Raw genomic sequence first — 144,179 nt, 5'->3', positions numbered from 1 at the left:
TCTCCTTCTTCCCTGCATCTGAGTTCCTTCTCACAGTCCCCATATCTTAGGTCAAGAGTTCATGATTTAGGGTAAAATTGCTTTTAGCTTTAGGAAGTGAAAATCCCACTGAGGTTTCTGGGAGGTTCACCTTTGTAACACAGAACCTGTAACAGATCCCATGGTGTACCTGAGAGGTCCTGTGTTGGTGTTCCATCATCCTGTTAATCACAAGACACAAAATGCTTCTGTCTCACAAGCATAAAAATGAGATAGAAAGTAGGCTTAGAGTGATGACCAAATAACCACTATTCAATGAGTTACTATTCATCAGCAGAGCTCTGGTAAATGATTGTGTGTATGTGTATTCTTAGACCATGACATATGTGAGATAATACATATTATTTTTTGGTTTAGGACACAAGAGCATCTTCAGTGCAGGTTACTGTAGCTTAGCTGAGGCATGATAATTTACTGAATAGTAGTAATTCAATGGTTACTATTAGTCTGGTCTAGAGACTTAAGGTACCACAAAGACATACTTTGAATAACATGGGGATTCATGAAGGAATAGTAGGCAGCCACACATGGGAATTTGTAGAAGACATTCTGTGTTAGACATTGGGACAAGCAGTATGTTAATCAATCAATTTATTTCTTATGTTAGGTACAGTGTTTCTGTATACTAATTGGATGGGTTTGAATTTCTGCGAATAATGAGTAATGCTGAAAATTACTGGTCAAAAATAATGAATAATTCCATACTTTTCTGTGCAATGTTGTGTAAGTTAATGAATGGGACTTCATTTTGCTGATGTCAGAAATTAATACATTGCTGAGACATATGAGAATGGAGGTAGGCAGGAGTAAAATTTACATTTGAAATCTGTTTTGCAACAACAACAATTTCTATACAGGAGCTTATTAACAGTTTTCTCCTTTTTGTCTATGAATAGCTACATTGGAGTCTAAGTGCCCAGATTATCTGTTGGTCATACTCCACATACATGAGAGAAAACATTTCTATCTGATGAAGTAATCCTAGCTGTGATTTGTCTATAGTAGTGTTTTACTGAAAAAGCCGAAGGGCTATTTCAGAGAACAACGTTTTCTCTTTCAAAGGTACCTCAATTAAAATACTCCAGGTGAGTGTAAACAAGCCAGAATTTCATAAAATCTTCCTGCCTCAAATCTGTTAAAAATTAAAAGCGCAGAAGAAAATAACTGAATCCCATCAGTAAGGCCACTGGCAGCAAACATGGCTTGTAAAGTGCTGAGGTTCTGTGGTCAGACAAGTTCTTTCTGAAATGTGTAGTGGTTTATAGGTTATTTTCAGGTCTTGGACAGTCAGACTTTTTGTAGAAATCTAATATTCAAATGGACATCACCTTAGGAAGTATAAGCAGGAACACAAAGGAAGTACAAACTTATATTTGCCATGTTAGCTCAGAGGAAAAAAGTATTTTTTCAACATGGATATTTGGGAATACTAAACGAGTAACCAATTTTTAATAAGAGTCTTAAGATGTTTTCTTGATGACGGGTAGAGGCATCCCCGTGACTATTCACATCTTCAGTTCCTTTCACTGTGTTTCACTGCAGCCCTCCATATATACTAAAACTTCACCCTAATTGTCTCAAGCAATTATTCTGTATGTAAATCCTAACTTCTAACAGATAACAGGTCATTTCATCTGCAGCACTGACAATGCTGGACGGAAATATGGAAATATCTGAATGAATTTAATTTTCCAGTTATGAGCAGCGTAACACATTGTTATATTCCAAATCATTATTTACTATGCCAGTGCGTAAAGAAACCACGATGCAAAATACAAAGTGCTGTCGGAAGTCCTCACAATCTAAAAAATCAAAGCAGGTTTCAAGAAAGAAATAAGACAGACAAGCTCAGGACAGAAAGTCTGGGTTATGCCAGTAAATTAAATGGGGCTTGGATACGGGTTTGTGCGCTGGCAGACAATCATTCAGTCTATTTATTGGCGTAATCACAGGCAAGATTTTGGCCCGTGACAACTGCCACGTTTTTGGAAATGCTTGGGATAGAACACAATTCCAGAGTGCAGTATGGACATGACACCCTGAAGGGATTTGGGTTTCTTGGTTTTGGAGAGGGAGTGAGGGTTTAGCCAAGCGGGCATCAGCTCAGCCACGCTTCCTGGCATCAGAATCAGGCAACACATCTAATTCCTTGCCAAACAGCAAAGACACGACTGCACACTCAAGCCAAAACTGCAAAAAATTCCGAGGCTGCTAAGAGGTCTTAGCTTTCACTGTGCTCTGGCTTCTTTTGCTGTTGTGGAAACTTTAAGGCAATTTTTCTTTCCAAGTTTTCCCTCAAGGCTGTGTGATCTGAGAGAAGAGGCACCATGAGGCCATTTTTGTCCTCATGCCGGTGAGGAGCACGGGGAAACAAGAACTGTTGTTGGTCTTTATCTAGGTCTTGGATACCCTGATTATTGCAACTAATATGCAACCTGAAATCAGATTAAATGGAATTAAAGAGAGAAGCTGAAAACTTTGGTAATACAACTCCATGATAATACAGCTTTTGAAATTAAGGAGATCTGATCTTGAAGTGCGGCTGCTAATATCAGTCATACGTAAGGCAACGGCACATGATTAATCCATTGGGAAGGATGAGTGTGCCTCCTTAACACAACTGGCACATCACGCTCAGCCCAGGGAGCACTCACTGTCTCCATCAAGACTAGCTGACTCCATAAAAAGAAACACTTCTTAGCACTAAAACAGAGAAAATAAGTCAGAGGTAGCCTGAGCAGAGAGCTGCCTCGCAGTGAAGAGGAGCTATTTCTGAAAGATTATTCTGCCAGTACTTTCTCAAGGTCCTGCTAACTTTGTGTTTCTTTTCATAAATATTCTTATTCCTACATGTACAAATAGGATATGGCTGAGTCCTTATGCTTTCCACAAACAGAGGTTTAAAAGTATGTTAGCGATTCACTTTATCAAAATTTGTTTTTCTGTTACGCAGTCTGTGCTTTATAATTCAAATCTGTATGGCATGTAGACTAATCTCTCAAAGGAAATAAAAAGTGGCTTGACCATAATGACCTACTATTTGCAACATTCATCTTTGAAATTCAAAGCTTGCTTTCTTTCCTTTATTGAAAACACTGATGGTGTATTTGAAGATACCTCTAGATAATATTTGAATAGTGAAGAAATTATTAATGGCCCAATGCCTTTAATAACAAGAGACAGAAAGTAGTGCTGACATTAATTTCCAACTTAACTGATTAAAAGAAATCTTGCAAATTTTATGACTTTTACTCTAAAACAAACCAGGCAGATTTTAATGAGGCATCTCCAGTAAATAGCTATGCATTCAAAACATATTAAAGAAGGAAGTAGTTCTGTAACAAAATTAAATTAATTTCCATTTTAAAATTAAATTGAACTGATGGATACCTTTCTCCTGTAGTCTACTGAAACTTCAATAGACTGATGTTTCCTGACTGATATAATTGCAAACACCATCTTGTCATGCAACACTTGGATCATGAATGCTCGAGTCATCACTGCAACTTTGGTCACACCGATGCCAGTGGCAGCTCCCAAACCATGTAATTCCTGGCCAGTATTTGTCAAACATATAGGTGAGGCTCTCCTATAATGTGGATTTTGCAGCATTCTCATACAACTTACTTTTGTGCTTCAGTAACCATATCAGCAGAAATTTTATCTTAATTTCTAGATCTCTTTTCACGTTGTATGATTATTGCTTGCCCTATCTACTACAGTAGGAAAAACAAATTTTTTTTTCTTTTTTTCTTTTTTTCTTTTTTTCTTTTTTTCTTTTTTTAAGATGAGTTTTATATTCCCTCTTTTCTCAGGATTCACAAACTACATTCTTTTCAGTCTTTCTTGTGAGTGATATTTCCTAGACTTCTAGAATCATTTTTACTTCTCTGGCCTCCTTCCAGCGGTTCACAACTATTTTAAAGTATGTTGTGCAACACTGAGGAGCGCATTTCAGCTAAAGCCACTGAGTAGATTAGAGGGATTGCTAAGATTAATACATATGTCTTGCAAGATACAAGTTTTCCTTTCATCTGACCTAAATTTCTTTGGCTTTCATCCCTTCTTTTTCATTTTAGAGAAGGAAAATTCAGATATGGATAGATTATGTGAATCACCCCATTTCACACAGGAAGTTCTGAGGTCTGGGAACTGAGTACACATCTGCTAAGTCTGGAATTCAGCTCACAGAGAAATTTTGTATTCCATAAGCCATTTTCAGGGTTTCGCAAGTATTGTTTCTCCATAGCTCTCTTCATCTTTCAATAGTTTCATTGCTCTTTATACCCTTTCCACCCCTGCCAAACACTTTCTCCATGTCTTGGCTTCAGCTCCACAATCTCCCTTTTGCCTGCATTAAAATTCTCAGAAAGATCCATTTTTCTCGCTGGTTACAAGAACATCACACAAAATATCATCACACGTGACCTGCTTGATCTCCTTCTTTAGCTTTTGACTATTTTAGGTATTATTCTAAACACAGATTTTCCTTTTGAGATATGTGAGAATTATCTGCCACGTATTGAATGTTACTGCAAAGAGTAAAAAACATTTTCCCCATTTCGTCGACACCATCTGCCCTTGTACAAGCATTGTCTCTAGTGGAGTTATTTTTGCTTGACATCAATACAAAAAATTTTAGGAAATTTGCAATACAAGGTGGGCATGAAAGGTAAATTTAGTGATTGTTATTGATCTAATTATTTTACCTGCAAAAGCAAACAAAAAACTAGACTAAATTTGGGGTATTTTTTCATCTTCAGAAATGTTTCCAGAATACTATCAAGTGATGAAATTTCACAGCAAATAGATATCTCAGTAAATTGTGATGAAAAGATACTCTGGAAAACATTAAAAAAATTGGTAATAAGATTAGGTCATAATAAAATTCCTTAAATTGGTAGCATAGGATCAGCCCAGAACGAGAGATACAACAAATTTGCTGCAATACAGAGGTCTTTTATCTGCTTTTCCTGTTACACAGGCCACAGGAGCACAACACTGTTGATACAAACAGGCACCTGGCACCAGGTTTAACGAGTAATCAGTGATCAGAAACAACTGGTTTTAGAGAAGAAGTCCTTCACCCTGCTCGAAGTCTGATCTTCCAGCACACAGACAGCTCTGATCCTAATTCAATGTTGTTTTAAAACTGCGGAGTAGCTTTGAGACTATTAGTCTCGTTTGACTTCAGATTATTGTTATTCTAAACATGTAGCGTTGCTATTTCCAGAGTGTTTTGTTCCTTAAAATACAGTGACTTGACTGACCAGGTGGTTCTCAGTTAAGTGGGATTTTAGGACAAGATACTGGAGAAACAACAATATGAAAGATCTCAAATGTTTGTGGTTGGGGTCATTTGGTAAATATTCATAAAAACAAAGTGCCAGCGCTTTTAAAAAAATGAAATCTATTTTTCATTTTTAGTCTAATCATGATAATTGGAGGTTAGCCTTCTTTCCCTCTGTATTTTCCTGGGATGTAATTCAATTTGTGATTTTGTTATGGTACATGAAATGGATCATCTGCACTAGAACAGTAGTGATGGAGTGCTTTCCGTTTTCCCCATAATGTTCTCATAGAAGACTGATGAATAAGATCCTCAGAAACAATTACAAAGAGGGAGATCCATCAACAGTCAAGACTGACCTTCTTTTTTTTTTTCCCTAGAAGTTTTATCTGGGTCAGTTTGACTTCATTTCTAGAGTTTTTAGCATTTTCTTTTATGGAAACTTATTTATAGAGGGTCCAGTAGATCCAAATTATTCAAGACAGACAATTTTTAAGGCAGTGTTATATATGGATTAAAAAATGTCAAAATCCAATCGATGAGTCCATAAATCTATCTTCTCTTCGTTACTAAAAAAGGATAAATCCTTCTTATTTTACCTTCTTATTTTATTTTGTAGGAGGGAAGTTTTAGGCTGCTTTATACCTCTGAGACTCTGCAAACCTTATTTTTTGTAAGCAACTTTCTCTTCCAGAAGTACCAGAAGGCTTCGGCAAATTTATTTCCACAGCTTCAAATACAATCCTGCCAGTCAGACAGGAGTATGTGTTTTACCAAGTGTATTATAAGTTGATATTGTTATTATTGTTGTTATTTATGTAATTGCATCTTTGTTTGCTCTCTTCTACCCACAACATTTAAATAAGGCCAGGGTTTTCTTTAGTTTCAATGGTATATGGAATAAGGAAATAACATATTGTGATATTCCTCTATTTGCACGTGTGCCTCGAAGGAGGACAAATCCTAGTGAAATAAGTGCAATATATTCTAATGATAACTAACTCAGATGAATGTAATGCATGTAAGCAGTGCTATGATAATTATTATAAAATCTCTGTAGTTCTTAGATTTTTCAGGAAAAAAAAAAAAAAAAGAAAAACTACAGAGTGTTTAGAAAAGATCGACCAAATTTCAGAGATATGGTGATTTCAAATTGGGTCCATCTTTTTGAAACACCCTGTATGTTAAACCACATAACAATTTTCTCACATGGAAGATGTTCAGATTCCCCTTTGGCAGTCTTGTAGATGGAAGTGGAACATAAAAGCGATGTGGTGGAGTGATGTAAGGAAGTGAGTCAGCAAGGATTATTTTTCCTTCAGCTCTGTAATAAATCTTTTTCTCTAACGTAGGCTAAATTTGGATTTCTTCATTCAAGTGCTTGGAAAACACACTAATGTCATGGGCCATGCCTTTTCCAAGTTTAGGGCTTCAGGTGATAGAACAAGAATACGTAGAAAACATTAATATAGCACAAATCTTCACGAATGTCATTGAGAATTAAGGAATAAAGTTCTTCAGCAGTTTAATTCCACCTGGATTACAGGATGAGAACAAATCGTGTCTTTTCTACTACTTTATTTGTCTTTCGCCAAAACAATGATACTCTCTCCAAAATACTTGTCTCTAGGAGTCAAGATTAGATATTGTCTAGCTGTTTTAATGAGCATTTTCTTACTGTATGACATATTGTGATGAATCTCAGTAGAACACTGCCAAGAGCAGTTGTGACTTCAGGAAAGTGAATCATTGTCAACATTGTAAATATAAGAACGCATGTATATATGTGGATATATAAACACATTGCCTGTTTTGGAACCAGTTCTCAATACAATAAGAAAAGGTAGGGTGATCATGGTAAATTTTGGAAACTGGTTCAATATTAAACAAATATTATAGTCGCTACGAAGTAAAGAAAAAATACATCAAGTAAATTAAACAGGTATGGTTAATACTGTACTTGACTGGCTCTATTAATCTTCATGGGTTTACTGACTACACAGCTACAAGGTAATAGCAAGACACAAAGCAGAGCTACTGCTACCAGCAATAGAATTGAGGTGAGTGATGCAGCGTTTTGCCACGTGTTCAGGGTCGTCAGGTTGGGAGGAGGTTGTTTCATTTCCAAGTGATTGATATTAACTCTTCCTCATGTAAGTCAAGGTGGTTGCTTATGTTACTAAAAGTCTTTACAGAATGCAAAAGTGGGAGGTGGCAGCAGGTAACCATTTCCTCTGGAAGACCTTAACGTTTTTCAGAAAGACATCAGTGGATAGCCTTCTTTCTGTTTCAGACATCTCGAATGATATCATAGCTACTTCTTCAGATGCTGTTTGCAGCCAATGATGAAAAGACAGGAAAAATTAAGTGTGGCAACCTGGTTTATATATCTGTGTTAGAAGGAGAAGAAAGTATTTAAAGTAATTCTGCATTCTACTGTTTAGCAAGATAACCTAAATGAGTATTTCAGAGATAGAAGTCCTGATGTCAGATGCCTAAAGTTAACTGCAGTGGAAACCATCCAGTGTTGTGGGGTAGACTTTCTCTTCATAGAGGTATGAATTTCAGATTCATTTAAAGTGCTGTACCCAACCATGGTATTACTGAGGTCATTTCATTTGCTCCTTGGGGGTAAAGAATGGGAGCCTGATACTGTACAGGAATAACAAAAAAATCTCAATAGGACCACAAATGTCTGCCCATGTCCTGAGAGTCTAGAAGCAGGTCACCCTACTCTAACCTTGAAAAAAAGCTAGAAATAAAATATGAGCAACTTCTGGATATTTCTGGAACTATTGTTTGTGTGGCAATGTCTGTCATCCAAACCCTTCAAAGGGTTTGTCCACAGATCAATTTTAGTTTGTTGGTCTTTGTGTGGTGATGCAATTAAAACTCAAACCACAGTTTGGGTCTCACTGCAACTTGAGCAAACTAGTCCCTAAATACCCATCCTGTTACTCCCTGTGACAGGTCATTAAATAGAACTAACAGAAAAAGGATCCTTTTGCAAGTAATAAAATTACTGAAGGAATACATCAGAGGATTCCCTGGGCAAGCATAGAGTAGTACATTTAGAACTGTTCTGTAAGAATTTTAAACTCATAATTGCTTAAAGCTGTTTCAATCTGCTGGACTAACATTGGATCATCAGCATTAGCCCCTATCTTATAAGTGTGACCAGACTCAAAAAAGCATATTTTTTAGTATCAGTCAGGTTCCCAGGAGGATAGCATTGGATCTAAATGAAGCTGAATTTTTCCCTCTCTGTGCTTAATTACCAAGTATAAATGCTTTGTAGCCTAAATTAAATACCTGTCTACTGTTGTCCACATATTTTAGTTTAATACTCTGTGAATATTCCTTGCATGTTTTCATATTGGTGTACCTCAACTTCCAGGCAGGTCTTTCAAAAAATTAATGTTTCTTAGCATAGTTTTTTTTCCTAAATATTATGGATATTGATTGTGGCATGGCTAGGGCATGTGGTCTCACATGAAGGTGAATCGTTTAGTGTCTGAATGCAGAGGAGCCAGCAGATAAAAGTGTACAAAAGGAGAATGGGCACCATCTTTGACTCATGTTATCAGCACCAAAAACACTCTTAAAAACTAAGAAAATGAAGGCAAGACTTTGCACACAGGTATTCATAGGTCTCATGAAGACCTGTGCCTAAGTGAAATATGTTCATGTTTAGATATTTTTGTGTAAAATGGGTTAATGCATTTCACATACTTTCATCAGGTTCAGAGAGGGAGGTGTTATATAAGAAGCACCACAGCTCTCAGGAGAAGTCTATAGTAGGTCTAGATTAGATATAAGGAAGAAATTCTTCACCATGAGGGTGGCAAGGGACTGGAACAGGCTGCCCAGAGAAGTTGTGGATGCCCCATCACTGGAAGTGTTCAAGGCCAGGTTGGATGGGGGTTTGAGCAACCTGGTCGAGTGGAAGATGTCACTGTCCTGGGCAAGGGGGTTGGAACTGGGTGATCATTATGGTCCATACCAACCCAAACCATTCTATGATTCTATAATTGTGCAGTACTTCCAGGGCTTCACAGCCCAAATAATGAGTCTGCAGGGAACTTTCACCTAAGAGGCTCTCCATACCTTTTGATTAAGTATCTCAGAACCCACACCTAGGAAGAAAATGTGGCAGGAAAGTAGCTTAGCAGAAAGTACCCACACATACACGATGGAAAGTCTATACCTGGAAACACACAAACAGAGCAAGCAGGGAATAAACACAGAAACAGGACTACTTAAATATACTCATTTCAACAGCTAATTACTTCTGAAATGAGTGTGTTGGTTCCAAATATTGGGGTGGGACCATGCACCTACACAATGAGAAAACTGCAGTGCAGCATCTGTGCCTCATATACAGTGAATTTGTCTGGGGACTATGAGGAGAATGTAGGGGTGAGATTAGCTCATGAAAAATAACTGATGAATTGAGCACACAGCTATTTGTGACTCCTCTACAGTGCTTGATTTGTGATACTGATCTTTCATCCAAATACAGATGTTATTCAGCCATGGCCGGTTAGTTCTGTAATTGACAAAATCCTATGCTAAAAGCAATCTCTTATCTGCTCTTGCTGTCCTTTATTTGTTCTGATAGAAGATATATAGACAGATTTTCTTTGGCTATGTTCACTTACCTTTTATTTGTGTGCTGTGGTCTTCTTGGATTTGTACTGGTTCTGTTTAGCAATTGCCCTATTTTAATGTAATTAATGCCTACTTTCAAAATTGCAGACATTTCAAATCAGACTTTTTGTGTGTGTGGATTTCCAGTACATGTGCTTGTATTTCTTACGTTCTCAGTTCTTAGTTTTCACACCTGTTCTAGTATGTATAGCCCTCAGAGTGGCAGCATGAAGACAGAAACAATTCTAAGCTTTTTTTTTAACCAAAACACTTTACTATATTTTAAATTAGTTTTAATTTGAATTAATTAACTTGGTCTTGCCTTAGAGATTTTTACTGATGTCATCTAGACAACAAGTCAATTATCTCCTCTGAACTACTGTAATTCCTATGTTCATTACTTTTCAATAAAAAACCTTTTTTTTACATGCATTATTCCTGCTAATCACATAGGTGAATGAACTAGGTTTGCTAGGCATAAATAAGTTACTTGCGATTCTTGTGGCCATAGCTGAAAGAGGAACAGAAATGAGAAAACACTGCTGTAAGAATTCCAGAGCAGATCTTCCCAGTCTTCTCAGAGTGACCACTGTCTTTGGGAAATAATATAATGAAACAGCCCTTTCGCCTTTCTTACCTTTATTCCAAAATAGTCAAAGCATAGGCTCATTGATAAGCTTATATGACTAATTTGCTTCTTTCAAGAGATTAGCAGAGAATAGTTTATCTTGAGATAAATTAGTTGACCTAGAGTATATTTAGTCTGGGTCTTGTAAGGTTCCTGACTACCAGAACACTGAGGCTCTGGGAAAGTCTTCCCATCTGAATATCTGAAGTGGGGGCGGGCAGGGGCACCACTTAGTTATTTTTAACACAGTCCTCAGTAAATTTATGAATGGATTTTATGGTGGGATTATGGTTGGACTTAGTGGCCCAGGAACTCCTGTGTTAAGCACCAGATAGAGCAGGGAGAACAAATCTCTGACTGACTCAGATGCTTATCCAGTTCCTCAGACATCAAGGGTGATGGGCTGCCCGGTAATCACATCTTTCTAGCAATTAAAGTTTTTCACTTATGGGTCGATTCTAAGACTGGATTCCCCTTACCTATGTTAATGTTTGCTTTGGATATTTGCTTTACGGCTATACCCAAACTTGCCTTGTAATTCACTTACTCAATATCAAGAAGCCTGAGCTAGAGTCCTTGGCTCAGGTCTTCAAATCATCCAGGACACTGAGAGTACAGCTACTTCTACCTACCCTTTGGTTAAGACCCAAACCCAGCTGTGGGACAGTTGCCTACATCTGCTGTGCTCTGCAAAGGACAATTGCTTACGGCAACTCAATTTACATTTCCTGGTTTATAGTACATGATTCAAAAAGCATCAGTCAAGGAATTGATATATCTGTTACCATTTTAGTTTGGATCAGGACTGATCTTCTGAAGTCACTCAGTCGCTCCTACTTAATCCTATGTTGGATTGTCAGAGCACACGACAGATGGGCTTTCTGGCAGATGAAAATAAACCACAGAAACACTTCAGAAGTGCACCTGACATGGTCCCTCCGATAGTGGGCATTTTGTCCATGGCATCAGATTGGTTATTCCAACAGACATTCCTGAAACATTTGACTGGATCCTCAATATTAAGGTTTCCTCTATAGGTGCTCTGGGGAGGCATTGCTTGCTTATACAATTACATGTAGCACAAGCAGAATTAAGATCAGGCTGCAAAGGGCCAGAGCTTGACCAAGAACCAGGTATTTCCAATGATGTCAGTACCTGTGCAGGAAAGCTCAACAGCTCAGAGATAAATGGGCCAGAAAATATTAGCCCCTATCTTGTAAGTGTGACCAGACTCACAAAAGCATATTTTTTAGTATCAGTCAGGTTCCCAAGAGGAGAGTATTGAATCTAAATGAAGCCGAGTCTTTTCCTCTCTGTGCTTAATTACCAAATATAACTACATTGCAGCCTAAATTAAATACCTGTCTACTGTTGTCTATATATTTCAGTTTAATACTCTGTGGATATGCCTCCCATGCTTTCATATCAGCATACCTCAACTTCCGGGCAGGTCTTTCCAAACTTTAATATTTCTTAGTGTAGTTTTATCCTGACCAAGTCAGTTCATGTTCCCAAAGTTGCTAATGTACAGACACATGTGCAGCTGTAGTTTGGCTCTGAGACTGTAATTCGTACTGCTGAGTTAGTGCTTAGGTTAACTGCACATTGCTTGAGGAGAATTAAGGCTTTCAGGAGAGCTTACAGCATCTACACACAGAGCAGAAAGCTGCCAAGAGTACCCCATGGGAAATGGTCACAAGGAGAGTACGTTTTAAATCTTGTTTCTATCACTGCTATGTTTGTTGACTTGCAACCAGGAGTAAGATGATTGCATGAAAATAGGAGTTAGGGGCTTAAACTGGCATCTCTGTCAAAAACCTAACTCTTCCTTTTTTGGAGTGAGACAATGGGTCTGCCTGTAAAGCAGCTGGAGCAGGATATGGTAAAAGCATTGTCCACTTTTCGCACACCAGCTCAATGATGAAGAAACCTGCCTGGGAATATGTAGACCAAGACTCTGGGTGACAAAAGAATTCAAAGCAACAAGAGTTGCCAAATCAGCAACTTAATTCCCAGGAACTGCCGGGCCCTGGAAAAGCACCCTGGATCATTTTCCAACACTGTTTCTATATTGCTCTTGCAATTTCTTAATGCGTGACCCAATGAATCTTGTAGAGCTTGATATTTATTCCTTCTGCTACTACCACCTTCTACTGCTGATAACCAGGTCTTGAAATATAATATTAATGATTGTGTTTCAGAAATACTTCAACAAACACAGATTGATGTCTGGTTTTCAGTTGAATGTTGTCATGTAGGTCTGGCCAGTCACATCTAAAGAGATTTACCAGATAATTTGGACATCAGAAAAGAGAAACAGGAAACAGAATAATAAAATAACAACAAAAAAACCTTCCAGAAGTTAGCAGGTTTATACTTTTAAAACAAATATTTGTCTGCATTTAACTGACAGCGTTTGCTATGAGAATACCATTATTTTTGTAACTTCTGCCATTAATAATCTCCTTGGTGTATTCCTGAAGTGAAAACAGTACAGGTTTCATGAGAAGAACAATTGCTCTTTGTAGATGAAGGTTAAACTACCAGTGTAGAATTGCTTCCTACACAATGGGAGAAGTGAAAGACTATAAAATATGCTTCCCGTCAACAGGATAGCTTTAAAGCTTCTTGGCTCTAAATGAATCCCTTGAATTGATAGTTTGGGAGCATGGCCTGTGCTTCATAGGACTCAGTTCAGTTATAAAACAAGCAGATCCCTCTTATTTATGCAGAAAATCTGGAGAATGCAATTTTTCAAGGCATTTCTGAACAAATGATGCCACACTTGTGATACATTGAAGCTTGATTTCACATGGTAGTAAATACTCATCGCAAAAGAGGATTCTTGTTTTGATTTGTTTATGTTTTAGAGCAGGTTGAAGGAGGAAAATTGTGAGGAAAAAAAACCCCCTCAGAACAACAGGAAAACTCTAATGTTTCAAGCCTGAATAGAAAAGTTAAAGGACTTTTTTTTTTTACTTGCTATCACGTGCAATTAGCAGGCTGATTTCTTGCCAGCATTTTTATTGATGTTACTGGAGTGTCTTCTCATTTCCACTGATCATATATTGTTGGTAGTTAGAAAATCAAAAAGAAACAAACAAAACTGTATGTCACAAGGAAGTTTTAAATTATATCTTCCTCATAATTTGAAATGAAGCCATTTCTTCTGGAAACATAAATATTTTTAGATGAGACTTAATTAAACTTAATCTGAAGTCATTCCTGAATATATATATTTTTTAAAAATTATTACTTATTGCTTTAATCTGGGGAAAACTGAATCTACATATCCAGAATGAGAGGACTTAATTCTTCAGTTTTACATCTTGTGTGTCAGATATTTCTGAAAACTAAATATAGGGCCTGTACTTACAGCTTGATCCAAAAACCACCGAAGTCCACTGGAATTGCTACTGATTTTGATTATGTAGTTCGTGGATTCTCAGATCCTCACGTTCTGTCACCTTCTGCTTTGTCGTAAACCTGTAAAACTATTTATTATTATTATTATCATTATCGTTATTTAGATTTTTTTTATCAGTGCTGCTGTGTAGGTCCAATTTTAACTGCGAACCCTTTCTACTAGCCAGGCACATTGTAAAATACTGTGCTTGCCCTGAAGATTTTACTGCATGGACAGAAGTAGTTAGTAGACCATGTGATGCATATGTTATTGAGCTCATTTTTGAAAGACTGTGAGATCCAATTTATTGATGCAAATGGCATGTTTTCCTTGAGGTAAGCCAAGGGGAAAAAATGTAATATTTGGGGGACAGACAAAATAAACATTTCCTAAATTGATTGCTATCAATGCTTCAGTCTTTCTGAGGGTGGGGGTATCTCAAGGAAGCCTGCCTTTGGGACTGGTACGTGTTGCAAGAACCATTACTCGAAGAGCAGATTGTCTTTTTATTCTCCCGGTGTGTGCTGTGCTAAACATAATGAGGCTAAAGCTGCTAAGTCAAATTGTGTAAGTCATAAATAATACAAGTAATCAGGAGTGGATGCAGCCCTAGTCTATATGGAAGTGAGGGCTTCACCTTACTAGTCTCAGCATTAAGAACAAAGCCAAAGTCCTACCCTCTGCAGTGCTGTCTACTCAATAAATCCCAGGATGCTCAATGTAATGGAGATTCTCCAGAGCCTAAGCCACAGTGAAACTGAGTGTAGAAAACATCCTTCAAATAAAGCTGGTTCATAAAACAGAATAATCAGACAACTGAGAAAACATCCTGCAATATGAGTTCATAGTGTTCTAGGACTTGATGCTATAAAAAGATCTGTATCAGTGAATCCCTTCTTCCAGATAATTGGAGGGTTATAATAGTGTGCTACACTCCAAAACAGATTCAATATATAGTACTACACTATGCATTTCTTTGAAATAGTAATTCTTGCTTGCTCACACCTCCATTAGTTTTATTTTTCCTTTTGAGTTTACCAGTATGTATTTTGTTGGATTCACATTTGCATTTCAAAGTTTTCCCATCACTCACTGTTTATTATATAGGTTTCTCTTAAAAGAAAACAAACCAAAGCAAAAACCTCTTACTGATACATAAAAATGTTCTTTAATATGTACATTGAAAAGACCATGATATGATTCTTCTGTTAAATTACTAGATTATGTCTAGAGACTTCAGTGAAGTCCTTTCTTATCTAGCTCAAGGAAAGAGTCTCAAAATAAAGCCCAATACATTTAATAGTCAATGCATAGCCTTTATTCATAGCAGAATATGAAAAGAAATCAAAACAAGTTCTGATAGAGAGAGCATGATGAAAGCAGTGCTGTGTACAGATACTTGCTGCCTTTAGCTGTCACAGTGATTCCTTTCTTCTAGCCTGGATTGAAAACACACATGTTTGGCAGGCTTGTTCTGAATTTTTTGTTCCAGGAGTCCCAGCTGCGATTTCACTCTGGGTAGTGAAATATAAAAATTACAGATAGAGATATTAGATAGACAGCATTTGCCAATAGATGAAACAAGGAAAGGGAATTTGCAAGCATGGCCCATATGTTGCTGCTACCTTTGGTCTCCATGAGACAGAAAATTACTTCCTTCTGCATCTGCACTATGGTCAGAGCAAGGCCATGAGCTCAAACTCAAGTTGAAACTTCACAAACGTGCACAGTTCTGAAACTCAGAAAACTCAGATCTTTCAACAAAGCAACAACCTGCTGCTGTGGTTTGGGTGGGGTTTTTTCGTTTTGGTTTGGTTTGGTTTGTTTTTTTCTGTCGTTGTTGTGGTCAATGGACCACGTATCCTCCCTAGAAGAGCTCTCATATTCTCTGCTGGAAGGATGGATAGGATCTGAAAGATGCTCACCTTGTGCTCCCTGTACAACACTGTGGACCCCTATGTATCTCTTGTAGAGAATAAACATGAACACACAGAGATACATCAGAGAGTGTGCTGAGCATTTTTGCTTACCCCCATAAAAGAGACACAGAGATTGTTCCTTCTTTCACCTGTGGTTTCTGGAAATGTGCCTTTTACATGTATTTATTCATGCAGTGGCTGGCAGAGTGAGGATTTAATGGGCTTTATTTTTCTGAATGATAATTACCTAAGTTGTAGGGGCACAGCAGTTGCTTGAATTCCTTGTATATCTTTTCAGGTAGAAAGGGAAAAATAATTTTGGAAAAATCCAGTTGGAAATTATTTCTTATTGATTTATACAGGAATGGAGTTCTGTGCAGGAAACATAAGATTTACTTACCTTCAGTTTCTCTTCTCTCCTCCTTCCCAGCAACTGAAGAAACTGATTATTCTGGGATACCCTTAATATCATTAAAGAAGATGTCCACAGGACAGTTAAGTGTTGAATTATCCTTTAGATAAGGATAAACTCTATCTTTTCAATGTCAATAGAAAATACAAACACAAAGGCAAACATATGAAAGAACGGCCAAGCAAAGGAATAAATTTTATCAATTCAAGATTCAAAGTGAAATGCAAAGATAACTCTGTGGTCAGCTCGTGAAAATGTAGTGATCAGAAGATTCTGGGAAAGCTTTTATGTGTTTCAGTGCCTGAAAGTTAACCATAATAGCAATTAGACTTCAGCTGCAGTAAGATCAGTGACTTTTATGGCATTTGGTGTTGACATCATGATCTCCTTAGATGTCTAGACTCACCTGTGGCTCTTTAAAACCATCTTCATTTAGTATTACTTGGATAATTGGTTGAACTTCAGTCCTGTGGAAATTCAAACACTTAAGTGTGGTGTAAATAAAGAGTGCACACTCACAACTGTTGTCTGGAGATGTGAATGAATTAAGAATATTAAGAAACTGTTTGCCATAATAATAATTAAAAACTTGATAACCACAACCCAAAAGGACAAGGATTTTCAGCTGCTTTTCCTAGTCCTATTGCAACATCTCTGTACTATGTTCATGGACTTTCTAAGATGGAGGATAGAGGATTTACTTCCTTATATTTTAGGAAAGGTACAAAATGGAACAAGGAAATATGGTAACGACTTGTACCTCATGTTTTAAACACACCCCAACAATTTCCAAATTAATTTCTTCATCCTTTCTTCTAACAGCTAGCAACCAGCCTCACAGCTCTTTTTAGCCTGGTATTGCACTGCAAATAAGTCATTATCTTCTTGTGAACAGTAGTGCTAAGGACTGGTAAAATCCATTTCTAGAGATACCAAACTATTGGCATCTAGGTGTTTTCTATCTACCTGTAATCTCAGAAAATCATGTGACAATTTATATATAAAATTGCTACTTAATCTTCACTGCACTTCAGTAAGGCAGGCAAGAATTTTCATCCTGGCTGACAGATGGAGTAACAAACAAAGAAAAAAAGTGATGTGCACAGAATCTCCGAACTCTGTGACGAGAGTTACAACCCAAGCTAATCCAGGTTGTTTCAAGCTACAAAATCAATTCACAAGGTGATACTGATTGAACTAACAACCCAATGTCACAAAGGCTTGTCATTCCACACCATACTGCACTGCCACAAGTTTGACAACAGTTCAGTATTGTTACCTACGATACAGTAACACTTGGATAACTCTGTATTTTGTTATAAAATTTTTAGTCATTATAAAGACGAAATGTTTCTCTCCAGTTTGTACTAGGTAAATTAAGGGACACTGAGGATAACAGGGTCACTAAGGTTAATTATATTTTATGTGTTTTTACTGAAGGTAATTCCATTTGGAGTTACCTAAAGGAAGCAGCATAGCTAAGATTATTCAGCTTTTTGTTCTGCATATTGAAGCTCAGTTGGTCTGTGAGAAATCACATTTCTCTGTGACCCAAAGGACATCATAAAGAAAACTATCAGGTTATCTCCTATTGTCAAATAACTGTCACAAGAATAGAGTGGGAGAGAATCCAAGATAGAAGGATATTTTACTGTATTCGAATTTCTGATGTTGCTTTTATCCAGATACATTCAATAATAGCAAGATAATATATGAGAAGCTTATAGTTTATTAAAAACAGCTGAGGAAATGCAATTTTCTTTAAATTTAAATAATTGAACAATGTATTTTGCCATGAGTGGCTGCAGAGGAAGGATGCAAACAGCCGCTTTCCTCTGTACTAAAGAGTTAATATTGTCAAAGTTAATTTTGTGCTTTTCAAATTGCAAGGTTGTAAAGCCAGAGCTAGGAAGGACAGATAATTTTTATGCCAAATTAAGGATGACTCTGAAACCTAGTGACCTTTAAATGAGATGTGAAAATGAAGGATAATTGAGTGGCATGTCTGCTAATTATTTAAAGGAATTAATAATTCAGAAACAGAGAACTAGCTCTGACCTGGTCTACAACTTGAGGGGCATATATCCAATTTTGAGAATCCGTCATCTGCCTTGTGACCTCTGCTTGAGGTTTTGTAAATTCAGCCTAAGATATATGGGATAAATTAGAGTACTGGAAAATATAGCAAAGGTCAACTTGTAATTGTGTTTCCTATAAGACAGAGAAGCTCAAAGCTGTCACTGCACCAGTAGCCATCAAGTAATTTGAGACAGGGAAGATACTGCTTCAAGTACCCTGACTACAGAATGATGGGGTGGTTCGACATCTCTGGGGGCATCCTAGTGATTGCCCATAATTGCAGTTTGCTTGTTAACATTGATCCAGGTTTCTGCCTGCAGGTAGGTGTGAAATATGAGGAGGAGGTAGAGCTATGCTGACGGGTGGGGATTCATGTGAGCAGATTGTGTATATGTGCATGTGAGGTTGACATTCCAGGCTCCTTTTATAAGCAATAAAGGGGTCATTCTGTGCACAATTAACATGATAGATGTAGAAATAGTTCAGATTAATTAATCAAAGCCAGTGAAAATTTATAGGTGTAAAACAAACAAAAACCAAACCAAAACCAAACCAACAAAAACAAACAAAAACAAAACCCAACAAAAACAAATAAAAACAAACAAACAAAAACAAACAGAAACCCAAAACAACCAAATAAAACCCCCAAACTTGAGGTGATCAGTATTTTGAAGATATTTAACTGCGGTTTAGATTAATCTTACAGAAGCCACAGAGATCTTACAAGGAATTTGCTAACATGCGTGGAGATTCTCCTGGGGCATGCGTAAAAAATTCTGCAGACTACAGAAAAAATTGACCCTTCCCTGACTTTTCCATTTCAAACATAGCATTTTTCTAATCTTCTATGTATTGGTGTGGGGATTGAATAAAATGGTTTGGAAATGTCCAAGCAAGTTCACTCTCTAACAAACCTTGAATAGTGTATTGCGCCTGATTCTTTTTCAGTCATCTTCATGATCCAAGTATCCTTTGGAAAAGTCAGCCACGATGTTACACACACACAAAACGGTAGGTATGAATTTCAAAGCTTTTTATACCAATGATATTTAACATGTCTTGAAAGCTAGGAGAGGATTTTTTGAATGGGATATTCCTTGAAGGAAGAGATTTTCCAGCTGTAGCATTGAAGATGTCTACCTAGCATGATGAATTAGCTGGGCTGAGTAGTGGCATTAGTGTAGCTATGTAGTGAGATATTTAGGCTAATTAATGTTAGTATTTCTGCACAGCACTGCCCCATGTCATGTATACATGTCCTATGAGACATGCTAATTTGGTGGGATTCAACTCACAGACGAAAGTTTCTGAAAGTAGGTGTCTACTTGTAGGTGCCCGTGTGTGAACTATGTTATCTTAGCTGTTCCATTTGGTGGAGAACTAGTCAATACAGTGGAATTTAAGGAAGTATTTTAGACAGTGTAGATGCTTCCATTTGATCATCTGAACAGTTCGTACACTCATCTGTCTGTCTGTACTGGGCTGTTATTTAGACACTTACATCACATGCATTATGACACCTACATTTAAATGTCTGAGACTGAGAGAGCTGGGGCTGTTCAGCCTGGAGAAGAGAAGCTGAGAGGGGATCTCATCGATGTTTATAAATATCTCCAGGGTGGGTGTCAAGAGGATGGACCAGACTCATTTCAGTGGTGCCCAACAATAGGATGAGGGGCAACGGGCACAGGCTGAAACACAGGGGGTTCCATCTGGATATGAGGAGAAACTTCTTTCCTTTGAGGTGCCAGAGCCTGGACGAGGCTGCCCAGAGAGGCTGTGGAGTCTCCTTCTCTGGAGACATTCAAACCCACCTGGACACATTCCTGTGCGATCTGCTCTGGTGACCCTGCTTTAGCAGGTGGGTTGGACTGGATGATCTCCAGAGGTCCCTTCCAACCCCAACCACTCTCTGATTCTGTGATCTGGAAGTTGAACTGCGTCCATGATGTGCATATGCCTTAATTTATCCATCTGGAAAAACAGTCAGCATTATTTCTTGTCCTTATAAGCACACATGAAAGAGAGGAGGAGGAATGCTTATGTTGTCTAAGAAGAGGGGAGCTATGTAACATTAATATTTACAAGCACACACAAAATCTCACTGTATATTCATTAAAATTGCAACAACTTCTGGCAGTCTAAAGCTGTCCACATATCACACACGTGTGACACAAAATCTGAAGAACAAAGTGCTTGTGTGTCTCAAAAGAATTTTTCATGCCTCTTAAGATGATGGATCCCTCTGGGGGACCATGTGAAGCAACTTGTGTGCTCCAGCAAGGTGGTAGGTTGCAGAGAAGTCACACAGCATGAAGCGATATACAAAACGCATAGTGAGATTCGATCCCTGTGTCCAGAGCACAAAAAATCAATATGCACACTGTATAGAAAGGTTACAAGTCTCTTTCATCTAATACTAGCAAACCTTTCTCTCCATAAAAACAAAACACACAACACCAAAGAGCTTTAATGAATAACTGCGGTGTGGATCTGTCTTTTGTTATCAGCTACTGTCACAGAGGATTGTAATATTTTTTTTCTCTCTCCAAGGCCCAGAAGTCATATTTCAGTTTTGAGTTTCTTTTGTCTTTAAGCTTCCAAGTAGATATATATGATTCATAAATTCCTTCAGAAAAGACTTTTGTTGGCTCATGCTTCAGTAGCAGTATGTGTTATTCGTTCAGCAGGAACAAATTGTTCTCGCAGACTGAAATTCAGTAACTCTCCATAAGGACTTTATAGAAAAATATTGAAGTTAGATTGAGGAATTGTTGGACATGAGGTGGGATTAGTCTGCCTCTGCTCATATACAGCATTTTGTTGCTCTAACTGCTACAGGCACGCAGTGGATGTGAAACGGGCATAAGAACACTAAAGAGAAGAGAACTGGCAGGAATAAATCTGTTGTGATGAGATTCAGAACTGTTGTATGACTGTGCCACGGGGGATGCACTGCTGTTGTTATTGCTGCCCTCTGTCCTCTCTCTAATTTTGAACAAGAGATCAGTTTTGTTATAAATGATAGGTTAGATTTGCTGCTACACCTCTCTACTCCATCCTTCTGAACTAGTTCCAAAGACATATTTATCAGTGAATTAAAATTGGTTAATGAGTATTGCGGGTGGAAGCAAGCACTAGGTCAGACACAGACACAGAGTTGTCTTCTATTTGGTGCAGTATGCCCATACCATGGCCAGGTCAGAAAAAGGCATATAAATGTCCCAGACAAGATGTCCCTAAGCCCCTCGCTCCACAAAATTTGCTAAATCCCTGGGATATGCAGCTCAAGTGTGAGTTGAGCCATTAACATCAACGTATCAACAATTCCTCTTTTTTGGCATGATGGAATCCTTGGGTAAGGATAGGAGAGAAAAATTGTACAGATGTATAGTAGGAACTGCTGTCTATGAAAGCTGTACTGGCTTCACCACTGAAGAAACATGATTATGTAATGGAAACAGAACTTTCTTTAGCTGAAATCTCTCCATAAGGTGGTTGTGGTGGTTTTTATTATTATTATTATTATTGTTATCCATACCAGACATAGAGAATTATTTATTCCCTTGCCTACTTAAACATAGTTATCAAAACCAAAAACTGAATTGTACACTTTAGCTTCCTCTGGATGATCACTCTCAATTTTTTTTTTTATTTTCTAATTTGAATTTTTAGTATCAGTGAACAGAAAACATTTTTTTAAGTTATTCTGGATTTAGTTGTATTTGAGAAACCTCTGAAGAAGTAGTGGCTGAGGAAGGCAATCCTTCAAGGACTTAATTTTCCAGGTAGTAAAATGTGTTCCAATATTAAAATTGTCATAATGATAATTAACATGATAAAATGTTTTAATGAAATGGAAAAAGAAAATGAATAGCTGTGCTACAAAATACTGCTGCAACAAGACAGCTATTGCTGATATTGTCAAGGATTTGTTTTATGATAGCGATCTGCATGTCTTCTTTCATTAGCACAAAATAAGTAGTGGTTTAAAACGATAGTTGCTCTCCAATAGTGTTTCATATAAGACAGCATCAAGTTAAAGAAATAGATGTAATTTTGGTCTAATTTATTGAAGCATGCTGAAAAAGGGGATGACAGGTATACTTAAATCCCCAGGGACCTCTTAGAGATCTGTTTCAAAATTTGGCTCTTGCGCAGACTTACCATGTGACCACTGGTAGTCTTTTTCTTTTGGAATTTCTTCTCTTTCTATGTTGATCTATTATATGAATTTTTTTTTTTTTCCTCCACTGCTTGTCCATATGGTCTACAAATTATATTGTAGTAGGACTTTCATCATACAAGTTCAATATTTAATATAGCACGGTTAATAACTACAAATATCTGTGCAGATTCAACTTTGTAACAGGAATATTTTTCAGAATGTGAGTATCAGCACTCAAAATCCAGGTTCACCGGTATTATTTTATTCTTCATGTATGTATGTGTAATAATTTGCCTCTAGTGTGTAATCATTCCTGAATGGTGGCAATCATTTTCAAATGATCTGAATCTTCAAATTCTTTATGGGAATAATTCCTGAAACAAAATGCATTTAAAAACAATGTTGGGAGCTTGGGCCAGGAGAGCAATGAGATCTTGAAATAGGAGTGCACTGAGTACATTTTGTCTGGCCAGATTAGAGGTGGGTGTAAATGAGTACATCCTATGTTCCGCTTAAAGTAAATGGAGGCAAACAGATGTTCTTAGGGTGCAAATCATCCTTCCCCCAAATAGATATTTATAATAGCACTCCAAAAATTCCTATATCTGTCTTTTCAAAAAGAAACCCTTGAGTGACAAGTTCAAATGTAAATGTGGGTATTGTATGCTTTTTGGCCAGGTGAGCACTCTTCCAAATGACAACTGCAGGCCTGTGTCAGTGGACAAGGCAAAAAATGTTTTGAATTCTGGGGTCATCCTCATCCCTCCCAAGTCAATTGCATAACAGAAAAATGCAAGGACCCTTTCACACTCATTGGCTTTGGATCGGGTCTTCTTTAGAACGAGTCAGCTAGTCTTGAGTCAGCTCTGATCTTTACATTGTTAAGACATCATGATACAGCTTTTAAATGCAAAGCTTATGAGAATTTGCTTATAAGGATTGTGCAGCTAAGCAGCTTGCTGGAAGCTAATGATGCAATCTTTGGGGGAGGAATATAAAAATAAGCATCATACTGCAAATTATTCACAAAAAATATGGGGTAATTTTTGATGTAAGTAGATTTTTGCAATAATAATTATTAAAAAACTATCTCCTAGAGCTGAGACTACCATATGTACTGAAAAGAGTTTTTTCTCTCCTTTGTAAAAACTAAAGGCATCTCTGAAGTACAACAAAAATAATTGAAAGTCTAAATAAAGCTGAAGAGCTAGAAACCATCATAAACAACTGCAGTTTAATAGTAAATTCAAGTTGGGGTAAATCATAAATGTGTTTGGATTAAAAAAAATGAAAAAAAAAAGTTGCTTGAAACAGGTGATGTATTAATCAAAATAAAAAGTAAAAAGACCTGCAGTAGCAAACTAGAGAATGTGATCTGGAGGGGAAAATGAGAGGGATATCATCCAGGTCATAATATTAATCTAGATAATAGAGAATTTAAACAGCTAAAAGAGGAACCTTGAATGTGATCTATACTTAATTCAAAACCATCGAAGCAAGTGAAGTGCATGGGTAATGTAGCAGTAATGATGTCTGGAATGTGCAAAGACACTAATTGCAGTATTCTTTGCTAATTAGAGAACCTATAATTATCACACAAGGATGTTGAAAACTATCTTGTTACAGCACAAAGACAATGTCATGTAAATTACTTCTTCCACGCACACAAATGTGGAACTTCGTTTCCACATGCACCAATCATGGATGTCAGGCCCTTTACTAATTAAAAAAGCAGACATACAAGCTGATGATCAAATGAATTTATACCGAGGAAGACAGGAACAGATTTTATCACTTCTCCATTCCTGAAAGATCAACCCTATGGTCCCTGGCTCATGGATACATGTCCCCTTCTATGTATAACACACATTTGTATCTGAGTTGCTGTAAAAAAAAAGAGTGAGGAACTTGTACCAGTCCTCGCAAATTTTCATATATTTTCTCATTGTTTCTTTCTCAAGTCCTTTTTCTTCACATAGCGAGCCATGTCTCTGTTGTATTGTTCAACTGCTTCCTTCTATGTTGCTGGAATTAAATCAGCATAGTGTACTTTTTTAATTGATTGTTAGTATTGTCAGAATCATCCAGAAAAAAGTTTTGGGGAAAAAAGAAATCATTCTTACTCTCACATGAGGCTCTGTGTTTAGCTCAATATATTGAATCTGTATGATTGACATGAGATATGCTCAGATCCCTTATAATTAGGTGATGAGGCTGGGTGACGTAAAGGTCACTTGTGGGACATAGCATTAATGTCATTCTCTCCTTTGAACTGAGTGACAAACAATTATGTCCATGCTAAGATTTAATTGGATTGATATCTAGTGTTCCAGCACTGACAGCTGCCCCCAGGATGAATATTTTTTGCTATATGCAATTACATGCCGTCATGAGATTGTTGGTGATTAATGTCAACCCTTCAGAACCCAGAAAAGGAAATAAAGGCAGAAACTAGTGTTCAGGCCTGAAAAGAGAATGATGACCCTGGAGCCTTCAATATGGTTCTTTGATAAAAATGTGGTTTCTCGAACTACCTCAGGGCGATGGTGGTGTAGATTTGAAAGGAGCCTGGTTTTCAGAGTTTGATTATGTCTCTGTTTGTTATATTAGTAATCTCAGTAGGAAACACCTAGCTCCTTTTGAAAAAGGTGTCAGAGGAACTAAAGAGAAGCAAATGAGGGCTTAATTGGACACAAGAGTCACTTATAAGCTTAGCAATGAAAGAAAGATAATCATATCCAGCAAGAGGAATGCCTCATGTCTCCAGAGTTTGCATAAGATAGGTTAATAGCAATGGTGGGTATCGTTAACTAATGATGTGCAACCACAGTGCTATGAGCAGTTGATTACCTTGGTCAGAAATGTAATCTGTGCCACAGATCAATCAATGTCAATCTTTTAAAAGAATCAATCTAAAGACTTAATTGCAGAAAAATATCAATGATCGCCATGGGTGTGGTATACCAGGAAACATTTGCCCACATGATACCTACAGATCAGGCCTGTTTGGTTTGTACTTCTGTTCGCCAGAGAAGAATGTAGTTTCTCTTTTGCTTTGGTATCTGGCACGTACTGAGTACAAGTTCACACTTTGCTGTCCTTGGAAAGAGAGGATATGTCCCAATAAACTGATGAATGCACAACTTCCAGGAGATGCCTTCTTGTCTCATACCATCCTCTTTTTTTCTCTTCTGTGGGAGACAACCACAACAGCAGATCCCTATCACATTTTTTGCAGGTTCAGGAAAACATATTTAGCTGTTTGGATTAAATTTAATGCTGGCATTACTATTTTCCCTTCCTGCAGATGTAAGGTGGATGTATTCCATGAGTCAGCTGTGGTTTTCCAGTTACCAAATAGAGTATTAAAGTCTTTTATTATCATGTCCCACATTTTCACTTCAGTTCTTTGAGACTGTGTTCATGAAACTGTTCATTCTTTCTTTTCATAATAATTTAAATATGCGGAACTACCTGTGTTCTTCACTGTATTCTCTAACCCTTCCATTAATTCTCAAGGCTATTCTCTGAGTCCTCAGTTTCTCAGTATTTTTTCAGCTGTTGATTGAAGATCAGAAGCCAGAATTCTATAAAAGTGCTTGTTAATACAAGCAGTACTATTATCATATCTCTCTTCTCAGTTGTCCCTTCTTTGTAAATCCAAAGTTTATATTAACCCATGTGATTAGTGGAACTTCATATTTCTCTGATGGTTTAAAATGATCCTTAATTCTTTTTTAGAATTATTTTTTCAGGGATAAATTTATTTATCCTGTAGCAATGGCTAACAACCATGTAACAAGTGACTTTACATTTGGCTATATTAAAATGTGTTTTCTTAACCACTGATACAGATGCAAGTATCTCTGTAGAAGTCACCTGTCTCTTTGCTATTTGTCATTTTGCTGAAAACTCTGCTGTCAGAGTTTAAAAGCTACTTTTATTTGGACTCAAATGAAATATGCATCCAGTGTGTATGAGTCCGCTTTCACACTTGCCTTATGAAACCTGAGGGGTAATAAATGTTCTATTTTTTTATTTATATTTTAACTGTATGTTACAAAGTCAAATATCTAATTGCAGTCTAGTGCAGTGCTGCCATTTCCTTCGTCAGCCAAACTTTTTCATCTTGTTAGTCAAGATATTAAGTTAGGTTGACGACCTTCTTCATACCTTTCCTCATTTTTTTATTAATTCAACCCCTTGTCAGGTGCTTCATTACTTTGCCCAGGGTCAGTATAAGGCTAGCAATAATATAATTAACCTGAATCCTTTACCCTTTTTAAAAATGTTCTTACCTTCAGTTCTTCGTAGTCTACAACTCTGTCCTCATGTTAAGAAAAACAGCCGTTAGTAATATTCTTTATGTCATTATTTGATACATCATGTCAGAAAGACACTGAAGATCATGTCACTACTGGAGTAGGTGGACAAAGTTACGTTAAAAAAAAGATATTTTTTTTTTTAGTTTGAGTGAGCTCTGTACCTTTTACAAAAGTGAAACAAAGCAAACGGTATGTTCCACACTACCAGTTTCTGTTGCATCGAGTGGGATCATGACGAAGACAGCAAATTTTTATAAACACTCAAGAAATTTCAATTTTCTGTTTTGCTAAGATATCCAATGAATCATTATACAACACAAAAAATGAACATATACCAACTGAAGGGTTAGGTGATGAAAAGCGCTCACAAACAAACAATTAGGCTAAATTATGTTTCAATTAAATATTCGAGCTCTTTCAAATCGCAAATACATTTAATAAGAGACAAATGCCATGTGTGCACCCTTTTCAAATGAAAGAAACAAATTTTTTCAAAGAAATTTATAATGAGCAGTTTGCCCAACACTAATCAAACTTGCCATGAGTAAACTCATTTATGTTATTCAGTAAGCACTCTGAGCCAAGAAAGCTGGTAGAAATAAGCACATTGATTGTCTGTATTCTAATTAATCATCGTTATGTGACACAATCCTATTGGCATAACAAAACAGCTGGTGCTTTCTGTCTTCTTGAAATTCTTGAAGGTACCAGTCTTCACTGGGATGACAGGAGTAAGTTTTGGGTCCTTTTATTATTGGAGTTGAACAACTACTGGTATGATCTAAGTCTCTGAAATACATGAAGTACCTCAGGCTGTTGATGGTTCTGATGGTATAACCTGACATGCTGCAGAGAGAAAATTACTTTCAGTGCTATATAACTTACTTTTATTTCTTTATGTATAAGAAGCCAAGGACAGTCACATTTTCAATGTGTTCAAAAAATTTACTGCACACTATAAATCCTGGGAGTTAGCATACCTAAATCATGTAACAGGTGTCCTGGAAATTGTTCAGATGTTGTTTAATCTTCAACACGTCTGTTCAGCATTCTCTTGTCTACAGTATTAGAGCAAAAGATCTAATATTCTGTGATAAGAACAGACAAAACTTAAAAGACAAACTGTTTTACTACCATTTGAAACCACAGTGTGGTTCGGATTCTTATTTCTAAATAAAAGATGGCCCTTCAAATCTAAAATTAGTTATTTTTATTTTAATTTTTTATTCTTATATTTTCATTTGCTTTTTCGAATGAGATAGAGACAGCAAATACGGGAATGATAATCTGCAGTTCACAATCTCATTATTTATTAATTATACTTGTAAAGATATTCAGTATAATATATACATAGTAGCCAAGTAATTTGGCTGCACAATTATTTATTTATGGAGTCAGCATAGCTGGCCCATAAGGTTGCAGTATTAAGGTTTCCATTCTTAATACCATGTTACTAGGAAGATACATCACTATGTAAACAACACTGTGTGTAATTATTTTGACTGCAATCCACAGATTTCTTACAGTCTATCACGGCCACAGACTAACTGCAGATTGAGGTGTGTAAGTAGAAAAGTGTATGGAGTGAAATGCATTTAATGCTTCAGGATAAGAAATAGCAAGGCAGGTTCCTTGCTGTCCATCCTGGCCTATAAGTGCATACAGTACTAGATTAGCAATTATGGTGGACCTCATTACCTCACCATGGGAAAGTAACCGGAGTGCACCTTTCTCTTCAGCTTGCTGTTAATTTTAATATGCAATCAATTTTTTTTTCCTTTTGACTGCCAAGGAAATCAATGAGAACTATACTTTTCTAGTTGGAGAAAAGACAGAAGCCCTGTCTTTCACTTGTAGTTGATGAAATTTCGAGGTTTCTGATACTGTTTCTGCATATATTTACAGCTTAGTCTCCGGAAGTTATTTGCAGTAAGGTTTGGTTTGTATAAGTAAGACAAGAAGTCAGAGAATCACATTGCTTTCCAGAAAACACAGACATTCAAGCAGGTCTCACTAGTTTTCACTGTCAAAGAATCTGGCCTATTAGTAGTGATCTGTATGCATAAGGTACCTGGTCTTCCTTGAATATTTATTGTGAGGCAAGATGTTCTCATCCATTTTTAGATATTGGAAAAAAATAAATCCCTCAAGGGGAAGAGAAAGAATTATGAACTCAAGTTGTGTAATTATACCTAATTGCTTCAACTTAGAGTTAGCTACATTGATTCACACAGGCTCAAGACCTATCCAATAATTTTTATGTTAACTTCTCTAACACAGACCCTGAAGATTTTTTGTTATATTTGCCAGTATTTCAAGGTGTTCGCTTGAATTTTAATGCTTATTAAAATCGGGTATTAATATCTAGAGCTAGCTACTATTCTGAGAGGTACCATTGATACTTTTAGTCCACAGTTCTACTAATGTACAAAAGTCACCTCAGTTTACCACTTCTTCAGTTTACCACTTCTTCAGGTCAGTTCTGGGACCAATACTGTTCAATATATTCATCAATGACTTGGATGAGGGAATTGAGTGTACTATCAGCAAGTTTGCTGATGACACCAAACTGGGAGGAGTGGCTGACACGGCAGAGGGCTGTGCTGCCATCCAGTGAGATCTGGACAGGCTGGAGACTTGGGCGGGGAAAAATTTAATGCAATATAACAAGGGGAAATGTAGAGTCTTGCATCTGGGCAGGAACAACCCCAGGTTCCAGTATAGGTTGGGGAATGACCTATTAGAGAGCAGTGTAGGGGAAAGGGATCTGGGGGTCCTGGGGACAGCAGGATGACCATGAGCCAGCACTGGGCCCTTGTGGCCAGGAAGGTCAATGGGACCTGGGGTGTATTAGAAGGGGGGTGGTTAGTAGGTCGAGAGAGGTTCTCCTTCCCCTCTACTCTGCCCTGGTGAGACCTCATCTGGAATATTGTGTCCGGTTCTGGGCCCCTCAGTTCAAGAAGGACAGGGAACTGCTGGAGAGAGTCCAGCACAGGGCAACAAAGATGATTAAGGGAGTGGAGCATCTCCCTTATGAGGAAAGGCTGAGGGAGCTGGGGCTCTTGAGCTTGGAGAAGAGGAGACTGAGGGTTGACCTCATCAATGTTTATAAATATATAAAGGGTGGGTGTCACGAGGATGGAGCCAGGCTCTTCTCGGTGATAACCAACAGTAAGACAAGGGGTAATGGGTTCAAGCTGGAACACAAGAGGTTCCACTTAAATGTGAGAAGAAACTTCTTCTCAGTCAGGGTGACAGAACACTGGAACAGGCTGCCCAGGGAGGTTGTGGATTCTCCTTCTCTAGAGACATTCAAAACCCGCCTGGACGCCTTCCTGTGTAACCTCATCTGGGTGTTCCTGCTCTGGCAGGGGGATTGGACTAGATGATCTTTCGAGGTCCCTTCCAATCCCTAACATTCTGTGATTCTGTGATTCTGTGATTCTTAGTCACTGTTTTGCATGTTCTTGACAATACAATGACGTTTGTATTGACAATGTATATCTGAGGCTTTCTGTCATCTTTATATCGTACATCTTCTGCTCACCGCTCACTTATTTCTCATAATTTGCTTTAAAAGTGTGTGTGCAAGAGGGAAGTATGAACTCTTCACGCTGGTAAAACACGTATCTCTTTAGTAACCAGAATAAATTATGATTTAAAAAATCTATATATACTCACAGACTAACTTTAAGCTTTATCAACAGTTTTAAATGTATATATTCTTAATATACCTTGTAGCCATTCCTTTCTTTCTGCTTCGGTTGTTCTCAGGTTGGTTCTATATTTTCTCCTCGCTTGGAGGCACAGTGTCCCACTGCTTGAACTTTTCCTTCTCAAAACAACATCTGATAAAAAACAAGATGTTAAATTAGCTAAAGAAGTAATACAAAATAAATAACAGTTCATCCCAGAATATGTTCCTTTTTTTCTCCTGGATAAATGACATGAATTATGACATGGAAGTTATAAAATGGAGGAAACTCCTTGTTTTCCTAATGAACAATATTTGAGTGGCCTTCTTCACATATAGAAGAATTAGCTTTACTAACCAGGTCTCAGTGACTCAAATCCATACCTCTGTGCCCTAAGGAAAGGTTTGGGTCGCAGTCTTTTTCCCTTGCATCCTGCAGGTTTACTTCTACTGGCAGTGAAAATGCCTAATGTATAGCAACAGACAGTATGTGGAATGTTGAAATAATGTGACCCTCAGAAGAAAAAAGAATAACCAGAAATAGGCTGAACAAATGGTTTTGCATTGCCTGTGAGCACTCTCCACTAGTATCAGCCAGGAGAATGAGGTGCCAGTGGAAGGACCATAATTTGAGTAGGCAGTCTGAGCATGGGAACATCAATTGTGCAAAACCAGTGCAGCAAGTCATATTGGCTCTACATGGCAAGGTTTTGGTATGGGGAGGGTCTCTCTGAGAAAAGATCGTGGCTGCCCTCTCGACTCATGAGCTTTTTCATTTTATTTTCTCCCTTGTCCTGTTGAAGAGGGAGAGTGAGGCTGGGTGAGTGTTAGCCACACAAATTAAGCTATGTAGCAGATGAAAAGCTGCTTAATTTTTCTGGGAATATCAGTTATGTGATGCTTCAGTACTCATTCAGAAGGAGAACACCTCCTCTTCACTCTCAAAAATGAAAGCATGACTCCAAAAAAGAAAATAATGCTAATGTCACAGTCCTGGCGGATAGGATAGGATAGGATAGGGTAGGATAGGATAGGATAGGATAGGGTAGGGTAGGGTAGGGTAGGGTAGGGTAGGATAGGATAGGATAGGATAGGATAGGATAGGATAGGAAGACACTCATTCAAGAATTAAGAATTTGAATTTGAATAAAGAATTTGAATTTGAATTAGGCAAAGGCTAGCTTTGACTCTGGATTTTCTTCTTGTCAGATGATATCTAATATGGAATCAAGTGCCCCAAATTCTTCAGTTTTATATCTTAATCTGTAAATATTGAACCTGAGGACAATTCATCAAAGCTGACTTCATTTTGAAATTATTTCAAGATAATCAACAAAGTCAGCTATTGTGCCCAGCTCTCCCTACATTTTCCAAATCTTTCCAATCTTGTTTCCCAAACTGAAATCTTTGTGTTGTGGATATCTGAAACATTGTTCAAAATTTGCTCTTCTCAGTCCTTGACTACTGGTATTTCAAGCCAGAGACCAGATCTCGAAAGACATCACCATAGCATATATACATGCAACAATATATGAAAGTTTCATTTATGGGTAGGCTGGTCTTATAGTTTAAGAACTTTAATTCATTCATATCAAGGTAATGTCACTGACTTCAGTGCAGGCATTTTAATATATACCACAGAACATTTCTCTTAGATCTGATCCTGGAAGTTTTCCACAGCTGCAAGAGTGACAGTCTGGTAAAGACTGGTGAATTACAAGGAGTCCACTACTCGTCAGTTTTCATTGGAGAGAGAAGTAAACTACGCTATTCAATAATTGATTTTGCTTAAATATCATCGGATTCTTCAGGATACCATATGGGTACACACACACACAGTTTCATTACTCTTTGCCTCCTTAGTTACCTGTGAGAAAAGTATATACTTTGGAAAAGCTTCAGTCATCAATATGGGTAAATTTTGTACTTGAATGTGTTATGTTACGGCTGTACCTAACTTCGGCAGTAATACCTTTTGGGCTGAGATGGTTCTCTCTTCTACAGACTATGTAAAGTTAAAATTTTGTTTGTTTGTTTGTTTTCCATAAAATCAATTGATTTATAAATGCAAATAAACAGCAGAAAATGAGTGAAGTAAGGGTGACAATGCAGCTTTTTTGTGAATTTTTCTGTGATCAATCACATTTTCAAAATAATATTTCTCTGCACATCTACCTGAAGAGGATAAATGCTACACTGTCCGAATTCCTGGTTAAGCTGATTTAATGACTAAGGCACTCAAACATCAAAATTAAAGGTGATTCCAAAATATAGAATGTTCATCTAATAAAATCCGTAATTTCTCCCTCTTCTGTTGTTAACACAAGGCAGCACTAAAAAATAAAATGTTGTTTGATTGTTCTCTGGCTTTACTTAGGCTGTAAATTATGTGCCTGAAGATACTTACTACTTACAGGATCAACTTGACCGAGAATAAGAAAAGAGTTGGTTTGTCTTTGGCAAAAGGAATAAAAATTAAACTTTAAAAGGATTTTGGAGCTGCAAGGTGCAGTGTATTGGGTATTTTGTCTAAGACTGAAGAAATTCATTATTATCTCTCACAAAGCTTTCCAGGAGAATTAACTTGTAGCTTGTGATTGCAAATATACATGAAAGTAGGAAATAAAAATAGCACTGACATTTCAAACGTGAATTCTACTTCAGAGAGGAACTGGGAAGAAAAAAAAAGGCAAATAAAAGTCAGGATTTGTATATATTTATTTTTCAGCTGGTATGTTTTTACAATAAATATATGACAGCTATAATTATTTCTTACAGGATGGGATCTAGATTTTGTCTGAGCTACTGTAAAGGTGGAATGAGCCTTTGGAGCCAACAGAAGTTTGTTAATGATAAGTCGAAAGCTGGATGACATCCCAAAGGAACTAAGAACTCATTAAAACTTTGAAATGTAAGCTGCACTATTTCAATCTTGGTATTCCTAAAGAGAGAGAAAAAACAAACGAACAAACAAAAAAAACAAACAAAAAAACCTAATCCAACAATTACCAGTATGTCTACAATTAAAATAAGCAAGTACTTAAATGAATCCTCCTTGAGGGAGAATAACCAAAGAATAAAACTAAATAGACAACACATAAACAAAAAACAAACAAACAAATAAATAAATGAAATCCCAGTGATGCAGTGAAGACCGTGAATATATTTATCTTAATCTCATGCAGGCCTAGTGAACTTGAATAAAACAGCATGATAAAGCATTTACTGATGTTATCTGTCATTGGATTAAATTTTAATATTCTTTTTCAGCAGATTCTCATTAATGTACAAACGAGGCATTTTGTTGTTGCTGTTATTTGCCTCCATTTTCCACATTCAAAACCCACAACTGTTTGGCTTACCTAGAAGTCCCTGCGTTGAAGCCAGGTTACTGACGAATTCAAACACTTTTTCCTATTCCTTTATTCCTCCATCTGTCATTCACAGTGTCATGCAAGACTGAGATGAAAACTCTCTCTTAGATCATCCAGTCCATCTGGAAGTGCTTCAGGCTTTGTACAAGACAATTATGTCCTCATACCTCTTTTTGGTGTATTAGGGTCTACCACTCAGTGACTTTTCTCATCAAGACATCTAGGAAGGCAAAGAAATGATGCGATGATTTTAACTTGAATAAATATCTTAATAATGAAAGTTTATGAAAATACTCGACATTTAAGTCTTCATCCAGGTGTCCAAAAACAACAGAAATGTGGCATAAAATGCAGATAAAATGATGAAAAAACCCCCAAATTATTCCTATCCTTTCTTCACCAATGAAACATGTTTGCTATTTCTCTTTATATTTCATGTTTACTAGGACAGACTGCTAAAAGAAAGTAGATTGACATACTAGTGGAAACTGAAGTTTCCATTTAAATCTGAATTGAGGTTTTATATTAGATACCTGGTTCCTAGAAGCTTGTTGATCAAAATAGAGGATACTAAAACATATTACTGCTTCCATTAAGCTCGTCAATGTAGGTGCAATTGAGTGTCAGTGATTTCAAATTTAGATCTTTTAGTCTTCCTATAAGCACAGAAATGAGAATGTATTCTGCCAGTTTATGTCAGTGTTCAGATTGCTGACTAGCTGAAGAAGATAAAACTATTCTTCAGGTAGCTTACTGACTAGTGAACTGAGATAGCCAAGTCCCAGTATCGCAAATCTGAAAACTATAAAATAGCTGAAAGCTGTGAGATATTCAATATAATATGTTTGAAGTAGTTTTTACTTGGGTTTTTTTGCATTTTTAGCACTATAAATTTTCATTTTTTTCCCTCTACAAGCGGAAAAAAATCTGCAATTAAAAATAAATAAATTCAAGAGCCTCTTTTATTTGTATTCTTCTATCTACTATCACAGACTTCAACAACACTGCATCTAAAATATAAGGAGTATTCTAACACTCTGAGTGACATGGTAAAATCTAAGATACAGTCATGGGAGTGATTTAGTGGTGGAAAGGAGGAAAAAAACCACAGGAAATTCATAGCTCCTAGATATCAGCAACATGCCTGTTTGTTAGAGGAGGATGAGTGAACATAAAGATATGCTGAGCAGCACAGTCTGATGCAGGAGCGGTGAGTTAACTCTGATCAATCCAGCTCTGGAATGAGAAGTAATATATTTGTGTTAGTGTGGACAGACTAATTATCCCTGCTGAAGGGGAAGATTTATTAGCTCAGGGAGAGCAATGTTTCTGTGATTATACTGGTTTTAGGACATGAAGACATAAGAATGGCTGTATTTAGGTGTAGCAAAAGCTCACGTAGCTCCACACCTTTTCTCCAACAAAGGCCAGCAGTGGATGTCCAGAAAAGATGAAAGAAGTAGAAATGGTGCCATGCTCCTGGCACATACTACTAGACACCACCTAACTGTGGATCTGGGGCTTTGTGAGCCGTGGGTTATATCTTCATGCTTCAGATCCTAGATTGTACTGAGCCATGAGCACAACCATTCATCCAGAGGTATCCTGAGGATCTCCTCACCAAGACAAGTACATGGCACATACATGTCTGCAATGTCTCAACTTCAGCCAAGCAGGAAACACCAAGCCTGTTTAAAGTGCTTGCTAAATTCACAAATTATCATAGCTAAATTTTGCTAAATGTAAAGAGTGGTCCAGAAATGATCCTTAAATTAAAATATCTGCATAAAACATGGCTTGACTTAGAAGAAACTATTTAGATTAATGGGCCATACCAAAAAAGCTTGTTCCTGTTTCTAAATGCATAATATATATTAATCAAAGGTGACTGCTCCCCGAATTACCACAAGCAAAATTCCATGCAAATTAGTTCAATTAAAATGAATTAATCACCTAGTTGTTGCTTCCCTCCCCATTATTTTTTTGTCTTTTTGAGCCAAAGTTAGACACTAACTTCCTTGCTGTGATCAAAATGCATTAGTGGCACTACCACAAAACTCTCTGATGCTAAAATGAAAGCATGAATCTGGCTGTCTTCCGACCTCTATGATAATTTGAGTAGCAAACAGAAAAACTAACAACAGAGGATGACATAGCACGTTAGCTATAAATTTTGTATTGACCATAAAAAAATAAGTACATTTTAATCCTAAATAAACATATTTACTAAGCATATATAAGGACCAATAGGATAGCTATCCTCAAGTGTCATCTCCAGAATAGGGTATTAATCCCCACAGTTAAGTTGACCAGGCTATTTGGGAAGTACATCTACTAGAAATAGAGTCACTAAGTATACCTATGCTAGTAAATAAATTACAGCTCAATTATGACCCATAATTGTCCAGACTGTTCAGTTCTCAGTTTATATCCTATTTACAGCCCGTAGCAAGAAGCAGGCAATGTTTACAAATGTGTGAGTGGAAGCAAATACTAAAACCTATTCATAATAGGCAATTTGGATATCGTCGTCATATGTGGGGGGAGGAGAGCAGATGAAAGAATGTGGATGTGAATTATTCCATTTCTTTTGGCCCCTGGATTAAAAAACAGATCCTGACCTGTTTGATTGATACCACAGTTACAGACGCTTCTGGAATTTTTGTTTGTTTGCTTTGTTTTTTATTTTCTGCTACATTTTTGTACAACTTGTTTAAATAACCCAAGGTAATTAGATAGAACTTCTCTGTAAGCGTAACTGTGCCTGAAAAAGGTTTTTCTGGCACAAAAGTCAACTAGTGATGTGACTTTATTATGTTCTGAAATGGCAAATCTTTGCCAGCAGAACTTTTTTATTATACATGTAGCAATTAGTGTTCTGATTAGGTCCTGGCAGCTACTGAAAAAACAGAGTAGAGTGAACACTTCTAAAGAGTTTGCAGGCTAGTTACAAGGGCTATTATGTTATTGTTGTATACAGCCATTAAACTACAAAACCCTGACACAATCATCCTCTGGACAGACAACTGTGAATGGTCATAATTTTTTGTGTGCTCATACAAAGTCAACAACTGTAGAATCATAATTAAATTGAGCAACCCGGAAATTCTGGAGAATCAAATATCTCTGGACAAAGGAGGATGGTTTATACTCCATGGAATTTAATTGCAGGACAATCTCTCATGCTGGAAAATGTGAAGATCGTAATTGTGTAGCTGTTCTCTGCTGTTTTCCTGGACAGGAAATATCCAGAACAAAATGTGACCATTTCAGACACAATGGTGTCTCTGCCAGAGGCAGGTGTCCTAACAAAAAAACAGAGGAAAGTAAAACACCACAATTTTGTAGCTGAACATAAAACTGATGGAATAATCCCCTCTGTGAAGAATCTTAGTCTTGATGAAATTCAGTAAAAGTTTATTTCCATATACATTAAAACTTTGTTATTGTCTAAACTTGGGTGTCAGTCACATTGTCATAAATCTGGAAAAAAATAATTAAAATGTGTGAAGTTGCTGGAAAATCATAAATTTGAGGCTATATTTTTCATGAAATTGAATCTTTCTAGTGATTGGCAATATAAAGCACAAAATGTATAAGCATGTCATTTCAGTCCACTTGAAAGAGAAATGTCTTTGTGTCACATGAGATGTATACGGATTTGTGGTTTGCAACACAGTTCAGTTATGTCTGTGCACATGAACGCAGGTGAGCATCTGAACGTGTGGTTATATGATTCATGGCTTATCCCTCTTTTGACAAAGTCGTTGCCTCCTGAACAGGCTGCAGATTACCTATTTGAGTTTGTCTGGCAAGACCGAAATAATTTAGCAGCTTGCTAAGGCATCAGGGGTGCTGAGATGCACACATATGTAAGTGTCAAACAGACGTATTTACCCACCTATTTCCAGTCTTATGGTCTGTGTGGACAGCAGGAGCGATCCTGAGGAGGTCACGGTGGTGGGTCTCAAGGCGCAGCACAGAGATACAGGATGATGATATCTACAATGGTTGCTCTGCTGTATCAAAGATTATCTGTCATTATTCAAAACTAACTCTGGTGAAGATAAAAACACTCAGAGACTTCCAGGGTGCAAGGTGACTTGGACGCATGCCTAAAAAAGGGCCACAGGATTAAAATTGGGGATGCGAATTTGAACAAAGAAGGATAGAATAGTGACAGCTGAGTTCAGTAAGGGCGGACCTGGTCTAACATAATTTCTGAACATTCAGACAGAAAATTATTCTTGTACTCTCTTATTCCTGGTCAAGGCCATTTATCTAATACAGTTAAGAATTTAATCCTATTTATACAGTACTCCTGTACCAGATCAGGCTATTTAAACAATTCTTATTTTCTCACATACTGTAGTCATACATCTGATTTTTGATTTTCCAATCTAGTGAGTGCAGAAGAGAGGTCTGTAGTTAGCTCACAACAGGTCTACCAGTGAAGGGAACTGATCCTATGTTTTTCATATCCAGTGTGGTTTGTTTCTGCATGGCCATGGAGATTTCCAAAAAAATTACACATCTGACTTCTTTTTGTAAGACATAAATTTCTACTATATTTCCAGACTTCTTTGCAAGTGCTTTATCAGTGTACAGAAGGAAATTTATTCCAGTATTTTCTATATAAAATCTGACAAGTGCTAATAAGCTTGTCTGTTCACAACATTTTAGATTACTTAGAAGTAGATTTTATTTAGAGAATATACCAAACTGACACTTTGCTGGGAAAATGTTTTGTACTAACAGATGGTGGGATGGCTTTTGCTGCTATCCCCCCCTCCTTTTGGGCTCTGTATTGAGCACGACAGACATTTCAAGGCCAAAACCCCAAAGGTTTCACAAGCTTATATGAAATAATAGCATGAAATAGAATTAAGTAGGACCCAAATCTGATGTCGCTGGCCTAACTCCACTTGACTAAGCAGAGCCCTGATCTGGAAGGTGCCCAGTGAAACAGCAACAGTATAAATAAATTCTTGTATCAAGTAAGGTTGGTTTTCTGTGAACATCTTGTGGAGTTTCCAGAGCAAGTTTGAGCAGGTGTTGCTTCCCCATTAACTTCTGGGCCAAATTCCACAGCAAAAATAATTGCAAGAGCAATTTCCTCCCTCCCCACACTGCCACTGCATTTGGCCTAATACCCTCCATGGGAGTTGCACCTGCTTTGTCCAAATTTAAATCTGCCCTTGGCCTTGCTGTGATTTTTGTACCATCTGCATGGATTCCTTTTAGCATCAGTGTGGCTGTACCAGGGCTGTCTGCATCCACAAGGCTTTTGGAAATGCCTTCCTGAGCACTGGGGAACACCACTGAAGCTAAAAGATTATATCAGGGGTGGATTTGCTTTCTTCCTCTCCCCACAACCCTTTCATGGAATAATGATGTCAGGAGGAGACTGGTGTTCATCTAGCTATTGTATATTTGTGCTTTCTGCCAGTCCTATGTAGTATTTCCTTTCTATATTTACAGATGTAATCTATTTAATTTTCTAAATCTCTCCTTGTGTAGAGGGTATGTAACAATAAATAAACTCTTCGGTTTTGCTTAATCTGAATTGGATCTGTCACATCTGGAGAACTGTAGTTTACTGCATTTTTGAAGAGCATATTTTTGTCTATGGAGATGCATAAAGTAATAGAAAAAAGAGTGCGAATGACGAATGGCAAAGTGCCTGGTCTGATTAAGACAGACCAACTGCATAGAAATTGCCCTGGCAAAACACAGCCAAGAGATTCACAATTCAGTGAAGCTAGGGAATATAAAAGCTCTTAACACTCTATAATGCAGTGGAAAGCAATCAGTCTTTGTCAATACAGAAACACTTATTTAAGTAACCAGAATATTCATAGGAAGCTGGTTTTTGCTCCTTTCTCATTTAAAGAGGAAACATCAAAACAGGAATTCTTTAATAATCATCATCTTGCCAAATAGTGTGCCTTAACTGGGAATCAAGCTAGCAGAAAATACAAGAGTAGCAAAGAGACTTATACAAGTGAAAGTAAGACGGAAAATAAAATAATCAAATTCATCAGGAGATATATATGAAGCATGCTATAGAAACAGGGTTTCACACGGACCTTTTTAATTTCTTCTCTGTACATGTCTGTATAGTGGTAATTTTTATTTTCCATCTAATCTTTCCAGAAATTGTAGTTTTAGATCTGCAAAGGTCAGACAACTGTAGCTTAAAACTTGCTATTTTACAATTAATTGGACTTATATTTTTCTGTTTTTCTGACTGGTGAATTTTATTCTGTCTTTTCCATTCCCATGGGTTTTGGTTGCTTTGTTCTGATTTTGGTTTACTTTTGCCTTTCAGGATTAAAATTTCATGTGAGTTAGTGTTTGCTCTCATCTCAGTAGTCTACACATTTCCCATGCTGTGGACAGGAAGGCTATGAAAGAATGGGTGGATAGCATTACTTTACGAGAAACATTACAAAGGACAGTCATGTTGACTCTCTTCTCTAAGAGCCTGATCCATCCATGGTGCTTTTTTGACAGCAAGAATTTCTCTATAGGCCTCAATTAGCTTTAGATCACAGGCCAAGTCCATGCAGTGATTTCCATAATCGTGAGTACTGTGGCAGTTGCACATCCCCCTGAGATCTGGAGCCTTCGATAGGGCAGTCGATGCCTCCTTAGCACCTTTTGTGCCCCATTGTACCTGTCCCGACGTCTAGGGTGGTACCAAGGTGCTGACAGTCACATCCTCTCCTATCCTGGGGCAGGGTGACTTCACCTCCACCAGCTGGTGGGGCAGGAGGTGTGGGACCCTCAGTCGATTGACAGGGTCCTCAACAAAGGAGGTGCCCAGAGGAGCTGGGAAGCCTCTGGACTATGTTGTAATGCCCACAGCCAGATCTGACCAGGCTATAAAACGGGGTCCCTGCCGAAGACCCCCTTGGAGTGGTCTTCTCGGAGCAGCAGGTCTGTGAACTGGAGCCCTCGCCTTAGACTGGGACGCCATCTAAGGAGACTTCCCGGGATTGAGAGAGCTTCACCCCCTCGTTTGGGTGAGTGGTTATTTACTGGGTATATCCTTGAATGTGTCCTTGCCTAACCCAGGCAAGTATGAGCCCTCACCTAACCCAGGTGAGTGATTATTTCTTGTGGGTACCCTGGAGTGAGAGCCCTCTGGTTTTTGTTTCTTGTGAGTGTATGAGTGCACACTGTGGATCCCCATTATTCTTATGTTGTTGTTCCCCAATAACCTCCTCAACTGATATCCGAACCTGTATTTTATGTTGTCGGAGTGCTAAATAATTGTATAAACCTAGTTGGTTTATTGGCTACACTTTTCCAGCTAGAATAAAGTCTGTTTTGGAACTTATTGTCCATCTAAAACTGACTTTGGGGTGCCTTCATGACAAATACAAATAGATGTAAACTATTTATGAGAGTTTAACAAGTCACTTCATACATAGTGAATAAAAGTATAGGTCAAATTAAACAAACAAATAAACACAAACCAAGCCAACAACAACAAACAAAAAATCCCGCTATCTAGTAGTAATAGTGGTCAGTCCTTTTAGTCCTCAATCTGCTGTGTGCATATTGGCTGATATTTTTCAAAATACCCACATGAGATAGCAAAATAGTGCCCAAGTGTACGGGTGGCTGAACGGGGAAATGACTCCTAGTGAGTCAGTGGCAGAGCACAGATAAATAGTCTGAAATTCCTAATTTATTACTTTCCTGGTTACTTTAAACCACACTACTTCAGTAAGTTATTTTTAGCATTCAAAACAAATTACAAAAGAAGAACTTTAGGCACAAACCAGTAATTTAACTGAGTAAAATAAAGGGTTTTCTGCATTCCAGGGAGACTGCACACTACACAAAATAGACAGTGGGGAAGTCATGTTAATTTGCCAATTAGAGGTAGTGATTTCACTATCTGTAAAAAGAGAAATCCTAAGATCTAATGGGAGAAAAAACTCAACAGATTAGTGAGAAGAAAAAAGTTTGTGAAGAAGCAGACTTAACTATTTCCATCAATTGTATAGTGCAATTTGCTAACTTGATCCTATTTTCTAAAAAGTTGTGTGCAATTAGGTAGTGTTATCTCATTGACAAAAGCCCAATACTTATTTTGAGTCTTTGGATTTTCCAAATGGGGCTGATCAGGTTTATAACTGCTCATTTATCATTTGACAAGTTATTTCCTAAGTTACTTTAGAAAGAGAAATACTTGCTAAACATGGAAAAAGCCTGTCAAGCACCAAGTGCAAGAATTGTTCAAAACTTTAGGTGAGACCGTCTTATTAGAGCTGTCAAAAATTAAAAGCATATGGCAAAAATGGTAGTGTTCTTTCAGTCTTTAAGATGTCTTTGGGAACTCTTGGAAAAAGGACCAAACTGCATTCTGTGCTGGAGTTCAAGGCTAAGCTCGCAGATCTGAGCACATGACAGTTGAATCACTGCTTCTTGCATGACACAACACTCGTCCTCTGTTGTTTGACTGCCTGACATCACACTTGGCTTTAAGCAAGCAGAGTCAGGCAGGAAACTGCAAATACACAGTGTCAATACAAGGAATTAAGATGACATGTTGTCAAAGAGGATCAGTATTGATTGTGGACCTGAACACAGAAAGGTAAAAATTAATGTGTATATTGGACCATCTATTTATATAGTCCCAGCACTTGGATTTGGTCAATGCTGTTCCCTAGAAAATACTAGGAAAACCTACAGACTTAAGCAAGGTACACTCTTTTCTCTATTAAATTTGTAAAGCGTCCTAGACCAGAGAAATTATTTTATGGCCATGTGGTGAGTCAAATGAGAAACTGATCTGCTCTAAACTAACCCCATTCCTTATACTCCAAGAGTAATTAATTTTCAGCTGTACAGTTTTTCTTACTGGCATAAAACGAAGGTGGAATGGTGTGAAAGAGCCTCTAGTAAGAGGGCATATGGGAAGAAGTACAGGCTAGGGAGTAGCCTTTCAACACCTCCTGGTACTTTGGCAAACTTCAAGTGATCCTGGAATCACAACTTCAGACTCCCCACATACCATTTAAAAGTGTACTGTGTTGTTTCAAGGAACCATGTCAAGAAGTGTTACCAGATTTAGTGGTGTTCGTAGAGCAACATAGGAGGTATGGATGATCCCACCCTCCAAAAGCTTGCAGTGCTTGCAAACTTAAGGAAAATTTCTAATAAGGAACAGAGGGGTCCAAATATTACTAAGGCAAACAGTAAGTCTTGATTTTTTTCATTCAGTTTAAAAAGGAAAATGACAAATTTCTTCCACAAAATTCTGAGTTTGCTTTATCCTTTTACTGAATAGCTAGTTTTCAGCAAATGAAAAATGTCTCATGATTTAACTTACTAATTTGGTTGATAATGGACTTAATAAAGGTGGCTTTAAAAGCTGAGGAAAAATAAATCATCTGTGAAAAGTGAGGGGTTTATGTGATTTTATTGTACAAAAAGAGAAGGTTTGCTTATAGAGTTTAAACAATAAATAAAAGTAATCAATAACCATGTGATAACAAGTTTAACAGAAATAGAGTTAGTGAGCACTAAGAAAATGGTGTTTTGTCAAGAAAGTAGAAGAAAACTCTTAAATTATGTTTCTGAAGAACTGAGAAATAGTGATATTGAATTCTATCTGCAAAACTTTCCCTTGTGACCCCTTACAGGTTATATTTTCAGAAACACAACTCCTGCAGCTGAACTTCTGACAAAATTGTTACTGTGCTTAGGGTTGCCACTTTGTATTGAGTAGCCCTGCTCAGGAAAATACTGAGAGAGCAGCAATATTTAGACCCTGATGTGGAAGGCACTGAGCTTTGGGATATGAAAAACAAAACAAAACAACAACAACAAAAAAGAAAACAACCAACCAACCAACCAAAAAACAAATGAGAGAGGCATAAGCATGTAACTATTCAGACTTCTGTCTCTCTAACCCATCATCCCGTTTCCAATGGTGGTAAACCCCAGAGTCTTCTAAAAGACATGTAAGAAATTTTTACACTGGCAAAGACAGAATAATACACTCATTGGGAAAGTTTTATGATAGTAGTTGCCTCTTGCTCTGAAACCAAATATATAATTTCATTCAAAAGGTTATTTGTTTTTTTGCTTTAATCTTAGTGCAACAACATCTGATGTGACTTTGGATGGTCTCATAGAATGTAAGAGGTGCCCAGACCTCCCAGGGTGGATTTTTGTTGTTGAAAATATGGTTATTTTGGAAAAAAAAGTAATGAAATGCTGGCACAAATATTAAAATAACTGCAGAACTGTCAGCTTTGTGGGTCTCATGGTCAGCTTGAATAACTATTTTAATAATCTCTGTGCAGCTATTTAACTACAGACATGGAATATAAAAGTAGCATTAATGGTGTCAGCTGTTTTTCTTACTCTCAAGAAAGAAGCACAAGGAAAGATTATGACCAGCATTATGTTAAAACATTTTATATCAATTTGAATTCAAGTGTCTCATCTGTGTTTTTGTCTTAGTAATGCCATACAGTACTTCCAGGTTTATAATGTGGGTTTTTTTCACTTACAAAAATCTATGTAATAGATTGATTGTCAGAAGGCTGATATAACTTTTGACAATAAGAGAGATTATAAATGAATCACCATAGAAATAAAGTGGCAGAGGAAGAGGAGGAAAGGGTTGGAAAAAGCATGAAAGTGTCTTGAGACAGAACTAAGCAATGAGTTATTGAATTTCTGTCTTCTAGAAGCCTTAGGCCTCTGCTGTTCACCAAGTACCTTGGAGAAATATTGGTCTGAATTGTTGCTAATATACCTTCCTTTTACGGTTAGTGTTGATGTGTCCCTTAAGAAATACTAGATGAAGAAGAGGTATGGCTCATATTAGAGTTTATGAACATAAAATTACTTCTCCATGATCAGACCAAGATTACCTCGCCAAGTTTGTATGCTGTCCATAAGAAGTGCCTTTGCCCCATTGCCTGACTGAAATATGGATTTTATATCCAAATAAATTAAAGCAATAGCTATTCATAAAAATGAACTACATTTTTATTATTGATCTGTTTCTTGGAGGGATGGCAAAAATGGTCCTGCATGCTATTTGTTTATGCTGTTTGCTAAGTGATGTAAAATGTCATTTCTGCTTCTTTGTTTCATTTGTTTTAAACTTGCAGAGCTTTAAATCATACGAACTTTAAATAATATTTCATTTTAATATAACATATAGAGTACTGCAAAACCGAAGAACACTAGTATGCCTAACCAGTTAAATCAGTCACCCTACTGATAAATGAGGGCCTGTGGGTCTAATAATTTCCTTTGTTACACGAATGAATTATCCATGCTTTAAGGCAGGCCAACTACATCAGACCTCACAAAACATGAACATAATCTGTCTCATTTAATGCAGCAGCACAGGGATATTGCATATTTTGTATAGAGGAGACCGGGGATTCCTTCTCTGCTTGTGCATGAAGTTTTCTCTTTCCAAGTGACTATTCTTGCTACTAGTCTAGAATATTTACGATGCTTTCTATACCTGACCTCATTTATGCTCCCATGTGTAACTCTTGGATTATGGCATTCACAGAGAAATCTGGTTACAGAACCAAGAGCTTAGTTCTGCGAAGTGCTTCCTGCTATTGTTGCCAAGCATGCTCAGCTTTTATTATCTCAGTGGCAAGATACAGCACTTAGTATTTGGATGAATCTCTCTGTACTTAGAAAGTCTGATTGCTAATTCAGTTTTGCTGTAACAATATACTTGCACTCTAAAAGAGCTTAAAATACGATACAGTTTAATTGGAAATACCAGTTCAATGTGCACTGAAATTAATGAGTACTGTAGCAGTAACTTAATTGGTCATCTAATCAGGCCTTTTGAGTTAGGACTGATGAGTATGAAACAACACTTACTTGTCATCTCTTGGACATGTTACTGATTTGACAGATCTCCAGGGAAGGCAGCGCAGCGGGCAATCGGCACCGTTTCATATGAAACCTGGATTACAGAAAACATTACCATTTTCCTTTGATTATTGAATCTGCAGTTCCATCATGTGTGTTGATTTGTGTCTGTGTAGCAAATCAACTGTTGATAAAATAACTACTAAAGCTAGAGAAAAGAGAATAAAACAAGTTCCTCACAGAAAATGTGCATAAGATGCCTAGAAAGCATTGTGGGCTAAGAATAAAGTCTCAGATGAGAGATACATATTTATCATATCAAAAAAACAGATAGAACAAGATAATGCATGCACATTCCTTTATGAAATTCATAGATTTGTTGAAACATATTTCATAGAATCACCCTCAAAATGAACAGTTTACCTACAAGATGACATGGAAATTTGGGTGAACAACAAGGCACTAAACCCTGCGGAAGAGAAAAGAAACTACTTATGGTAATTAAATCCAAAGAAGACCAATAAGAAACCTGGAAGAATCTTCTCCAATTTCTATTTCTCAATATTAAATGAAGTTTGATGGTAATAAGGATAAGTTATACAGGGTGAAAGGCAGGAGCTCATGAAGTTAACTGTATTGATTTGAGAAAGATCCCCAGGCGTCACCAGAGGCAGTTCAGTGTTCAATGGATATTGGCCCCAAGAGGATAAAGAGATGTAAAATACGTGACAAGCAGGACAGAAAATAATATGACATCATTGTAATGCCTTATGCAGATCAAGTGGCCCAGCTTCTTCTGAGGTACTATGCACACTCCTAGCCAGCCTTCAAAAAAACCCAAAGGGTTAGATACCTGTGCCATGGCAATCAAAATGATTATGGTCATAGAAACCTTCTCATGCAAAGGAAGTGTAAAACTACATTAGTTACCTTTGCAAGCAATTTAGCAATTGGGAACTTAATCAAAATAGTTGTGGTTGGGAAACAGGACCGCTCAGTCCCATAACACAATAACAAAGAGACAAACAGCGAATTTCAAAGGTGGCAGGTTTGTAGTTGGTGGAAAGAAGGGGCATTTCACACAAGGCACCATTAAATGCTAAAACTAATTGCCCTAAAGTGCAGTGAAAGAAAATACTTAGATTCAGGAGGGAGTTCTGTATTGCTAGCAAAGATATTTAGCATCAAATAGATCATCTCAAGCAAAAAAGTACAACTGAGTGAGAATATAATTTCATGCTTGGTGTCATGAATCAGTCTTTTACTGATTTTACAGAGCAGGCTGAGACCAGCAGAGGCACAGGGATTGCTGCACACTTGCCTTCTCTGGGGTCTTCATGAAACATCTGGTGCTGCACGAGTGATGCGGTTTGCTGGACTACAAGACTTATCGGCTCAGACCCAGTTAGATGGTGCTGAGGCTACAGAAAAGATGAAGTAACAGCGAAGTCCTGAAGCCAAACCTTTCAGAGTGCTCTAGTAAAAGCTGATTTAAGGCCATCAGGATGAGATTCCCCAGCATAGTTTGTGTATTGCCTCATCAGCACAGTGGGAAGGGTTTGAAGGAAGTCAGTGACTGTGGTCCATCACTTGCATTCATCTAACGCTTTGCTGTCCAGCTGCCAGAAAGATCCTTCCTAGGAAGCCATCCCATCTCCCACCTTCTTTCGAAACACCCGATGGTTTCCTTGTCGAAATTACCTGTAAATGAAATACTGCTGGAGAATGTCTCAATTTTGAGAAGATCTTATTGTAAATATTTCAGATTAACAAAGCGGAAGGGAAGTAAAACAAACCTACGTAAAATAGGCATTCACTGTCTGAATATAACCTGTTGCCTCTTTTTTTTTTTTTTTCTTCCTGTTGGTAGTACTACTATTGGATATTAGTGTACTTGATGAATTTTACTGTTTAAAAAATTGAAGAATGTATTCCATATGCCCTATGGTGATTCTTTACACACGTCCATTTTCCAAGAGTTGCACATAGGTCTCTGATCCTGGTTTATGGCCTTTTTCTGCTAAGCCTGATCTTCTGGTACTTATTTATGGTATTTTAATTCCCTTATGGGAATAGTAGAGAGCTTATATATATGAGAGAACAATCAACCAAACAAACAAATGAAAAAAACCAAAACCCCCAAACAAAATCCCCAGCAAAATAAATAATATGGTGGGTGGAGCTTGAACCCTTATCTTACCCCCCAAATTATTAAACTGTCTGTGTCATCATGTAGACTCATGATTGTTAGATACTTGAAGAATGTTCTAAAACTTTTTTATATTGAACTCGTACTCATTTTACTATCCATTTATTAATGTTTTGCCAGATTTATTTGACTATGCACTGAATACAGTGAAGATTTCCTCTCAGGAGGAATCTACTAACACTGCATTATTTCCTAGTGACACTGTTTTTTCTTGTTGTGATGAACTGCTGCCTTCTGAGAGAAAAGAGAGAGAACTAGGAACTAAGTATTTTTTTCAAGGCTCATTTTTTTCTTTGTAGTTAGACAATATTTTTTATTAAATTTCTTTATAAATAAATGTATTTATTGAACTTTCAGGTTGAGCAAATGGCTGCTTTTTGATAAAGACAGAAAAGTCATAACCATGATAACCAACATTCAATAAAAATAATACTGTCATCTTTAAAAATTTACTGTAGTTCCTGTATAAAAATATTGGTTTAAATGGAAATAATTTTCTCAGTATATGGGTCTGTACTTTTACATTTATCATAAAACAGCTTTTTTTTTCCTCTGCTTGTGGTATTTTCCTATAGATATCTAGAAAGAGAAGAGTTTTAACCCATGCAAACACTACCAAATGGTGGTAACTGTTTATATTTGAGGAGGAATTAATTTGCGTAATACAGTCACTAAAAGCATGCCTACATTTAGAGTTGCTCATGACTTTTTTTTTTGGCTCTGCTCCTTCTTTTTAACTGTTGGGAGAGGACTTAAGCCTGTGTAGAAGTTCTCCAACTTTATCGTGACCCCCCTGTTAATTAATATTCCCTGAAGAAAATAATGGGATCCCAGGCTGGAATCTTGCAGTGCAATTGTTTGTTAATACAACTAGTTGCTAGGGCTGATTTGAGTCTGTTCAAGACAGAGGGGATTTGTAAACCTTCACAACCATCTATTTAAACTTAGCTTGTAAAACAAGTAACGGTAAGAAAATAAAAGGTCATCAGGAAAATCCAGCTGTCAGAGTAACCCATAGAATAGTCTTGTGAGGGCTTGGATCCACTGTCAAAGTATTGCACATTATTTGAGGCACCTTAACTGTCTCTGCATGTTTTTAGCTTGTAGCTAATCTGAGATAATTGGACTAAAGCTGAATTTAATTAGCTTGTGATGGTCTAATAGGACACACATGGACAGCCACTGTGGCACACCTAACCTAGTAACTGGTTAAGCAGAGATAATTTGTTCATCTTCGTGAGCCCTGGGAAGCAAGTGTCAACCTTGGTGACCCTTCAAACTAGACAAGGCTTAAATGTATTCCCTGAGTAATCCTACACTTTCTGAGGAACGGACTGGATGATTTAATTTGACTTTTACATTTCCTGACTGAAAGAATTTTCTGAGAATGGCTTCCCTCTAGCCACCATCTTAAATCAGTGTGAGAGTACAGTCATCATATCGGAAGGGTTTTACAGCCCACGTTCAGACAACTTGAGCGTGTGCTTTTTCTATCATAATAGCCGACTACTGTGGCATCCAATGACATTTTTTATGCCTGACTAACAGATGTGATAAACAGACAGAGGGGACTCAAAAGAGAAGGGACAGATTGGAAGCCAGAGGCTTTTGTGTATTACTTAGGAATACAGCTTACATCTGTGACGGGCCTGGGTTGAGCCACTTATTGCGAGCAGAAATGCTGAAATTCATATGAACAGTTATTTAGGACAAGTATCCCATTTTAAGAAAATAAAGAATTATAGAATTGTTGAATACCAGGTTGGTAGGGACCACAAGGAAGAAACTCAGAAGCCTGCTAGAGATCCTACGGCTCTTGAACCTACGCACACTGGTCTTTTGATAGGAAGTTTTCCAAGAAGTTTCTCAGAGGCTGGCAGAGCACATGGAAGCCTGTTACCGTCATTAGTTGGAATGCCAGAGCAGAAACATTTCCTGACTCAAAAGGTAAAATCAGCTATTACGGAGGCAAATCTCATTGTTTGGCCATGGCTTTTCCAAACTTCAACTTAAAAATCAATTAGAGTTTTTCTTCTTGCCGTTTTGACTCAATGTTTCTAGAAATTACTTCATCCAAAGGTTGGATGTCATAATTTTGGTTACAGATTCCACTTTACTCATGACTAGTTTTACTTCCTTTTCTGATACTGTTATTTTATATTGCAAAAGATAACTTTGTAGGGTGCATCTGAAGATATACATGCTTTTCAATATCCTGCTTAATAAACAGGGTATTAAATCAGTTGGGGTAAGAAGCCCAGAGGGTTTGCTTTGCTAGTAAGGAGACAATATAAATGTTAAGCATCATGTACAAAACTATTTTCTATCATCTTGGGTTTTTTTGTTATGACCAGTAATATCTTTAGGGTTGCAGACTGAAAATTTTTCTACCAGTAATGAAGTCATGAAAAGAGAGTAAGGAGTGTCAAAGGGAATCACAGAATCATTTTTGTTGGAAGAGACCCTCAGGATCATCGAGTCCAACCATAACTTAACCTAACTCTGGCACTAAACCATGTCCCTAAGAACCTCGTCTAAATGCCTTTTTACACACGAGTTGCTACTTCAATAATGGAGGAAAAATGTTGGTGAAAAATAAAACCAAATCTATATTTTGAAACACTGCCAGCTGATACAGCAAAATTGTGGCATGAATTCAATCTGATTTATGGGATAGGAACACTTTTGCCTAAAGTTATCAGACCAACAGACTGGTATCCAATCCTCCTTGAAACAGTAGCGAAAGGCATCACCAAAAGAGGTCCCAATTGTCTTAGACATCTATCTCTGCATTGGATGAATCACCCTCTGGAGGTGTTTTTCTCTCTCAAATGAAAAGCAGGGAGCCTGTGTCTCCTTTTAGCTACACACATAGGATTTGGAAAGCTAAAACTGCAGCAAAACCCAACTGAAAGAGTTAATATTTTCCTGTACCAGCCTTCCCAGTTGTCAATATTTGGATCTTAAATGGCTTAGATTGATGCCCCCAGCTCTTGGTTTCCCTGGGAATGTTACTGTATTAACAGGCTAGCTTAGATCCTACAAGATTATTTCTATTTTCTACTGAGTCCTTTCTTACATAATACATTATCATATTGGGAGCGTGTGTGGAAATTATCATCCTGTGCTTTTTTGCCCAAGAGCACTGCAAGGGAATTTATGCCATTGCTCAAAGTTCTGCTGAAAAAAACCCTCTTTTTATATTGCAGACAACTTATCAAGAGGAAACCCCTGAGTAAGACTTTTATAGCCCTCTGCTGGAGATTTGCCACTAATCTGCTCTAGCATTACAATTCTATGCCAGAAGTATCCCCCATTCTGATTTTTTTCTTTTCTAATTCTATCTAAATCAAAGAAAAGAAAAAATCTGTGCTGGATTACAGTGGAAAAAAATGTTTCACTTTAATTATTCATAAGGTAATTTCACACCAACTATATCATGTGTTTGCTCAATTTTTTACTGCTTTTAACATGATGTAAAATGGAGACAAGGATATTATAGGTACATGTGCTGGTGGTGTCTCTCTGGACAGGATGGGACTGGGAGGGGTTAGCTGAATCTGTATTCCTGGAAATAATTGAATTACTTGAATGAGTTACACTGAACTGAGCTGATGTGATTGTCCATCTGTTTCTGTTCATTTATTGAGCTAGTGCCATTGGACAGTTGAATAAATAAGAGCTGTACACAGTTGGTGCAAGAAACTCAAGGAAATCAGAGTCTGAAAGTGCTGAGGAGGCTGTGGCTTCTCCTGCTTCAGTCAGACAAAGGCAGATTCGATGGGCAAAGTACAAGGTTTGTATTCTTGATATGTGAGCTCAATTTTCAGCACTACCTCAGACTTGCTATACAGCTTCAGGAATCATGTAACTGCTCCGGGCCTTCAAACTACGGGTGTAAAATGGGAATTGTAAAGGTGATGATTGGTTTCTGTCTCACATACTTACCTGGTTTAGTTTCTGGGATTAAGATTTTCCCCTTTGTTCACATGTGTAGCCTTACATAGACATATGTCAACACCTCACCCGAGGAGGTGTCAGTACCGTCAGTACTTGCAGATGGCATTTATTTAATTAAGATTATTAAGTATTTTTTAAGTATAACATCATTTCTATCTTATGCAAGACATGGATTTTTAGTAAGACAACTATTTCAGGGTCTCATAAATAGAAACAGATCTAGATGGACCTTTGCTACTTAAAGCTTTTCCTGACTTCAACTCCTCTTAGTCTAGTATGTTCTGTCTAGCATATTGTATGTTAAATATTATTCATTACTTGTAATAATGGAAGTAACATTGCAAAATGTTCTTGGATCTGTGGAATACAGATGGAAACGCTGTGCCTCTTTAAAATGCCCTTTTAGCAAATTTAATTTTGCAGTTACACTTAGCATGTACACCTTTGCTTCACTTTGTGGTTTCAGAAATCTTTAGATCAAAAGGTCCCTCTCAGCCTTCCAAAATTTGCATATGTCACTTTATCATAGTGAAATAAACCGGAAATTTTATACCAATAATATCCAAGCAAGCACGCAATTCTGTTGTTAAGCTGCTTCTCCCAACAAAAATGACAAAGATGTGTTACAGAGCTGTTGTGATTATCAGAATGTATGTTACTGACCCATGTCACTTCAGATGAGGAAATAAATTGTGTGGTCAGCATTGATATTTTTCTTACTGGCTCCTCTACGTTGATAAGCACAAAGAAAGCCAGTGTTACTTGACCTGTCTCTGAGCTGCTAAGATGTAGTCCGCCATCAGCACAGAAGTATATTGGTGTAGTACTGTGTCTGGACCAATATGAGCTGCAGGTTTTTGCTCCTGTTTAACTACTGTTCTGGAATTGGTTTGTCCTGTCTACTCACATCCTTACAGGACAGGTCCTTACTCAGTCATTTGAGTATTTCACTAGAAACATTGCTGGGCAGATCTTGTTTTCTTTGCAGGGGCAATTTCTTCCATTAAGATGTCAGTCAACATCTTGAAACGTGCTAATACAGCTCTCAAGGTGGAGAAACTCAGAACATAAAAATATTCTGGCTCTTCCAAAGGATTCCCTGCACAGAAAAGACAAATGATGAAAATACAGAACTAGTAAGCACAAGTCTAATAAGAGATTCTTAGCTGGATTCAATAATGGCATAGTTAAGGGGCCAAAAATTAAGTTGAATAGATCCAGGCTGTGCAAGAGTAGGACAACAAATGAAGTGCCGTTGCAGTTAGTGCCAAGCCTCATCTCGTTCACATTTTGTATTGATGAGATGATCAAGAGGAAGGAACGATAAAAAAAGGTGTACAAATGAAAAAGTGGCACCAAACTACGAGCGTTGATCAATACTAACAAGGCAAGAAAATGCATCAAAGTGGACCTTGAAAAATTGCACCAGTTTTTTTTTTTTTCCAAATGGCTGCTGAAGACTTTCATGGGAATAGGAAAGGACATAAAAACCCTGGAGAGCTAAGGAACCTAGTTAACATTAGGACTTTTAAAGTGCAGACTGAAAACTTCCAAATACCAGTCACATAAGTAATAACAATAAAACACATATCTGTGTGATGATGCATCACAGCTTAAAAAACATTGAAATGAATGGATGTCAGCAGAGAGGAAAACAAGTGAGAGAATGAAATATATAGGGAACAGCACAAATTGAGTATATCAGGTGAGAGAAATGTTGAATGGAGAGCCAGAACCTGTAAGCTTTGGTGTTGATTCCCTAGTGGACTTTGGCTTTCTCCCTCCTTGAACCACAGTTCTTAATCATTTGTCTTGCCTTAATTAGTGCTTTTAAAGAGCTTTGTAGATAGAAAAATCCAAACAAAACTCTCAGTATAGATGGCAACAGGTAAAAATTAAAAATGGCTGAACAATACAAACTGAAGTGAAATAAACACAAAACCAACCTGAGATTACCAGCTGGCATGTAAATTCTCAGCTCACATACTTCCAGTTTGTGCCTATAATTGCAGTGAGTGTTTTAGTGATTTTTCTGTTGTTTGTTCCTGTTTTCAAAAAAGCACCTGCATATATTATATTCTGTTAAAGACGGCCAGAGTATAATTGTCTTTGGCAACAGCTGTCAAGGCATAGAGGTTTATGTTTGGTCTGCACTGGAATAAAACCTAATGTTCTGGTACATGTTTGCAAAAACAAATTTTGTCTGGAACATTTGGGTATGGATCAGAAAGGTCAAGTTTAACTCTGTGAGTAAAGGGTAAAATATATATCAGAAATATTTTGAGGAGGCAATATTAGAACAACAATCTCAAAAGAGTTCCTGGGATGTCCCAATTTTGTGCTATCACAGTCAATGGGTCGTATAACATCGTTAAAAACAACACAAAGCTCTATTTTCAAAGCAAGTTATTCTAGACCGTGAATTTTGTAACCATGGTTCTAATATTTTGAAAGATCCTTCTAATTTTCAACCTGCCTTATTTACTAGCCAATTTAATCTATTAATTCTTTTCTCTGTATTTATCCTTAGATTTCCTGTCCTTATCTTTCTCATAAAGGATAATACCTCTTTGTCAACCTACACAAGCCAAGAGCTTTTTTTCACATCCTGTAGAATAGGGTGTTCAGATTTGCAAGAAGTCATGAAAAGTGCTTACAAATGGAATATTTAGATGCAGAGGGTGAACCTCGGGCTCCTAGAACTCATGGCTTTGAGGGTTTAGCTTTTTTTTGTCTTCGTCTACAACTAAAATACTAGGACATGACGTCCCCCTCCCTAGAAATCTGAGATATTAATGTAATTATAGGAGTATGTGACCTAGGCCACTCATAAAGAGGAGAAATAACAGAAATATCAGATATCACACTGATGGCGTGACCTGAAGACAACTGCAGTCAATGACAACTCCCCTGAGTTGCACAGGGTTTGACTCTGGCCTCTAACAAATGCCACTGTGTTACCATTCATATACTTACATATTTCTTTAGACACTTGGTTGTGTAAAGGCAGGGCAGAGTAAACCCATTTGTTGAATGCCTATGGCTGGATCAAAAATGCCATGTCCCATGGCACAAAGCCAACAGCAGCACAAGCTTGTAGAGCTGCTCCAAAGACTCTGTGCATTATTTTTATTTTTACTGGCTGAGTTTTGCCAATACAAATGTATCTCTGCACTGCTCTCCAGTTGTATGTCTTTGTATGACTTTCTTTTTTTAATATTTGTCACTAGTTTTCTTTTCTCACTCTCTCGACTCACTTTGCTGCTATACACAGTTTTTTCTATGCAAGTTCCTGCGTTTACTCCTTTGATGGTTGGTAAACTCAAGTTTTGACTTGTGCTGAAGAAAAAATGGTGTATTTATTTTGCAGAGGTGAGAAGTTAATGACTTCCTAGCATTGCTGCGATAGGTTTCCAGACATTATATATGATTTCAGAAATGGGAGTGTGCTTCCCCACCCAGAGAAGACACGTTCATCTTGAAATAATAATAATAATAACAATATTAATAATAATAATAATAATGGTAAATCAATGTGCCATCCCTTTATAATCCTCAAGTACTGTTCAGTAATTAAAAAAAATGTTTACGCTGTTGAAGTATCCTTGTGTTTGTCATTGTTCTCTCCCCAACATTTTTTTTACTGGTCTGTGAATTTTGACAAGTTTTGAGAGGTAACAACCATGCAGGGAGAAATATCCATTGTCAACTTGGTATTAACAATTGTTTTCTTGACAACAACAGTGTTTGCCCACAAGAAAAAACCAAACAAATGACAATAATATGAAAATAACTTTTTGCACATTTGAAAGCTAAACTCTGTATCTTGGCTATTATAATAGGTATATTTCTTCATTAAAGATCAAATCCCACTTTTCTAATAATCTCACTGGAAGTCAGTGAGATTAAGTGTCAATAAGAGAGAGTTTTAAGCCCCAGTTCTTTGGATTTTTTATGCATTTTCATATTCCAGGCTGGAAGAGTCTCTAAGGTTTTGATTTTGGAAAGGTTCATCCATGGCGATGATTAATACAGCTGGTAGTAGCTGCAGTCTCAAGTTTGTGAGATATCAGATCAACTAAGAACTGTGTGGATTGATCTCTGTGTATTTCTGTTGAAGTCAGAGGGATAGCAAAGCCAGGTTAACAACCTACCCAACAAACTTTCTGGGAAAGAAGGTGTAGACCACCTGATATGGATGGATGTTATGGACAGAGGCACTACACTCAGGATGTGGATAATATAAGCCAAAATTCACGGCCAGTCATTTAATGCTCAAAATGTTTCTAAATACTAGTGGTCTTTAAATGATTGAAGTGATGAAAAATAACCTGATGTATAACAAGTTATTTTCACTTGAGTTTCCTGCAAAGATACACAGTGATACAGTGTGAAAATAGAAATATTAAGTCACAATGTTCTAATCAAATATTTAGGATGGAAAAGTGCTTCAAATTCAGTTTGAAGAGACCACCACAGTATTTCCCTATTGTAACTAAAAGACATTTAGATCCAGGTTCTGAATGAGCAAGCCAAATGGAATTTGCCTGAATACAGTTTGTTTTCCCACATTTGCCTGGTGAATTCATCAAAATTCCCTTGCAGCTCTTGCCAAAGGTGCATATCACCCTCCTGAATACAACCATTACACTCTGATTGTGGCAGGATGAATTCTTTAAATCCTTTCCACACTGGGTTTTCTAGAATTCCTGTCTGGCACTGAACACAAGAGTGTACCTCCCAATGACTTTGTATTTCCTCTGCTGGTCACTTTTACCTAGATCAATTACTTCTATGAGTCTTATTGCAAATATATTACCTGGTTTTCTGTGGTCAGTTCCTGGCCACTATTCTTTATTTCGTTTTTTTTTTTTTCCACAGTAAAACATTTGAAATTTCACCTCAATTGGTGCTTTCCGTATTACCTCAGTCTAGCTGCTTGGGTATAGTCTTGTTGCAAAATTACTAAGAAAAAAGTGACAGTTCCAGTCGCTTTCAAAGAATAGTTAACATCTTTTATTAAGCCAGCTGGTCTAACTGAAAGAAACATACGAGATCTAAGAGATGCAGGTCCTTCCTCATTTCTGCAGCGTCTCTTATTTGCAATGCTGAAAGCTTTTCAGAAGGTTTGCAAGCATTTTATATTAATTAATTAATAAGTAGTCTATTAATCATATTTCTGTGCAGTACTGTTAGCTCACATTATCGTATCAAACTTGGGTCTGAATTTTAAAAAGCATGTACATTGCATTTTTTGTACATTGAATAGCTGTGAGGGTCAAAAGGGAGCCAACCATGTTGTTGTTAGTGGGAAGCAGAAATAGAACTGAAAACTGGGTAATTTGCTATGTTAATCTAATATGAAAATGGCATGATTTTGGCAGGACCAGAAAAGAACAAATCAATGGTAAACACATGAATGAGAACATCACTGAGTAGTGAGAGTCTTGCTATGGAGTCAGATTCACCTGTGCTATGTCATAAGACAAATTTTACAAAATAGACATATTAATACATTTTTTACAGTCTTATGGTACCTGGTATAATTTTTATAAATAGCAGTAACTTTTTAACAATAGATGAAGCTAGAATGCTGACCATTTTAAAAAGAGCTAATGTGACCAAAATTTCAGAAATACAATGCAGGTTCTATTGATATGATGCTGTGAAAACACTAGAGTAAAAACTGGAGCTAATTCATTTCTGTGTTAAGTGAAATAGTGCTGAAATCTCAGGATTATTGCTTCCAAACCACTGGATAGTATGCTATCTAAGATACTACCTTCCCTAAACCAGCACACTGTGTTACAGAGCTCTGTAAATTTTCCTAGGTCATTAACCAACTCTAAATTAAAGGGCAAAGCAAACACCGAAGAGCATTTCTTCCCTGCTGCTGATTTAATGCCCTTTCATCCTTAAAGCTCCTCGTGGAGGCCAGGGGACAAAGACAGCTGTCACTGAGGAATGGCATGGGTAACATCCTCACCCTCTGAAGCCAATGGGTTGTTTTTCATGTAATTCACCTTGTGGGCTCAGCATCCTTTCCCTCTCCTCTTTGCTGAGTTATTAAAGAAGAGCAGCTGCTGCAGCAGACATAGAAATTGACAAACTTACAATAGGTGATGCCACCTGTGCCTGCCTAATTTAATCACAGCCCAAACAATCTGCCATCCATTCACAGTGGAAATAATGTTCAAGAGCATCTGAAAGTGACTCAGAAGCAGGAGAGTGGGGGAGAGGAAGCAGCATGGGGGCAGTTTGCTCAAACACCCTCTCGGCTACAAAGATGATCGCTAGTGGACATGAAAAACCCTTTCCCTGCTTTTATGTAGAGAGGGGAAAAAAATCTGGTAAGCAGCTAACAAGCGCCGTGTCGAATGCTTCCATGCCAGATGGATTCAGCTGTACAGTATTATATTGGCTACTGCTGATCCATCTGTAGTGAGTGCTCCTCGCCAGTTGCTTGGCTTAAAGTGCTTGGGAGGACATGCCAAGGGAGGAAGAAGCCCGTTTGTTGTACAGGCACAAGGGTCTTTTCTGCTGATCTCTTATTGCCTGGCATACAATAGTCTCCTCTTCTTTTACATAATTCTGTTAGTGTAACTCTGGATGTTGCACAGTTAACCGTTGTGATTCTTTATGAAGACTATGCTTCCAAATTCAAAATATCCACTTCACATGCTCTTAAGTGTATAAGTTTGCAAGCTTTCTCATTAACTGTTCAATTCAACTATAATAAAAGCACTGAATGGGCCAAAAGAGAAGACTAAGAGCATTGAGTTTCTTAAAGTTTCTTAAACTTCTTCTGGTAGAAAGGCAGCTAGATTCTGAGTCACTCTTAAGATCTAGGATGAGTTGATATAACTTGCTGCTGTGAATGGTGGGTCTTATTCCTGGGTAAAGCTCTCTGCCATCTGATGTGTCTCCAAAACAAGAGAGTTCACAGATCTAGAACTCACTTCAATGAGCAGGAGGTGTATGTGTGTCCATCTTCCGAAAACTAGTTCAGTGTTGACTGTGTTGACAAATGTGTTAGTAGTCATAAAGAAAGTCAGACACAATAGCAAGATCTAACTTATTGTGAAAACCACATTTATCTAATATAAACCCTATTGTGTCCTCATTAGCAATATAACATCAAAACTTTCTTCTGTGTCTTTATCACACAAATAGAAGCACAAGGGCTATATACTGATTTTCACACCATTCAGCAATATCCAGAACTTGTCTCTTCAGTACTACTACAGCCAGTGGCTATTCCTAGCCAAAAGGAAATAGACTTTAAAACATCTTCAAAAGATCTGGTCTTTTTAGGTCTTCATTTCCTCTGCATTTATCTCAAAGATACCTACATCTTTTTCCGAACCTTTCCCTCACATTCTGTTCTTCCTTTCTCCCTGCCATTATAATAACCCACTCCCACCAGTAAGGAAACGTTTCCGCTGAACTTTCACTCCTGAAGTCTAAAGGAAATCAAAATCATGTTATTCATATTTCTGAGTTGGTTACTGAGGTAAATTTGGTATTTAAAGGTGCAAAAATACTATTCAAACTCTGAAATCAGTTAAATTCTGCAACATTTAGCCTTCGTACATGCTAAACTGTAGTATTTCTGAATAATAGCCATGTACTCTAGGTAATTAAATGTTAGCAGAGATTATATTCTGTGGAACAGTCTAGGCTGTCATTAAGCACATCTACTTCCTTTAGACAATTTTTAAAGTGTGACCAAAGCACACACAAGCTGTTGAAATCTGAAAGGCTTCAAGAAACTACTCAATATGGTGTGAGCTGTAGAACATTGATTGAAAGGCATTAACATGAAGGGATCTCTAAGATATTTGGAGTTTTTAAGATATGTATATTTGAAGTATCTTTTTTAACTGCTACAAACTTTTAAAATTCCTTTTATTGTTTTACATTGAAGTATTATTTGTTAACCTTACAAAAATGTATATTTATTATATTTTGTTCTTTGTATAGACAAAAACAAGACCCAGAGGTTGGAGTCAGCCAAATTTAGAAGTTTACATGCACAGAAGGCTTGTCTTCTAGTCAAGAGCAATGTAGTCAATGTGGTCAACTGAATCTGAAGAATGACTCAACTTACCCAGATTAGATCTAACTGGATTCAGTTGCCTAAAGATTTTGTGATTTCTAACAGCTGTCAGAACTTTCTCTTGATAAAATTAAACCATATTTAGGCAAAAGTAAAACGGAGGGAAGAGGAGCGATGTATACAACTCTGAAATAGCTACTTGTCTGGAAGAATACTGTTTAATACCCTTTTAGACCTTAGGACATCCATAGTACCAACAAGTGGATGCTTTCAGGCTTTGCTTGCTGTACAGTTTTGGGAAACTAAATGTTACTTATGGATAGATATGGTCAGAATATTTTTTTTAAAGATGGAAAAATATTTTGTCAAACAAGCCAATACTGCGACAAATTTTCAACTGAAATGTAGACATCTAAGTAGGGGCCTTCTTCTCTAAAACATTAATCTTTACTAGGTAAAATAAATGACTATTTTTACACATGAAATTTGTAACTGAAAACCTAAGTTAAAATGTTTGAGGAACAATACCTCAGCCAAATCTAGATATATGTTTACTTTTCTTGCAAAGTATCTTTCTATGTAAGCAAAAGTTGCAGGGGTTTTTTTGGGTGTTGATTGTTTTGTTTGGTTTTTGTCCAATGAACCAAGTGTTGCCATAGAGCAAAGTAAAGGGAATTTGTTTCTCCCTGAAAACATAGTTACTCTATCCTTACATTTGGAACAATATTTTGTGCATAATCGTCAAAAAACTCTCTTATCTACTTTATACTACTTTTATTTGGTGTGGAACTTGTCTAAAAGTGATGTTACAGAGTGATTGGCAGTTTTATAATTTCTTTGTTGTAACTAGAATTAAGCAGCTTTGACTAGATATAAGAGATGTTTATTAGCAACTAATAAAGTTATTTTTAAGAGACTCAATTTCAGGAAGCTTTAGTATAAATTGTTGAGGAATATACTTTTTAAAATTAAATATGTTTCTGGAAATGTTTAGGGGTTTGTTTGTATGTTTTTTGCATTTTTTATTTCATGATTGTTTATTCTTATAATTCAAACTTCCGGTTCTGCATTGGTTCAAGAATTAAATCAGGCTTTTTGCTTCAACATGTATTTTATATATCACTTATGAGGTAACAGAGAGGTAAACAAACACATTTTTTTTTTTTTTTTTAATATTGTATGATCATTATTACCTGTAGCTCTTCGAAGTTTGTGGAATCTTCTGAAACCAGTGATGGATTTTTTTTACACTGGTTTAGGTGAAACTGGATCTGACCCAGACAGGAAAATTTGTCAATATGTTTTTGAATGTTATTTTAAAACCAGTCACACTTCAAGGCTAAAACTCATAAAGATTATTCTCAGTAAGCTAAAAAGGTAAGGCAAAATGTGCATCACCTTGATTGATCTATAAGTAATTTTATACTTCTCTGCACTATTTCAGTATTTCCCTTTAGTAATCTGGTCGTATAACTCATAAAATTATTGTAATATGTGGGTTGTATTACAAAAGAATCCTTCTTCTTTGAAAGTCCTCTTTCAGTATTTCAGTTACTCCTCCTGGCCCTGAATTGTATTCCTAATGAATGAATAAACTAATTGAAGCAACTTCTTAATTCATTCCATGGTATCTTTCTTCAGGGGATATGATTGTAGATGAACAGATCTAACTCTAAGAAAAAAGAAAGAATCACTAAAGTTAGACTTCAAAGGCCATTTACATCCCTCTGTGTATTTTTATGCTAATCTCTTCTTTCCTTTTTGTTCTGTTTCCACTGAAAGCTAAAAAACTAAACTAAACTAAATATTTTAAAAATGTTAACAGGAAAACCTGTCAAAGCATCAAAAACCTTTGCAAGGGTTTTTGAAATATGAAAAAAATCTGAAAGAAAAACTAAAGCTTCACTTTCTTTAAAATGGCCATTTAGTACCATTTAGTGATAGTAGCAGGTGATGCAGAGAAAGGCTGGTGCATGTATGTTCTTAATATACATGTGTACATATGCATATATATTGTGTAATACGGCTATTGAAGTGGACAAGTTCAATCAATCAGTCTAGGAATACTTAGAAAATCAGTTAAGGAGAAAGGCAGGACCTATGTGTAAGGTCAGATATTAAACCCACATTTATTATAGTTTTTAATTTGCACATGGTGATGATAGCCTGGAGCTTAGCAAGGCTTTTTGAACACTATATTCTGTAAATATATATTTGGGGAAAGAGGAAATACCAAACAATCTATAAGTCAATATCCAATTCATTCACTATTGTTTTAATCAACAGAGAGGAGAAAAAATAAAAAGAGGAATATTTTATTCCAACTTTTTCAAATTAAAGCATTTGCCTTTTCTCAATGTGAGTATTTTGCAGGCTACATTTGATTAAATCTATTCTATTCTGAGAAAGGTAAAAAGAACTGGAAATGGAAAAAAGAAAAATACCACTTATGGAATGCACATTTTTAGACTTTTCTGGTGTGCTTTTGTCAGTTAGAAAAATTTAAAACTCACTTTCTGTAATCCTATTCTAGTTTAAGCTGAAATCTCTTTTAGTTTTTCAGTATCAAATTAAACTGAAATACTACTTCAGTATATGGCTTTTTGTTTGTTTGTTTTGCTGCTCTTTGATCATGAGCAGGTCTTGGATGTCAGGTTATTAACTTCATTAACTGAATTTTTGCCAAGCAATAATATTTTCTAGGTTGCTGTGGCGTAAAAAATGGGAGACAGGTTTTGGATTATAACCCCCAACATGCTATTTTTCCTGACCTCCTCATCCACCCACTCAGAGCAGTTGTCTCCATGAGAAGTTTTTCACAGAGCAACAGCTTTGTGGTTCAACCTGATGTTCCTTCTTTAAGTGCACATTGATTTGCAATACACATCTCACGTATCTAGGGTTTAGGTATGTGGTATAGGGAGGTATGTGTAGTCCTCAAACCTCAGACACTCTTCATTCAGGGTATAACAACTCTGTCCTTACCTTCCAAGTCTGTCACAGATCATAGTTAAAAAGTAGGAGCAAGGCAAAATTGTCAAATCCTTCCTAACAATATTTATCATTAACTTAGCTTGGAAGGGTACAGTACACATGATGGCATGGGCTGAAATGAGAAAGATTAGTTTTCATTTCGTGTACAGTTGAAGATGCACTGAAAATGGGATTTTATTTTATTTTATTTTTTGTTTGTTTGGGGTTTTTTTTTTTTAACCTTTGAGTAACATAAAAGCTGTGCGGCTGCCCCGATTAAGCCTAGCAGTAAACTAAGGCTATAAGCCCTTCTTTGCACAACCCAGGTCCTGGCATATTGCACAGGCTAATGAGAAAAATAGCAGAAACTTCACGATGATTTCCTTCCTCTCTCAGATGCTGTCTGGAAGCAGAGTTAATTGTTATTCTTTCTCCAGGGTACCTGTCAGGCCTTAACTCCATCCTGTAGTTGCTGCTTTCTGAGATAATGAAAACAAACAGGTACCAGAGCACATAGAAATTTATATTTGTCAAGTGCTCATAGGCATTTCACCTGGTGTCTTCCAGGTACAGAGAGCTGAGGGAAGATGTTAAACTCATTTTCTCTGCTGATGGAGTGCAAGCTTGCGTTTTAAAAATAAAGAGTTGTCAAGCATTCAGTACTCACACGTCTATAATATAGCTGCCACGAGACCTTTCCACTCTTGTGTGTATTTTAATGGCTACTGTCAGTTTATTCCATTAACCGGGTTGAGGCTCTGCAGGATGTCAGATCAGAGAGGCCCTGCAGCCTGTTAAGACCTTAAAATTCAAGAATCCCTCCAAATACCCTCATAGGTCTGTTTGCTCATTTTGGAGAAAACAGCAAAAGCTTTCAGAACTGTGCTCTGGATTAATCCCACTTAACTTCAGGCTCATAACCTGATCTTCTGATTGCTCTTGTCTTTCTTCGTAGGCAATGAAAGGAGCAAAAATCTCCATAGGGGAAAAAAAAAAAATCTTGTGTTAACTGTCATATGTCTTTCTTCTTCTCTCCTGATAGCAGTGTGTAAGCTTGCATTAGAAGTCTAATCATGACTACAAAGTGGTTGTGACACTGAATTTTCTGAGATGAAGAATTTTTTTCTTTTATTTCTCTTCTTAATCTCTAAGGAACACTGATTACCATTTCCATGGTAAATATTTTGATAATCTGCACTGCCTAATGATCCAACATCCACAAAAATACACAATCCATACATGTATACATAAACATGCAGTTTTCCAGTCAGCTCTATTCTGACCGAAACAACAACTTTAATGTTTGAGCATGGCGTGTTGTTTTATTATTTCAATTCAGATTACAATTACACCAATAATTTCAACATATCTTCCTAGCTGTTCCTCTTTGAAGATCTACTGAAAGCAATTTACAGAGTAGAAAACAGTTTCCAAACTCAGATTTATAATTTGCATTAAGTAGAAATCATTGAAATAATCGCTATGTGTAAGTAAGTGTCCAAAAACACCAAAGGAAGTTAAATCTCAAATACAACACAGCATTAGGACCACCTGGTACAGCTTCTTGGAACTGATGGAGAAGGAGAGAGTGTAGGAGGAATTAGCACTCGTGACATATTTCAGCCTTGTTTAAAACCAGTCTTTCCTACTGCCCAGCTGTGCCTCTTGAAACTTTCCCAATACCCACCGCACAGTTCTTTAGCTCTTCTCTAGTCTCAGCAAAAACCACAAACAATCAGGAACTTTAGCTACCAGCTAGGAGGTGACCACTGTTTTCTACTTGAAGTTTCCAGCTGTGACCCTGAACTATAATATGACCTTGTGCAGAGTTCAAGACAGGCAAATATTCTCCTCAATTTGGTAAGTGCTTTCCTCAGCTTACATTGGGGCTGAGCATATTTTATTTTCGATATAAATACAAATTGAATACGCAATGCTGTCTTTTCATGGATTGCAGGAAGAGCTCCAAAACCTTGACCGTCTTACAGTGACATTTTCAGCAGAGCTGAACACCAGAATCTTTTAGATCTGACTGACTATAATTTTGCATTCAAGCGTACATCTGCTCTTCCATAACAGATCAAATAACTCTTGACCGTTTTCTGTGAGAATAGTAACTTACACAGTGACCTTAATCCTCATAATTTATGACAACTAAGAGGTAATAATAAAATAAACCCAGTGTCACCTTGGCATTTAGTATAATAAGCATTTATAAAACAGTTTACTCTATGATTTTTCATCTGACATTCTCCTATCTGAATGACATGATTTGCCACTACTGAAGTGAAAATTATTCCTTTTTTTGTTTACTGATTTATTTTTTCTACAACAGACTGTGCTTGCAACCATTAGAGACCATTGCATTGTGTAAGGTGTCCAGCTTAGATGATTATTTTTGCAGATATGTGACATGTCACAAGATGATACTTTGTCTGTATAGACACAGGAGTTGCCTCAGGTGTAAGCTTTTGAATCCTTGTTTGTATGACTGAAGGGAACAGCAGAGAGGTTATTCTGGCTAAGAGGGTGGGAGGTGGGAAGTGATGGAGCAGGTGTGTTGGTGTGAGGTCAATGACAGGACCATACTGGTTAGGGATAATTGGTCAACATTGGAGGCTGGCCGAGACACTAGGACTGAAGACAAAGTAGGAAGGAAAATTGCAATCATCACCACAAAATACTTCAGAGGAACCAGTTAAGGATAATATATCCTTTCTCTGTAGAGTTTCTTTATAGCTCTTAGCAGTCAGAGGAAGGGCTTGCACGTGCAATAACTTGGTAGACTGGCTTATGAAACGAAGTCCCGTTACCTCCCTGAATTGTTTAGATTCTACAGCCATGCAAAAGTCAACTAATATTAATAATACAGTTTAGTCAGCTCCTGAGAATTGTCTCAGTCAAATTTCCCATTTTTTCTGGGTACTACGTGTGTAGTGTACTATCTCTACTAGCCACTGCATACTTTTTATAAGCCTGTTGTGTCATAAAAATATTTTAGGTTTGTCTGCAGATGTGCCGCTTTCCCTATGCAAAAAAGCAGCCTTGCTTAACTGAAACACTATTTATAACAGAAAGCAAATGCCATTAGGGGTGTTCTATGTATAAGCCATGAATCTCAAGATTCTAGGTCTTCAACACATAAATTTTAATAAGCTTATATGTCTTGTGTTGCCAAGAACTTTCTGCAGATATAAAGATCAATTTTTTTTTTTTAACTCAGAATTTATCCCCAAATGTAAAAACATTATTTGAGTGTAGTGTTTAGAATCTAAAATACAAACAAATAAAACACTACCATAAAACTTCAAAAGAGCCAAATCTTTTTTATTATATTAATGTCCTTTTTGTTATGTAACTACGTGCTACCTGAAATATGCCAGACAAAACAGGAACATTAAAAGATACAAGATAATGATAATAAAGATACTGATACATGATATGAAAAAGTAAATGATAAATTATTAAAAAAGTCAAAGATAAAATATAACAATTTTTTAAAATTACACTGTAAAGAAAAAATAGTGGATTTCCATAAGAAAATGCACAAGTTAACATTTCCAAAGGGAAAATTTAAAAAAGATATTAGATGTTCGTGCTCACGGGTGGATTACCTGCTTTGAATAGAAAATGTCAACTCTGCTCCAAGTCTGTAATAACAAGAATATTGAACAATACATATTCTCCCTTAACACAGAAAGAAACATGAAAGCATCAATTTTAGCAAGAACTTAAACAGCAAGCAGAGCTCAGAGAGTAATTGATGAGAAAAAGAGGATTATCCAAGTACTCACTCTGTGTGTCTTTCAGGGAAAGATGAGAGAAGAGTTTCCATAGGCTGTGTCCTATTCAAAAAACAACCTCTTTGGGAAGCAGGGAGGTCTGTTGTATTTGAGCAGTCTCTACAGACACAAGCAGATTGAGAAATGTTCCAGCACATTCCCAGAGAAGGAAACCTTGGATAAAAACACACACTAATTTCTCGCAGGCTTCACTGGTTAAGTTCTCCGATGTATGAGTTTGTCTGGAGAAGGAAGCACAAAGAAGGTACATTAAGGGATAAGCAGAGATGTAAGGCAGTAAGAAAAATCAGAATTCACAGCTGAAGGAAGCAAGATATAATACATACCCTACCAAATCCTGACATCTCTCCCTTTCAGAGTTAATGCAGAGATTATTATGTATGTCTTTGCCACCTTCTTTGCTAAGCACAACTGCAAGGTGAGATGCTTAGAGCTTTGGAGAAAGCGTCGCTTCCCAGAGATTTTTCTGCAGATTTAACAATTCTGAAAATGAATCATCTGATCCACTCTGTTAAATTTTATGAAAAGAATACCATCAAGAGTTTATTTTTCCCTGTGTAATTTATTAAGAGATAATTCAGGCTCAAATGTCTCTTTCTCCTTAAAAAGGTTTGGACTAAAAATAGCAGCCATGGAATATGCTAGTTAGATTTTGGCCCTTAACTCTATAAAGTAAACTCTCTGATTAGCCATATCTATTCTCTGCTTATTCTCCTGATAATTAGTTCTTGAAACCAGGTCTGCCAGTGGCATTTCTATGCTGATTTATGGGCTACATTGTTTTGACACAGTCATTGGAGTTCGTAAGAAAGGAGATACAGAACTGAAATATTGCTATTTCTGTCAGGAGGAAAACCCCCAGAAAATGCATGAAACTTAAAAAGAAACTTGTCTATATTTTTAGTTTGTTTTCTGGTTTCTTGAGCTTTAAAGGATCAAATTTCAAGGTTTTATTTGAACTGCATAATTACGCGATTACAGAAGCTATGGCTTTTATTTGTGAGAATCACAATAAAAATCACAAAACACAGCAACCTTAAAAATAGATTCACTTTCCTTCTACAAATTTGTGTGGTTCAGTGGAGGTAAGAAGGGAAGAAATGAGTTTTCGTTTGATTCAAGTAGCAGTCTAACAACTTGTGAAAATAGGCTGAAGCCGGTGGAGAATTCGTGAAATGAACACAAAAGGTAGGGAGAATTTTTATATTATAACAATTGCTGTATATCACAGGATATGAGATACTTTGTCCCAGCAGACATCAATCTGATTATGTAAGGCACTCAAGGTGACAAGAATGGCAGTAATACCTCTCAAGACAAATTAGCAACTGGAATAATATATCAGCTGGTTTGCAATACTAAAGCTGCGGAAGTTAAAGTACAGATACACATATGTACATTAGATGTACCATTAGTGTTACTTTCACTGACTTCCCTATTTGAATCACAGGAGTCCCTCTGACACCCCTGTATTCCATATATTTGAACACAGAAACAGAAAAGTAATCAGAAGAACAGTTTCCTGAAATCCCATTTTATTCCTTAATCACACAAATTCAATGAGAGGAAACTGAGCTAAGGTTTCTGGACTAAACAGAGTGAGCCCCTTCAAGGCAGTAAGCAGCGAAGTATTAGAAGTTGGTGGTGTCTGTAGACCAATATGACCTCACTTTTATTTCATAAGACATAGAATACCATCACAGAATGGTTTGGGTCAGAAGGGACCTTCAAAGATCACCTACTGTGGGCAGGGATAACTTCCAATAGACCAGGTTGCTCAAAGCCCCATTCAGCCTGGCCTTGAACACTTCCAGGGATGAGCATCCACAGCTTCTCTAGGCAGCCTGTTCCAGTGCCTCAAGTATATCAACTGCACAACTCAGCTTGGTTTCATCTGCAAGCTTGCTGGGCGTGCACTGAATCCTGCTGTCTAGGTCATTAATAAAGATATTGAATAGTACCAGTTATGATACGGACCCTTGAGGGACACCAGTTGTTACTGATCTGCATTTGAACATTGAGCTTTTGACTGTAACTCTTTGGATGTAGCCACCCAGCCAACTCCTTCTCCATCTAACAGTCCATCCATTAAATACATTTCTCTCTGATTTAGAGCAAGAATTTTGTGGAGGACTGTGTCAAAGGTTTTACAGCAGTCAAAGTAGATGACATCAGTTGCTCTTCCCTTATCCACCAATGCAGTCACTCCATCATAGAAGGCCACCAGATAAATCTGGCACAATCTGCCCTTTGTGAAACCACGTTGGTTTTCTCAAATCACCTCCCTGTCACCTGTGTGCCTTGACATATCTTCCAGAAGGATCTGTTCCATGATCTTACCAGGCACAGAGGTGAGGCTGACTGGTCAATAGTTCCCAGGGGGCTACTTTCAACCTTTTTTAAAAATGAGTGTGATATTTCCCTTTTTTTCAGTCACTGAAGACTTTGACTGACTTCCGTGACTTTTCAGATATGAGGGAGAGTGGTTTAATGACTTCATCTGCCAGTTCCTTCAGGACCCTGGAATTCACCTCATCTAGTCGCATAGAGTTGTATACATTCAGGTTCCTCAAATGGTCTTGAAACTTATCTTCTCCTGAGATGGGAGTGACTTCATTCCCCCAGTTCCTGCACTGAGGTTGAGGGCCTGGAGAGATGTAGGAAGAGGAATTGACATTGAAAACTGAAGCAAAAAAATTGCTGAGTACCTCAGCCTTCTCCATGTCAGTGGTCACCAGATCCCCTGTCTCATTTAGTGGCAGGTGGGGAGGTGGCAGTACATCTTTTTTCATCCTTTTCTGATTAATGTACTTGTAAGGCATGTAGATACACTTCAGGGTGTAGACTCTCAAGTATTTGACTACATTGGAAAATAATTTAGCTTCCTGGTTTGATCCCAGATCCTAATTCCTTGACCTTTCATTCACTGCATGTCACCTCATCTGGTTTTGAGTAAATCAATTAATTTCCCCTGGTACTAAGTATGTGTGCTCTTGATGGCAGCTGCAGTTGTAAAATTTGAATTATTCTAAGGGACCTCAGGAGGTCGTTAATCTAACCTGCTGCTCAAGAAGGGCTAACTCCAAATTGGATAATTTACTCAGGGCCTTACCTAGCAGAACTCTGAAAATCACTGTGGATGGAGATTTCACATCACTTTAGGCAACTTGTTCCCATTCTTAACTGCTGTCATAGAGAAGAATTTACTTCTAAATCCAGTAAATGTGTCCCTTGTTGGCAGCTTGTGACTCTTGCTACTTGTTTCTCTGCTGTGATGAGAGGACCCTGGATCAGCCTTCTCTAGACATCCTCAATATTGAAACACAGTAGTTAGATTCCCCTTAACCTTTTCAGCTCTGAAACCCAGGTCCTTCACTTTCACTTTTTATGCCACGTGCTGCACCCCTCTTTCCATCTTAGTGACAATCTGCTGGATTTACTCCAGTTCAACACTTTAGTTCCCGTACTGGGGTGGACACAGTATGCCTGAGGCACACCTGCAAGTGGTAAATAGAGAGAAATAATCAGCTTTGTCTACTTACTGACTGCGCTTTTGCTAATGTAGCCCAAAGCATGGTTGGCCTTACTGACAGCAGGAGCACACAGCCAACATGGTCAAGCACACAGCCAACATGGTCAACCTTTCAACCAGGACTTGAAGCCCTCTTCTGCAAAGTTGTTCTATGGTTACTCAGTTCTGAGTCTGTGAATCTGCATTGGATGACGTCAGTCCCAAACTTTTCTCTTTTTCAAATGAACCTCATGATGTTCCCGTTCGCCTATTCCTCAAGGTCGATGACGCTCCTCTGATTGTGTTTTCCTTAGACTTTCCCTGGACTGCTTGGAATTCTAAGTTTTCATGACAGCTACTTGAAAAAGAAAGTGGAGGGTACAAATGTGTTCTCTGTTTCCTATTGTGTAAAACACTGAGGATAATAAAGAATTTCAAAAGAAGAGAGGCAATCACTGTCAGGGGGCAGTGAGGGCTGGGGGCTCCCTGGGGGAAGGGTACTGGGGACTTCAGGGACTTCTTGGGCCATTGGAGTAGCCAGGGTCCATCTCACTGCTCCCAACAAGAGAGCAGGGCATGCTTCAGAGAATAGAATCCATTTCTGTACCAACTCCAAAATCTCACAGCTAGCAATTTTGCTTAAGAGACGGTGGGACCAAGCCCTATACACTCTCTTCATATCAGTATCATTATTATTCCAAAGGATAATGAGTAATTACAATTGCTGTTTCGTCATATAAAGCAACCCACACTGAGTGATACGATAGACACAGTGATGTAATTTAACTTACAACAGAACATAACACGTTCAGATCCAGATGGTCACTGATAAAGAGAAGCTTTTAAATATAGCCAGTAAAACAAAACCTCACCTACATGAAGATGTGGTTTAAGTGGCTGATTTCTGAACTCTCATGGAGCAATGGAAAGAAGAACAAAACACTGTGAATATCCTTTGTCATTTTTCATTAGCAGCAAGAATCTAATAGCCAGAACCCTGCTACAGCATACATCCTACAGTGATTGTAATTTTGACGGTGGAACTTATTAGCTGAAAAAAAAAAAAAAATTGTTCCCCTAGAGACAGCTAATCAAAATGTACCACCAACAAATTTATGATAATTTATGACCAGCTAATGGTTATAAAGAACATTTTGCAGTTAATGGATGGTACTAAATGGAAAATAGAAAGCAAAGACTCAGAGGTATTACATTTCAGAAAACAAACTGCAAAACTCATGCTGTCTCTGTTCATGTTGCTTTTAAGAATTAGCAGTGATACCCATTGCTGTGAAGTTATATAGATGATCAGCAGCTATTTAGAAAGCCAATCAAGGAAGCCATAAGCATCCTTTAACTCCAACTAAATATTATATCAGTAATTGCCAGTTGTTAATAATATAGACTAATGTTCCTTTTACTTGTGACCAGCCAGAGAAATATCATGATAGATTACCCAAGTTACGAGAAAAAAAAAACATACTTATTCTGGCTTTGGTGTTACAGCAGTTCAAATCACAAGCTAGCATCAGTATTTTTTCTCACGGAGTCTGAAGGCACATAAATATTAAAATGCAATTTGAGAGCTTTGGCCAGGTCCCAGAACAGTATTGTTTATGCAGTGTTTGACAGTGCTATTCAAATAAATCAACTAACAAATGTGTCATGATTACTGTTAAAGTGGAAACTGCAACACTAACAACTATTAAGATAAATGATACCACGGGTGGAAAATATAAAAATATTTTATGGGTGCTCTGTCTCTTTGTGTATGGGATTGCGTGCATGCACAATCAGCTGTCTCTCAGGAAAATTAAAACTGCATCCAGGGATGAATATTGCAAACATCGAGCTCTGTAAACAACCAGCAATGACAGCATATTCACTTGCTGTGCATGGGATAAAATGGTCTTCTGCTTTGATTTTTCACTAAATCTTTGCTGGGTTTGGGGTAAGCACTTTTTTTTTTTTTTTTTTTTTTTTTTTTACAGACTGGAAGATTTTTGGCAGCAATCAAAGAAATACAAGGACTTACTTGTTCGCCTGTAGTCAGCCGTCTGTTTCTTTTTGTAGCAGCATGTTGTTGAGGGATATTAAATTGTAATCAAAAGTAGAGTATAAGCTCCAGCAAAAAGAAGGCTGGAATTAGGGGTTTAGCGAGGGTCTCATCACATTTTAGGCCCTGTCTCCACACACAATGGGGACATCTTCAGCTGAGCTATTCAGTTCTATATATTGTAATGTGAGAGAAACAGGCATTTTTAGAGCAGTTGTCTGACCTATTTGAGACGTTTAAATTTAGTCAGTGTCACTGTGGCACGTACACTGAGCATCGCTGAGTATCTGTAGGCAATGTTTGCAGTGATGTCACATGTATGTCCCTACAAGATCCAGACCATTGTGCATTGCAGTGTTGTCTATGGCTATATGAAGCCAGGGCGACATAGGAATATACTTATCTTAGCTGTACAGGGAGCACGGAAGAGTCTGGTTAGTTGTCCTCACTTTCTGATGTTAGTGGTATCAGGTTTGGAACCAGCTGCGTGTAAATTAATGCAGATTTTAACTTGTGAGCATCCCTAAAACGGAGGAGGGAAGTATGTGGTTATTTGTTTTATGTCTGACACGCCAGGAAAACCAGAAAGTTGATGTGGATCATAGACCAGTAAATACAAACACATCCTTTTGCTATTGGTGGTAGAAGACTTCAAGCATTGTATTGAGCTGACAGTGCAGTGTCTCAGAACCTGCCTGAGCTCAGCTTGGCTTGCTCTCAATTGGGGTTGTTTCTCTGTAGTAACAATTATCTAGCCACAAGATGATGAATGAGGAGTTGTGTTTTATTTAGCTTTCATTTGTAATGATAACAAGTGCAAGTAACATCAGAGTAAAGAGGCAGTATAGATGAAGAAGGTCTTTGTATAACAATTTTAACTGTAGTATTAATTAGACTTTCCTGTAATTATGTGGGTAATTACATAATTTAGATTTGATAAATTGTTAAAACTTTAATTGGACTAACATAGCTCCATATGTACAATGTGCTCTATTTTGGCCATAGCAAGACCTTTAGCATACAAGATACTAATGAGCTTGGAATGATTAGAGATCAGCAGCAGGTTTTAAACCAGAGCAATTGCAACCTATTTTGGTCTATCTCTACTTTCAGCTTTGTAAATAATAATGAGAACAGCATTCTCACCAGAAAATTGATTAGTGTATATGAAGTCCATTGGCATTAGGATATCTACGATGCAGTACACTGCTAAAAGAATGCTCTGTGAGCTTCCCACTGGTGTATAGTTCTAGTAAAATGCCTTTGGTCAAAAAGGCGAGAGTTACGGTTTGAAACTGATTTTGTAACCTAAGAGAACAAGGCCCTGGTTGGTGGAGGAAGACATTGTCATCACATCCAACTGCAGACCTCAGATGGCAGTCTGGGTATGCTGTGGGAATAACATAACCCTTGTACCTATAGAAGAAATTTCTGTTAAAGGCATGTTTTACTAAAAGAAGACAGGACAAATGAATGCGCAGCCATGGATCTACCCACACAGAAAAAAATCATAATCACTCTTAGTGGAATTGCCACATGTTCCATCAGCTGAGGTCAAACAAACCATAGACAAACCAGTGGAGTATGCAGTGGAGTGTAGGGGGCAGGGAAGACTCATAAAACCTTTCTGAAGAGTTTGAGTACTGGGTGTGTAAATAAAACTGTAGTACAACTTTACAGCTGAATGCACCTATTAAGATTTTAATTAAAGTTGATGGAGCATGTACAGAAAAAGTGAAAGAAAATCAGGACTGCAAGAAACATTCAAAAATTTAAGCAGGCATTTGAGGCCAGAGGGAAGAGTGGAGAAGGCCCGTGCCAATAGTCTTGACAGTCCAGCAGAAATAGGTGAAAGGTGATATTTGGCCTGCTTAGAAAACTCATTTGTCCAAGTAAGACTTCTGTATTGGTGGAAATTTGAACCCAGCTGTGGTGTAAGATGCCACAGGCCTGAGCATGAATTTTCCCTGCACTGTGCACTGGATAAGTCTGGAAATGCTGTTTGTGATCTTTGTATGCTTCAGCTAATGTGATGTTATATCCTGGTTTAGACATGTAACCTAATTAATCCTGAAATGCTTTCGAGACTCTTGTTCATGACAGAACACATGTAATTTGGAATTTGTATCCTATTAACAATTTTTTTTTTTTTTTCATGTTAAAAAACCCCGGTGATTTATTGGGTAAATTGGAATAAATGGCTCCTTAGTGTAGATTTGAGTGAAAAACTGAGTTTTCTGACAAAATTTCCCTTTTAATATACCTTAAAATAATCTTAAAGGTAAATACACATTTCACTGAGGTGATGGAAACAAATGTGGAGTAGGACAAATAAACATATTTTAAAATGAATACAGTTTGTTTCACATTTAAATTGTGTTTCTGAGCCACCTATAAGGCCAAACAAGAGAAAAAATCTGATTTTAAAGATGATCACATCATTTTTGCTCTCTGGAATCAGTTGCTGAGACCACTTCAAAATAGTTGCTTATGTTTTGGAATAATGATAATTCAGAATACTTTACAGGCAGGTGAGTAATTAAGTGTTTGTAGCCAGCTTAGTTCTTGGTCCCCATTTTACAGGGCTCTGTAAGGGGATTGGTTATTGTTCACTGTAGCTGACCATTGGAAATTAGCATTGCTGTAGGTTTTCAACTAGCTAATCAGCAAAACTATGTGGGAAGCAAGTAAATCCATATGCCGACTATGCTTCATTATTAAATGAAAAATAATTTTTCATCTTGGCCGAGTGCTTATTTTTTATGCATGCATACACAAAATAGAAAATCAGACATAACATTGTGTCATCATCTCTGCTCCTCAACCTATTCTGAACTGTTTTCATTTTTTTATGCTATAGTAAAATTAAAATCAGTATAAATGTTTTCCTTTATGTCTATTCAACTTCAGTTTTCTGCTCCTTCAAATGGCTTTTTTGTCCTCAGACCAATGAAACAGTATGGGGCAATGATTTGTAAATCTTACTCAATTCTCTCTTCCTACCCCTCCACCTCAAAGGTTTATCTCAGAGTATTACAATTTCCTGCCTCCCTTTTTTGCTGTTGTTGACATAACACAGAATTTAAACATACCCTTTCATTTCTTACCAGCAGACATCATCAAGCAAAAGAGACATCTTTCAATACAGGTCTGCTTAGTGTTTTCATGGGAAGCCCGTAATTTTTTAATTCTTTTTGTTTATTTGTTTGTTTTGTTTTAAACACATAAGCTCTTATGTGTTGACCTGCTTATGAAGAGAAAACTGTACTGTCTTTTGCTCATGGACACCTGTGAAATACAGTAGCCCCATATATCCCTAAAGAAAGGAGAAGCGATTTTCAGTTAATTTACAGCCTGAGGATAAACAGAATTTTCTCATTTGTGAAAAAAAATTGCACTGGTTTATGTACCTTCTAAGGCCTGCTGTTACAAAGCCAGAAATGTGTGCACCAAAGCTTTTTGTGCACAGATATAAAATGTGCTTTCCTGAATTATTAATTGACATACCCATGAACTGCTGTGCTTCAAATATGCAAATACTCATGGAGAGGCACAGCAAAAGGGGTGTGAGCCATAAAGTGACATTACAGAATGGTACGTAACTGAACCGCAGCCAGTACCCACTGAAAATATTTCAGACTTATTACAGTAATATGCCAGTAATAAACATTTTTTAAAAAATATAACTTCCTTTGCTTTCACTTGTTGTGAAATAGAAGTTTCCCCTGTAAGTTACTGAAAATAGTCCTTGTTTCTCATTGCGTATTTCTATTATCAGCCCTGACAACGGAAGTTCTCAAAATCAACTATTTTAGATCCCAATATAGGCAAAATTCAGACCAGAGTCCTCCTATGCTGAACATGGTCACATAGATAAAGCAGGTTAGTTATCCAATTAGCTCACACAAAGGACCATATGTACATTAATCATACCTATTTGCATCTACTGACCATTAAAGGGAGTTCAGTGTGACCAGCTCAAAGACATCCACAACTGATAAGAAAACTCCTCCCAGGACCAGGGATGACACTAAAGCATGATTCTTAAATTTCCTTTTCAGAGGTTTTGTTGTCTCACAGACACTCAGTTTTCACCTATGAAGCAAATGAGATGCTTAAAACCCTTTCACAAAGCTCCAGAAAATGTCTATCTGGTCTGCTCATACCCATTCTAATTGCAGTCAAAAACCAGTCTCCGGCTATGACCTCTGGAGGGCCTGCTAAACATTATGAACATGATTAGGAGACGCTCTCCGGTTCCATTTCGCATGCAGTGTGAGTTGCCACTGTGTCTCAGAAACACAGCTGGAGGAGAGGTTTCTCTTTCTAGTGGGTATCTGCAATTCCCTTCTGGAAGGGAGTCTTTTGTTTGAACCTCGTCTCCGTCCAAACTGTGTGGCTATCCCAAGTTATGATAAAACAAGTATGATAAGACCAAGCTGCTGGCTTTTCTGAGGTGAAGACTTCTTCTGCCTTTCCTCCACTTGGTATCTAGGAGTATCCTTAGGATCACACAGAGCAGAACAGATCGTTAGGATCACACAAGAACAGACTTTTCTCTTGGAAGAGTTGGGTCTTGGGTTTTGCTCCAAGGACTCAAATCGTGCCTATACTGAGAGTCAAATTTACTCTAGCATGGTCCTGGTCTACCAGATAGCTGGATGAAGGAACACATTGAAACACACAGCACTTTTCCTCTGCATGAAGCCAGAATATGTGCGCAAGGACCAGATAAGGGTTTAACCCTTAATTTTAAGCACTGTTGAAGTTTTGCCCATGCTTTGGATTTATTACAGACATGGTGTAGGAAATAGACAATTGGATGTGCCCAACTACTTAAGTAGGTAAATACACAATCATTTGCAACTTCAATACATACAGCTTCTTTGTGTTTCAAGAGGGACATTTTCAGTAACTCAAATTTCAGGATGAAGATAGTTGTGTTCAGCTTCTCAATCTGACCCATAAGTGGTCATGGAGGATGTAAGAAAGACAAATCCTCAACTCAAGCAAGACTGCATCTTGGAATAAGGAGTTACAATATAAACATCATATCTACCCAAGGAAAGCTCTGCCTGACTGTTTTGATAACATTCAATAAATAATTTGTGTACATACGTCTTGTAGCAGGGCCTATAGGGCTTGCATTAGCCGCATATGCATTTCTTATTTTATATACGTAGCTTTATTCAGTTCATGCAAAAAAGATCAAGTTGATGTATTGCAGGTGACAAATGGTTATTACATGAAACATTACTGACAGGAAAAAGCTAAAGACAATAGTGTAGCTTGTAGATATTGCAAAGTTAGAAGACTAGACTCTGAAAACCTTGTGTTGAAGGTTAATGTCATGCCTTAATGAATTTTTTTTGAAGTTTATGACTAAAAAATCCAGATGGTAAAGCAACAGCTCAGGTGAAGGAATGAGACCACCTCATATCCCATAATAAGCAAGGTGTATAATTTAAAATGGCACACAAATGGGTTTCCATTTCCAGCTCCCTCATAATTCTACATAATTAAAGGTTTGATAATGTATAAAAGCTATTAAATGCAATGCTGAAATCCTCAGAGAGTAATATTTTTACTACGATATTTGAAAATATCTGTGGTGTATTATATGTGGTTTTGTAAATGATATACATTTTTCATAGCTGCTTTCATTAGCAATTTTCTTCTTCTAATGCCTGTATAATTAAACCATAATGGGACATTTAGGCTTATGTATATTCATGGAGAAGTAGTTACAACAAAACAAACTATAATTAACTATGACCCCCCAAAAACGTTTTTGTTTATATACCAAGTTTTATTTTCCACAGTCCTTATTTTTTCCTCCAGAGAACAATATTGACGAAAAGTATGGGACATGGACTTTCAAATCCACATGAGGTCTTTGTGGCTACAGGTTTGTTTTCAAAATGGTTTGTACTAACTCTGGCTAGAGTAATATCTAGGACTTGGACTTGTGTACTGTTTCAGTGATCACAGTACACATAAGGGGGCACATTATTGTCTAGTCCAAATATACACAGTGGAAAAACTCCAAGTGATTTGTATGGTACTTCATTTACTTAGCCCGTGGTGCAAAATTAGCTTCTTCTGTATCTTTTCTAGCATACTGAATTTAAAATAGTACCCACTTAAATTTTACGCTGTTCTCTCATGATAGTATTTTGTGGTCTACTGGCTCTCGTAATGTCCAGATCTGTAGAAAATGGGACACTTCATGTTTCCACTCCTTCCCACTGCACGGCGAAGAGGCATGAGCTCTGCATATAAATGGGAATTCATGACCTTCTGACTTTCATGCATGTAAAATATTGAAGTGATTAAATTCAGGAGAATTTTGTCATTCATTTCAGAACTTCCATTGACTTCTGTGGTGCCCGGATTTAATCCTCTCTCTCTTTTTTTTCATGTCCATATCTGAGTTTGTAGATATAACCTTGAATTTCAAATACATTTTTATATCGAATCAACAGTCACAGATTTTAGACATTAGCAGGACAAATTAACAATCTGAGTAATTAATTCAATTTGTTCCTTGGCATTTATTCCTTTTGTGGTGGGCTTTTACTTTGTTTTGGGTTTGTTTTTGGTTTGGGTTGGGTTTTTTTTTTGTTTTGTTTTGTTTTGGTTTTTTGTTGTTTTTTATTTTTATTTTTAAATAAGTAATAACTATAATGATTTAAAATTCACCATCCAAAACCGCAATTACTTTTGCACCAACCTAATACTTCAGAATGCTCGTTTTTATTGATTTTTTCCTAGTGTTCAGTGTGTCAATAATAGTACTACTTATCAGAATGATAATTAGAGGTAAGAATTCCTTCTCTTTGATGGTTCATAGAATATAGTGACTTCCTAACTGTGCTATGCAGCCAGACAGGAAATTGATATAAAAGGCCTTTTACTCCTTGGAGAGGCATCCATCCATCCATCCATCCATCCATCCATCCATCCATCCATCCAAGCATTTGCATGGAAACGGTTGAAGCATGCAAGTAGCCCTGTCTGAGAAGCAAACATGTAAATAAAATGTGTGAGCCTGACAGAGCCATAGTCCGGTGCTGAATCTATAAATAGATTCACAGATAGTTCTTCAAATTATGTCCACCGTTCTGTGTGACAGAGAGAAATTCTTGAACCAGTGCAGGAATCCAGGCTTGCACTAACTTTCATCAGGGAAAAGGAGGTGTTAGTTTTGACTGAGGTGAGTTTGTTGCAAAGTAAGAATGTTTTTTTCATTGATACCATTGGCTCATGCTGCCTTAAGGTGACTGTGGAATTATAGCATTGGTCTCTGTGGCCACACACTTATTACTTATTCCAACTTGTCTACCGCACAGAATAATATATTCAGCCAGCACCAGCAGAGATAGACCCAAGTTTCCCACACCTTAGTCTGAATTGCTATTCTCTTGAAACTTCATATGAGGAATCACATTCTGTGATTCTGTGAATCTTACAGCCTTCATAGAAGAACATCTACCTGATGAGAAATTTGTAAGCACAACAGAGACTGTGGACATCAAAGGTTAACATAAGATTGTAAACATGAGAGGTGATCAGGTTTTGGAAGTGTATCTTTGTTGAGACTAACCAGAATGCTATTTCTGGAGTATATTTTCTAGAAAGAAAGGCTTAAAGTGAGGGAAAGATGCACTTCTGTGATACTTCTTCAATATTTCTTGTCTGACTTGGTGTTCACCTAGACAGATTGGAACTTTTCAGCAGAGGAAAAGGTATGAGATTTGACAAAATGATGTAGGCAAAAGCAATGACATGACATATGACAGAGGTGTTATGAGAGGCATAGAGTAAGGGAACAGACAACAGTTGTTCACTGACTTTCCTGAAATAACAAGAAGAACATCAAATAAAAGTTGGAGGTGGGAAGTTCAGACCAGATGAGAAAAGTTACTCTCTTCACTCTACTCGTATTTAAAGCTGTGGAACTTGCTGCTTCTACTTCTTATGGATGTTTACAGGGGCTCAAAAATGCATTGATTTTTTTTGTAGAAATGCAGCCTTTTCAAAGTTTTTAAGTGAAGTTACATTTTCCTTCAGCACTGAATATTGGGATGCATGGATGGGGTTATGGCTGTTCTTCTATTCTCGTATTTTCAGATGCTTGTAAAATCTAGACTTATGCTGAGAAAGGTGACTGAGGACACAAGGTTTTGGTTTTGCTCATTACTTTTTTCTGACATATGTCTAGGTTGTGATTTTCAGAAATAATGGATGAATGAAACTCCAGCTGACTTTGAGGAGTCTTACATATATTCTTGAATCAAAATGAGGTTCTACACTGATGATAATGTATTGATGTTGAATTTTTGTTTGTTTGGGAGTTAGTTTGTATATTTTTATAATGCTAGGCAGGTTGTCCAACAATATTCAGTCAAAAATGTTTTTACCCAGCTACACTGGGTAAAAAAAAAATGGGGATTTCAGGTATTTGTTCATCCAATATTTTTAAAAGGCAGGGCTGGAAATTTATGGCTTTAATCACACTGAAAACTAGAGTATTTTGGTCCTCAAATTTCTCTCTGGTATCCCACAGGACCTGCAGGGAGCCTGAGATGTGAACTTTTGCTTCTAGAGCCAAGGGCCCTCAGGCTGACTTCTGTTATCATGCATTATAGACTTCTGGCTGCCATGATAAATCATTTCCATGAACTTAGAGGTGAGACTGTGGTGAACTTTGGGATAGAAAGTTCAGTGAGTGTCTTGTTTAGAAGAGGTTGCTTTATGGAGTAGGTTCATTGCAACTCCTGTAGTTTAGCTTAGTGGCTTTTTTTTTTTTTGTGGTGGTGGTGGTGTTTGTTTTGTTTTCTTTTGGTTTTCATCACGTTCAGAAAAAAATGAAAGCAAAATCTAGTAATGCGAAGGCGATCCTTAGATGACAGATAGCCTTTCTTCTGATTTTATCAAACTGTCCTTTAAAACATAGAGAATTCATGCACGCACTATTATTCCCTATACCACTAGATATAGTCACAATAGTATAATGTCCTACTGCATTTAATTCAGTAGACAGTAGAGCTGAGAGCAGAAGTTATTATTAGCTCCTTTAGCCAACTTTCTGCTATTGTGAGGTGATTCTTTTTTCCTCTCGGTTTTAATATCAATACCTTAACAACATGAGGTTCAAGGTGAAAGCAATATCAAGAGCCCACAAAACCAAAACAACATGTGAAATCAAATGTGATAAATTGTAACGAAAAGGCTGTTAGTAGTCTCTGAATCAGAAAAAATGAATTCTCAGAGAAGACAATGTAAATAAAGTTCTATGTATTGTACAAACCTGAAAAGCTAAAAGAAAGGATCACATCTGAAAAACGTATGTTCACAATGCAGATGAGTTAATTTGAAATGAACACTTAAATGACCCCCATAAAGTGTAATGTGGCACATACATAAGTAAATTAAATATGGAATTATCTATGTGTGCATTTTTTGTATATAATTATCTCGTTGAGATTAGCAGTGTGGTTTAGAACAAAAATTTTCAGTGATATTTTTAATTAAGCACAGAATTACCCTCTCTATCTAATACTGTTGGTTATCTTTTCCTCTGAAATAGTTCTTCATAGCAGATCTCCTTTTAAGCAAGTGCTTATTTAGTCAAATAGTAATAACTTATATGAATGCTAGTCAATCATTAGTAAATAAGGCACCAATTTTCGCAGAGACAATATTAATAATCTTTGTCTCTAGCCATAATATTAACTGGCTGCTATCTGTGGATGAAATGACATGCTTATTTACAGAGAAATTGAAGAAATTACTCTTGACCTTAGAAACATGGTGGTAAAAATTACATTTCAAAGCTGTGGAGCATTTTCATAGCATTTTTTAATCAAAGGGTTGATGATATAACTTCCTATATATTGCAATTTAGGAGACCTGATTTGGTAAGAAGCCACTAGAAAGCATTAGAAGAAATTTTGCTTTAGAAGAGGAATCATATAGCAAAGTTAGTTTTATTACTTTCACAGAGTATTTAAATAAATGTTAGCAAGCTGGCAGTTCACATCTTTCCCGAAACTTCAGAGTGTCTATTGATATCAATAGTGTTTAGTGCAATAAAACAGCTTTCCTCTTCTAACTTTCACATGAAGAATAACAGCAAGCTCCTGAATTATCATTGGTCTAATGCGAGTCACTTTTGAGGATGCACCTGGAGATTAGACTCATGTTTTAGACCTTCCAGCATTGAATTGAGTCCAGTGGAGGGCCACTAAAATATTTAGGGAACCCAAGCACATGACATCTAAGGGGGAGCCAAGTGTGCTGGGGTTTTTTTCAGCTTGGAGAAGAGAAGGCTAATGAAAGTCTTCAATGGCTTTATCTACAGTGAATCTGAGAGAAGTGGGAACCAGACTCTTCCCAGAGGTGCACAGCAAAAAGCTGCAGTAGGGGACCAGGTATAAGGGGGGAAAAGAAAGAAAAACTGAAGAAGTTGTTACATTTGGGGCCATTTACCTGTGAAAGTGGTTCTATCAACATATGCATAAATTTTCAGAGTTTGATTGGCTGAGGCCATAAGTTACCTTATCTGACTTTGAAGTTAGGGTTTGAGCAGAGATGAAACTTGCTGATATCCAGAGGTCCGTTGCAAACTATATATATGATTCTACTATGATTCTGAGCAGTATGCCATGTAGCTCCTTAATTTTAGTCCAGATATTCAATCAGATAGCTCACATTCTCTTCAATAAGAAAAATCTATTACTGGAAATGTGAGAAAAAGCCTTTCCAAGCATATTTTGGGTTTGGATTTCACTGCAAACTTTGCTTTATTTCAGTATCCATGACAAACTTTTTCTACAGATCTTAAAAAGCTTTTCTAAAACATGATGATGGGGACTATGAAGGTTGCATCAGGAATAAGGAAGTTTTCTAAGCAGAAATACCAGTCTACAAAACCACAGAATCTGTGCTTATTTGCACTTGTTTCGAGCTTTGGAAACAAATGTCTGCATTGGAATGAATAGGAAGGCTAAGGTCTAACCTGCAAGGAATTTTTCAGTGAACTAGTGAAAATATAGATCAGCTATTCAGTACTTCTTTCATGCTGCGGAGATACACATCAAATTGTGCATAGAGCTATAAAAACAGCATACTGCATCAAACGCTAGTTACCAATGTCATAAGATAAGAACATCATAAATCTGAGTTTGAAAGGTGATGAAATGGTATGAGTGATATATCACTTAAACTGTTTCAGCACTGTGAAGAACATGAAAAATTGACTGGCAGAAGAATTGAAGGTTAGATAATGCATTGAAATGAACAACTAGAGTTGCAGTGAAGTATGCGCAGTAGTGAAGAAGGGTTGTGCTGAATAAAACTGAGCGACCGACACTGGGTGAGATCTTAGAGACTTGCAGCTCCATTCTTAGCTCAGCCACTGCCTTGTGGTGGGACTGGGACAAGACAATTAACTTCTCCAGTGTCATCTCTTCTTCTATAGCGTGGAACTATTGAGATGACTTTCCTTCTAGACCTGCCTACAGAAATATCAGTAGAACCATACTCCAGTGAAATCAAAGCATATCAGAAATTGTTGAGAAATAGTATGTTTATTTGAGGAAAGCAAAGGAAAAGCGCTGTGAGAAATTTTAAAAACCTGGCCATATCTGTACCTGTTGATTTTGGTTTTTTACATCCTGATGAAATATTTGGATTTTTTAAAAAATTTTTAAGCATATGAAGGAATTTTTAATGTTTTAGGTGGTGTCAATATGTTTGCCCTGTGCTTGTGGTTTCCAATTTTAAGCTTGTTTAGAATCAGGACAAAAAACAAATGGACTATTGACAAGACCTTCATGCCTTCATGGCCACTCACATTACTGTCATTAAAGATTTGTTTACCTGGAAACTTCATCCACAACTAACACCAGGTGAAAGAAAACACAGTCTATTTTTTTTCTTTTTTTTTAGCATAACAAAATTAAAAAAAAAAATTAATTTTGTGGAATGGTATTATTTTATAGGTCTCCAGGCTTTTTATTCAGAGGTCTAAGAGAAGAATGTACTAAGTGCCACTGTATCCAACTGCACAATCAGATCCTTTGTACCAATAATGATCTTAATATATAACTCAAGTAGCTCAGAAGAGATAAGAGGTAGCAACTTTTATCCTTTCCTGCAAGACTGCGATCTCAAAATTTGAACTTTAAAAGTTAAATAAATATGGTAGGCTTTTTTTTTTTTTGTTAGATTATGCTTTTTTTCCTAACTTTTAAAGTATTCTCCATCCAAATTTCAAGATGAACTGAATATTCCTTGTGGCATTTTCATTGCCTGTGTTGTCTATGTAGACCATTAACTTGCTGATACCTGGAGCATAAGCTATGTCTGAAAAATGCACATTAGGATGTACTAGACATTTCTACCTACATTATTTTTCATAAATCAAAATTTCTTCAGCAGGCACTGAACAAATAACGTTCTTCTAGAGAGAATTTCACACAGCATTTTCTTTACATGTAAGAAGAACCAGGAAATTCAGAGTCAAGGTTAAAGACAATGAAATCCAGTTATCTAAACCAGTGATTTTTAACCAAACACTTAATGACCTTTGGAAATAGCGAATCACTCTGAAGGGCTGTGCAAGAAGTAGGTAATAAAAAGGAGTCTGCTGTGTAGCACCTAAAATTTACTATATGATGATACACACCTTAAAAAAAATTAGGGGAGCACAAATTGAAAAAGGTTCAACACGTATGATTAAAATGTAAAGAATTAATATAAGGGCTTTAAAACAATCTTGAATCTGTGTGATAGTGATAGAAGAATCCAGATGCACAAGTATTTCTGTGAATTTATAGAATGGGACTTATTTTGACCACACAAATTAATAAATATTTATTTTCAGAATTAGCATTTGTGTCACTGCATGGTGACTTTGCACTTTGTATTTTCTCCTGAGAACAGTGGGACTGTAAAATGGGTTCATCATTTAATATGCCTTTTTGTATTTTTTTTTTAAAAAGACCTCTAGGTAAAAAAAAACTTTTAAAAAATCTTATATGAAATTGTTAAGTGTTCAGTACCTAATGACAGAACTGTCTCTAAGGAACTGGGACAAATACAACATTGGCAACAGATCACAACTGAATTATCTGACAAGCTACATTTCCAGAGAGTTAATATCCTGGAAGAGTTGTGTGGTATCAGAGTTATTTTAAAAACGTCAAGGTCCTGCTTTAATTTCCTACTAATATCTAGAGAGTATTTTAAGTCAGAAATAAACAAACCTGGGTGCTGCTGGAAATAGATCTCTGGTTGTCTTGAAAATTCATTCAGAACATTCAGAATTATCTGTTGTTTTACTGGTCCTTGGAATACAGCTACTTCTACATTAATGAAATTATTATTTTCAATGCAGAGAAGAAAGAAGCAGCTTCTAAAACCTACTCAAAGATAAATCTTTAAAAATACTAAATCATGGTGTTTTCTTTCCTGGTTGCAAGCTGACAGCTCCCATTGATACTAACAAATGCTTCAGATGAGCTCAAGAGAGAGCAGAGCTGTCTCTCCAGGCAAACGCTCTGGAGGTGTGTTAGAACCAGGATATCTTTAAGGTAAAGCTGTGCTAAGAGCTTCACAGACAATTAATTAACCATGAGCTGAAAAAGAATCAAGTACCTGAAGACTTGAAGATAAGCAGGACTTAAAACTCAGATTTCCATCTAATCTCTTGCAAGTTCAATTCTGAGTGCTCATGGTGCAAAGGTACACATCATCATATGCTTCAGATGTGAAATGTTTTGTTTGAGCAAGAGAAAGGATGTGAATATAAAATAACAAAAATAATGACTTTCTGAAGACAGCTAGTCCGTTCCTTGGCTCTTCTGAGCTTGCCCCTTGCACTGTAAATTCTCTAGACTTATCTTTTCATTAAAGATGAGAGGATTGTTTTCCAGTCAGACCATTTGAGAATTTAAGCTAATCCATGTTAAATTGCCATGAAAATTTAAAAGTAGCCACTAAACAATTCACACTGGCACTCCATGATCTCTTTATACCTTTGTGCTCGCTCTCATTTTCCAGTCCTGCATTCTGATTTATATGGGTGGACTCTCATGCTAACAGCTCGGTTTCCCTGTTCAAAATACACGTGTTTTGTGTAAGTCTAATGCCTTCAGAAACATGGATCTCTCCAACGGTTATCCTAGTCCTAAATCAGGTTTCCAAACACAGTGCTTTGGGTTCTGGAGTTGTCTCTCTTTTACTATTGACCATGGATAGTAAATTCTAGCTTAAATTAGGAGCTTTGCTTTAGAAATCTTAAGTTTGGTGACATGACGTGATCAACTATTTTAACTGACAGTTTTTAAGAGTATAAAAAAAAAATCTACATTTCCATTGTCTGAAAATTGTGGCCCTAATTTTGCAAATAAGTACAAAGTTTGTAAGAAGTATCAAGAACTGGATAAAAGGTTGTACTCACATCTGCACTTGTGAAGGAGTGGGCAGTATAAAAAACATATTTATGCTGAATAGCTCAATGCCTTTACAGTAGGAGTCATTTTGCCTTATTTTAGAAACCTACAGCGCAGAGGTCTCTATATGAGCTAGCTGTCCATTTCCCTGTTACTGTCAATATATCTGACCAAATCCAGTTAGCTAAGATTATGTGAGATGAATCCTGCCCTTAATTTGGCTTGATTTAAGTTTTAAACACATCCCTGGAGCTATCTTTTAATATGGAAAATAAGGGATCTTCTACCTAGGTGCTTAGAAGAAGAGCCAGAAGTCTGCCCATGGCCATGTTTGAAGTCATTCTCCACTGTTCATGCCTCCAGGCCACCAGGAGCCACATCATGGGACCATGGGGAGGATATTTCACCCTTCAAAACTCTTCAGCAAAAAATCTAATTTTCTCTTCCAATAACCTAGGAATTTCTATACTAAAGGTTCTTTCTAATCCAATCTACTGACAGCACACTGAAAGAGATAGTTGAAATAGAAGCAATAAGGATACACAGAGTGATCAATTCAAACTGGTATGTCTTTGCCTTTTTTACAAAAAAAAAACAACCCAGATTCACTGTGTTTGTTTCAGTTTGGGACAGAAGAAGTTTGGAATCTCAAAAATACCCACGGGACAGGAAGTTCAATTTGTTTCTGGCATAATCCTGTCCCAAATTCTATTAGGGCCTCCTGAAAATAATTCCTTTAATTGACTCTTTTTTGACAAGTCACATCATTTTAAATTACCATACTGCTCTCATGCTGCTCATTAAATAGGAGATATGATGATAAAGTAGATGTAGCTAATTAGTAATGAATACATTATTTATGGCTTCTTGAAAAGATGAGTGACCTGTAAGTTAACATTGTTGGGGAATTAGTTTTTAATTGGATGTGGTCTTACTGCTCTTTGCATTTCACCTCAAAAATTTTAAATAGCCATTTCTTAGTTCAAAGATCTGAAAGTTCATCTGTCACGAGTGGTAAAACAGAGCAAAATTAGGGTATACTTCTATAAACTGTCATTGCTGTGATCACCGGAACCTGTTAGACTTCTGCAATAAATTATTTGCAGAATGAAATCCAAAAGCATCAAATCAGCAAATAACTTAATTGTATGCACAACCTTGAGTTTGAGACAGATTTACAAAGATAATAAAGTGTTGAGGTACTTAAATATTGTTTTCTCTCAATAATCTCCAAAGAATTGCCATACTGAGACAGGCTAAAATTTTTCCTTATCCAATATACCACTCGACAACAGGAGATACTTGGATTATTAAAGAAACAGGCATATGCAGACAGGTTTTTCTCTTGGGAGATTCTCTTTTCAATCGACAGTTCATGGACTTTCTGAGATACCAGGTTTTGCATGCAGTTGTGTGTAACAGTCAAAAGGATGGACCAATTTTACATGAATTTTCAGAATTTCTTTCTAATCCATTCAAATATTTATGGGAACTTCCTGGTAATTTACTGGTTTTTTTCTATGTACATTGTTCTAAAATTTTATCTAAAAATACCCTATTTGTTAAACAATACATACAGCTTATTATCCATAAAAAGAAGATGGAGATATACTGTCCTTTCTTCTATAGTGACTAATGATGTCTAATGACTAATAATTAATTTTGTTCCCTGCTGTGGCCTTATGGCCTTGTTGTTTCTTCTGCATTTTCAACAGTTGTGGTCACATTTATAATATATTAGAAAGAATACTGAATATTCACAATATCCACTTCAATATTTTATAAAATAGGCACATACTTTTTACTTACGGACACACACAAAACCACACATACTTTTTTATATATATATATATTTGTATTAGTTCTGCTTACCAAACTCAGTAGTTTTATTACTTCTTTACCTGGTTATTCCAGCAAGATCATGAAGCAACATCAAATACAAGGAGATCAATTTCACTCAAGTATCTTTGAGCATGATCAATCTTTCATACTTTCTGTGGAATGTTATAACATTAGCATTAGTTTTAAACATACTTTAAAATCATTATATAGAAGTTCTGTATAGCAAATATAATGTGAGGACCATGTAATTTGTCAGTAACTGCAATGTCTCGATTAAATCAGTTCAGCATCACAAAAAAGAGCATACTGTAAATATGTTTATTTTTCATTTGAATTAAGTTCCTGTTGCTATTAATATTTTAGACATGTCATAAATATTTTAGGAAGTAAGTTTTCTTTATGTTTATAGACTATGGCAGCTTATGCATAATTTAAGGAGAAAAAGATAAATACACAGGTATTTATTAAAAGCACATAGTCTTAGCCTCATAAAATGTCCATGTGCTTTTTCTGTGAAGATTATTCTATATGAAGTTTATCTTTTCTCGTTTACTCATTTACCTTACTTGATTTAATAATTAAAGTTGATGGGAAAAATCTTTGGCAAATCCGAGCTTTGAAATATTTATTAGAAGGGAAACAAAATATCACAAGAGACAAATAAGTGAAATTGAGAGACCAGTTTACTCACTGGAGTCATGTTTGCACAGTTCCTAACAGAAGGAGGAATCTTTCCTCCTTAAATAAACTGTGTTTTCACTAGAACCTTCCTTATGGAATCCCTCTTATATTACACATTATTTATTTTTCCTTCTTCTTACTACAACAAAATTGCAATGGGTACAGGGTTGAAACATAGGGAGACCTGCTTGTTTCTGAAGCCAAGTCTGAACTTGCTCTCCAAGCCGTGATTTGGCTGTCAGCTGTTCAAACAGCCTATATTTTTTATTTCCAAAATGTTTCAGAAATTAAAATATTTCCAGACTAATCACTGCCTTAGCCTTTACAAAGACAGGAAGTACAAAGACTCTTAGAATTTTTAATTAGCTGTCCAGTCTAGCCAGATTCGACTTATGATTGTGTTTCTTTTTCTCCCACTTTCTTTTGTTGCTGTTTTCTCAGTGTAACTGGGATTATTGCAGCCTCTGAGTTCTAGTATGACTGTGGTCGTTCCATCTGCTTAGGAATTAATTGTTTTCTTAGCCTGATTATGATATTAAGAGTTCTAAAAGGGGAATGCATTAAACCAGTTCTTCTTCAATTTCTCTTTTCTTTAGGTCCATCTAAATATTGTTATCAGAAATATAACCATGGGCTTGAAAAACGAGGCTCCTTTCTGCCTGTCATCCATTTTTTAAGTGCCACCACTTAAATCATCTTTATCTGTCCATCCCGTCTTTCTGTGTCCATTCTGTACATCCAATACAGGAAGAAACAGCTTTAAGTATTATCACCCTGACCTTAGTAATATTGCCTCTGATCTACTTAAGTGGGAGCATCAACATTTTTCCCTAATATCGTAGTAGGTTTGGTATGACCAGAATCAGTAACCATCAGAGATTGCTTTCTCATTTAATATCTCTTCTATATCCAATGGTAGATGATTTCCATCTAAACTCTGTAGATAACTGCACAAATACTGTACCTAGAAATACCGCAGGCTCTAAATGAATAGTTGAGTCCATCTGAATACCTGCAAAATACAAAAGGAGTTTGGCTTATGACATGCTGCTGAGAAAGGGAAACATTCCAATTCCCATTTTTTTAACTGGGAAATAGTTGCAGAGAGTGACTAACCATGGAAGAACACACAAGGAGTGAATCCAGTCATCAACTTCCAGTAGAATGACAGATTTTTCCAAGATGTATAAAAATCCTACATTGCACGCCAACCTTAGTGGTTTGAATTGAGAAATAAGCATTTTAGAAAAGTGGGTTTTGGCAGAATAACTTTGGGATTAATGTAGAGAAAGTAGAAAAGTTTGAGTAAACCAAAAGAAAAAAAAAAAAAGGCCAACAAAAAAAACCAAAATCAAAGCCCACTGACAACTGTAAGAATGTTCAGCCTTGTCAATATAATTTCCTTAAAATGACACTACATTGTCTTTGGAAAATAAAACATTACACTTTTATCTTATATTACTTCGAATACATGTTAAAATAGTATTGTTTTTAACTCACTTGAAAGCTTACTCTGAGTCAATTAAACAGAGTGCCACTTTTCCGTGTGGTACCATATTAGAGTTGTAGTGAAATCAGTTTGACTTTCTCCAAAGTGCTACAGGCTGGAAACAGACGGCATTTCCCATAATGTAGTGCACCTGTCCTCTGAAGAAATGAAGTGATACATCACATCTGCAGATCTAGTATGTGAAATAAATTTTGATTCCCAAATCTGAGATGAGAACAAAACCTGAAAGCACTTGAAATTCAAGCCTCCGTATATTACCTTCCGTTTCATACTACATTACTGCACAATGTCAACACTCTTTGGGAATAAGTTAATGCTTCGGTCCAACACGCCAAGTTTTTCTGCTAATGTTTTATTTTCTTTACTGCTTAATATCTAATTTCACTCTATAAATAATGCCAAAACAGCCCCCTCGATTACATTAGGCAGATATTCAGAATTTATTAATATGTTAAGATATGCTGATTTCTTGTAGACAGAAATGTATTCTTTTAACTCACTTCTAAATCTGACTTTTTGTAAGATGCATGAAAATAGCACAAAAGTTGTGCTAGGTACAAGCAAGGAAAAAATGATAACTGCATTACCTGTACATAAAAGAAATCAGTGCTTTCCTCTGACTTATAACTCTATAGATTTTAGAATTATTGCCCTTAGACATAAATCAACTCACCCAAGCTACGTTTTGCATTAGATATTTAGAATGATTTTTTTTTTTTCATTTTTCCTTCACACCAGACTTTTACTTCTTCACCATATGGCTAAATAAATGAGCATAGGATCTGATTACTTTCTTTATTTTTCATTGTCTTTTAAAAGAGTATTCACCTCTGGTCATGCAAAGTGAATCTGCTAATTTTTTAAACCAATTGTTCAATTCAGGTTCAGTTACCAGAAAGCAAAATGAGACTAAACGTATCGGAGCTGCAGGGCTGTTTTACATCTTGTGTTTTTTAGCTCACTGCCAGAAGTACACAATGCTGGGGAAAAAAATAAAAATTTTATTATTTTTCCATAGCAAACTTTTATTTCTGTTGTATATTAACTGCAAACCTTGAAATTTATTATAACCTCTTATTTCATTCCATTGCAATAAGAAGTTTAATCATCTGCTTGGATGAAACATTTCTGCTTCTTGCACATTGTGCTTTTTCTCAAAAGCACAAAGTTCTTCTTCTATTCGAAGTTATTTTTCTATGTTCCCAGTACACAGCTAAATTCATGTGTGTATTTTTCCTTCCATCATTCTCTTCAGACAGGCAGAACATGAAAAACCTGTCAGCTTCCTATGGAAGATTTATCTCTAACATCATAAGAATTCAAGATTAAGTTCCGGATTGACTCTCTTGGAAGAAAGGGAAAGTGCTGTCTTTGCTTGCTGAGGGCTTGTGAATTTTCATAAAGCCTTTTCACTGTAGCTTGGCAGGATCTGTCACTCAGTAGATTGCATTTGTTTGTAGTGGAAGAAAAGTCTCTGTGAAGGAAGAGACCACACTCCTCAATGTGATCAATGTTTAGATGTGAGGCAGGGATTGCAATCAACCATTGTTTGTCTACTGTCGACTACACGCAAAGTGATCAATATCATCTGACTAAGTATCTTTGGAGGATACTTAACTATCTTTTCACAAGTATCTGTTGTTATAAAAGAAAAAAAAATATCATAGAAAAAAAGGCAGCACAGAACTACATCAGGTTTGATGCACCTGGAGTGTGTTCCTAAAAAGAAAGATCTGGAATTTCCATTTGTGAGGACCTTTTAATTCAAGGCAAAATTTGAATATATCCTGATGGGGAGTGGGGTGGGAAATGCATTATAACTCTCATTGTCAAAAGCAAATGGCCTCTAGATGCAACCTTAAGGACTTTTTTTCAGTTCAGTTCAAAATCTCGTGAGGTATGGAAATTATAGCAATAAGTCACCACAGTTAATAATCATAAGCAAGGGTAAAACCTGGGATTTTGAAGATTGAAAGCAGATGAAAAATGTTCTCTGCATGACAAATGCTCAAATAAATTGCATTTACTTAGAAAACTAATTGAAAACAAAGAGGCAGCTGATGCTGCCTCATGAAACATTCTCTACAAGTTAAACCTGATCTGTTGCCAATATAAAAACAGAGAAGGCTTTTTAATACTACATGCCACTTAAGATCTACTCCTCTGGAAAGAATGAGAAAGGGCAGCCCCTACTTGTCTCTTCATCTTTTGCCTCTTGTGCTCTGTAGATGGAATTCTATTATTGGTTATGTTTAAATGATTATTTTTTTTCTTCCCATAGAAGTAAGCCATGACTCTGAGTTGGTCTCTCAGAACGAACTGAATGTATCCATCTACTTCTGTTTTCTCTCATTTTTCCTTTCTTATTTTTTTTCCCTTAAAGTTATGCTCAGATATGTATTTGTCTAGTACAGTAACCATTTCAAAGCATTGCTTGGAGAGCTTCGCATGTTTCTTAGCTCGTATCAGGTTAACTTTTGGGACAGTGCGTCAGGAGCATAACAAGGAAATTGAAATGAGGTTTTGTTCAGTGATATATATATTCAGAAACATGGTGAGACATGGTCACACAGACAGTTAAGACACCGGCCAGCCTTTTCATCTCTGCAGACATAAGCAGATCCAAAGAAGGTCAAATTGAGTTTGAGAGCTTCAGCTTCATCGTTTGTGGATGTTTGTCCTGATCACAGAAGCCAAATGGAATTTGGTTGAATTGAGTGGAAAGGCAGGAATAACAGACATCGAGAAGCTCAGCTAAAACACATTGGCAGCAGTATCTGGGAAGTGTGTAAGACATCTGCACTCTCCTTTAGCAAGTCTTTATTGTCAGCCTTTCAGTCTATTCAAACCTAAAGCCTCATCAAATCAACAGCTGAAAGAAGTTTCCAGGCTAGGAAAGAAAAAAAAAAAAGACTACAACAATACTTCCTAACCAGCAAAGAACAATTGAGGGCAGGGGAGGGGAAAGAAAAAAAAGACAAAGCTATTTTTAAAATTACATACTCAGAAGACAAACAGAAAACAGGAGGGGGAAGAAAACCCTTTAAAAATGCTGAATACACTCTCTCAATGAAAGTACCCAGACCAGGCTGGCTTGTGGGAATTTTCATTAGTTCTGAAATTAGAAACAGGGCACAAGGGTTGGGGAGAGGGGAGTGTCTCAAACCAGCTGCAGCTCATTTTAATTAAAGGCTAATTAGCAAGTATAGCCTGCTGGAAGTGGGAGAAGTCTATGTCCCTATATAATACCAAGCAACTTACTGAAGCAGCTTTTGAGAGCTTAGGGGTACTGGCAGTGAGGAGAAGAAGAGTGATTAAGTTTGGAAGTGCTTTGGCAGTTCTGTAGATATTTTCTTTCAAAAAACAATCTGTACTTGCTTAGCAGTTCCTTGGATAAAATGCACTTGTAGGAGAAAAAGGTTAAAAATGAAGGTCAGTGGGTGTCAGGGATAGAAATTTAGCTTTCTAAATCTGTTATTTGTTAAAGATTGTGAGATTTTTTTTTCCCCCCCCTATTTTTTTCTTCTTATTTCTTATGCTAGTTATTCAGGTGGTTCTAATTTGCTATGGAATAGCATGTAACACCTCTTCTTTTGCAATAATTAAAAATATACCTGTTTTCTCCTAGTGCTGAGGAATTTCTGAATGGCCTGAATAGCTATGATCTGCACCTCCTCACAGACTATGGAGTAGCTCTAGGTTTACAAGTTCTGCTTTGATCTTGGTTTATCTAAATCTATTTTTTTTAATATATATGAGGTCCTAATATAATAGGTGCCTAGGTAATATTTCCTGCTGCTCTGATTTCTATTTATTAGAGGCCTGAAAAGGGGTAAGAAAAACTAACTAGCAAAAACCCCACCTGCTTGTGTAGTCTTTTGAGGTTCACCAGAGAATAATTAGCTACTTCTCTGAATAATAATAGCAGAGGTATTCCCTGTCTAGGAATGACAATGTGATACTCATGTCTTTAGTTCTGCATGTGTATTTAGAAAGAGCATGCTCACTTGGGTCTAACTGTTCTTTATTGCTCCCTAAACTCTATTAATCTGAGAGTGGTGTACATCAGAAAAGGTTGCATTATTGAACAGCATATGCAGTGAATAAGAATTTTTAACCTTAATGTTATCTGGCCTATCAGCAGACCAGATAGATGGAGTGACATTAACTCCTAAGGAATCTTTTGATGGGAAAGATTCTGCTGTAGGAAGCTTAAATCCCTCAGGTCTGTGCTGTGAATGTGCTTCCCGGAGCTCAATAATATTGGGAACCAACTGATGGGGATGTTTTTAATGCCTGAAAAGTAGCAGATGTTGTGCTTCTCTTGTTAGGGGCTGGGGGAAGGATGGGAGAGGTCAGGAGAGAATGTGAAGGGAAATAAATCTATTACATTTCAGTTCCTTGGAAAATTGCATAAAAAATATTCTTGGAAGTTATTTTGAAGTACATGAGCACGTAGAAGGTGACTGCTAAGGAGCAGTGTTGATTTAACAAGAGTAAATTGTACCTGACTAAGCTTTTTGACTTTTTTTGGATATCATTTACCATGACTTCAGCAATTTTCAGTATGGTCTTCCATAACATCCTTTCGTCAAGGTGTGGAACATAAGGTGGGTGAAAAAACAGCTGAACTACAAGGGTAATGATGCATGTTTTTCGTTTTAACCGGGAGGTGGTTGAGTGGTCCTTTTCCTGAGGGTCAGTACTAGTATTGCTGCTGTTTAGCATCTGCATCCTTGACCAGGATGATGGTCTGTAGCATTGCTGGCACTCTGGGTGGAACTCCTGATGCAGGAGGTGTGGTTGTTCCTGGTGTTGTAGGGGTGGTGTACTGTACTCTGCTATCATGCTGACTCCTGAGGTCAGTCTCAAATGGCTTCTTTGTGGCCCTTGGCTATGCCAGCTCTGTGGTCCTCTTCCATACCAGCTGCTGTATTAACTCTATAGTCTCAGTTTCTATGGTCTCTTGTCCATTGTGCTCAAGTAAAAAGCTGGATATAATTCTGCTATCCTTACCACCACCATCCAGAAGCGATTCCCAGCCCAAAAGAAAATTTCTTACCACTATTGGATTACTGGACATGTGGTTAGTGCCAGGTTTCTTGAACTTTTTTGTCGTCTTTGATGTGCCCTGAACATGATGTGGTTAAGTTTTGGTTTTTTTCCTGTGTTTATTTCCATCAAGTCCAACTGGACACCCACCATTTTTTAAGGTAAAAGTACATGTTTTGCTCACTGAACAGTTTCACTTACTCCCATCTAGTCACATAATTTAATTAGAAAAGCATGTTGGCCATGTTTGACACAACATTCAATATTCAGGCTAAATGTGGCTGTCAGTGCAATTTCTTTGATCCAATGAGTTTCTGAGAGAATGTATTTCACTTGGACTGGCAGTGGCCACTTGGGTTTCATGTACTTCTGGCAAGTTATTATTCTAGTAACATGGTATATACCTGATAGCTGTTTGATCATACATGTGGTCTAGAGGCATATTCAAACTGGTGCACTGCCTGACATGAAATACAGCATGCCTTTTAGCTCCAAATGGGTCCAAGAGATACTGATGCTGTTGAACGTGCACTAAGTGCTACAGAAATTAATTCTGCCAGTTTATTGCACGGGTTTGATTTTTCTTTTTCCTATTTTCAGCTGTATGTTCTTGAGACAGCTGATAGCAGGAGGAGAAGCAACTACTGAAAAAGAAGGGCATGGTGTGACACAGATAAAAGGCATCTTTATTTGGCAATTCACTTGACTTGAACAGTTCGTTATATGTGTCTCCAGTATTTCATAATGGAACTTCTTCACTTTATTTTCATGTTTTTCTTTAAAAAAAAACAAACAAAAAAACCCACAACCTGTTCAGTCCTGAAGTGTATATGCAGCTGATTTCACAATCTCCCAGCTTCATTGAAACCTATGTTGTGTTTTACCATCAGCAGTGGTGTTTGGGAGCCAAATCTGTTAAACAACAAAGGTGAAAATACAATGTGGCCTGTGCTAAAAGATCTTTCATCTAGGAAAGAAAGCTATTAGAAGAATCCATGTCTCTAATCTAAAAACAAAACAAAACACCACCCCACAAATTATTAAAAGAATTTCATATGCAGTAAGAGTAACAACATATTGTAGCTAAATGTGAAAATAGTGGAAATATCAAGAGAGTAAGAATTCATACCAAGCACTATACCTTTATAAGTTGTACCATCAGACAACCAAGTACAGGCTAATGGTAGAGACTGATGTTTGTGGATTTATGGCATGTAATATAATAGTATTCCAAAGTGTGATACATTTACTACTAGTATGCACATGTATTCAAAGTAATATCAAAAAAAAAGGAAGCAAAACTGCAAAGTGAAGTGGCAACTACCATTTGGAATAGCATGATTCTCAATGGGATGCTTACAAATAAAATGAATCTGAAATCCTAGTCTAATGCCAGAGGAGTGATCTGGTAGTCATGTTTGGAAAGCAGATGGATCCAAATAGAAAAGTTGTATATAGTATGTACATGTATATAGTCCTGGCAGGACTTCAGAACTTTTCATTGTATTTTTTTCTTTTTGCCTGGAAGGAAAAGGAGTTCTTATTTTTTTAAAGCTGTGGAACTGTCCATTTCAGAAGATGTGCCTTCTCATTAACATGAACTTTTTTCTATGCTGTAATGAAGTGTTGGTTTCTGGCTATGTTCAGCTTAATTATTATAATTTTCCTCCTAACACCTTTGTATCTGATGATTCTTGTCTTATCAAATCTGAGAACAGACACAGAATGAAAAGTGCATCTAATGTTTAATTCATGGTAATTTGCTCAGTTTTTTGTGATCTGAGTAAAGTAACCTATATGAGATAATATATTTGATTTTTTTTTTTTGTCCTGGTTTAATATGTTTGTTAGAAAACATCAAATAACTACAAAACCCAATTTAGATTCACATTATTACTATAAATAAATTCTTATTTGCATTGTTAATTCAGGCAACCAAAAAAAGAAACGTAGAGTTGCATTTGACAGTGTTGAGTATGTGGAATGTCCTAATTTTCCTCTGTAAATTATTTGGAGATACTTCTGATTGTAATAGGATGAAGCAAACATAAAATGATGTTAGGCTTTAGGAGCATCTTTGCAGATATTAGTATGTTAAAGTTAATACTAAGATTGCTAGTAATTAATCTTATTTGACATCTTGTTGTTGTTGTTGTTATAGACTAAGACCAGTATCATTAGCTCCTCTAGATTTTACAGAAAAGTTTTCATCATTCTTATTAGCATTTGTCAACTGTGAATCACCAGCTGGTGTTCTATGGTTAGGATATGAAGAAGCCTGGACCTCTTCACAAACCTGGTCTGGGGTGTTAAAGTGGAGTTCAAACACACTGAAAGGTGATATTAGTATTTCCATCAAAAGGATTTTTTTTTTCAGTTCATAGCAAATATTTTGTTTGCTTTAGTCTGGTTTGGACATAATCAGAGCTACAGAAGTGAGAAAACCCAACTTTCCTACCAGTTTGATTGTCAATGCATTAAGTGGAATTTGGACCTTGAGCTTTGTGTCTCGTTCTTCTAGCACAGCACTATAATAGGTGAGCTGTACCTGCTTGTAGATGCACTGCTGTTGCATTAATTAGCAGGTGATAGATATTTCATTATTTTTATGACCTTTGGAGATTTGCAGCAAGTCTCGGGAATAAGTTTCCTTTTGGAGATGTTACTTCCTGAAGTTTTATGAGGAGGTCATATACACATGCCACTAATGAGGCAGGTGACTTTGATAATCTGGATGCAAATTATGTCTAGTTATCTTGAGATCTGTGACTAGCCAAGTTCATGATTGCCAAAAAGCTGGGAACATCGGGTATTTAGAGCTCAACCCTGATGGCTGGTATGGGTTGGACCTTGCTCAGCTGCTAGAACTAGAAGTCTTTGACCTGTGTTCTCAAGCTGTGATGAGACCATCATTGATGCCTTTTTGCTCATTTTATCTACAGAAAGAGTCTGAAAGTATCTTTATTAGAGAAGTATTAAATGAACAACTCATTCTCTAGTTCAAAAGAGGCTTCCTAGAGAGATATAGTAGTAAGTGCAGAATGGCAGCTTAGAGTTACTGCCAAGTGCCATTAGAGTTACTGCCAAGTGCCATTACTGCTTTGAACTCTTCTACCCAAGCACCTATAACAGTTAGATCATTTCCGGAAAAAAAAAAAAAGCATGTTAGGAATAAGTCTGCTGTGCAACCAGTCATGTAGTTGTGCAAACAGGTAAGAGTGTTACCTGTGTCTTTTGACTTTATCTTTTTCCTTGTACATGAAAATTTCTTCCACGTCTTTGTGACCTGTGTACTGCTTAGACATACAAGGACAAATATCTATCGTAATGTGATTTCTTGGTTCTCTTAAGCTATATCTGCACTAGCAAATAAAGTGGGCCCTAGGTTCCTGCACTGGCCTGTGATGGTCCACACTGTTCAGGACACTCTGATTCAAGGTCAAACAATCACCCTGATCTGATTCATTTAGAAATTCATGTTGCTTTAAAAAATGTCTGTTATTAAGAATAAATTCAAGCAGCCATTTAGTAGAGCCAGACCTGCTCTTGGAGAGGAGTTGTTCAGGGGGCACGGGAACCTTGGGAAACAGCCATTCAGTAAAATTAGTATATGCATGTGTGTGGTATGTTCATAGTAGTATATGTTTTACAAACATGCTATGAAAAGAAACTCGGGTACTTGCAGCTAGGTTGATCAGGAGAGCTAAATGCTACTTGTGTAAACATGAAACCACCTTATTCGAATAAGTCTGGCTATGGATAGGACTCTGGATCTCTTGGAATAATAAGCTGGTATATGGTAAAAAGGTTTGGCAAGAGCACTTTCACTTCAGGCAGATGTTATAGTGCTCATTGTTTTCCCTTAACCTTATACAGTTCTAGCTGTGAAACTTCTTTTTTCTTCTGGTGTCACCAATATTCAATGTCTTATTTCATACACTTGGTGACACCTGTGGAGATAAAATACAAAGAATTAAGTTCAGGACACTGGGTTGCAGCTTAGGTTAGCAAAAGGTAACTCTATCTTCTTTAGAAGCAAATCCAGGAAAGCAAGGGGAGTAGATAATTTCTTCTGATGTATGTGATACATGGTGCATAAAAATGCTGTGCAAAATATATTGCCGTATTTATTTACTCCGACTTTTATGCCATAGGATTTCAGTTCTTCACAGCTCAGGAAATAACTTCTTAATTTGTATCTGCAAGCAATTATGCCAACACATCACATACAGAATTTTATTACAAAATATTAAAATTAGTATTTGGAAAACACTGCAGAAGTCCCAGGTGCCTGTCAACTTACATTAGCTGGAAGTTGTAATGTGTAAAACTGCTGAAATGTTAATCCAATGTTTAACAGCCTTTTTTGTAGCTTTCTTTGATATCAAAAGTTGACATCATCCACCTCCAGCTGGACAGAGGGACAGAGAAGTCAGATTCCGCCTCGAAAGTACTCCAGCCAGCACTAATTTTATTTCATTGTTATGCTAATGAAACACTCCATAGTAAGACTTTGGTGTTCAGTAAGAACACTGACTGAGTAGTGCTATGCCCTGCTATTGAGCCAATGAAGATTTTTTGAGTTTTATTAGAGTCTTAAATAGAATTATTTCTTTCTGTCTGGAATAACTCTAATAATAACTCTTCATCTAAACTATGGTCCCTGTTCTCAGGAATGAGACTTCCAAACTGAATTCTGAATTTATTTGATTCTGATGGGAATTGCATTGACCATCAAGATCCTTTAAGCACCTTGGAAAACTGTGGTGAACAGATATAGTCTTTTATTAATTCACTACATGTGATATTCAAGGCAGGAGTGAGCTTGCAATGACTTGAGACTAATCAAATTAGTGTTGACTTCTCTAGTTTTTACCCTCTCCCTCTAGGTTTTAACAATTGCTTTTAACCTCTATAGTGATTTTTAGCAGTGATCAGAATAAGGAAAAACCTGATTACAGTTTTTCAAGGTGCTGCAGGGGCTCTCACCATGTACCGTCTGTTGTCTACTTGGAGTAACCATGTTGTGCCTTATTTCTAACACCAAAGTCAGTAGTACAGCCAGAATCATGTAAGTGCAAGCAAATTTTGTGATTTATAAAAACTGAACTCCAAGATGATCAGATTTTGAGTATAAAATTGGAATAATCCCATACTGGTACATTACTGTATCTGAGAAAAATGCAATCACAGCTGAATTTAAGACTAAAGTTTAGGGCAGTTTGGGGTTTTATTCGAAAATATATGCCAAAAAGGCTTGCCTCTATGTTTAATCAGTCTGAAAATCTTTGCCTTTTCAAAGAAAGCCCAGGCAAAAGGTTTTAGGGAAGATTAATGCATCTTATTGAGGCTTTTTATATTAGTTCATTCTTCTTTCCTGCTGTCTGCAGTGATGTCAGTTGCTCCTGTCTTCAACCAGTAAAACAAGCTAAAATTATAGGTTGCTAAATATAGGTAACTTGCCACATCATTTACTTTGACAGCTTATTTGTAGTGGAGACCCCAAAGCAAAATCCAAAATGTTAATTGGAGCAGAAATGAAATCTTGCAATAATTTTTACTCTTTGCTTCTTAATTACAAGTTAATAATGAGCAGAAAAGTATTATAAAGACCAACAATAACTGAAATGACTGTGGTTAACTCGGAGGAAGGTTTCTCTCTCACTGGATAACATTTAAGAGGCAAGAGTCACAATTTCGAGGTAAAACATTCTGTAGCACGAAGATCTTTTTCAACAAAAGGTAAATAAAAGTGAATTCCCCCTTTATAAACATATTAAATCACGTTTAGCAGTCGCAGAAAAAATAAATAATACACGTTTCATAACCCTAGGTTGACTTCAGTAGCCTTCCAATTAAAGTAATTTGTGAAGGGAATTCTTTAGTTCTCTAGGAATTAGAATTCTGTGTAGGAACTTGTTTTGTGTTTGTGTATTTATGCACAGCATGAATACAAAAAGATGGAGATTTGCTATCCAACTGAAAAAGTTGTGGGATTATATAAAACGTGGATGAAATACAGTCATGTTGCATTGATCTTGAGGTGCATTCAAACTGGGAATTGTGGAGGTTTTGAAAGAAATATTGCAGAAAAAAATTCATTTATGTACCTTGAAGTCAAATTTATATGACTTAGCAGTTAGGACACTAGCTCAGTCTTTGTTATAAGGGATTTTTGTAAATATCCATGATATGTGATCTAATCATCAGGTAAATCTCACTGGTAAAGGGTTGGGTTCCCAGGACTTCCCCATGCAGCTGAGCAATTTAACCTTCAGATTACACAATCATGACTTTTTTCATAAATAATCCACACCCTCTTTTACTCCTGTTTGAAGGTAAATAGGGGGCGGGAAAAAAAAATGGTCAGAAGTGGTAGATTATCATAGGGATCCTAAAAGGACATGTTCATCAGGGGGAATTGTGGTGAAACAGCAAGCCTTTCTGTATGCAATTGTCCTGATGTATTGATGTAAAATTATTCAACAGAAGCAAAGCTAAGACTAACCTAAAAGTAGAAAGATCTTACATTGCTAATGACCAGTTAACATAATGGCTGAGACTGGCACAGAATGCCAATTAAATTCCACTTACCCTTCATATTGGTGTCTGGTGCATCAGCCAGTACATTCCTTTCTTGGTTGTTGTCTTTTCTAAAAACCTTTTCATTCATGTTGCAACTTAAATCATGTCAAATAAGATTCTTCTTTACTATTAAACATGCAATAGACACTTTTACCATAGCTTATTTTTCAGAAATAGTCTTAGAATCTCCATCTTAAACTTCTACTTATGGACTGTTTCAGACATTGAATTTTTTTTTTTACTTTGCACACGAGAGTAACAGGAATTTCAACAAAATCATGGATATATGTGCAGATACTTGCCTGAATCATGGGCACTCCACAGGTTTCATTAGCAGCTACCAAGCCTGGGAATATGCCATCTTGACTCATTCATTTATGTTTCTACAGCTGACAATATCTTTAAACCACCTCCCTTCAAAAATCTCATCTAGATAAAGTCATATAGCCAGTTTTAAGATCAGTAGAGAAATATTGTCACTGCTCAGCTGGTATGTCTTGAGGATGCTATGATGAAGTAAGTCAACCCAGAGCAAGGTATTTTTTTTGTCTTTCTTGGAAGGCAGTACTATATTTATAAGTTCGCCATATAGAGAAATACTTCTTTTCGTCCTGAGAGACTTTAAAACCTTCAGGGTCAGAGGATGGTGATGAACATTCTTGGTTATATGTAGCAAAGATACTAATATAAGAAGTTATAGCAAGGCTATTTGTAATAAATACCTTTGCAATAAAAGCACAGCCTTTTACAATAAAAGCAAAGAATGGAGAACAGGTGGAATTCTTCATTGTTTTCAAAGTATCAAAGTGTTTTATCTATTTCTATAATAAAGTTATGTCAAATTATTAATAGTGTAAAATAATTTGTTAGTAATCACATCACCTATAGAGACTCTACTGAAAAAGCTAAATGTACCTTTTCACTCCACCTGTTGACTATTTTACACTGTATTAACCAAACCTAAATGCATATTTTTCACATTAACTGATGTTCTGGATCCTGACATAATTATAAATGTGAACACATCCCATGCAGTAAGGCATTATATGAACATTAATTATACTGTTGGTGTAGTTCACCTTAATCCATAAGCATCTGTAATAAATGCTAAGGGGCTTATTTGTGACTTCAACTTTGATGCAAGTATCTGTCCACTAAGAACTGAGATGACTGATCCTTGCATGTTTTATGAAAGTGGAAAATCAAGTTTTTATCCAGGGACACACAAGTTTGAAGTTTGGTATTTTGGGGGCAAAAAAGCTGGCCATGTGACTTTTTTTTGTATTTTTATGCAGACACTTAAACTTTGAATGGGGCTCTCCTCACTCCACAACTATTAAATGAAGATTAATTAAATGAGCGAGAGGAGAAATTGCAGGGAAATGAGGGAGGAGAGGTACGAGTGCTTATTCCACAGCCTCTGAAATATTTGGCCTTCCTAGTAGCAACACAGATAAGTTAGTTTATGGTAGTTCATTTCATTACTGTAATGCTGAAAAGTGTTGTAGGCAGCCATTTGGGCCTGAGCTTTATATTTACAGGGTATTTAGAAGAAAAAAATCCATCCTTCTCATCACAGTTCTTTGAGATGGTTTAAGTCAGATACATGCAAAAAGTAATTTTTAAAGAGTGGGTCTATCATGTCCAATGTCTCCAATTTATGTGAGCCTGAAGAGCAAGCTTTGAGTTGATAGCTGGACAGTTCATAAATTCAAAGATGTTCTTCAAGCCAAAGGGTAGCTCGTGATGATTTATCTTCCTGCACCGTTTGGCTCATGGAACTTCAACTAATGCTTCTTTATTAGGTCCAATAACTTTCTCATTTACTGGTGCACATTCTGAATATGTGACATTGAGAACACCTTGGAGGCACATTTGCAGCAATTTAGTACATAATTTACTCTCACTTTCTGTAGCTGGACAACTATTCAAACAACTTACTCTACAGAACAATGGAGACGGGAAAATTTATTTTTTGTCCTAGTTGGGGAAGTTTTCCTCTGATATTGTCATATGATTATGACATGTTAAGTACGACATCATCACTACTGAATAATTGGGGTAATAACAGAATCCTTCAGCCAAAATCTCCAGGTTTTCCAGGGTCCTGGTACCCTCTTTATAGCAGAATAAATATCGTCTGTGTACAGTCACATCATAAACAGAGGATTTTTTTTTTTTTTAAGATGCAAGGGACACTATGACTTGTGATCCAACTTTCTTTACACCAAGATGAGAATAGTTCTACCAGTTATCTATTTTGAATCCTGAATAACTTATTTTAGCTAAAGATTATCCAATTGAAAGACACACAGTTCTGACACTGAGCACTGGATCTTGCAGCAGTTTGTTACGTGTGTTACAGGTGATAGTTATTTAATTTACATTCACAAGAAAAAAAGAGTGTATTGCCATGCAGCAACTGTGCCTCCAGCTTAGCCATTATTCAAATTCTACCTGCCTTGCATGCAACAAAACAACATAGCCAGACAGTGGCTGGGCCTCAAACTGTGAAGAAAAACTGACTTGATAATAAAAAAAAAATTACAAAAAAAAAATTTAAAAAGGCTTATGTGTAATCTAACCAAATATTAACATATTCTAGATTTAGCCACTTAAGAGAACTGGGGAAAGAACAAGTCAAAATGATAAAAAGGAGTAATAGATATGGTGATTGGCTTGTACTTCTCACCTCATATAATTTCAGCAGTCCTGAGGTTAATCTGACCTATGTTGGTTAAAGAGAAATTTGGCCTCAGTGGTCTGTAAAGGAAAAATACAAGATTTTGGGTTCTTTTCAATGAGGCATGAGATCTATTTGATCTCAATTAGCTATAACTTTACTTAGTGTTAGCAAATTCTAAGTGAATTTTTAAATGTATTCTCCCTCTTGTGAAAATAGTGACATATTGGGACAACTAAGGATGGTGTTTCATTCTGTACTTTTAGTTTTTATCATGAACCAGACTACCTATTCAATCTTGTTTTGGGGATTCCCTTGCAAATTTTTTAAATCAAGAATAGATAACAGACCCAAGAGTATTCTCTCAATCTGCTTGTCTAGTTGCTGAATGGTAGCAGCCCTCAACTAGTATATGACAACAAACCTGTTGTTATGGAGACATTTGATGGTTCCCTTTGGTGGTGATCTCCAATGCATACAGTGATAACACCCATCCATTTCTAAAGGCAGAAAATAGAAAGCTTATGTTGATTTTGCCACCCCCTGAGATTAGGCATTGCATGTCATCACAATGGAAAAGAAACTCTAGCTGGAGACTAGCTACTTTACAAGATTATCTTCAGGATTTTGAAATCCCTCTCTTCCCAGGATTAAGAGACTATATTTCCAGGTCCCAAACAATGTTGTTTTTTTTTTTTTTTTAACTGTGCAAATTGTCTGGTCAGATTTCTTCATACAGAGTCTACATAAGGATAGATATAGGAACATGAATGTGTTCTTGTTTATCAATGTTTATGCTTCAGTACTATTCCATACTCCAAGTGAGGTTGGAAGGCATTCAGAAAAGTCTGTTCCTGACACGAAAATACGGTTATTTTTTCCTTATATTTTCCAGGTGGGATATGACACTTTTCCACACCGTTCCACTGCAGGGAATGGCTGCAGTACATCACATGAAGTGTACATCTAGCCTTGTATTCTGTCACTCACTATGACCAGTATTTGATAAGTGGATAAATGTATAGGAGTGGGGGAAATAAGCTGTAGGGGTTTTTTTCTGGAGTATTTTCTCACAGCTTGAGGGAATTTCTGTGCAGAGTCCCACTAACTGGCAGAAGTGCCTGTATTGAATAGCCCATGGTGAATTTGTTTTATAAATGGCTTCAACTTCTTCAATCGCCTTTTAAATGCTTCTAAAACTTGGATGCACAACTGCCTGTGGCAGGAAGTTCCATTTTAACTATACGCTTTGAAAGTGCATGCTTATTTTCGATCTGTCTGCTTTCTGTTTCATTCTGTTGAAAGAGACAATGAATGACTTGTTATCTTTTTATCTTTCATGTGCCATGGTTGGCATCTGTCTTGTAGGTCTTCACTCATCTTTTTTCCAGGCTGAAAAGCACTATTCTATTTTGCACTCATCATGTAAATGCAGTCCTGTTCCTTTGATCATCATTGTACTTCTACAAGAACTTGAAAAGGTACTGAGAAGCAGGGCAACTCCAAACATGAATGAGTCCACAAGCCTCTCAAAAAATGTCTTGTTTTACAATACAACATTGCTTTTGAAACTATACATGGTACCTCAAATCACGTCTCCACTAGCTGGTAGTGACCAGAGCAGGTTTTCTTTGAGATGATTATTGGTTTTGCATTCTCCTCTCAAAATACATTAAGCCAGTCAAGCACAGGAAGGGAGGAGGGTTGTAAAGGAAAGTGGAATTATATCCATGCTCAGATTGCTGAAGAATATTAACATAATAAAGGCAAATTTTTTTTCAATATCTGGCACTGTTAGAAGTGTAAGGCAACCTCACCATGTGATCTGTGCATCTTCTTAATACCTCTAATATTTCAAGGAGTGGTAAGAGTGTTTACCGTTTGATAAGTATAAAGGACACTTCAGACAATAAAATGCTTTGAAATTCTTTATTTGCATTTCATAAAACAACTTGCTACATCAAAAATGACATGCTTTTCTGCTTCCTTGCTTTTTATTTGGTGTGTCAATTCTCTGAAGCTAAACCATAAACCATGTGGTGTTTTTAAGGATTGTCTTTGTAAGCTTTGCATTGCAGACTGTAATCCTTTAGAGAAAGGTGACAGAAATTTCTTTGCAAGAAAGACTTTAAAAAAAAGTTATATCATTTATTTTTCTCACCTGAAGTTGCACTTTGGAAGCAGGCCGGATTACCAGTGCTCATGGTGTAGGCTGGTTCTGAGAACAATTGTAAAACACTGTCCATCCAAGGATGTCTCTATATGCAGTTCAAGCTGTCCACGAATCCTGTATGCTTTTGTGTCAGGATATATTATGGCTTTTTCTGAGGGACTGTTTATCTTCCTGTCTGTGACAGATGGGTTATGTAGAGATAGTATGCATGTGGTCCTGAGGGTATTCTCAAACACATTCTGCTTGTAAAATTTTTGTGGGTTTTTTTTTTTTTTCCCCATTGGAAAATGTCATGAGGTCTACTCTAGAACAGACGTCAAGAGTTATTACAGGCAAGTAGTGAAGCATGGGTAGTTAATTTGGTCTTAAACTGGAACACCTCTCTCATACCAAACACCACCATGAACTTAGACGTGGTTCTTCCCCCCATACAGGAACAATTTTCACAAACACGGAAGGCTAGCTGCCCGTAGATCTCAAGACTGACTAAAAACTTACTCTGTTTTCAGGAAAAAGTTCATTTTCTCAGCAGTTACTGGCAGGACTTACAGAATTGAGCTATTTCTCATTTGCTGTCTAGTCAGGGGTGCTCTTGGAATCATCATCTGATTTCAGATGACACTTCTGGGAAGGAGAGGGAAAACTTCAGATAAAAGAGCAAGGTCCTTAGCTGATACAAAGAGGTCAAGTTTCAGTACGGTAGTAGCCTTAGTTTAAGCCTGCAGAAACAATCTTTTAGGAGAGGAGTAACAGTTTCAAGTATGATGCTTCATGACTTGAAGGTTCTCATCTTACTCCTGGATTACACAACTTCTCAGTAGTGTCATATTAAAGAATTGTGATGACATACTGCATAACTGAGATTCTACTGGGAGACAAGGTCCTTCTGTTTGAACTCTTTAAGTGCAGATGCAAAGAGAGATCTTTGGGAAGGGCAAGGCAATTTGAATGTAAGACATCTTAAAAATGTAATTCTGGAGTTGTCTTGATGAAATGCATACAGAAACTTCTGAGGGAAGATTTAAGCAAAGGCATATAGAGGACAATACTTACATAGCGTGCCTCAAAATTACAGTTGTAAGCTTTTTTGGCTTTCAGATGCTTTTCATTACACTTCATAAATATTTCTGTGCCTGTCTTGTACCATGCATACTGAATTCTCTCTAGGAACATTAGCAGAACTTCGTGACCATAGAGACAGTTTTCTTACTAGAGATAAATCAGTAATGCAGGGTCTTGATTAAGACAGCTGGTAATGATTTTTTTATTCTTTGTTTACACAGTACCTCAGATACAGGGAGTAACTAATTACATGCAGGTAAACTCCTCCCAAATACTTTCTTAGTGCTGTTTTCCAGGAAAGAATCCTCCTGAGGACTGAACTAAATGACATTTAAAGAACAGAGTAAATTCTCCAGCTGATTGCGAAAGCATGTCCTAAAATTGCAAGTACAAACAGTGTAGGAATTGTGTGGTAGCTAGACATGCTATGCTGGATGGCATGTGTGTGTAAACTGATTTATACTCCATGAAAGGATATTACACAGTTGAGTACATTACAGGTTCTGTGCATTTCTTACTACTTTTCTGAACATGCTCAAAAACCTAGGCTTGATAGGCTTCTGCATGATATCAAAGCATACTTGATCACATAGGCTGTGGGTGTTTGTCCATGTTTGTTCCACCAGTGTTCTCACTACCTGTACTTCCCACCATAAAGGAACAGAGAAGTTATTCATTTTTGTAGCAGGTGTCCAAGTCAATGTTGCCATAGAAACTCTAACTTTCAGAATTCTTTGTCTTCTCGGTCGCAGATTGTTCGCTTTCACTTTTGGCACTGGTACTAGCTTTGCATTTAATAATAGACTTTTGTTTGTAAGCCAATAAACAAGGGTGCATAGGTTCAACATGCTTACCTGCTTGTGGCACCCTGAACTTCTGCAGCTCCTGTACTGAATATGGCAGGGTGTGAATGAGACAGCAACATATACTGAAAAATTGTTAAGCTCATATTTTTCAGATGTTCTCTTCAACATGTCAGTGAAAGTGGTAAATGGCAGGAATTTTCACAAACTTTAGTCCTTAGGAGTTTTATAACAAAAATGCTACCTCTTGCTAGAATTAGCTGCCTACACACAGCCTTCTTCACAAAGAACCACAGAGTGATGCGTCAAATCTCAATGCATCTCAGACTTGAACAGATTCTTTTATAATAAAATCCCATCGTTTCTGTGGGAATGGCACGTATCTACCTTACAAAAAGTTTTGATGTACTCCCACATTCAAATGTCATGGTGTATTTGTTTATAGGACAAGATAGGATCTGGTAGCAACAACTGCAGCTCCAATAATCATTGTGCTCATTGATCACTGTCTGCTGCAATTTCTTAGAGATAAAAATTCTCAGAATTAAATTAAAAAAAAACCAACAAAACAAAACCCCAACAAAACAAAACCCCATACAAACAAAACCAACAAAGACAACAACGATGAATTATTTATACTTTAAAAATAATTCAGATTTTCTCCAAAATCAGATTTCACTTTAATTGCAAAGCTACTCTTGAGTGAAAAACAGTGTAAAGCTTTCCACATGATGATGTTCTGCAACCAAGAATGGCAAGCAGAAAGTCAGCTTGATCTTGTAACTTTTTGAAATCTTAGCTAGTTACTCTACAATAAATCATTCCATCAAAATGTAGTTCACCTATTTATAACAACATTGTCTTCAAGGCTGATATTTTAGCTATTTTTCTTGCTATCATGATAAGCAGGGACACTTACATGAATGAAAATGTTTACTTGTGCTTATGAAGGCCATTTCCTGTAGTCATTTTGAATGTGCTGATAAGCCATACCCAGAAAACATGGACTGTTTTTGTTCTGAGTGTCCATTTCATGAAACATTACTGTCAATGTGATTTTATAACAATTGACAAAACCTTCAGAGGAAGAGCAGGGTGAGAGAAATAAAGTTGAGGAATGCATTAACCAATTTCCAAGAGCACAAAATTTGGAAGAAATAGAGTTTAATGGCCTAGATTCTCTTACTTGCTCAAAGATATGACCATCTTTAAGATGGTAAATTCGTGTTTGCTTTCCTTTAGATGCACAACTGTATTTTAGAAAAAGCAATTTTGTGGGTATTGATATGTTTTATGGTAATATACTTTTTAAAGAAATTCAGCATTGTTGCAAATTATTTCAAAATCATGTTAGCTTAATTGAAAAAAATCACTATTTAAAGTCATTACCTTTGTTTTAACCTATTTATATTTAAATGGTCAATAACGCCTTAATTTATGTTTTAACATTACGTTAAAATGTTGATATCATTTTATGTAATTATAAAAATAGAAGGGAGAGTCACAAGTATTACTGTTGACTGGTGTTCTCCATGAGACACTATAAACTAACCCTATAACTTCCCCACTTTCCCGTTTCTATGTTACATGTCTTTTCCCTGAGCATGCGTGTTTGGATGGGGGAAATAACTAACCCCCTTCTTACAGCTTGAGTTTCTCAGTCTGAGCCTGGAAAAGCTTGCCATAATATTCAGCTTGTTCAAAGTATTTTTAAATATCACAACTGTGTGCTTTTGGGCCCAGGCCAACGCACTCTGGCAGTGGCTGAAAAACTCCCACCGACTTCAAGTGAATTTGATTCATGGCGTGTAGCCCACAGTGCAAGTAGCTGCTTCTTGTCGTGACTATGCACCTATGAAAGGTTTTATTTTTGTATTTATTTTTCCTGTCCGTAAAGCCCATATCCACTTATCACTAGCACTATGTAAAACGACAGACAAAAGCCTGGACTAGACAGATATGTTCAGGTACATCTACCTGGCAATGCAATTGAACCCTTATGCCTGAAATTAGTTGTGGTTTGTTTCTCTGAATACCAAATACATGTTCAAATTGGACCTGTTAACCAGGACGCAAACAAATTATTACAATCACAATCAAATGACAAACCTGAATGGCATTAAGCCAGAACTTCAGGATAATCACCTTTTAATTGTCTAAGTTTTTCTAGTCCATCTCAGTCCAAAGTAAAAGCTGCACAGATGAATAATGAAATCACTTTCTATCTTGCAACTTTTGTGGAGGAAAGCTCTGTTAGTTTTTTTTTTAGGTTTCTGTGTGAGTGTTTAAGAATGGCTTAGTCTGAGAAAAATCTTCCGTATGTAGATATTTTATAGCTGATCACTGCCTGGCATAGATACAGATTGATGGGCATGCTTCAGGGCTCTCCTGACAACACAACCTGACACAGATCCTTCGGATTATTCTTTGAGGTATGCATGTACTTGTTTTTCTTTTTAAAGAAAAGAAAAAAAAAAACAAACCTAACCAACACCCACAAAGCAAAGGAACAAAAATAGAACAAAAATAAACCTCCAAGAAATCTGGTTTTTAGGAGGCTGGTACATGCTGGAATCTTTCTCATTTAGCTGGCACTTTTAATATTTTTGTATATATGCTGCTGCAGGGGGAAAAGCACACAAATAAGAAAAACCACACACACACACACACACACAAAAAACCACAACAGAAAAAAAAAGAAGAAAACACCACCACCCCAAAACCAACAAAAACCCCCACCAAAGCAAACCAAACCAAAACCACCAACAGAACTGCGGAGGACAGATGTCCCCACGTTTTATCCTAAAAACGTGTCATCATCCACTGACTATCTCAGCCTGTTGCTTGGTATTGTGTTGGTCAGAATATTTGATGAAACACAAACTAGATGTAAAGAGAAGGACAACAGCAAACCTAATATCTGATATCTTCTAAGTCTCTTTTGAAAAAAAGATACTAGCTATGCCCATCAGACTTTGAAGCCCTGAGGTAAAGGGGACATAGACATCATTATTTGCTGTTAGGTCTGTTTCAAATTACAATAAAAGTCTCAAAGACCAAATACTAAGTCATTTTTCATGTTCGAATCACCATAAACTATAATGGGATTCATGTCTGCAAACATTTATTGCTCTTTGTCACGAGGACATTTTTAGCTACTTTGGAGGCTGTTACCATGAAAATTTTTACAAGGGGAAAATGATAGCTGTTTTTAAATTAGATATTAATCTGGGAGCAACACTTAAACTGAACAGTATAATAAAGATAACTTTTCTGGGCATTTAAAATAAGAGCCTGTGATGTGCAATTAAAGCAAAGAGTCAAGTACTTAGGGTTTGCTTTCAGGTTTTGTCCTTTGCTTGCCGAGTTGTGCATTTTGAAAATTAACCGTTGTGAGAGTTGGCTGCCTGAGAAGTCCACTTGGATAATTCAGCATGGAAGCAATAGCCTCTTAGGTAAACAAGTATATAACATGGAGAAGGAGTAATAAACTCAGCTATGCTGAACACAGCATTTGCCCATAAAAGGAGGAAAGGAGATAAGCAGGATGAAAATTTGAAAAAAAGAAATGTGTGGCTTTCCTTATATCAGAATCCAACCTTTTCAATACTTTTGATGACTGCCTTTTTCCTGGGCAAACTGGACAGGTTCATAGGAGGATCTCTTGTCATAGGATCACAGAATCATTTTGGTTGGAAAAGACCTTTAAGATCATAGAGTCCAACTGTTAACGTAACACTTGTCATTGTGCATTGTCGTACCTACCTCATAACATTGGCCAGAGAATTACTTGCAAAGAAAGAAAACATGTTTTTGAGCAATAGAATTTGGAACTTAATTTAGAAAATCATCTGTGTGACAACGATGGGCAGTAGAAAAGCTATCCTGACCTTGAGGTAAATTGTACTGATTGATGATCTGCTCAAGAGTAGAAATAACTTCTGGATTGAATAGGTCTGGTTTCCAACTCCAGCTGGCATACAGTCAGGGAACATTTCTGCTCTTTCCCTGATAATAAAATACAAAATATAATCCCAATTTAAAAGCAGCGTAGATGTACGAAGAACCCCCTCTGCTTCCCTCATGATCCGATCATGGCGTAAGGATGCAATGAGACAGGGATGGATAGACGAGTCTACGCTGACCTGCTATCCTTCTGTGCCCTAATCTGTGCCATGTGGAAATAGCTGGGTTAGCCCTGGAAGATGGAGCGTTTGTGGAGTTGTCAGGAACTGCTGGGTTGCAGGTTTGGTCTTATTTCTCATTCCCTGTCTTGGACTGAGCACTGTTAGAAAAAGGATATCTCCTATGCTTTTAGTCCTTTGCCAGTTTAATAGTGGTAGACAGAGTTCTTCATACACGAACTGTAACACTTTTATGTAAACATATTTTTTTGCGTAAAATAGAAAAGCTAACACCGAGGGCCAAGTAGACAAATCATTCTGATGGCAGAAAGACAGCGAGGTCACTGTTCTTCTGCGTGGTCAACATTTAGTTCAGCTGATGTAGGCAAAGGATTGCTTCCAGCTCTGCATTTTAGGGCTGATTAGCAGACTATTACTATTTTGGTCACAGCAAATATGTCCTGAGACACCTTCATAATTACATCTTTTTGCACCAGCTTTATATCACTGAATAACTTCTAACAGGACCATAAAAGGACTTATCTTGACAAGTGATTTGCCCATAGTTTAAAGGACTAAATTTGTCTGGTGAAAGATCATTTCCTCCTGTCTTGTATTTAATTTTTTCCAAATCATGCGGTTACAAGATGGGACAGACTGAAGACAACGAGTTTCACAGACAGTTCCCCTAGACGTTGCACAAGAGACCTTTCCAAGGTATTGCGTAATGGTGTTCAAGATTCATTTTCACAGTGCCTCTGGAGAAATGGAGAGTATAGTTCTGCTGACTTTTCCTTGCTTAGAGAGCAGGAGTACAGAATTAGGCAGTGGAGCTGCTGCTTGAAATAGAATATTACCCAGCTCAAGGCAACAGTGAAGTCACAAAGAGCTTTGCCCTGGGCTGCACCACTAAGAGCTGCACTAAGCTCTTCACAGCGGGGAGCAGGGGATGCTCAGAAGTCCTCGGAGAGTGACTTGATTCCTTAGTAAGAAGCAAAGATAACATTTATCACAGACTAACAGACACATTCTTAAGCAACTTTTTTGAGGTAGACACAATCCTGTTATGTACTCTTTTTTTAAAGTTTATCTATTTTCCCCATCTGCTTTTTCTTCTCAGCTATTTAAAAGAAAAATCCATTCAACCTGATAATATTAAATAATAGAATGAAGCAAAAAAAGAATAAAAAAAAAAATGGAAGCAATTCCTGTGATCTTGTGAAGTGAGTTCAAATGTTTAACTTGAGAAATCTCGGAAGCCTTGCATTTTAAAATAATGAAGAAAGGAAAACATCAAGAAGGGTAACATACAGAAAAAAGGAAGAAAAAACATAGATATTCCTAATACAACGTACTTCTTTAACAAAATTACAAAAATAGGAGGGTAAGAAACTATTCGAATATGAAGAATGACGACTCCCACATTCTCTGAAAGGTATCTAAAATTCAACTGTCTTTTTTTTTTTCTTACTCTTTTGTTACTAGGGTGTTTTGAATGGTGCCAAATTTCCTTTCAAAACTTGTCTTCAGATTTATTAGCTTGATGACCCTCTCCTTAAACGACATTTGCTATGCTTTTAGTTTCCATTTATTTTTAGCTGGGTGCCAAAACCAACCATTTCCTGGTAACCTGAAATATACATGAATCATTCATGAATATTTGCTGAATGGCCAGTTCTTCCTTTTTCCTCCATTTGCTTTCTAAAATTAAAAGAATTAATTATTCCCTGGCCTCTTGCAACATTTTACTACAATGGATCAGAAAGGACGTTTTTGATACTTTTAAAATTATAAAAATGTGAAGTTTTTAAAAGAAAAAAGTTGTCAGGTTTTCTCTTTGGGTAGGGAGTGGAAATCAAAAGGTTTGTCTTAGAGCAATATAGAACAACTTTTTTCTTCTTTATGATATTTTGATTTTGACCAACATTTGAAGAGCTTTAACAACAACCTTTTTCATGTGAAGTATATTTTGAACAATACATTGCATTAATCTAAATTAATGTATACTTAGAACGTTCACAGCGCCAAATTTTACACTTTTGTACATTCCCATAATTTTCAACAAAATTTGGGCTCCTAAAGGCGATATGTGTGCATATATTTATATATACATTTTTGCTTGACACTGCTTCACTGGTATTTCTACAGACATTTTAATCATCAGCTAAGCTTTCTCACAGTACTGGGTAGCCTCCTGAGTAGTCAGAGACAGTGTACAACTGAAAATTAAATAACTGAATTAGGAAGATTTCGTTATGTTTCATGTCTTTTGCTGGCCATCAGAACACAGTAGCAATACCTCTCTGACTGGCACAGTAGTATTGCTTCTCTGGACTGACATTCTAGATACCCAGCAGTGTAAGAAACAACCTGAGCCACCAAAAATATTGTGTCATGAGACTTTACATTTCCAGGACCATATGCAGTCTGAGTGTGTTGCTACGAGGTCAGTTCAGGGCCATATGCCTAACCCTAAACAGCAACCTTGAACACAAAAATGTCATGTTGTCTATTGAGTTGGCCATGAACAACCTAGCCCAAATATGCCGAAAAAAAAATCGGACCTGGGAAATTAACTCACATGATACTGCTGCATGTGCAAATCCATCTATCCCCTGTCCTAACACTACTCTGAATTATACAGGGAATGGGTTTTCCATTGAGAGCAGCAAAAACCACTGATAAGTACCTTTGTCTCAATGCCACTGCTTTTGTATTGAGAATTGTTCAGCTTCATCACTCTTCAGCCTCAATATTTCATAAAGATTGCCAATTTTGAATTCTGACTATTGCTGTCATTCATATATAGATATATTATGTCCTTCCAGTTGTGTGGATCTATCTGCAGGATCATGGCCTTGGTTTACATATCTGAACAAGATAATTAGAAAGGATGTTATCTGTGTGAAAACGTGATGGTACCAGTGTTGGATGATTTGCAAACAACACACAGTGTCTGCCTTCTGAGCATTTTTAGAAAGGTAAGAGTAGCATCCAATAAATGATGAAGAGACTTCCCCATAGACAAACTAAACAAAAGGTAACAATTTATCCCAGTGTTTTGGTTCACTGCTGATGAATTTTCTTAGCATCTGCTTAAGTGTTTGATTAAAGTATTCTACAAAGCCCATCTGTTTCTGACTGATACGAAACACTGTGTGAAGGGGGAATTTTTAAAAGCTTGCACACCTCATTTAGCAGAGAAGACATAAAATTAGTGCCCTGATCTGTTGAATTTTCTGAGGGTAAGCCCACTCTGATAACAGCATTAATCAATTCATTAGCTTCATGTTTTGTCAACTGAGGCTTGATGACACTACTGTGGGGTCTGTCATGTGCCAGTACCCCTTCCATGTTTTGCTACATTCCTTAGACAAGAAATTTGACTAAATGAGAGTTAAGATTCAAATTGGGTTTTTCTAGTCTAGCAGTATGACATGTTACTGGATGTAAAATGGAGAGGAAATCTTCAGGATATGAAGGGTCTTATTTTTTTCTAATCACATACTTGAAGGTCAGACCAACACAATCACAATTTATGGGATTCACAGCTCACCTGACTTCCATACCTGATCTATCTCATCCTCAACTTTATGACACGTAAACTATACCGTGAATTGGGTTCATCTTCTGACTGCCTTGCATTTCAAGGCTCCAGGCAAAATTGTCTTGTGGGGTGGATGCATTTTCTGAGTTGTCAGTTGGCCATCTCTGCTATAAACAAGGAATGGCAGCAGCAAAGTGTGTGTGTGTGTTTCTGCTTCCACTGAACACAGCAGAATTAAAATGGTACTTACAAACAGCAAGACACTGGAGAACAACAGACATATTAATCTGAAGCATTGAATACATTCAAAGACTGGGACACACATTAAGTCCCACAGAACAGACAGTCATGTCCAGTCTAGTTTAGAAAATCTCCATGGATGGGAATTCTGCCACATCTCTGGCCCCCTGCTCCCTATGGGAGTAGTTTTAATTATAATATCTACTAAGAATTTCTTTTATTGCAGCTTGCCTGTTGAGTCTTGTCCTTTGAATGTGCACGTCCAGCTCCAGCTGAAGCTGCTGTGCATCTAACCACAGGGCCAGAGAATGGACTTAGTCCTACGTTATTTACTGCTGTAAATTCACTCCAGGAATTCTTTTCCTTTATCACGCACTCATTCTGCAGCCTTAGGCAAATTAATAAATCTTCCTCTGTTCCAATTTCCTATCTGTAAAGTCAATGTCACGGTACTGCTACTTTTATAAAATCTCAGATACAAGATGCTTGGGGAAGTGATTTTTCCTTCGCAATAGTGGATTTTCAGGGGGTATAAAAGGTGACAGCTAACCCTGAGATTAACATGACCCCAGGCCAACGTGTATTTCAGGCCACGCAGAAGTTGTGATCCTGTGCTGCTGTCTATCAGCAGGAGAGCTTTGTTCGTCTCTTCTATTTGTACAGTTTCTACACAGAGGTCTCCATTTCAGGTGAAGCCCTTAGATGAGGCTTAAATGTGAAGAAAAATCGGTATAAATATTATTGACCGGAGGTTCCTGTTGGGGAAGATCCTCCTCTCTGTGTATGCCAGCGAAAGGAAACACAGTAGGATTTGCTTAGTCCTTTCTTCAAAACTATACTAAAATATCCCCCTCGCTGAAGTGCCTCCTTCCCTCTGAAGCAGTTGGTGTGGCAAGAGCTCCACAACATTAGGATAAAGTTTTTTGCCTGCTCAGATGGTTTATGAATAGTGTAGCGGAAATCAAGGGCACATGCTGAGCTCACAGACTCCCTGGCAGGGTCTGAATTAGAGATGAGCCCAATGTACTAAATCCTGATGCTGGACTGAAGCGTATGAGCACCAGAGGGAACTGAGAAGTGGGTCTTTTTTCTGGGGTCCTTCCTTGAGTACAAACAGAGGCATCAGCCCCATTTGCTTATGGCCTCTGTTCGTGCACTTAATCTTTCCATTACTGTAGACTTACTTTACAGTATCAATCACATTTTTGCAATGAGTGGAAAGGACAATAAAAACAAATGGGAAGCAGACAATTTTTCTTCTCTCCTTACTGTGTTTCCAGTTACAGCACATATGCAATTCAAGGTCTCTCTCTCGCTTTTTCTATCACACACACTGCTATTTCCTGCAGTAATATATCATTTTGTACCTCTCCTTCTCATGGTGTGGCTTGTATGATTTCTTTTGTGCAGTCATCTGAAAGCAGCCTTAGCTTCCCTTCATTCACAGGTGTTAGTTAAAGCTCCCTTTTCTTGCAAAGAATAGTCTAAGATTAAATAGAAAGATGTTGGGTTTTATTCCACCCTACTGAATATTAAATTTCTACTAATGAAAATAGGGATCTTTTTTTTTTTTTTTTCCTTTTTTGTACTGTTAAATGAATAAGAACAGGCAAAGGAAGATAGTCCCTATACTGAAATGATATACTCATTAAAATAATTAAAACCATTGTAGAATCTATCTTTTCTGAAGCTCAAAGTTTTTCCTTATGTATAAGAAAATCTTTAGCTAATACACCAGCCTGAATAAAACTAATAAGAGTCTTATTTCCTGTCCTATGTCATGTGTGAATATTTACCTTTTCTTGTAATTATGAGAAATAAAAAAGGGTAAAGGTTAAATTGGTTACTGAGCTGTTCGGAGTCATTGTGACTTGTCTTATGTAACTGCAAGCAAATATAGATTTATCATCTTGAATCAGCAGAAGCACTGAGAGTCTTTAACAGCTAAAGGGTATTGCAAGACTACTATGTCTTTCAGACAATGATTTGGAGATACTTTCTCATCCTATCAACATATTGTTGTTTCAATGTTCAGCTGAACAACTGACTTCTTAAAGCAGAAAGAACATTAACTTTCTCCAAAACCAAGGACATTTTCTTGGCATTACAGATTACAAAAAATAAAGAAAAGTGATAATAAAACAATTGCTTCTTTAGGCCCTTGCATTTGTGGGTTTCTCAGAATAAGTTCAGAATTTGCAGGTATTCCCTAAGTTTTTAAGGTGCCCAGATTTTAAGGCAATGCAATTTCTCCCTCAAAATCTGACATTCTGTGTTAAGGAGGGATAACACAGGATCAGGAAACTTAAGTTTGGGGCTCCAATATAGAAACATATCCCAAGTATGACATCCATTTAGAAACCTTATTCTCTGCTTACTTATGGCATAAACATTTGTAGGTATATTTGGTTTAAAGTGGTGTGACTGTAAGTTGACAGTGTTATGCATGAAGTAGCAACATTTTGAAGAACACAGAAAATTTCTGAGTCAGTGAAGATCAGACGCGTGTGACATCTTTTGGAGAGAACTAATAAATTTACTGATTAATATTTTCGAGATCAACAGGACCACTGTGATCAACTGGTATGTTTTTCTGCCACAAAAAGTTGAAAATATAGAGTCATCTTGTTCAAGAGAAAGAAAAGATGGAAAGAATACAGTCTTCAAGGTCTTAATGAGTGTTTGTTATAAGTAACGATAGAACTACATATTCACTAGGTTGAAACAACTGCCAGTGAGCTTCAACTTGTGCCTTAGTTATTAGGAGTTTAGAGACTGGGAGAGCCTGTGCAAAAGTGTTGCAGCATTCTTAATTGGAGTTTTAAAGGACCATTTAGAAAAACAATTGTCAGTGATGATTTAGGTCTAGTTGATGCTGTTTGGTGGAGGGATCTGACTTCTGATGGTGGCCTTATCTGTTTATCCATGTTTCTTTTCTGCAGATCATATGTTTTTTTGTACTTATGTTAACTCTATGGTTGCACTAAAATATAGGTTTTAGACACACTTAAGGCAAGCATGAAGGTAAGAAACTTTAATATGGTAGCAAAAATACACTGGAACCTGGTTAGTGTGCACATCAAATCATTACAGAAAAAAGTCCATGAAGTCTTTGCAGATAATTTACTATGTAGCTGCAATTAAAGAAACAAAACATAAAGGCATTTAAAGAAAGTCTAGAAAACAAACTGGAAGCTATAATAATGCTGTTCATTCACCATTATCTCACCTCAAAAATATACAGCATAAATGGAAGGGATTCGAAGAAGCCTGATGAAGTTCTTGAAGGCATGGAAAGACTGCTTAATTTTGAGGTGATTAAGACAGGATGTTATAGAATCGTACAAGGTAATGAAAGTCACAGAGAAGGTAAATCAAGAATTCCTTGCTTGCTCTTTCTTCTAATATAGCACAAGGGTGTGTGCAAAGAATATGAAAATAAACCAGTATGAAACCAATACAATAAATAGGAGTTCTTACAGATGACATAAACTGCTGAGCTCATTGTTAGGGAGGATGAAGCCCTAGAATTCTGGATTTACAAAAGAAAAGAAGGTCTTATTCTTTGCTAATGGCAGTGCTTGCAGTTGCAAGAGAAAAGGCAGAGATTGGGCTTTGCTAGCAGTCAGACACACAAATATATTTGGGCAACAAGCTCGTCTGAATTTCAGTAAGGATAGGTTTTAAAGTCTGCCTTAGTATGTGGCTCTCACAACCGCAGAGTTCCTATTCGTCAGCACCTTTTTCCTGATAGACCTGGAAGTCAATGGATCTCAAGAGACTGTGGCTGAGAATCTCTTGAGTTGCTTGCTGTAAAAATTTAGCAGTCTCAGCATCATGCCCAAGTGAGATAAAACAGACATAAAATCTCACAGTTTTCTTTGTGACATATGCATCCAATTTCTTGGAAGTTCCCAGCATTTCTGAGTGTGATACTTTGTCAACATCTGTGCTCGCACCAAGTGTCACCAGTTCTCCACCAAGAAAAAAAGACTTAATATTTAGGCGTCATACTGCTCAGAGCAATATACTTTCTAGTCCAAGCCAAAGTGCTTATGTCTTTGAAGATTTTTGTACCTAGGATGAGATTAATTTCAGCTGGCTTCATTTTTCTAGAAGTTTCTAGAATTTTCTATTCAAAGCCAAGCACCTAGATGCTCCTTTGCATTCAGTGGCTAGAGGCATCTGCAGATGAAGGCTGTTATGACCTTTTCCCATAGCAATGCCTGAAACTTAGATAGATGTATTTGAGTTATATTCAGAGCTGAGTACATGATAACAGCCCATCCCAGATGTCAGAATTAGTCAACTTCATTTGGTCCTAGACAACTTTGAAATTAGTTCTTTTGCACACCTGACCTTCTATACATACTTCCAAAGTAACAGTAAAGATGTGTGCAGCCAGCAGTTGTTAAGAAAACTGATTCTACCACTCTGTAATAAAATATAGGCTGTTCGGAATATGTGACCAGTAACTGGCAGAGTTATTCAGCAAGCAGGCTCTTACAGAACGCTAAAAAATAAAAACTGCAAAGCCAGCTGCTAAACGTGTCCTCTTGGAAACACAAAAATGGAAGAAAGGCATTGGTCATTCCCCAAAATGGGCTGTTCAGCTTGTAAAACTACATTTTTCAGCTTAAAGGCATTCTTTTGTAACTTCACTGCTTCAAATGATTGAAAATGAAATATTCAGCAGACTTCACTAAAATCTCGTAATGCATATTTCAGAAATATTGCAACTCCACTTTCTGATGGATCGAAAAAAGAACCTGAACGTGTACTAAAGTCTGCAGTTTATAAACTCATAGCTGATAAAGTTTTGACCTCTTTTCTATGTAGTTCACAATTATATCACAATCATCTGCTGATCAACCTGCAAATACAGAATTCCAGGATGATGCTGCTGCCTATTGCTAAGTTTGTGTGGCCTCTCACATTACAAGACTCTGTTTATTACTTCTAACATCAAATTGTAATCATTTGGACTGAAGAGGCTTTTGTTCTCATTTTCCCCATGCCGTGAGTCTGCCTCTTGTTTTGTTGCAAAGCTTTTCTTTACTGAAACAGAGTTTTAAACATAAATTTGCTTCAGTTGTTTTTGACAAAAAGATTAAGGACAAAATGCTTTATACTTATGCAGTGTTAAATATAATTTCTTGTCTCAAGTGTAAGTACCCCTGAAAGATAAGTCATTTAACATAAAACATTTTAGGAAGGGAGGAATCACCCTGTAGAGATGTCTGTGTCATCTTTGAACACAACGACAACCTATGTAACTAAAGATTTACTAGCTTTATTGCCTGTATGTCTAGCGAAAAGACTTCAGACTTGACTTTGTGTCATTGAGATATTTGTTGTTGTTTTTCCTGATGACATTGGTTCCAACTGGGCAATGAGTTTGGTTTTAGGAGAGAGATGGTTTGCCTGCTTTCAATGAAATCAGGCAAGTCCAGAGAGCCAACTATGTCTCAGAAACAAACGTCCAGGGTAGGTTTAGGCTGGTCACTAGGCAAAGGTTCTTCACCCAGCGGGTGCTAGAGCACTGGAACAGGCTCGCCAGGGAGGTGTCACAGCCCCAAGCCTGACAGTGTTCAAGAAGAGACTGGACAATGTCCTCAGACACATGGTATGAACTGTGGAGTTGTCATATGTAAGGACAGGAGTTGGATTCGATCATCATTGTGGGTCTCTTCCAACTCAGGACATTGTATGATTCTATGATACTCTGTATTTGCCAAGCTGCTGGCATGTCTGTCCCAGTGTGTGCATCAAAACAGTTTAGATTATGATTTATATGTCCCTCTTTCTGCTGTAGCCCCGCAGCTGTAGACTCGTATTGCTACATATGGTCAACAGCTGCAATTGTGGGAGGGGTGAGAACAGTCTGATAGTAAGAAATGCAGTATTTCCTTACTTCAAGCAGAGGAAGGAGCTCAAACTAATTATTCCTAATCATTAGAGTATTACAGGAAGTCTCATGGACTGTCATCTTGCCTTTTGAAATGCAACCTGCTTGATAAGCCATCCACCTTTGGAGAGGATTTTCCGGAAGAGTTTTTGGCTCCACAAAGAAGACTGGAAGTTCAGTTCCAAACTTTTTTTTCCGCTCTTTCTTGTGACTGTCTTTAAGTGAGTCCTTACTATAGTATGAGAGATCTCTAAATTGACAAATTGAATTAACAGATCTTGAGAACCAATAAACCTATCTTTTTGAAGATGTTAGTGTTTTTGTCAGCGAATTGAAAAAAAACCCCACACACATTGAAATTGATTAAACCCCATCAACAAAAATTCTGCAACTGAAAAACTTCTTTGGTATAGCATTTCTCAAGAAAATAATATGGTAATCATAGTCTTTCATATACCTCTAGAAATGAACAATTCTGTTCGGAAAACAGGATCTGAGCAGCATCCAGTAAATAAAACATTGATACATCTCTTATCCAATTAAAAAGAAAAAAAATTGATTAGCTGACTATAAGAATGCAGTGAGTCAACTTCATTCCACAGCGTCCAAATGGAAACCAGTAAAAGTGGTGTCCTTCAAGGGTCTGTATTGGGACCAGTACTGTTTAGTATCCTCATCAACGACATACACAGTGGGATCAAGTGCACCCTCAGCAAGTTCATGGATGACACCTAGCTGAGTGGTGCAGTTGATACACTTGAGGGAAGGGATGCCATCCAGACGGACCTGGAGTGGGCCCATGTGAATCTCACAAAGTTCAACAAGGCCAAGGGCAAGGTCTTGCAGTTGGGTTGGGACAACTCCCATGTCAATACAGGCTGGGGATGAAGGGATGGAGAGCAGCCCTGCAGAGAAGGGCTCGAGGTAACAGGGGATGAAAAATTGCACATGAGCCGGCATTGTATACTTGCAGTCCAGAAAACCAATTGTATCCTGGGCTGCATCACAAGGAGCGTGGCCAGCAGGGTAAGGAAGGTGTGGCTCCCCACCTCCTCTGCTCTTGTGAGACCTCGCCTAGAGTACTGCGTCCAGCTCTGGGGCCCCCAGCAGAAGAAAGCCACGGACCTGTTAGAGCAGATGCAGAGGAGGTCCACAAAAATGATCAGAGGACTGGAACACCTCTGCCATGAAGAAAGGCTGAGAGAGTTGTGGCTGTTCATCCTCGAGAAGAGAAGGCTCTGGGGAGACCTTACTGCATCATTTCAATACTTAAAGGGGACATGAGGAAAGATGGAGAGAGACATCTTACCAAGGCTTGTAGTGGTAGGACAAATGGTGATGGTCTTAAACTGAGAGAGGCGCATATAGATTTGACATAAGGAAGAAATCATTGACTATGAGGGTGATGAGACACTGGTACAGGTTGGCCAGGGAAGATTTTGTTGTCTCATCATTGAAAGTGTTCAAGGTTATATTGGACAGGATTTAGAGTCATCTGATCTAGTGAAAGATGTCCCTGCTCCTTGCAGGGGGGTTAGACTAGATGATCTTTCATGGTCCCTTCTGACTCAAACTATTCTATGATTCTATGATCTTCAGTCTTAAATAAGTCAGAAATATGTTAGAAAAAAATAGCATTTGGTTTTATAACTAACATCCTCCTTGTAATGCAAAATCATGACAGTGCAAATCTCTGGTTGCTGGACCAAAAATATTTCCTACATTTTGTGGTATCTGTGTGGAATGTTTTGCAGCCTAGACTCCTTTCAATCTACTTTTCTGTGGCTATGTTAAGCATGTGAGTGAATAATATGTCTGTATTAATGAGATTTCATAAATATTAATGTATTTTGTACTGCAGTGGAAAATATTTCACTGAGAGGCTTAACACTTTATCTTCTACAGAAAACATAATGGCCAAAGACATTTGTGGGTGAAAAAATAAGAGGTAAAACCTCTGGTTAGTCAAGGCAGAAAATAAAATGATTTTTTTGTCCTAAGTTGTTTTGTTTTTGTTTTTGTTTTTCACCATAGTTACCTGGGATATTTTGTCACCTGTGGGAACTGTTTGTATGTCTTTGCAGCCATACTTTCACCTCCTGTTTAGCACTTATAGTTTGTTCTAGTTTCTAATGCAGTCAATATTGTGCTGTGCTAGTCATATTTTTTTGTCTGCCTTTTGGGATTTCTCTGATCTTTGGCAATTTTTATCTCAGTGGTTTACCCATTGTCTAAGAATAGGAGCGTAGCCATTGTTAGAACAGGTGGTTTTGTAGTTTTTGTTTTATTGTTATGTCCTTTCCTTTCTTGTATCCCCAGGGAAAAATTATCTGGCGTTTTCCTCCAACTCATCTCTTGGCATTGAATTGCCTTCCAAGTAACATATATTAATGGGATATCTGTCACCTTGATGCATGATATTTGCCAGGAGGTATGTAACTCGTCCTATACACAAATAAGGATATATAACTCATTGTAGCTGTTTCTTGGATCAGTTTAATGTATCCAGCAGCTTGAATCATGTTCTCAGAGTGGATACATCAAGATGAACAGCAAAAAATGCATAACAAATATAGACTGGAAATGTAAATCTTATAGTAGTTACTTCATTCAGCACTGTGCATCATGCCAGTGCACTTGCCAGGAGTGTTGGAGATTCAGGTTCAGAAATTCATTTTATGGAGTTCTGTGTCAGGACAATTTATCATCTAGTATTTCAGCTCAGACTGTACTAGAACCTGAATTTCATTCATTCAGGTCTGAGATGAGTACTCTAAGTATGTAGCCATGAAAGCAGTCTCTTAGCAACCTTTAGAAAGAAAACGAGTTTGCTATTTGAGGCAGCTCCATGTTGCTGGCTTCATGACTTGGATATTTTCTCCGTTGCACTTGTAAGAGGCCAAAGGAGATTCATAGTATAGAGATAGATATGTTTAGGAGGTTTAGATTGGATATTAGGAAAATCTTCACAGAAAGGGTTGTTGGGCATTGGACTAGGCTGCCCAGGGAGGTGGTGGGGTCACCATCCCTGGAGGTGTTTAAAAGGGGTTTAGACGAGGTTCTTAGGGACGTGGTTTAGTACCAGAGTTAGGTTATGGTTGGACTCGATAATCCTGAGGGTCTCTTCCAACGGAAATGATTCTATGATTCTATGAAAGGGGTCAGCATTTGCTCAATAGTTGGTATCCCAGTGACACGAGGGCATCACAGAGAGCTGGCAACATCATTGTGTGGTTAGATTGTTATCCTAACCAATCTATAGGGTTTTTGTCGGGCTCTAGAACAATCTGGTTGGTTCAAAAAAATGTCTACATCAAGACGACTTGTGGTCTCTCAGCCATGTAGTCCCTCTCCAGGAGTCTCCGACTTCTTCACTATGTAAAGAAACTTCGTGTTGTCACGCTGTTAAAAGGTAGTCCCTGCAGGGGTGCCCTCTAGAGTTATAAACTCCACCGACAATTTATTCTGTATATTTTAGCAACAAAGGGTTGGAAGGAGCTTCTTTTTCTTTTCATTTACTGTAAAGGGATATACAAAATAAAAGCTCGGACTAGTCACTGAACTCTTAAATGGCTCAAATAAACAGATGAATCCCACTATTTGGCTTCCACCTCTGATCCTTGATCATTTCATGTAAACAGTGTCTCTAGCTGGCTTATGGCAAGCCGAATCTTACAAGAATAGTAAACAAACTCAGGAGTACGATGTCTGGTTCATTTGTTAATCAGAGCCTGTCAACAGATCAACAACTTGCCTTCAAACTCTTCATATCTTGCCTGGATGTTGTTTGGGCTTGGTAACGTTAGCTGCTCAATGCTCCGTACAAAGCAGATGGTTTCACTAAATCTTTCCACTGGGATATTTAAATGTATGAAAACTTAGCATTTAATCAGGTTTGCTGATATTTGAGTATATGAAATTCTTGCTATGCTATACTGCCTGAATAATATTAAGCTCACTTTAGATTTAGAGAATCTGGATAACTAAATCATTCGCATTACTGAAAAACAACAAAAACAGCAACAAAACAGAACACCACAAGGAAAAATAAATAATCCCACAACACCAACCAAACAAAAAAACTTCTTCCAGCTTTCCAAAACTTTGCATTCAGACAAAAATGAATTCAGATATTAATCATAAATAGTTTTAAGTCACCTAAACACATCCGAACAACAAAAAAAGAAAATGGAAGTTATTCTCCAAGTCCCAACACATTCTTCACAAAAAAACTATTGCTTACATTTTATTGAGAAATAACTTACAAATGTATGCAGTACTTTTCACATTCTCTGCATAATCAGGGCTCTTAAAAATTTAATCAAACCACCACCTGCCTCAAAAATTCATCATAAAAGTATTTAAACTTTAAAACACAATTATCTTTCAAAAGCACTTGAGCACTTCCAAATCCATTATAAGAAATGGTTAAAAAAATGCTGAGTATGGTTTCATTAACACACTTATTCAGTGAATGAATGAGCAATACTTACCTATTCTTCCCCACTTTAGGAAACAAAAACCTGTATCAGTAACAGTGTTTCTGAAAATATATGTAGTATACTTTGATCTGGGATGTATTTTGAAGCTATATGTCCCAGTGTATTTTGAGGTCCTCAATTGCAACCAAACTACATATCTTAAAAAGTTAAAATTGTCTTCCTTAGCTCTAATTCCTGCAGCCATGTATTGATCCTGACTCTACAGATTTAATGCTTTTCACCTAAAGCCGAATTTTACACTGGGATTTTGCTGTCAATAAAACCGTAAGCAATGGTGAGTCCCGCTTAAAAGTCTCAAATACATCAACTGGCACTTTCTAAAGATGACAGCCAATTTTGCACCTGTTTTAACCAGTCATGGTAACCACAAATGAACCATACGGAGCTGTAATCCCATTTGATGGGAGGTTTGTCAAATTAAAAATGAGTCATGGTCTCAGCTGGTGAAAACGTGCAGCTCTTTTCACTCTCTGCTTTTAAACAGGTTACACCATTGATGCTCCAACAGTTTTATGTGGCTTCACATTGCTGTGAAAACCCTCTGAAATAGAGGGTTGATTTCAATGAAGCCAGAGGAGCAGATTTTTCTCATTGCTTTCAGGATGTGATCCAGTAGAAAGAGATACTGAAGGAATGTTCTCCTATGGAATACATTTAAGTGCCCAGCCTAAACTGTGCCTATTATTTCCTTCTGTAGCCAAAAAACTGGTGGTTCTCTTTGTCATTAAAGAACAATAGGAGGATATAAGGGCCATTGCTTTGCCCAAAATTTTACCTAATGTTCATTTGAGAAGCTACTATTTTTTTACTTTTCATATGGTGAGGATATGGTATGTAATACTAATTAGCATTTGCTTCTTTTTCTGACAGATTTTAAGTCAACATGATTGTGCTACATGTAAATTAGAAGTCATTGATCAAAACTGTCAGAGCCACATAAAAAGCAGTAAGAAATAAACATACTTACAAGGATATAATAAAAAATTACATGCTATGACCTACATAATATATATTAGCTGCCAAGTAAAGTATAATTAACATGATGACACTTCTTGGGAAACTGGAAATCTGCCTTTCAGTTTAAAACTCAGGGTATGAACATTTAATGGGCAACAAAAAGCAAATATAAAATCCTCAAAAATATTCAATGTAAATATTTATTTAATCTTATTTCCTGTTTCTACTGATAGGAATTGAGAGCCAAATCTGCTGCATGAATAAGTGAAGGAAATGAACTGTAGAGAATTACTAAATAACCTGGAGGTACCTTATGGAAAAATCTAAATACTGAGCACAGGGATTTTGCCTCTCTCAACAGCAGGAAGCCACTTTAGTTTCTAACATACTGCAAAAGTGTTCTAATTTCCACAGTACACAGGATTCTGTGTTAACCTTGCAGTGTTAGCAGAGCACAAGAGAAAATACATCAGTGTGTCATAAGGGACAGTGCATTTGAACGAGCTGAAATTTTATACATGTAAATACAAGTGTGAATGTCTCAAAAACATGCGTAAAATATAAAATGCAGTTTTTATAAGCATACTTTATTTGGGATTTCTCGGTTTAAAACCATTAAATGTGCATTTTATCTGACATAAAATGTTAATCAAAATATTTTATTAACAGTCACTGTATTAATATGGCAGCACGTAAAGTTGCAGAACATTGTACACATATATTAAAAACTTGTCATCAAGCATCAGGGTAGGTGGATGTAGTGTTGGCCACTCTACAGTGATCCTGGCTACAGGCTTTACCCTGACTTAAAACCTCTTGAAGTGCTGCCTAGAGCCGAGCCAGAATTTTGCACATAAAAAAGCAGTATAAATCTTATTAATATTGATAATCATAATACTGATTTTCTTATACTTTACACAGATGGTATCGCTCATATAGGTCCCTTGAAGCTTGAACACACAGAGAAGTCCATTAGAAATGTGCATGTTTAGTCTACTTCAGTGTCCTTGATAGTCCTGCTGTGGTGGCATATAAAGGATCTGCTTCTAATTATCTAACTGCTTAATAAAGACTGCCTAATTCTGCAAAGAGAGGAGCTTAATGGCTGCATTAAGCAAATTGTGCCTGACAAATTGGGTGGCCTTCTATGACAGGTTTACAGTGTCAGTGGATAAGGGAAGAGTAACTGATGCCATCTACCTGGATATGTGCCAAGCATTTGCCACTGTCCTGCACAACATACTTGTCTCTAAATTGGAGAGACTTGGATTTGATGAATGGACTGCTTTGTGGATAAGGAATCAGCTGGATGGTTGTGCTCAAATGTCCAAGTGGAGACCAGTGACGAGTGGCGTTCTTCAGGGACCGGCACTGTTTAATACCTTTGTAGGTGCCATGGACAGTGGGACTGAATGTACCCTTAGCAAATTAGTGCAGAATGGATGGAGAGCAACCCTGAGGAGAAGGACTTGGGGATATGTTGGTTGATGAGAAGTTCAATATGACCCAGCAATGTGCTCTTGCAGCCTAGAAAGCCAACTGTATCCTGGGCTGTATCAAAAGAAGTGTGATGAGCAGGTCAAGGGACGTGGTTCTCCCCTTCTGCTCCACTCTCATGAGACCCCACTTGCAGTACTGTGTTCAGCCCTGGGGCCCCCAATAAAAGAAGGGAATGGACCTGTAGGAATAAGTCCAGAGCAGGCCAAGAAGATGATCTTAGAGCTTAAGCACCTCTGCTATGAAGACATGCTGAGACAGTTGGGGTTGTTCAGACTAGAGAATAGAAGGTTCCAGGGAGACCTTGTTCCAGGGAGACTGGCCTTCCAGTATCTAAAGGGGACCTACGAAAAAGCAGGAGAGGGACTTTTTACAAGGGCATGTAGTGATAAAACAATGGATGATGCCTTTATACTGAAGGAAGGTAGATTAACATTAGATATAAGGAAGAAATTTTTCACCCTGAGGGTGGTGAGGCACTGGAACAGGCTGCCCAGAGAAGCTGTGGATGCCCCATCCCTGGAAGTGTTCAAGGCCAGGCTGGATGGGGCTTTGAGCAACATGGTCTAGTGGAAGGTGTTTCTGCCCATGGCAGGGGAATTGAAACTAGATAATCTTTAGAGTCCCTTCCAACCCGAAGTATTCTATGATTTTGTGATCTTATGATTCTATAACTGAGAACAAGTTGACCAAGCTCCCCACTCCCACTTAGAGTGAACACAGAGTTATATTTGGGCATAGGCACAGCAGCTCATATTAATACAGCAGCTCTGCTACAGCATGACTCTCCAAAACAGCTTTATGACACTTGGTAATGGCACAAGGTTTCACATAGGGTAGTCCCCAGCTGTTAACTCATCTTCTCTGCTTTACACAAAATGGTATTTTCAGTGACTTCTGAGTCAAATCCAGGCTCTACACTTTTGATACTGTATTAGTAGCAGCACTGTGCAGGCTATTTTGTCTAGGAAAATGGAGTTCCAGGTCTTTTTGATTGTCACACTTCAGCTTTAATGTTAGAAATCTTGGCTGTCAGCATCATCTCATTTTCCCACTTTGAAATTATTAAAATTTAGCAGAATATATATTTGAATCCATCAGATCTATTCAGAACTCAACAAAGACTCACCAAATTCTTAGCAAAAGTATCCTTCCATGCCCCAAAGAGGTATACTTACTCCAGATGTATGTAAACTAATAGAACTGAAATCTTTAATTCCCTTCAGTCCACCTTGAATATGAAGTAAACCGGCAGGTCTTTGAAAAAGAGGGAGAAAAGTCTATGGATTTATCAGAATTTTCTAAAACTGAGAACTAATCCAATTACATATTATTTTCTTTCCACACTATTTAATTAAATTGATTACCTTCTGCCTAATTTAAGGGCTCAAAACTTAGATGAAAGTCAATAAGAATTAGTCTCTGCATAGAAATGAATCTGTGTGAATATATAAACACTGATGTGAGTATTCTTACTTATTATGAATACTCATAAGAACTGAATGTAAACTAACTGTACAGTAACTGTAGAAAACAGAGACTAAGATGAAGAATCCTAACATTTCATGTCTAAACTATATCCTTGTTCCTGACAATGGATCTGTCTACAAAAAGAAAGGAATGTTAGAAGACATTGCTGTATTTCTAATGCACAGGGCAAACACTGTCCTAGGAAGAAAATCTGTTCCTAGTGAGTTACAAATGGAATCACCCTTGACATCTGAATTTTCTTTCTAGAAAATAAACATTGTCTTCTCTGCTTACAGCTTGATTGTCACAAGTGTTCTGTTTAGTCACTGTTGAGCATCACACTGGCCGCCCAGCTTCCTAGTGAATTCACAGCTTTGAATTAGTCCCTGAGGGTCCCCTTTGGGAGTACAGAGTTAGTCACCCGAGGCAAGGAACACTTGTTAAATAATAATAATAGAGTTAGTTAAGCAGTGAATTCTATGAACTAGTCAGGAGGAAAATGCAAAGAAAGAGGCAAGACTGGCCACCTCAGCGACTAAGAAACTGTCTTGCTCCTTTTTATTTTTAGAATTTTTTTTTCCTTAAGGTAGGTACTTAGAGCTTTTTATTTTTTCTATGAAAGAACCTGCGAAAAAACCAGTGTACTTGCGACATGCCCTTGAGATGTGAGAGACGTCAGTCAAGTCACACAGATTTTGCAGAAAGAACTTCTACCTGCATAACAAGGCGTGTTTTGTTCAAGCTAGATATTGTAGCAAGAGATAAATTGAAAACTTTTCCACTGGGAATAATGGATTAAATATTTATTTGGACAAATATAGGCGAATTCTACTGAGCTATTTAAGGGGCCAAGTACCTCACCCGGGCGTCAAGTAAGGCAGCTGACCTGGAAAAGAAAGTGTCTCCTATCCACAAGGACAAATTTTTAAACAACACTATAATCTCTTCAAGTTACAGCCTTTTAAAGATAGCCCGATTAGTGGGAAAAGGGGAGGTTTCCCTGGTAACAGCATTTATTAGCATAAAGTAAATATAGTAGTTGTGGAAAATATTCTAATGTGCTGGAGACACAGGGTGAATTGGATTTCTTGTGGCAGCAGAGAATGGATATTTAGGGTCAAATTATCACTCCTGCAATGCCACTGCAGTACCTTGGGTAATTTTTCCTAAACCCTTCTCAGCTCCAGAGTGTCATGCTTTAACACAGTCGCTATGCTAAAGTTGGAACTGTTACAAATATAAAAAATAAAAATAAAACAAACAAAGACCAGTGAACAAAGAGTTCAGCAAGTAAGTTAGGAAATCAGACACATCATTTACAAAAGGAAAAATGAATCAATTTTAAAATAGCCAACCTGACCGAAATCTTATTTTCACATCAAGAGCTCTGGTCTCAAATCTGATTTCAGTGCTGCACCAGGGGCAGACATTTACAAAGGAAACATTCACAATAAAGCCAAGGTTCAGCAACAAGTTTCTCCTTGCATTTCACAAACAGATGGATATTGATGTTAAATTAAGTCAGGAGAGAAGTATTCACAGTTTTGATTTGTGTAGAAAGTAGGAACCTCTTTAGGACATGTAAAGGCTATGCACATTGACCATGAATATTTGAATATTTTTGCACATGCTAACCTATAGATTCGTACACATGTATGTGTAATATATATGGAGGTACACCTATAGTTAAAATTCCCATCTTGGATTAAGTGATTTATTCGCTTCAATGCATCAGCATTTCTCAGTGAGCAATGGTTAAATTTAGAGAAATCTACCTTGCATCAAGTTAGGCCTTTGGATCCTCATGGAATCATCAGCAGATGATTATTGAGTTTTTGCAACATCAACTCTTTTGGGTGTCCCTGTCAAGAGGGAGGTGCTGATCACAGCCCGGGGCGATCAGGAGAGATCAGAGGGTCTCGCTTTAGGATCACTGGTTATAGGGTCACAAGATCATTGTCTTTAGTCAGTAAATTTCCATTGTGGCCACACTGAGGATAATTTCCAGTACTTTCCACCATTTATCTATATCCAGAACTTTTCAGATCATACAGTTCCGTACCATCCTGCTCAGACTACGATCCAGGTGTCAGGGAGCCACAGGTACATGGATCTGTCAGCAGTGACTGGTCGTTGCTGCCTTTCTCAGGCAGAAGGGGATCTATTCCCATTCCGCAGGAGTTCTGGAAGCACAGAGTGGTGCTTCAGGACTTCATCTCACTGCACTTGCTTAATGGGAATTGGTTTTTTCCTGACATGTCTTGTTTGCCTGGGTATTCAGGTGCTTGAGTGGCCTGGTGGGGTGAAGGAGTTGTGTTGAACAGAAGAATTGGGATAAATTAGGATAATTGAGCATGTGCATTTTCTCATTTATTTCCGTGCAGTGTTTGGGTGTATCTGCAGTAGATCTGCTTTCTACTCCTCTGTAACATCCTAGACACACTGCTGTAGTCTCCCTCCATTTTGCAAAGCACATTAATGTTGTAGTCTGGTTATGAAGTATTTAGGATACATGAAAGGTGGTGTGCACGGTCACTGACCTTGCTGTGAATGGCAATTTGTGTTCCCATACACTGGGAACAAAGGGCAACTCAGCTCATAGTTGATATAATTAGAAAACTATACGTTCTGTTTAAGGTACATTAAACAGAAATTAACGATACAAAAAAAAAACCCAACCAAAACCTAGAGGATGATTCTGAGCCTTCAGAAGAAAGTGTTAGCTGGAGAGGTAAAATAATAGTATCCCATCCTGTAATGATACACATTGTACAGCAACACTGCCTGAGAAGTGAACCAGATACAGTATCTTGCAAGGATTTCCAAATCCCTTCAATCCTGCCAGACTCTGACGTGTGCTGGTCCTATGGGACTCCTAAAGTTCAAGTGCTCCGATTAACTCATTAGATTAATCAAGCACTTGATCTGGGCATAGCTGCTTTCCAAAGGGAGGCAGTTGTCAACACCAGAGGTGTAGCTGGTACTAATTAATCCTTTTCTTCCTGGGAGCTCAGCTGGGCCAGGAGGAGGAAGGAAGGTCTGTGGGGATGGGAAAATGCTGTACCTTTATTTCCCGCAGCAAGAGGAATTTCTCATGGCCTTGTATGACCTTAGATTTCAACAGTGCAGGGCTGTAGATTCCGGTTTAATATATAGACTCCATCCAGAGCCCACTAAAATCCTCTTTGAGTGTTAGCTCTAGAGATGAATACAGGCAAAATTTTGGTTAATCAGAGCTGGCTGCAGACCCGGGCAATGCTGGCAGCTGCAGAGGGCAATGGATTGCTTGGGGCAGGGAAGAATAAAAGAGTCATGTCCCTGTTGCCCATTTTATCTCTTTGAGAGCCAAGCAGAGCCAAACTGGCAGCAGATGATGCTGCTGTGGAGGAACTGGGAGGAAGCAGAAAGGGGGCTGAAGTTGGGGGGCTGCATGGCCATACCCCTGGAAGTGGCTGCCCTGGGCCTCGGTGCCAAACCCTGTCTGCTTCGAGAGGGTCAAAACTGATTTTTGCATACGCCCATGAGAAACCTTGAGCCAGATTTGGTTCAAAAACTGCTTAGAAAATATGAAACGGAAGAAGTAAAAAAAAAGTTACAGAAAGATGCTGGTTTTCTTCATGTCATAAAGTTCTCAGGAGAAAAAGATGAACATGTAGTCTTAAAAAAGCTTGTATTATGGGACATAAGCAAAAGGGTGGGATGCAAAAATAATTTTATTGACTAAAACAGGTAATGTACAAGCTGATAAGATAGTACATTGATTTTATAAGTTACTATTTTGCTTTGTAGTTTCTCTTTTCAGCTTTTCTTTATTTCATGCAGAATGCTAAAGGAAATAGATACATATAAAAGCAATTACTTGTTTGGCCATGGCATGTATGCTTCTGACTATGCCATATCACAATGGATTTCCGTTTCTATTGTATTTAAAGCAAATTATTAGACAGATGGAAAAAGAACACTTTATCTTCAAAGATACTTTTGCTGTCTTTTAGTTTTGTTGAATTAAAACCATGATACAGAGAGACTTTGTTCCAAAAACTCTTTGAGTATACATTTTGGAACTGATAAAGCCAGGAATGCTTAAATTTTTCTACAAAATAACTCGAAATGTATCCTGCTAGTTGAAAAAATGCTACTTCATCAAAATGGGTGTTTATATATAAGCATTTAACTAAGGTACTCGAAACAAACATGCAGAATGAGTTCTGTTTTAAAATAATTTATTTGTGGTTTTAATGTTTTGGGTTTTTTGCTTTTTTTTTTTTTTTCGTGCTTTCCTTGATGCTAGGTTTTTGTCTTCTTCTTCTCTATTATACAGTCAGTATGTTTGGCAGGGTTCACTGGTTATTCCAAAGTATCATTATCCAGAAAAGGTTGCAAGATGCCTTCGTAAGAATTCTGTACTTTGGTAGTGTATAATTTAGCTGATTGGAAGTATTGTTGTCAAACTCAAGCTCTCTGAGATGCAGCTTCAAGGCTTGTTATATTTGCTCCTGAAATAAACATTTTTAGATGAAATAATTTATTCTCTCAAAAGTTTTCTTCTATACCATCCTCTGAGGAGATCTGGGAGAATGTAAAAGGACCAGGTAAAAGTGGTTTTTATACATGAAGTAGAATAAAACCATTTTGATTTAACTTAGTTTATTTAACTAATAGGCACTAGAATAAAGCAGCAGTCTAAAAATAAACAATAGTGTTTTAAGCAGCCACATCATCTCAGCACAAAGCACTGAGAGCTGTGTCTGTCTGAGCTAATTAAACAATTTAGCTTCTCTGTAGCACATAAAGTAAGAAGACATTATTCACCTCATGAAAGGCTGCTAGATCTTGGGCAGATGTTTGAAGAAAATCATAGCAGTAACTGCTGCCTGAAGATCTGCTCAGTCTCCCTCAGACAAGATAAAGCAAAGTCACTTTGTGTCATTTACATATGTTGCCACTTCTTTCTCATTAAAAATAGATCTTTGAAGGAGAAAGAGGTAAAGGTGAAAATATCCACTTTGCTGTGTCCCATGATCACATGAAACATCTGAGATCCATGCTGAAGGCAGCTTTGGGTGCTCTCCAAAATTACGTTGTGCTCACAGATACTTTTATTGTGATTTCAACAAGGATTTTAGTTCCCAAGTGACATGGTTTTCACTGTGTCTATGGAGTTTGAAATAGTCACGACATCCACTCTTAAAGCTGGCTGTGATTCATCGGAGGGATGGTGAAGTTCGATCCTGGGGTTTTTTCTATTGTTGTTCACACAATCAAGCGTTATGTACATATATCATATTTGTAACCATCATTTATGAGCTGATTAGATAGTGTGTCTTTTAATTTTGCATCAGGAGTATTTCTGCTTAAGTATTTATTTTTTGTGAATAGAACATATATGTAAATAGCTGTAAAACCTTCTGCCTGACCTACTTAATACAAAAGGCCATAGAAGTGATTTGTCAATCTGAAAGGCTAAGTGGCTTATACTACATCACTACTAATAATACTGTATTTGTTTACTGTCTCTATATCTACAGCACAGTTTAATTCCAGTTCTTTCAATGGGACTATCAGTTGGAAGGTTTCATGGCTAGGATTCATGGGACTGACTTGGTGTATTCATGCCCTTGGTGACCTAGGACCAAAATGATCTGCTATAATATACAAGTTTCTGGAGCATGTAGAATAGTTTGAGTTGGAAGAGACCTTCAGAGGTCATCTAGTCCAACTCCCCTGCAATAGATTGGCCTCTTGCACTGAATTTCCCCTGGTGATTATACTACACTCCAGCACATTTTCACTATAACGGGTAAAAGTATGAAGTTGAGGACTATTGAACACTTTTAATTTCCCCTGTGTATCGTAATGGCTGAAGCATCTGTTCTAAATAACTTTGTCAATACCTGGAATGAAGTGGTTCATATTCACCGATTGTATTAGTAATCTCTAGCAGGATGCTTTGCCACCATCTATGGGGAAAATGCAGTGATAAATGCATGTAGTAAATTGATCCCTGTTTTTCTGTTGAATTAATCACTTGTGAACAATTTATAAAACATGTTCATCAACAACCCTTTCTTATGAACATGGTGAAGGCTGTGAAATGATGATCAGCTCTTCACAGGAAGGACTGAGAAAGGGTGGTTCAATAGTTCAGCGTTAAACCCATGTCAAGTATTGGCCCTTCAAATCACATAGTAATGTTTGTTCTTTAAATAGATGATATTTTAACCATAAACATGCATTGTTGCCTGTAGAGAGCACATAGACATATTAAGAGTAAAGTCATTAATACATTTGTTTTGTGCTGATGTTAGCATAATTTCTTTTTTTTCTTACAGAAGCTTTTCCCTAAGTTTTTTTTTAACATAGAACCATCAATCAATAGAGTTTTACTTGAACGAGCGTATGTGGGTGTTCACTTTAGCTTTGTCTCCTCTGTTCTGAATCTTAGGTATTAGGTTCTTTTAAGAGGTGACTCATCACAACAGGGTTAATATGTTGAGGGAAACTTGGCATCAGGCACAAAAAGATAATACAAACATTTTCTAAGATTGTTCTAAATGTTGTGAAACTCAACTGTTAGGAAGACATGTTCGAATTTTGCTATGTGCAGTTTCCATACAACTCATCATAATTCAAGGCACATAATCTAAAACATATTTATGTACTTTAGTTATCAAAAAAAGTATTGATAATCGAGGCATTGGATATAGTTACAAATTGTCATTATGATGAAACAAAAGGCTTCAGGAAGGAGACTGAATGCAGTCAAAATCATTGAAATTTGTTGAACATCAACAAGATAAAATCACAAATGTTCTTGAATGTCTTGGGAGAATGATTCATTAAAAAGTAAAAACTGATGAAGTGCCAGCCGTGATGTTTGTTACTCCTGTAATGTTTCCTGCAATCCAGGAATCCACGCTTTGCAGTCAGGTCTTTTTGTCCTGATCTGGAGTAATACAATGTGCTTACTGGACCATGGGAATCGAATGATGGAGATTTTCCTAGTAGTCAACTAAATCCTGGCCTCCACCTGGAACAAGAGGTGGGTTCACAATGCCACAGCACTCCCTTGCAGGGCTTTTTTTTGTCTCCTGCCCAAGTACATTTTGGTCGGCAAGGGCAGTTACACTTTTCCAATGTTTCTGTGGATGAATGAACACAGACACAGAATAAGCGTCTTAGTAAGAGGGTAGAGGAAATTTATCAACTTGTGGAATATCTGATGAGCACTTTGACAGAAAAGCAGGAAAGAAAGGAACAAAGGATCCCATCCTCATTCTAGCCCAGACAAATTGCTTGTGTTGGGTCCCGTACCTGACGCGAGGGGGACTCTGTCACATAAAATAGGGAGTTTGGTTGGGTGATTTACTTACTTGTTCACTCAGAGTGAGCATTAAGCAAGCAGTCAGCTTCCATCACTAGTCAGCCCTGAAGGATGTCCTGTCTACCTGCCTTTTTAAAGGTCACTTTTCTGTGTTCTCCTCTATATTGAAGAATATTCCCTTATGAAGTTCTCTCTATCCTCTCTTAGTAGTTAAGCACCTGAAGCCCTAAGTCTGTTGCTTGTCATATGCCTACAGCATTTCATTGTCTTCCTTATGCTCATATCTCTGTTGATATCTATTTGTGGACAGTTTTCTCATATTTGATTTACTGCTTTTTAGAGTGAAGGAGACACTGTTCCTTTTCTTTTGTTGTTCTTGTATAGTCAAGTCCTGGTTTAGGGCTCCCAAGAACTGCTAAGATCACGTTGATGAAAATGTGACAAAATTTTAAAAAAAAGACAACCAAAACACCTTCAGTAATTTCTTAAATGTAAACTGTTTCATTCTTTCATTCTACTTGAAGGTATATTCCTAAGTAACTTGATAAATCCAAGTCTCACAGAGGAAGGTGATGAAGTTCAGCATAGGTCAGAAGCTGCGATCTGATTCTTTAAGAATGTATGAACTCTAGCTTTTGTGAAAAGATGACAAAACTCAGATGAGGAAATTTAGGAAGGCACCTTTATAAATTACACATCCAGGTAATTGTCTAAATCCTACCTAATACTTTTATTGCATTGCTAAGTGATGAAAAATTGAAGCTCTTCTGGCTCCTCTCCTCTTTCTTTTTCTCATAACATAAATGAAAATATTTTGATTTTTCTCAGGACTTTTTTTCTATTATGAAAGATTTGATTTTTTAAGAATAATATTGGCAACAAAGGAAAAATAGTTGCTTTCAAGAACACAGTATGAACAAATAAGAAATAGTGTGAATACTTTCCCAAAGAGAAAATAAATAAATATTTAAATAATGGAAAGATAAAATTAAAGTCCTGCAGCAACATAAACATCTATTTTTGTGTCCCAGTATACATATCCTTTAAGAGAAGAATACCATATTATTATTTCCATTATATTACTATTGGGAGACTGATTCAGGAAAAATGAGATTTAAGGAAGATCAAACTATCCAGGTTTGGAATTTCTTTCTGTTTTCCTGACTGTTTCTGATATTGCTATAATGAAGCATCTTGGTTTTCCTTGTTGATAGATATTACATACAGTCCCACGTAGGAAACCCAGCTCATGCACAAGCTCTTGAATGTTTTCTCTGGACTAAGACCTATTCCAAATAGTCTTTTACCACATTAGAGGAAGCTCTCAACTCTCTGGATCATACACATTGAAAAAACTTCCCATAATTTTTTTTCTATATTATAAGTGATAATTTTTTCAATGTTTGGCAAACTGTTGCGATCTACATCAAATCTAGTATTTACCTAAAATCACCTGGCAAGAAAGTGAAAATTGCAGCAAAGCATACTCATCATTGAAATACAAACACTAGCTGGTTTGGAAAACAAAAGCTCAGAAAATGATGATTACATTCATCATACTCTGACTTACATTTACATAGATGATCATGAACCTGGTATTGCTCTACATAACTCATCCAGAGCAAGTACTAGTGGTCTTTGCTGGCACAGCAATATGGCTTATAAAACATTTAGCAGTGTGCATTCACTTTTCTTTGAGGAAGCAACCAGTTTTCTATACTGTACTTGGAAACCTTTTATCTCCCTCTTTAAGGTAAAGATGCCCTTTCCCTTGTCTAAAATGGGCTGACATGTAATTCGTTATTCTGCTAGTTAACCCAGGAGGCAGTCAATTTCTGTCATTTCAAATATATCTGAACCCAATGAAGCATGAATGGGATTTTTGTAGTTAGCTGGTGGCAGTTCTGCATTGCACATTTATACTGGAGTTTACTTCTGAAATACTCATCTTGCCCAAATGACTTTACAGTAATTGCTACACCTCTTCATGTACATTGCTCACATGCAATTTATTGCAAAACTATAGCAATTATATTAATTACAAATTAGTGGTTAATTTATTTAATTTTTGTACGCTCTTTTTTGACTTCCTTCTTCATCCTATTACAAATAAATCCAGCATTACAGACTATATGCTTTTGTCAGAGCATGTGTTCTCATGTTCACACAAAATAATTTTTTACACAGTATCCTTACAATAGCGGATGTGTCATTGGCTTTCCGCTGTAAATGTATGTACACCATTTAAAACCAGAAGAGAAGGATCCCTGAAAGGTAGTGGAAGGTGTCGTGGCTGGGAAGAGGCATAAGTAAAAAGTCAGTTCAACAATCTAATAAAAAAATGGTTCTTATGGGACATGGAATCCTTGAGCAGTTGAGAAGAGCATATCAGTGTGGAAAGAGCAAACAAGATGGTGTGGCAATCATATCCACAGTGGGATTAAGCAAGATGATCCCTAATTAATTTCCATTTTGGGATAAATTAAGTGGTTGGGTGTGGTGGGGTTTTTTTGGTTTGGTTTTGTGGGGTTTTTGTTGTTGTCATTTGTTGTTTTGTTGTTGTTGTGGCTGGGGTTTTTGTGTGTGTTTTGTGGTTTTTGCTTTTGTTTTTCCTGTATTTCCACTTAGTTTCAGCTTGAAAATTCATTTCTATGGGAAGATTCCACTATTTACATACCCAACTAGAAATGTGAAAGATGTTACATATCTTATGAAATGACATGTTCACTGATCAGTTTGTGATATAAACTGTGCTATTAAGTCAAACCAAAGTACTTTGATCAATTTGCCAGGAAGCATTCAGCCACCACAGACACAGTATAATACAGCCTCAACTCAGTGAAATATCTGGGGATTTTTTTTTTATAATACTTGTGGTTAAAGTGATATTTTCACAAAACTTTCAGCTGTTGTCAACTATTTAAGTGGAAAATTTCCTTCTTCAAGGCATATTGTTCCATAATCATTTCTGGCCACTTCCAGAGGTAACCTTTTCCTTAAAGAAATTGTGGCATATATAACTGCAGTGACAAAGAAATTACCTTCACCGTCATGCACACAACAGTTTCAACAAGGCTGCATATTTCAGGATGTCAGTAATACGTCCTGAAGCATTACAAAATAACCAGTTTGAATGTAGTCCAGGTCATCTGTGATGAAAAGTTATTGCCATCAGATAGTTGTTTGATTGCCTGTGTGAACTGAGTTGATGGGATTGATGTAACACTTAGCGGGCGGCGCTAAATTACACTGCCATTGCTAAGGAATATTTCTTAAGAAAAGAGGTAAAGAATCCCAGGGGACAGAGGGAGAGGACGGGGGCAAGAGAGTGGGGAAGACCTTGAAACAGCTTAGGAGAGGTGTGGCAAAGCAACATGCACGCTGAATAACTAAAGTCATCATAGTGACTGTCTTGAGTCTTGGGTATATGACTGTGGTGACACAAACACATTTGTTGTTGGGAAAGGAACTCAACAGGATACTAAGACAGTCCATGTTGGTGTCTGATCTAGGAACCATCCATCCCAATTAATTTTCTGGATTTAAAGGTCAGATCTTGCTCTAATACTTCTGTCTGAAGCCAAAAAGCATACAAACTCCAACGACATCAAGATATAATGATTGAATCACTGCGGCACCTATCACCAAATCTCTAACAGGAAAGGAAAGTTCCCTTTGTCCAACAAAAGAAGGGAACCAATATGTATGTCTGCATGCATCCCTGAGAAGAAAAATGTAATAAATAGTCTCCCTGTAAAGGCGACACATTTTTTCAATTATGGGAGGGTAGTCTTAAAGGCTGTTATTGATAGCATTCTGCAGATTATTATATTACACCTGGGCTCTTTCCAATGTGAAGTGTTCTTTGCATGTGTACAGTTCAGTAAAAACATATTTGAATCAATAACAATTTGAGAACTCTCTGAAATACATGCAGTGATCTAATTCCAAAGCTTTTCTTGGAATATAGATTTATTACATTATACCATGGACAATTAAACATAGGATGATAGACTTGTCTCCTCATCTATTAATATTATCTGACTGGAAATGTTTTCTTAGCTAATTGCACAAGGAAGATAAGCAACAGGTGTTAGTCTCCAAAGCTTCATGTTCTTTTTCTTTTCACATGTGACTAAATGTGCTCTTAGCTTCTTTGTTTAGGTGACTGATTTCTTTCTTTATATCTAATATATAATCAGCAGTGTGTAAACATCAAATATAGAGGCTTTCAATTTGTTTTCACTTCAATGAAAAGTAAATGTAAAATGTTTCTAGGGCAGAATATAACACTTACTTTGCCTAAAAGTAAAGAATTACCCAAGGATAGCAGAGAACAAAGCCTTTGAATTACAGTCTTTAAAACTTGCATAGCTGGGTCTGGGTCAAATACCAGAAAATAAATTTTAAGAAAACAACAAACCAGTTAACTTAGTCTCTAGAAGGAATAAATTTCAGCTGATAGTAGTGAGATCATGAAGTACTTTATCCGTGGCTGCTACTGGCTTGAGTGTTGTATGAGGATGTAAGCAAGACGACTTCAGTGGCAGCAAACCATCAATGCTTTTCCCAGAGTCACATGCAGTGGGAAGACAAGGCAATTGCCACTATAGCCACTATGGGAAAAAGCTAAGAGAATCTTCACAAAAAAAAAAAAAAAAATCTGTATTCCTACATAAGCACAGATCAATGGAATGTGAGGACCTGGACCTGGAGGCCGGGTGATTAGAGAGGAAAAAAAGATAGCAGAGACATATTCCTACTTGGCTAACCTGGGAATTAAGACCCAGGTACTACTCTGCGAGACTGTCATTGCAGATGCTCTGAAAAGCTTGAAAGGCTGAAAATATTAAGATGGCAGACAGCTTTTTCAGGAAACGATGATTAATTATTTCAATCAGATTGTATTCCTTATAAATCTCCAGTGAATCCTAGACATAATTCCAGTGCAATCATACCTGGATTACTGGTGGATTACCTTCTGGCTGTAATTTTGGGCTACTAGGCAGAACCATGAGCAGACTGACCTAGAAAAGGGACTCTGAGTTTGTGAATCTTAGGGGGACTTGCCGGGTGGGCTGTCCCTGGAAGATCTGGACACCCAGGGTTTCCAGGGTCTGTAGTGCCAAGAGACCAGATGATAACATGACTTCCAGGCTTCCCCTCATTGTATGGAAGCCTCAGAGCCCTAGGCTCAGAGTGTCTAGTCTGATTGCTAAATCCAGGGATTTGAGGCATATTTTTATTGATTTCACTGAACAATCAAAGTAACAATGAAAAGAAAGCCTACTTGTCTGGGCTTCTGCAACAGTAGTTCTGCTC

The sequence above is a fragment of the Caloenas nicobarica genome, chromosome 4, assembly GCF_036013445.1.
Source record: "Caloenas nicobarica isolate bCalNic1 chromosome 4, bCalNic1.hap1, whole genome shotgun sequence".
NCBI lineage: Eukaryota > Metazoa > Chordata > Aves > Columbiformes > Columbidae > Caloenas > Caloenas nicobarica.
The sequence above is the reverse complement of the archived record's forward strand: the minus strand, read 5'-3'. Positions refer to the sequence as shown.